The following is a 144,179-nucleotide window of genomic DNA, read 5'->3' as shown; positions in this document are numbered from 1 at the left end:
TTAAAAGATTGAATCCTTACTGTGACGAATCAAACCTTCTCAACGTCACAATAGAGGGGTGTGGGCATGACGGGGTTAATGGCACACAGCTCTGGTTCCCTTATCCTTGCAACTCTGCAAAAGGACCTTTAAAAGAGACACCACATTAACCAAATCCGGTCCACACTGCTCTAATTAACAATTTCCCTGCTGCCACCACCAAAACTTTTAAATTAAAGGGGAGTTTTGTGGGACCCCTAAAACTCACACTATTTAACAATTAGGTACGTGCCTTTAACCTTGTCTCAACAGGAGTGTGAATTCGGATATTAGAGCCCAAAGACAGAATGAGATTTTCTATGGCCTAGATTTAGAGTTCGGCGGTAGCCGTGAAAACCAGCGTTAGAGGCTCCTAACGCTGGTTTTGGCCGCCCGCTGGTATTTGGAGTCAGTGATTAAAGGGTCTAACGCTCACTTTTCAGCCGCGACTTTTCCATACCGCAGATCCCCCTACGCCATTTGCGTATCCTATCTTTTCAATGGGATCTTCCTAACGCCGGTATTTAGAGTCGTTTCTGAAGTGAGCGTTAGAGCTCTAACGACAAAACTCCAGCCGCCTGAAAATAGCAGGAGTTAAGAGCTTTCTGGCTAACGCCGGTTCATAAAGCTCTTAACTACTGTACCCTAAAGTACACTAACACCCATAAACTACCTATGTACCCCTAAACCGAGCTCCCCCCACATCGCCGCCACTCGATTAAAATATTTTAACCCCTAATCTGCCGACCGCCACCTACGTTATACTTATGTACCCCTAATCTGCTGCCCCTAACCCCGTCGACCCCTATATTATATTTATTAACCCCTAACCTGCCCCCCACAACGTCGCCGCCAGCTACTTAAAATAATTAACCCCTAATCTTCCGACCGCAAAGCGCCGCCACCTACGTTATCCCTATGTACCCCTAATCTGCTGCCCCTAACACCGCCGACCCCTATATTATATTTATTAACCCCTAATCTGCCCCCCTCAATGTCGCCGACACCTGCCTACACTTATTAACCCCTAATCTGCCGAGCGGACCGCACCGCTACTATAATAAAGTTATTAACCCCTAACCCGCCTCACTAACCCTATCATAAATAGTATTAACCCCTAATCTGCCCTCCCTAACATCGCCGACACCTAACTTCAATTATTAACCCCTAATCTGACGACCGGAGCTCATCGCTACTATAATTAATGGATTAACCCCTAAAGCTAAGTCTAACCCTAACACTAACACCCCCCTAACTTAAATATAATTTACATCTAACGAAATAAATTAACTCTTATTAAATAAATGATTCCTATTTAAAGCTAAATACTTACCTGTAAAATAAATCCTAATATAGCTACAATATAAATTATAATTATATTATAGCTATTTTAGGATTAATATTTATTTTACAGGCAACTTTGTAATTATTTTAACCAGGTACAATAGCTATTAAATAGTTAAGAACTATTTAATAGTTACCTAGTTAAAATAATAACAAATTTACCTGTAAAATAAATCCTAACCTAAGATATAATTAAACCTAACACTACCCTATCAATAAATTAATTAAATAAACTACCTACAATTACCTACAATTAACCTAACACTACACTATCAATAAATTAATTAAACACAATTCCTACAAATAAATACAATTAAATAAACTAGCTAAAGTACAAAAAATAAAAAAGAACTAAGTTACAAAAAATAAAAAAATATTTACAAACATAAGAAAAATATTACAACAATTTTAAACTAATTACACCTACTCTAAGCCCCCTAATAAAATAACAAAGCCCCCCAAAATAAAAAATTCCCTACCCTATTCTAAATTAAAAAAGTTACAAGCTCTTTTACCTTACCAGCCCTGAACAGGGCCCTTTGCGGGGCATGCCCCAAGAATTTCAGCTCTTTTGCCTGTAAAAAAAAACATACCATACCCCCCCCCAACATTACAACCCACCACCCACATACCCCTAATCTAACCCAAACCCCCCTTAAAGAAACCTAACACTAAGCCCCTGAAGATCTTCCTACCTTGTCTTCACCATCCAGGTATCACCGATCCGTCCTGGCTCCAACATCTTCATCCAACCCAAGCGGGGGTTGGCGATCCATCATCCGGTGGCTGAAGAGGTCCAGAAGAGGCTCCAAAGTCTTCCTCCTATCCGGCAAGAAGAGGACATCCGGACCGGCAAACATCTTCTCCAAGCGGCATCTTCGATCTTCTTCCATCCGGTGCGGAGCGGGTCCATCTTGAAGCAGGCGACGCGGATCCATCCTCTTCTTCCGTTGTCTCCCGACGAATGACGGTTCCTTTAAGGGACGTCATCCAAGATGGCGTCCCTCGAATTCCGATTGGCTGATAGGATTCTATCAGCCAATCGGAATTAAGGTAGGAATTTTCTGATTGGCTGATGGAATCAGCCAATCAGAATCAAGTTCAATCCGATTGGCTGATCCAATCAGCCAATCAGATTGAGCTCGCATTCTATTGGCTGATCGGAACAGCCAATAGAATGCGAGCTCAATCTGATTGGCTGATCTTGGATGACGTCCCTTAAAGGAACCGTCATTCGTCGGGAGACAACGGAAGAAGAGGATGGATCCGCGTCGCCTGCTTCAAGATGGACCCGCTCCGCACCGGATGGAAGAAGATCGAAGATGCCGCTTGGAGAAGATGTTTGCCGGTCCGGATGTCCTCTTCTTGCCGGATAGGAGGAAGACTTTGGAGCCTCTTCTGGACCTCTTCAGCCACCGGATGATGGATCGCCAACCCCCGCTTGGGTTGGATGAAGATGTTGGAGCCAGGACGGATCGGTGATACCAAAAGAGCTGAAATTCTTGGGGCATGCCCCGCAAAGGGCCCTGTTCAGGGCTGGTAAGGTAAAAGAGCTTGTAACTTTTTTAATTTAGAATAGGGTAGGGAATTTTTTATTTTGGGGGGCTTTGTTATTTTATTAGGGGGCTTAGAGTAGGTGTAATTAGTTTAAAATTGTTGTAATATTTTTCTTATGTTTGTAAATATTTTTTTTATTTTTTGTAACTTAGTTCTTTTTTATTTTTTGTACTTTAGCTAGTTTATTTAATTGTATTTATTTGTAGGAATTGTGTTTAATTAATTTATTGATAGTGTAGTGTTAGGTTAATTGTAGGTAATTGTAGGTAGTTTATTTAATTAATTTATTGATAGGGTAGTGTTAGGTTTAATTATATCTTAGGTTAGGATTTATTTTACAGGTAAATTTGTTATTATTTTAACTAGGTAACTATTAAATAGTTCTTAACTATTTAATAGCTATTGTACCTGGTTAAAATAATTACAAAGTTGCCTGTAAAATAAATATTAATCCTAAAATAGCTATAATATAATTATAATTTATATTGTAGCTATATTAGGATTTATTTTACAGGTAAGTATTTAGCTTTAAATAGGAATCATTTATTTAATAAGAGTTAATTTATTTCGTTAGATTTAAATTATATTTAATTTAGGGGGTGTTAGTGTTAGGGTTAGACTTAGCTTTAGGGGTTAATACATTTATTAGAATAGCGGTGAGCTCCGGTCGGCAGATTAGGGGTTAATAATTGAAGTTAGGTGTCGGCAATGTTAGGGAGGGCAGATTAGGGGTTAATACTATTTATGATAGGGTTAGTGAGGCGGATTAGGGGTTAATAACTTTATTATAGTAGCGCTCAGGTCCGCTCGGCAGATTAGGGGTTAATAAGTGTAGGCAGGTGTCGGCGACGTTGAGGGGGGCAGATTAGGGGTTAATAAATATAATATAGGGGTCGGCGATGTTAGGGCAGCAGATTAGGGGTACATAGGGATAACGTAGTTTGCGGCGGTTTACGGAGCGGCAGATTAGGGGTTAAAAAAAATATGCAGGGGTCAGCGATAGCGGGGGCGGCAGATTAGGGGTTAATAAGTGTAAGGTTAGGGGTGTTTAGACTCGGGGTACATGTTAGAGTGTTAGGTGCAGACGTAGGAAGTGTTTCCCCATAGGAAACAATGGGGCTGCGTTAGGAGCTGAACGCTGCTTTTTTGCAGGTGTTAGGTTTTTTTTCAGCTCAAACAGCCCCATTGTTTACTATGGGAGAATCGTGCACGAGCACGTTTTTGAGGCTGGCCGCGTCCGTAAGCAACTCTGGTATCGAGAGTTGCATTTGCGGTAAAAATGCTCTACGCTCCTTTTTTGGAGCCTAACGCAGCATTTGTTTGAACTCTCGATACCAGAGTTAAATTTATGGTGCGGCCAGAAAAAAACCCGCGGAGCGTTAACAGCCCATCTACCGCCAAACTCCAAATCTAGGCCTATGTGTTTAATAACAAAAATATCAACACAGGTTACACAGTGCAAAATTATAAAGACATTCAGACTAACATACAAATACAAAGCTACAGTTCTTTAGAAACAGAATGGGACATGAAAATAATTACTCACAATATCTAACTTATTGCCAAGTTCCTTTAGATATGTGGAGAGCTGCCATTCTAGATGTTATGGTCGCTTGAGTCCCCAGGGCAGTTCTGCTTAAAAAACCTTTTTCTTGCCTACTTGAATCCAATTCTCTTTGTCTTGTCAAAGACAACGCCCTGGCCATGATTTACAACGACTTCAGCCAATGCAAAACAAGTCTTAGCCCCCACTATCAGTCTCCAAGGGGAGGAGCGTTCTGCATTCCTACACACAGTTATATTTAACAGCACTAGGCTGAGGAGGGTGAAGGAAGGGGGGAGGGGGGGAAGTCTCAGCTTACAGCCTTCTGAGCAGATTTCACACAGAAAAAGGCAATTCACATTAACCTTTTTCCAGGCTGAGAACACAATACCACCTTTGCTGAGTAGCCAATCCAGGTATCAACTACTCCACATGATTGTATCATGACACTTACAAACCTGTTCAGAGCCTTTAGATATAGAACTGGTCTGAAAGTACCTTCATTCTTTGGAACAATAAAGAGATTTGAATAAAATCCCATCCCTTGTTCCTGTAAAGGACCTGGAACAATCATGCCAATGTCTTCCATATCTGACACAGCTTAAGCTTTTACAGGATTCCTTGGAACATTGGACTGAAAAAACTTTCAATGGGAGGCCTTGTTCTGAATCCTATTTAATACCCCAGGGATTTAGAACAGACTGAAACTAAGCCTCCTGAAAGAGACTTAACCTGCCCTATACCAGAACTTCTAGATCAGGGGCCGTACTTTCATGCAGTTTTGGTAGTAGGGATAGATTTCTTATCCTGTTTTGACTTGTTACAGTTAGGATTAGATCTCCAAACTGAACCAGAGGAACCTTGCTTTTGAGCAGAGAAGTCAGACTTCTGTTCTTTATTCTGATGAAAGGAACAAAAATGATTAGAAGCTTTGGATTTCCCTCTAGACTTCCTGACATGAGGGAAAAGCCCTTTTAACTCCAGTAACAGTAGAAATAGTATCATCTAAATCAGAACCAAATAACTTCTTTCCCAGAAAGGAAATAGACAATAATCTAGATTTAGACACAATATCAGCAGACCAAGATTTAAGCCAAAAGGCTCTCCTGGCAAGGACTGCCAAAGACATGCTTTTAGCATTTATCTTCAAATTCAAACCCAATCGATTTGCACTAACAGAGTCAACAGAATACTGCTCTGAAAGACTAAACAACCAGTAGGTAGAAGCAGCAGCTACCTCAGCAATATAAATAGCTGGCTTGAGAATATAACCTTCATGTAAAAAGGCCATTCTATGAAAAGATTCTAATTTTCTGTCTAAAGGGTCCTTAAAAGAAGTACTGTCTTCCAAAGGAATAGTTGTGCGTTTAGCCAGATTGGAAATAGCCCCATCCACCTTGGGAACCATTTTCCTTAAATCTAAATTAGCAGCAGGTAAAGAATATAGCTTTTTAAACCTGGCAGAAGGAGTAAAATAATTACCTGGCTTAGACCATTCCCTAGAAATCATGTCAGAGACAGCATCAGGCACAATGAAAATTTCAGGGAGAATAAGAAAGGTATTAAAAACTGAATTTAAATGAATACAAGGCTTGTCATCAGAAACTTTAAGATCTTTAACTCCTAAAGTAATTAAGGCCTCCTTTAAAAACAAATAAGTTTAACTTTAAACAAACAAGAAGAAATATCAGGTTCAACATCAGATGTGGAATCCTCATCCCTAGAGGAAGCTTCACCATCTGAAGACAAAACAGTATCCCTGGTCTCAGGGCACATAGCACTTGTAGAAGGTAAAATCTGAACTCACCGTTTATGCTTATTTGAAGGTGGGAGAGCAGCCAAAGCTTCAGGAACTGTAGCCTTGATAAAAAAAATTATAGTAGGAGACACTACATCAGCATTATCCAGTAATGAACAAACAGAAGTTGCTTTAGTACCTAGAGAAACAGAACTACATTGGTCTGATTGCATTAACAAATCTAAACATGAGCCAGATAAATGAGCTGGAGAAGGCACTTTTATAGCTCTCTTACAATAAGCACACCTAATAATGGTAGAAAGGTGTTTTTTGTGTAGATTTAGGGACAGAATCTAGCTGTTACATAATAGAATATGACAAAGCAATAAAAAACAAAATTTATGCTTACCTGATAAATTTATTTCTCTTGTGGTGTATCCAGTCCACGGATCATCCATTACTTGTGGGATATTCTCCTTCCCAACAGGAAGCTGCAAGAGGATCACCCACAGCAGAGCTGTCTATATAGCTCCTCCTCTAACTGCCACTCCGAGTCATTCGACCGAAGACAAGCAAGAGAAAGGAGAAACCATAGGGTGCAGTGGTGACTGTAGCTTAAAAATAAAACACACCTGCCTTAAAATGACAGGGCGGGCCGTGGACTGGATACACCACAAGAGAAATAAATTTATCAGGTAAGCATAAATTTTGTTTTCTCTTGTAAGGTGTATCCAGTCCACGGATCATCCATTACTTGTGGGATACCAATACCAAAGCTATAGGACACGGATGAAGGGAGGGACAAGGCAGGTGCTTAAACGGAAGGCACCACTGCCTGCAAAACCTTTCTCCCAAAAATAGCCTCCGAAGAAGCAAAAGTATCAAATTTATAGAATTTTGAAAAAGTATGAAGCGAAGACAAAGTCGCCGCCTTACAAATCTGTTCAACAGAAGCCTCATTCTTAAAAGCCCATGTGGAAGCTACCACTCTAGTAGAATGAGCTGTAATCCTTTCAGGAGGCTGCTGGCCAGCAGTCTCATAAGCTAAGTGTATTATACTCCTTAGCCAAAAAGAAAGAGAAGTTCCCGAAGCCTTTTGGCCTCTCCTCTGTCCAGAGTAGACAACAAACAATGCAGATGTTTGACGAAAATCTCTAGTAGCTTGTAAATAAAACTTTAAAGCACAAACCACGTCAAGATTGTGTAAAAGACGTTCCTTCTTTGAAGAAGGATTAGGACACAGTGACGGTACAACAATCTCCTGATTGATATTTTTATTAGATACCACCTTAGGTAGAAAAACATAATTTATGTAAGAACTTACCTGATAAATTCATTTCTTTCATATTAGCAAGAGTCCATGAGCTAGTGACATATGGGATATACATTCCTACCATGAGGGGCAAAGTTTCCCAAACCTCAAAATGCCTATAAATACACCCCTCACCACACCCACAAATCAGTTTAACGCATAGCCAAGAAGTGGGGTGATAAGAAAAAAGTGCGAAAGCATAAAAAATAAGGAATTGGAATAATTGTGCTTTATACAAAAAAATCATAACCACCACAAAAAGGGTGGGCCTCATGGACTCTTGCTAATATGAAAGAAATGAATTTATCAGGTAAGTTCTTACATAAATTATGTTTTCTTTCATGTAATTAGCAAGAGTCCATGAGCTAGTGACGTATGGGATAATGACTACCCAAGATGTGGATCTTCCACGCAAGAGTCACTAGAGAGGGAGGGATAAAATAAAGACAGCCAATTCCGCTGAAAATAATCCACACCCAAAATAAAGTTCAAATCTTATAATGAAAAAAACTGAAATTATAAGCAGAAGAATCAAACTGAAACAGCTGCCTGAAGTAGTTTTCTACCAAAAACTGCTTCAGAAGAAGAAAACACATCAAAATGGTAGAATTTAGTAAAAGTATGCAAAGAAGACCAAGTTGCTGCTTTGCAAATCTGATCAACTGAAGCTTCATTCCTAAACGCCCAGGAAGTAGAAACTGACCTAGTAGAATGAGCTGTAATCCTTTGAGTTTTACCCGACTCGACATAAGCATGATGAATTAAAGATTTTAACCAAGATGCCAAAGAAATGGCAGAGGCCTTCTGACCTTTCCTAGAACCGGAAAAGATAACAAATAGACTAGAAGTCTTTCGGAAATTCTTAGTAGCTTCAACATAATATTTCAAAGCTCTAACTACATCCAAAGAATGCAATGATCTCTCCTTAGAATTCTTAGGATTAGGACACAATGAAGGAACCACAATTTCTCTACTAATGTTGTTAGAATTCACAACCTTAGGTAAAAATTTAAAAGAAGTTCGCAACACCGCCTTATCCTGATGAAAAATCAGAAAAGGAGACTCACAAGAAAGAGCAGATAATTCAGAAACTCTTCTAGCAGAAGAGATGGCCAAAAGAAACAAAACTTTCCAAGAAAGTAATTTAATGTCCAAAGAATGCATAGGTTCAAACGGAGGAGCTTGAAGAGCCCCCAGAACCAAATTCAAACTCCAAGGAGGAGAGATTGACTTAATGACAGGTTTTATACGAACCAAAGCTTGTACAAAACAATGAATATCAGGAAGATTAGCAATCTTTCTGTGAAAAAGAACAGAAAGAGCAGAGATTTGTCCTTTCAAGGAACTTGCAGACAAACCTTATCCAAACCATCCTGAAGAAACTGTAAAATTCTCGGAATTCTAAAAGAATGCCAGGAAAAATGATGAGAAAGACACCAAGAAATGTAAGTCTTCCAGACTCTATAATATATCTTTCTAGATACAGATTTACGAGCCTGTAACATAGTATTAATCACAGAGTCAGAGAAACCTCTTTGACTAAGAATCAAGCATTCAATCTCCATACCTTTAAATTTAAGGATTTGAGATCCTAATGGAAAAAAGGACCTTGCGATAGAGCCACCAGCAGAACAAACGAGCATTCCTTCAGAATCTTGGAGATTACTCTTGGAAGAAGAACTAGAGGCGGAAAGAGATAGGCAGGATGATACTTCCAAGGAAGTGACAATGCATCCACTGCTTCCGCCTGAGGATCCCTGGATCTGGACAGATACCTGGGAAGTTTCTTGTTTAGATGAGAAGCCATCAGATCTATTTCTGGCAGACCCCACATTTGAACAATCTGAAGAAATACCTCTGGGTGAAGAGACCATTCGCGCGGATGTAACGTTTGGCGACTGAGATAATCCGCTTCCCAATTGTCTATACCTGGGATATGAACCGCAGAAACTAGACAGGAGCTGGATTCCGCCCATACCAGTATTCGAGATACTTCTTTCATAGCCAGAGGACTGTGAGTCCCTCCTTGATGATTGATGTATGCCACAGTTGTGACATTGTCTGTCTGAAAACAAATGAACGATTCTCTCTTTAGAAAAGGCCATGACTGAAGAGCTCTGAAAACTGCACGGAGTTCCAAAATATTGATTGGTAATCTCACCTCCTGAGATTCCCAAACCCCTTGTGCTGTCAGAGACCCCCAAATAGCTCCCCAACCTGTCAGACTTGCATCTGTTGAAATTACAGTCCAGGTCGGAAGAACAAAAGAAGCCCCCTGAACTAAACGATGGTGATCTGTCCACCACGTCAGAGAGTGTCGTACAATCGGTTTTAAAGATATTAATTGAGATATGTGTGCAACAGAGTGACACACAACCGGGCGCTAACTTAAAATAAAATAAGGATAAAAATCAAGCCTGAATATCAAATAGTACTAAATGACACAATATGCATACCCTAGTACATAAAAATGATGTCACAATCAGAACCCTAATGATCTTAGTATTAAAATTATTGAATGGGTTGCACCAGATAAATGGGATACTAACAGATTGCTGAAGTTAAGGCAAAGGGAAACCTTTTGGATAAAAACACTAGACTGTCTGGAACCCAAAGGGTTAAATATAGAATTAGATATCCAGGCTTTTTTATGAAATCAACAATTCTTTTTATCATATTTAATCGTTGTGGTGGTTCTATGTATTTTAACAATTACATATATATATTTATTCATTTTGGAGTATTATTAATTTGTGTTCATGTTTTTTAGTCTTTTGCATATATTTTAAATTTAGTGTAGATGTATTAATTGGAAATGTTGTATTATCAATATAGAACTAGATATTTTTGCTGCTATATTTAATGCTATTTTTTAGAAAATGTTTTAATCAATTACTATGTATTTTTAATTGTATTAACTGTCCGATATTCTGTGCTCTTTATATACCCTTATATACAATATATATTAATTAGTTGGGATCAATTATTTTTATCCCACCATGGGTATATAATGCGCAAAGAAGTGTAGCTAAGCATTCTTGACAAAGTCTCGACGATACGAGACGAAACGCGTAGAATTTGCTTAGCTCTTTTGATCCCCGGCGGGATCCGTAGTCCAGGAGTTGTCAGTGATCCAGCACTCCTTCAGACAGCTACAGGAAACGTCATCAACCCCGCGACTGCAGAGCGGGTGTGTTCGTTTGTAAAGCCGGCAAAGTGAACTGACCTGTCATACATCCCTGGAAGTACTGCCATAAGGGATCGGCTTTTGGGACTTAGCAATCGGCTATTATATGCATAGACTTATGCACCATCTTGTGAGTGTTCAATTTGTTATTCGTCTGTTGCTTGAATAAAAACTTTAAATACTGCACTTGAGTCTGCGCTCTTTCCCTTTTATCGTTTACAATTAATTGAGATATCTTTGTGTAATCCCTGCACCACTGGTTCAGCATACAGAGCTGAAGAGGTCGCATGTGAAAACTAGCAAAGGGGATCGCGTCCGATGCAGCAGTCATAAGACCTAGAATTTCCATGCATAAGGCTACCGAAGGGAATGATTGTGATTGAAGGTTTCGACAAGCTGAGATCAATTTTAGACGTCTCTTGTCTGTCAGAGACAGAGTCATGGACACTGAATCTATCTGGAAACATAAAAAGGTTACCCTTGTCTGAGGAATCAATGAACTTTTCGGTAAATTGATCCTCCAACCATGATTTTGAAGAAACAACACAAGTCGATTCGTATGAGATTCTGCTAAATGTGAAGACTGAGCAAGTACCAAGATATCGTCCAAATAAGGAAATACCACAATACCCTGTTCTCTGATTACAGACAGAAGGGCACCGAGAACCTTTGTAAAAATTCTTGGAGCTGTTGCTAGGCCAAACGGCAGAGCCACAAACTGGTAATGCTTGTCTAGGAAAGAGAATCTCAGAAACTGATAGTGATCTGGATGAATCGGAATATGCAGATATGCATCCTGTAAATCTATTGTGGACATATAATGCCCTTGCTGAACAAAAGGCAGGATAGTCCTTATAGTTACCATTTTGAATGTTGGTATCCTTACATAACGATTCAATATTTTTAGATCCAGAACTGGTCTGAAGGAATTCTCCTTCTTTGGTACAATGAAGAGATTTGAATAAAACCCCAGCCCCTGTTCCAGAACTGGAACTGGCATAATTACTCCAGCCAACTCTAGATCTGAAACATATTTCAGAAATGCTTGAGCTTTCGCTGGATTTACTGGGACGCGGGAAAGAAAAAATCTCTTTGCAGGAGGCCTTATCTTGAAGCCAATTCTGTACCCTTCTGAAACAATGTTCTGAATCCAAAGATTGTGAATTGAATTGATCCAAATTTCTTTGAAAAATCGTAATCTGCCCCCTACCAGCTGGGCTGGAATGAGGGCCGCACCTTCATGTGGACTTGGGAGCTGACTTTGGTTTTCTAAAAGGCTTGGATTTATTCCAGAATGGAGATGGTTTCCAAACTGATACCGCTCCTGTGGGTGAAGGATCAGGCTTTTGTTCCTTATTGCGACGAAAGGAACGAAAACGATTATTAGACCTAAATTTACCTTTAGATTTTTTATCCTGTGGTAAAAAAGTTCCTTTCCCTCCAGTAACAGTTGAGATAATAGAATCCAACTGAGAACCAAATAATGTATTACCCTGGAAAGAAAGGGAAAGCAAAGTTGACTTAGAAGACATATCAGCATTCTAAGTTTTAAGCCATAAAGCTCTTCTAGCTAAAATAGCTAGAGACATATACCTGACATCAACTCTAATGATATCAAAGATGGCATCACAAATAAAGTTATTAGCATGTTGAAGAAGATTAAAAATGCTATGAGAATTATGATCTGTTACTTGTTGCGCTAAAGCTTCTAACCAAAAAGTTGAAGCCGCAGCAACATCCGCTAAAGATATAGCAGGTCTAAGAAGATTACCTGAACATAAGTAAGCTTTTCTTAGAAAGGATTCAATCTTCCTATCTAAAGGATCCTTAAAGGAAGTACTATCTGCCGTAGGAATAGTAGTACGTTTAGCAAGAGTAGAGATAGCCCCATCAACTTTAGGGATTTTGTCCCAAAACTCTAATCTGTCAGATGGCACAGGATATAATTGCTTAAAACGTTTAGAAGGAGTAAATGAATTACCCAAATTATTCCATTCCCTGGAAATTACTTCAGAAATAGCATCAGGGACAGGAAAAACTTCTGGAATAACTACAGGAGATTTAAAAACCTTATTTAAACGTTTAGATTTAGTATCAAGAGGACCAGAATCCTCTATTTCTAATGCAATTAAAACTTCTTTAAGTAAAGAACGAATAAATTCCATTTTGAATAAATATGAAGATTTATCAGCATCAACCTCTGAGACAGAATCCTCTGAACCAGAGGAACCATTATCAGAATCAGAATGATGATGTTCATTTAAAAATTAATCTGAAAAATGAGAAGTTTTAAAAGACCTTTTACGTTTACTAGAAGGAGGAATAACAGACATAGCCTTCTTAATGGATTTAGAAACAAAGGCCTAGATTTAGAGTTCGGCGGTAAAAGGGCTGTTAACGCTCCGCAGGTTTTTTTCTGGCCGCACCATAAATTTAACTCTGGTATCGAGAGTTTAATCAAATGCTGCGTTAGGCTCCAAAAAAGGAGCGTAGAGCATTTTTACCGCAAATGCAACTCTCGATACCAGAGTTGCTTACGGACGCGGCCGGCATCAAAAACGTGCTCGTGCACGATTCTCCCATAGGAAACAATGGGGCTGTTTGAGCTGAAAAAAAACCTAACACCTGCAAAAAAGCAGCGTTCAGCTCCTAACGCAGCCCCATTGTTTCCTATGGGGAAACACTTCCTACGTCTGCACCTAACACTCTAACATGTACCCCGAGTCTAAACACCCCTAACCTTACACTTATTAACCCCTAATCTGCCGCCCCCGCTATCGCTGACCCCTGCATTACACTTTTAACCCCTAATCTGCCGCTCCGTAAACCGCCGCCACCTACGTTATCCCTATGTACCCCTAATCTGCTGCCCTAACATCGCCGACCCCTATGTTATATTTATTAACCCCTAATCTGCCCCCCACAACGTCGCCGACACCTACCTACACTTATTAACCCCTAATCTGCCGAGCGGACCTGAGCGCTACTATAATAAAGTTATTAACCCCTAATCCGCCTCACTAACCCTATCATAAATAGTATTAACCCCTAATCTGCCCTCCCTAACATCGCCGACACCTACCTTCAATTATTAACCCCTAATCTGCCGACCGGAGCTCACCGCTATTCTAATAAATGTATTAACCCCTAAAGCTAAGTCTAACCCTAACACTAACACCCCCCTAAGTTAAATATAATTTTTATCTAACGAAATAAATTAACTCTTATTAAATAAATAATTCCTATTTAAAGCTAAATACTTACCTGTAAAATACATCCTAATATAGCTACAATATAAATTATAATTATATTATAGCTATTTTAGGATTAATATTTATTTTACAGGCAACTTTGTAATTATTTTAACCAGGTACAATAGCTATTAAATAGTTAAGAACTATTTAATAGTTACCTAGTTAAAATAATTACAAAATTACCTGTAAAATAAATCCTAACCTAAGTTATAATTAAACCTAACACTACCCTATCAATAAAATAATTAAATAAACTACCTACAATTACCTACAATTAACCTAACACTACACTATCAATAAATTAATTAAACACAATTGCTACAAATAAATAAAATTAAATAAACTATCTAAAGTACAAAAAATAAAAAAGAACTAAGTTACAGAAAATAATAAAATATTTACAAACATAAGAAAAATATTACAACAATTTTAAACTAATTACACCTACTCTAAGCCCCCTAATAAAATAACAAAGCCCCCCAAAATAAAAAATTCCCTACCCTATTCTAAAATACAAATATTACAAGCTCTTTTACCTTACCAGCCCTGAACAGGGCCCTTTGCGGGGCATGCCCCAAGAATTTCAGCTCTTTTGCCTGTAAAAAAAAACATACAATACCCCCCCCCCCAACATTACAACCCACCACCCACATACCCCTAATCTAACCCAAACCCCCCTTAAATAAACCTAACACTACCCCCCTGATGATCTTCCTACCTTGTCTTCACCATGCCAGGTTCACCGATCCGTCCTGGCTCCAAGATCTTCATCCACCCCAAGCGGGGGCTAGACATCCACTGAAGAAGTCCAGAAGAGGGTCCAAAGTCTTCCTCCTATCCGGCAAGAAGAGGACATCCGGACCGGCAAACATCTTCTCCAAGCGGCATCTTCTATCTTCTTCCATCCGATGACGACCGGCTCCATCTTGAAGACCTCCAGCGCGGATCCATCCTCTTCTTCCGACGACTAGACGACGAATGACGGTTCCTTTAAGGGACGTCATCCAAGATGGCGTCCCTCGAATTCCGATTGGCTGATAGGATTCTATCAGCCAATCGGAATTAAGGTAGGAATTTTCTGATTGGCTGATGGAATCAGCCAATCAGAATATAGTTCAATCCGATTGGCTGATCCAATCAGCCAATCAGATTGAGCTCGCATTCTATTGGCTGTTCCGATCAGCCAATAGAATGCGAGCTCAATCTGATTGGCTGATTGGATCAGCCAATCGGATTGAACTATATTCTGATTGGCTGATTCCATCAGCCAATCAGAAAATTCCTACCTTAATTCCGATTGGCTGATAGAATCCTATCAGCCAATCGGAATTCGAGGGACGCCATCTTGGATGACGTCCCTTAAAGGAACCGTCATTCGTCGTCTAGTCGTCGGAAGAAGAGGATGGATCCGCGCTGGAGGTCTTCAAGATGGAGCCGGTCGTCATCGGATGGAAGAAGATAGAAGATGCCGCTTGGAGAAGATGTTTGCCGGTCCGGATGTCCTCTTCTTGCCGGATAGGAGGAAGACTTTGGACCCTCTTCTGGACTTCTTCAGTGGATGTCTAGCCCCCGCTTGGGGTGGATGAAGATCTTGGAGCCAGGACGGATCGGTGAACCTGGCATGGTGAAGACAAGGTAGGAAGATCATCAGGGGGGTAGTGTTAGGTTTATTTAAGGGGGGTTTGGGTTAGATTAGGGGTATGTGGGTGGTGGGTTGTAATGTTGGGGGGGGGGTATTGTATGTTTTTTTTTACAGGCAAAAGAGCTGAAATTCTTGGGGCATGCCCCGCAAAGGGCCCTGTTCAGGGCTGGTAAGGTAAAAGAGCTTGTAATATTTGTATTTTAGAATAGGGTAGGGAATTTTTTATTTTGGGGGGCTTTGTTATTTTATTAGGGGGCTTAGAGTAGGTGTAATTAGTTTAAAATTGTTGTAATATTTTTCTTATGTTTGTAAATATTTTATTATTTTCTGTAACTTAGTTCTTTTTTATTTTTTGTACTTTAGATAGTTTATTTAATTTTATTTATTTGTAGCAATTGTGTTTAATTAATTTATTGATAGTGTAGTGTTAGGTTAATAAGGGGGTTAATAAGTGTAGGTAGGTGTCGGCGACGTTGTGGGGGGCAGATTAGGGGTTAATAAATATAACATAGGGGTCGGCGATGTTAGGGGTAGCAGATTAGGGGTACATAGGGATAACGTAGGTGGCGGCGATTTGCGGTCGGAAGATTAGGGGTTAATTATTTTAAGTAGCTTGCGGCGACGTTGTGGGGGGCAAGTTAGGGGTTAATAGATATAATACAGGGGTCGGCGGTGTTAGGGGCAGCAGATTAGGGGTACATAAGTATAACGTAGGTGGCGGTCGGCAGATTAGGGGTTAAAATTTTTAATCGAGTGGCGGCGATGTGGGGGGACCTCGGTTTAGGGGTACATAGGTAGTTTATGGGTGTTAGTGTACTTTAGGGTACAGTAGTTAAGAGCTTTATAAACCGGCGTTAGCCAGAAAGCTCTTAACTCCTGCTATTTTCAGGCGGCTGGAATCTTGTCGTTAGAGCTCTAACGCTCACTGCAGAAACGACTCTAAATACCAGCGTTACAAAGATCCCATTGAAAAGATAGGCTACGCAAATGGCGTAGGGGGATCTGCGGTATGGAAAAGTCGCGGCTGTAAAGTGAGCGTTAGACCCTTTAATCACTGACTCCAAATACCAGCGGGCGCCCAAAACCAGCGTTAGGAGCCTCTAACGCTGGTTTTGACGGCTACCGCCGAACTCTAAATCTAGGCCAAAATCTCTTATGTTAACAGGAACACTCTGAGTATTAGATGTTGACGGAACAGCAACAGGTAATGTAACATTACTAAAGGAAATATTATCTGCATTAACAAGTTTGTCATGACATTCATTACAAACAACAGCTGGAGGGACAGATACCATAAGTTTACAACAGATACACTTAACTTTGGTAGATCCAGCACCAGGCAGCGTTTTTCCAGAAGTACCTTCTAACTCAGTGTCAATCTGGGACATCTTGCAATATGTAATAAAAAAAACAACATATAAAGCAAAATTGATCAAATTCCTTAAATGACAGTTTCAGGAATGGGAAAAAATGCCAGTGAACAAGCTTCTAGCAACCAGAAGCAATAAATAATGAGACTTAAATAATGTGGAGACAATAGTGACGCCCATATTTTTTAGCGCCAAAAAAGACGCCCACATTATTTGGCGCCTAAATGCTTTTGGCACCAAAAATGACGCCACATCCGGAACGCCGACACTTTGGGCGCAAAAAAACGTAAAAAATGACGCAACTTCCGGCGACACGTATGACGCTGGAAACAGAAAAAAAAATTTGCGCCAAAAAAAGTCCGCGCCAAGAATGACGCAATAAAATGAAGCATTTTCAGCCCCCGCGAGCCTAACAGCCCACAGGGAAAAAAGTCAAATTTTAAGGTAAGAAAAAAATGAATATTCATATGCATTATCCCAAATATGAAACTGACTGTCTGAAATAAGGAATGTTTGAACACCCTGAGTCAAGGCAAATAAATGTTTGAATACATATATTTAGAACTTTATATAAAAGTGCCCAACCATAGCTTAGAGTGTCACAGAAAATAAGACTTACTTACCCCAGGACACTCATCTACATGTAGTAGAAAGCCAAACCAGTACTGAAACGAGAATCAGTAGAGGTAATGGTATATATAAGAGTATATCGTCGATCTGAAAAGGGAGGTAAGAGATGAATCTCTACGACCGATAACAGAGAACCTATGAAATAGACCCCGTAGAAGGAGATCATTGAATTCAAATAGGCAATACTCTCCTCACATCCCTCTGACATTCACTGCACGCTGAGAGGAAAACCGGGCTCCAACCTGCTGCGGAGCGCATATCAACGTAGAATCTAGCACAAACTTACTTCACCACCTACATAGGAGGCAACGTTTGTAAAACTGATTTGTGGGTGTGGTGAGGGGTGTATTTATAGGCATTTTGAGGTTTGGGAAACTTTGCCCCTCCTGGTAGGAATGTATATCCCATACGTCACTAGCTCATGGACTCTTGCTAATTACATGAAAGAAACCAGGTTTGGTACGTAACACTACCTTATCGGAATGAAAAATGAGATAAGGAGAATCACATTGTAAAGCAGATAACTCCGAAACTCTTCGAGCCTAGGAGATAGCTACTAAAAACAAAACTTTCCAAGATAAGAGCTTATATATTTACTAGGGTAATGGGCCTGCCATAAAAAAGTCCTACTAGAATTAGTATTCGCCCATCTGTGTCTGAGTATTTATCGAGTAATACAAATGAGGTGCCCTTTCTAAAGGAAATACATACGCCATTGTGCTTTGTCGGCCCTGAGCCTAAAAAGTGTTGGTCATAGTGGAGCTGTGAAAGTTTGGGCTCATTAGTTTTTTTAAAGTGAGTCTCTTGCGTCATAATGTCAACTGTCTTTTTATAAAAATCATGGAATGCTATTGATCTTTTCTGTGGGGAGAGAAAGCCCTTTACATTTTGTGTGGCTATGCGAAACTGGTTAGGTCGGTCTCGGTCTGTCATGTAGTTCTAGCTGCGAGTGTCACTATCAGTACAACAAGTGATGTAAATAGTTATGTGTGGTCGTAATCTTCCTGCCACTGCCTGAACACAGATAAATACTGATTCTTCAAGTACACTTCAAACAAACAATCAAATAAACAAACGGTTCTCTATTACCTCCTACTCCTTGGACTGCAATTTGAAAAGAGATTGAGGAAAGTGAAAGAAGGCCCAGAAATAGGGAGTAAAAAGTAGAGGGGTGGGAGAAAAGGGTGGTAGGGTAGGAAAGCAACTAGGGAAGAGAAGGAAGAAGCAAGTTGGGTTAGAAAAGAGGTAAAGATTAAGTAGAAGTTGTAAGAGGGGAAAGAGCAGCATGACGGAGCTTCCCCATCAGGCCAAGATCAGAAAGACACAAGAACAAGAGCCCATACTCAAGAATAGAGCAGAGATATGCAACAATATAAACATTTGAAACATGGTTAACTGTAGATTGAATAGACTGTGGAACATACAGTTACATAAAACGTTTAAATTTCAATGCAGAAGTCTTCTCATTTAACAATGTCCGTTAGCTTAAGTTCAAGTTCAAGTTCTTCATTGCAAGAGCTAGGCTAACAAACAGATAAAAACAATTGCCTAGAATAAACAAACTAAACTGCTGAAAGTTTTTTCGCATGTTAATGTCTCGTAGTTTAATTTCTACATTACATACTCACAACCTCCAGGAATGAAGAAGAAAGTAGTAGATTACTCTGAAAGTAACCCCGAAGGAAAGGGCACTTTCAAGTCCTGTTCTTCTGTAGTGTGTGGACATATAGCAAATACACCAGCTGTTTATGACTGGTGCTGAGGAGTACCGCCATGGTCTTTGCAAAACGTAGAATCGTGGTAGAAAAAATGCTTGTTTAAGCGGTAGCCACTGGAGTGTCAGGATCTGCATCTGTGCACAGCTTTTTCCCGTTCGTTCTGTCCACTACCTCGGACCAGAGTCGCCTCTGTGGCCGCGGTAGGGGTGCGACATGGTCTTTTGGCTGTGGGACCGCTGCGTCCGGTGTAGGAATGTCAAGTAGTTTACAGAAGTCATTCACTTTTTCTGGGGAGCTGCACTCATAGCGTTTACCATTTTTAATGAGTTGTAATGAGACAGGGAATCCCCACCTATAAGGGATCTTCAGTGACCTTAGATGAGAGGTGAAGTTGGAAAATCCCTTTCTAAGTTGTAATGTCCTGGCCGACAGGTCTTGGTAGATTTGGATCTTGGCACCCAAATAGGAAAAATGTGGTTGCGTTCTTGCCATCTGTAGGATTTTTTCCCTATCTTTGTAGCTCAGGAAGCACACTATAATGTCCCTTGGAGGTTGGTTGTCATTCGGCTTCGGCCGTAGGGATCTGTGAGCCCTTTCCAGTGGTATGGGCTCAATCACCCGCTGGTTAGAAATAGCTAAGGATTGGAACATATTCTGTAAATGTTCTGATATATCTTCGCCCTTGATTGATTCAGGGATACCACGGATTCGAAGATTATTTCTTCGCGCTCTATTCTCAACGTCGTCGAGTTTATTTTCCAAGTCAAGGATCTGTAACTGTTGCGTTTCTATGGAGTGTGACATGGCTGCCATATCATTGATAATTTCCTCCCTGCCATCTTCCAGCGTTTCCACTCTATTTCCTAATTCATTTAAATCTTTTTTAAGTTCAGCGCATTCAGCTTTGATGCAGGATTTCACCTGGTTAATCAGAGCCTCCATAGCTTTTAGTGTCACTGGTGCATCTGTGGGGTGCGAGTGTAATTTTGAAGGGGATCTCAAGGGCTGTAATGTAGTGGGACTGTCAGACAGCTCCTCATCTTCACTTGAGGCTTGGGGAATTTCACATTTCTTTTTTGTGCTGTCAGTCTTTTTAAAGAAAGAATTTACAGCCCCTGTAGACAGGGTTGGTTTTGGAGGCTTAGTAGCTCTGCGTTGTGCCATGGCAAGGGATTAGAAAGAGATCTAGTTGTCCTCTGCTGTATAAGTATTTGGCTGTCCAGAGTATATCAGATTCGTAAATTATGCATTTACCTAGGTTAGGCAGAGTAAGGCTAGACAGAGTGAGCTTGCACTGTTATGATAGGGATGTATACTTTATGCAGTATCAGCCCTGTATTGTGCCATTTGTCTAAATATACAATCCCATGGTGATTAAAGATAGGTGCTGGTATATGGGAGTGCTATTTATTTTGTATCTGCTATGCTCCCTTGTTTAAAATGGCGACTGCCACGTGGATAGTGAAGTGCTTAATTCATGCTCCTTACCGGACACTTGTGGGAGAGAATTAGGCAAGGTGCTGCATCTTTTCCTCCTCCGGTACACTTGTAGAGGGAGTGCAGGGTCCCCTGCTCCTGTTCAGATCTTTCAGCTCAGGCCCGGATTGTACTGTAGGAGGGCTCCATTTGCGGCCTTCACCGCCGTCTAATTGCCGGGTCCGGGACGTCGGCAGCGGCTTAAAAGTGAAGAGGACCGAGCCCCTCTCACCTTCCGATCGCTTAATGCATCAATTCTGGGCACTTGTATGGGCTTAAATCGGCCCTAGAGAAAGCTCCGTCTCCACTGCTGTCGGAGCTCTAGTTTAGTGCGGCCATTCGGTACGCCCGCAAGCTCCGCCCAAGATAAGAGCTTAATATCTATGGAATGCAAAGGTTCAAACTGAACCCCTTGAAGAACCTTAAGAACTAAATTTAAACTCCAAGGCGGAGCAACAGGTTTAAACACAGGCTTGATTCTGACTAAAGCCTGACAAAACGCCTGCACGTCTGGAACCTCAGCCAGACGTTTGTGCAAAAGAATAGACAGAGGAGAAATCTGTCCCTTTAAGGAACTCGCTGACAAGTCCTTCTCCAATCCATCTTGGAGAAAAGATAATATCCTAGGAATCCTGACTTTACTCCATGAGTAACCCTTGGATTCACACCAATGAAGATATTTACACCATATCTTATGATAGATTTTCCTGGTGACAGGCTTTCGCGCCTGTATTAAGGTATCAATGACCGACTCGGAGAAACCACGCTTTGATAAAATCAAGCGTTCAATCTCCAAGCAGTCAGCCGCAGAGAAATTAGATTTGGATGGTTGAAAGGACCCTGAAGTAGAAGGTCCTGTCTCAGAGGCAGAGTCCATGGTGGAAAGGATGACATGTCCACCAGATCTGCATACCAAGTCCTGCGTGGCCACGCAGGTGCTATCAAAATCACCGGTGCTCTCTCCTGCTTGACCTTGGCAATCAGACGAGGGAGCAGAGGAAACGGTGGAAACACATAAGCCAGGTTGAAGGACCAAGGCGCTTCTAGAGCATCTATCAGCGCTGCCTTGGGATCCCTGGACCTGGATCCGTAACAAGGAAGCTTGGCGTTCTGGCGAGACGCCATGAGATCCAGTTCTGGTTTGCCCCAACGTTGAATCAACTGTGCAAACACCTCCGGATGGAGCTCCCACTCCCCCGGATGAAAAGTCTGTTCACTTAGAAAATCCGCCTCCCAGTTCTCTACTCCTGGGATATGGATAGTTGATAGGTGGCAAGAGTTAATCTCTGCCCAACTAATTATCTTTGAAACCTCCAACATCGCTAGGGAACTCCTTGTTCCCCCTTGATGGTTGATGTAAGCTACAGTCGTGATGTTGTCCGACTGAAATCTGATGAACTTCACTGCCGCTAGCTGAGGCCAAGCCTGAAGAGCATTGAATATCGCTCTTAGTTCCAGAATGTTTATCGGAAGGAGAGCCTCCTCCTGAGTCCATGACCCCTGAGCCTTCAGAGAGTTCCAGACTGCCCCCCAGCCCAGAAGGCTGGCATCTGTTGTTACTATTGTCCAATCTGGCCTGCGGAAGGTCATACCTTTGGACAGATGGACTTGAGATAGCCACCAGAGAAGAGAATTCCTGGTCTCTTGATCCAGATTTAGTAGAGGGGACAAATCTGTGTAATCCCCATTCCACTGACTGAGCATGCAGAGTTGCAGCGGTCTGAGATGTAGACGGGCAAGCGGCACTATGTCCATTGCCGATTACTTCCATACACTGAGCCACGGAAGGGCGAGAAGTAGAATGAAGAACACGGCAGGAATTTAGAAGTTTTGACAACCTGGCCTCTGTCAGGTAAATCCTCATTTCTACAGAATTTATCAGAGTTCCCAAGAAGGAAACTCTTGTGAGAGGGGATAGAGAACAATGTCCGTATGGGACTTGGCAATTTGGAAATTCGACGCCTGTATCAGAATGTCGTCTAAGTAAGGGGCTACTGCTATGCCCCGCAGCCTTAGAACCGCCAGAAGTGACCCCAGAACCTTCGTAAAGATTCTTGGTGCTGTAGCTAACCCAAAGGGAAGAGCCACAAACTGGTAATGCCTGTCTAGGAAGGCGAACCTAAGAAACCGATGATGATCTTTGTGTATTGGAATGTGAAGATAAGCATCCTTTAAGTCCACGGTAGTCATGTATTGACCCTCCTGGATCATAGGTAGGATGGTTCGAATAGTCTCCATCTTGAAAGATGGGACCCTGAGAAATTTGTTTAGGATCTTGAGATCTAAGATTGGTCTGAAGGTTCCCTCTTTCTTGGGAACCACAAATAGATTTGAATAGAATCCTTGCCCCTGTTCCTCCTTTGGAACTGGGTGGATCACTCCCATAACTAGGAGGTCTTGAACACAATGTAAGAATGCCTCTCTCTTTATCTGGTCTGCAGATAATTGTGAAAGTTGAAATCTTCCTTTTGGGGAAGAAGCTTTGAAGTCCAGAAGATATCCCTGGGACACAATTTCCAACGCCCAGGGATCCTGGACATCTCTTGCCCAAGCCTGGGCAAAGAGAGAAAGTCTGCCCCCTACTAGATCCGTTACCGGATCGGGGGCCAATCTTTCATGCTGTCTTAGAGGCAGCAGCAGGCTTCTTGGCCTGTTTACCTTTGTTCCAAGCCTGGTTAGGTCTCCAGACCGGCTTGGACTGGGCAAAATTTCCCTCTTGTTTTGTATTAGAGGAAGATGATGCAGCGCTCGTCTTAAAGTTTCGAAAGGCACGAAAATTAGTTTGTTTGGTCCATAATTTGTTAGACCTATCCTGAGGAAGGGCATGACCTTTTCCTCCAGTAATATCAGAAATGATCTCCTTCAGTCCAGGCCCGAATAAGGGAATATTGAGAAGCTTAGACTTTGAAGAGGGGGTTCCACAATGGCTTCTAAACATAATGAACAAGGAGTTTCCTCTATGTCAGACATGTTTAAACAGACTAGCAATGAGACCAGCAAGCTTGGAAAACACTTTGATAAATGTAAACAAGCAAAAAATAAAAATGGTACTGTGCCTTTAAGAGAAACAAATTTTGTCAGAAATTGAAAAACAGTGATAAAAAGCAGTAAATCTTACGAAATTTTTACAGTGTGTATAATAGACTAACAGAGCATTGCACCCACTTGAAAATGGATGATTGACCCCTTAGTTTCAAAACCGGATAAAAAAAACGATATAAACGTTTTTCAACAGTCACAACAAACTGCCACAGCTCTGCTGTGGCCCTACCTGCCCATACGACTTTGAAAGGCACAAAAACCCTTTAGAGAGGTCCTAAGTGTTCAGGGGACTCCTTCAGGGAAACTGGATGTCTCAAGCTGCAAAATCTAATGCGCATTTAGGCGCAAAAATAGGCCCCTCCCAACCTGTATTCACAGTGAGAGGGCCTAACAAAACTATCCCTAGGCAAAATCTAGCCAGCCATGTGGAAAAAAACTGGGCCCCAATAAAGTTTTATCACCAATATGAATAAAAAAACGTTTAAACACTTCCAGCAAACGTTTTTCAGTAATGTGAGAAAGTAATAAGAATATTACCTTTTACAGAAAGCATGATACTAGTCGTTATTAAATCACTATAATCAGGCTTACCTTAAATAAATCTGGTATTAACAGCATTTTCTAGCATATTCATTTCTCTAGAAAAATTTAAACTGCACATACCTCATAGCAGGAGACCCTGCACGCCATTCCCCCAGCTGAAGTTACTTCTCTCTTCAGTTATGTGTGAGAACAGCAATGGATCTTAGTTACAACCTGCTAAGATCATCAAAGACCACAGGCAGACTCTTCTTCTACTTTCTGCCTGAGGCTAAAATAGTACAACTCAGGTACCATTTGAAAATAACAAACTTTTGATTGAAGATAAACTAAATAAAAACACCACATCTCTCTAGCTACTTCCTTTCTTGTCGAGAGCTGCAAGAGAATGACTGGGAGTGGCAGTTAGAGGAGGAGCTATATAGACAGCTCTGCTGTGGGTGATCCTCTTGCAGCTTCCTGTTGGGAAGGAGAATATCCCACAAGTAATGGATGATCCGTGGACTGGATACACCTTACAAGAGAAACTAAAAACCCGTAAAAAGCTCTTGAGGAGTGGAAACCACTTGCCCCCCCTACCTAGCTTTTACAAAATAGAGTCACAGATACAATGCACTAAGCTGAACTGCAAATTAAAGCAGGTATAATTAACATTAAATCAGAGGACAGAAAAACACTCCTCTGAGTCCATGAAAAAAAACGACCAAAAAAAAGGAGATTTTGCGCACCCAATTCTGATGAGCACATAACCGTGTGAACGTGTGCTAACTTGGCGCGGGGGTAAACTATAGAAAGAATAAAGGGATGTGCGCTAACCCGAAAGGCATAAACTGGGGCACGGGAAAACTATAGAAAGAATAAAAGGACATGCTCTAACCTTACAAGGATTAACCCAATATGCACAACCCCTAAAACTAAGCGTGCTAAAAAAGCCGACACATGCAAAACAGCTAGAGAATAATAAAAAGAAACAGTCCCAGGTCCATATTTATTAGAAAATATATAAATAACTATAAAAAGTACCCAAAACATAGCTAAATGAGTGTCTAAATGTTAACAAAAAGATACTTATCAATAGACACTCATCCACTTGCAATCAAGCATCAGACAGCCAAACCAATACTAAAACATATCAGCAGAGGTTATGGAATAGGAGTATATTGTAGATCTATAAAGGGAGGCAAAAGACAAGGCACTGAGACCAATTATAGAGGGTTTATGAAACATTTCCCATGAGGTGAAAAAAGAATCATAAACCATACCCCATATACATCGCTCTGACATGCACTGTACTCTGAGGTGAAACAGGGCTCCAAAATAGACTGAAAACCCCTTTCTCTGACTAATCAAATGCACATCTTCACTCTTCAACCACCTCCAGCAGAGGCAAAGTAAAGACTGAAGTATGTGGGAGGGGTTTTATAGAGCTCTTGGGATTTGGGAATCTTTGCCTAGTGGTAGAGAAGAGTAATTTCCAAGTGTATAAGATTGTGGACTTTCACCACCTTTTTGAAAGAAATACACACTTATTATCCTCACAATTACCATAAACAAAAGGAAAGACAGACTGATCTCTGGTGTTTATTTTAAAACAAGGCTGAACCCAGACAGGCACATGGAGCAGTAGGGAGGGAAAACCAAGCAGATAACCATCAAGTTGGAAAACTGACTGCTGGATCACACTGTATGATTTAGGGTGACCAGCAGGTAGCAGCCTCTGAGAGTCAGCCAATCCATAAAGCAAGTAAGAAACCCCCCAGAGGCATTCCTCCCATGTCTGGACCCTTGAAGTAAAGCACACCACCTAGAACAGAGCTCCCGGCTCAGCCTACTTTTACACAACTACTCTGACTGCCCAAGGGAAAGCACCATCAAACACACCACGAAATTTCAAATTACAGCCTTAAAAAGTGTTTTTGCACTAATACTTCTGTAAAAAAGTCACTCATGCTCTGAGTAGTATTACATTATAACTGTTTTTTTGAAAACTAAAGCACACGCAAATGATTAAATTTCTGGAATATTTAAAGGGACAGTCTACACCAGAATTTTTATTGTTTAAAAAGATAGATATTCCCTTTATTACCCGTTCCCCAGTTTTGCATAACCAACACAGTTATATTAATATATGTTTTACCTTGTATATAAGCCTTTGCAGACTGCCCCCTTATATCTGTGCTTTTGACAGACATGCAGTATAGCCAATCTGTGCATCCTAAATAACTCCACAGGAGTGAGCACAATGTTATCTATATGACACACGTGAACAAGTACTGTCTGTGAAAAACTTTCAAAATGCTCTGAGCTAGGAGAGGGTTTTCAACGGTTTAGAAAACAATTTATGTAAGAACTTACCTGATAAATTAATTTTATTTGTCAAGAGTCCACAAGCTTGTTACTGATGGGATATACATTCCTACTCAGTTCAACGTATTGCCAAGTTAGTGAGGTGTATATGGAGTAAAAGCATAAAAAAGAGGAACTGGATAAATAATGTGCTTTATACAAAAAAATCATAACCCCCCAAAAATGGGTGGGTCTCGTGGACTCTCGCCACCATAATTTTTTTTTATTTATCAGGTAAGTTCTTACATAAATAGGTGGTGAGAGTCCACAAGCTTGTTACTGATGAGATATAATACCCGAGATGTGGAAGTTCACGAGTAACAATAAAGGGAGGGATAAAATAAAAAAAAGCTATTTCCGCAGAGAAATTAATTAAATCCCCAAAAAATAATTAAGCTTTCTTAAAAAATTTAAAAACTTTAATCATAGGCACTAGAATCAAACTGAGACAGCTGCCTGAAGAACCATCCAACCAAGAGCTGCTTCCGAAGAAGTAAAAACATAAAAATGGTAAAATTTAGTAAAGGTATGCAAAGAAGACGAAGTGGCTGCTTTGCAGATTTGATCAACTGAAACTTCATGCTTGAAAACCCAAGATGTGGCAACTGATCTTGTAGAATGAGCTGTAATTCTCTGAGGCGGAGACTGGCCCACCTCCAAATAAGCTTTGTGAATCAGAAGTTTCAACCAAGATGCCAAAGAAATGGCAGAGGTTTTCTGACCTTTTCTAGAACCAGAAAAAATAAGAAATAAATTAGAAGTCTTTCTGAAAACCTTAGTAGCATCAACATAATATTTCAAAGCTCTTACCACATCCAAAGAATGCAAAGAGTATTCTTAGGATTAGGACACAAGGAAGGAACAATTTCCCTATTAATGTTGTTAGAATTCACAACTTTAGGCAAAAATTTAAACGAACTCCGCAAAACAGCTTTATCTTGATGGAAAATCAGAAAATGAGACTCACAAGAGAGAGCAGACAATTCAGAAACTCTTCTAGCAGAAGAGATAACCAAGAGAAATAACACTTTCCAAGAAAGTAGTTTAATGTCCAAAGAATGCATAGGCTCAAAAGGAGAAAAATATTTAATACCACATTTAGACTCCAAGGAAGAGAAATAGATTTAATAACAGGTTTGATACGAGTCAAAGCCTGGACGAAACAATGAACATCAGGAAGATTAGCAATCTTTCTGTGAAATAAAACAGAAAGAGCAGAGATTTGTCCTGTCAAAGTATTGGCAGACAAACCTTTATCCAAATCATCCAGGAGAAACTGTAGAATCCTAGGAATTCTAAAAGAATGCCAGGAATAATTATTAGTGGAACACCATGAAATATAGGTTTTCCAAACCTTGTGATATATTTTCCTTGAAATAGGCTTACAAGTCTGTATCATAGTGTTAATCACCGAGTCAGAGAAACCTCTATGACTAAGGATTCAATTTCCATGCCTTCAAATTTAGAGATTTGAGATCCGGATGGAAAAATGGCCCTTGAGACAGAAGGTCTGGTCTTAGAGGAAGTGACCAAGGTTGGCAACTGGACATTCGGACTAGGTCCGCATACCAGAACCTGTGAGGCCATGCTGGTGCTATCAGAAACACATAACATTGTTCCATTATGATCATTGAGATCACTATTGGAAGAAGAACCAGAGGTGGAAAACATAAACAGGCTGGTAAAACCAGGGAGTTGCTAGAGCATCAATCCTTTCCGACTGAGGATCCCTGGACCTGGAAAGGTATCTAGGAAGTTTCTTGTATAGACTAGAGGCCATCAGATCTATGTCTGGGAGACCCCACATCTGTACAATCTGATAGAACACATCTGGATGGAGAGACCACTCCTCCAGATGTAGAGATTGATGGCTGAGATAATCCGCTTCCCAATTGTCTACACCTGGGATATAAATCGCAGTGATTAGACAAGAGTTGTATTCCACCGAAGAAAGTATTAGAGATACTTCTTTCATTGCTAGGGGACTGCGAGTCTCCCCTTGATGATTGACAAATGCCACTGTTGTGACATTGTCTGTTTAAAAACTAATATATGGTTCTCTCTATTATAGAGGCCATGCCTGCAGAGCTCTGAAAATAGCACAGAGTACTAAGATATTGATTGGTAACCCCGCCTCTCAAGGATTCCAAACCCCTTGTGCTGTCAGCGACCCCCAGACAGCTCCCCAACCTGTGAGACTTGCATCTGTTGTGATCACAGTCCAGGTAGGACGAACAAAGAGCCCCTTGAACAATAAGGTGATGGTTTAACCACCAAGTCAGAGAGAGATGAGTGTTGGGATTTAAGAATATATGTTGTGATATCTGAGTATAATCACTGCACCATTGGTGTAAAATGCAAAGCTGTAGAGGTCTCATATGAAAACGAGCAAAGGGGATCGTGTCCGATGCTGCAATCATGAGACCTAAAGCTTCCATGCACAAAGCCACTGAAGGGAATGATAGACACTGAAGGTTTAGACACGCTGAAACCAATCTCAATTGGTTTCAGCGTGGAAAAACATACTTACTAAGTCTGATCACAAAACCAAAAATTGTACACTCTTCATCACTAAGTATTCAACGGAATTCTACGAGATTTGTAGAATTCTCAAGAAATACTTTCCCATGTTATATGGGGACAAACAACTAAAAACGGTAGTGGAGAGAGGATTCAAATGTGTTTATTCCAGAAATGTTACATTAGGAAACATCCTATCTCCAAGTCAAATAACACAGAAAACCAGGCCCACTACTTGGCTCTCTGTAAATGGGACCTATAAGTGTGGGGTCTCAAGATGCAAGGCCTGTGATTTTATCACAGAAGGTAAAAATTTCTACTCTTGTGTTACCAACCACACATATGAAACAAAGGGTTGCATAAAATGCTCAACTAATTATGTAGTTTATGTTATTGAATGTGTTGGTCACAAACTACAGTATGTGGGCATGACGTCTCGAGATATCCGTACCAGAGTACGGGAACATTTGGGCTATATTAGGAACGAAAAGACATGTTCAGAATTAGCCAGACATTTTATTGAAATTCATCATGGAGATGTCAGATCTTTCAAGTGGCGAGCAATTGAGGCCATTAGGAGACCACCAAGAGGTGGGGACAAAGATGCTATTTTAGCACGCCAGGAAGCATTCTGGATTTTCAGACTACGCACTCAGGTCCCTAATGGCTTCAATTCGGAATTTGATCTGATCAATCACTGGTGCTGAATATAATATAGCACTGTTGCTTTTTCATTTACTGTATAGTTAACATCCACATTGGTAAACAACATTCAGAATATTTAAGCCATTTCACATTTTTTGGAGAAACCGAATTCCTAATAATAAAAACCTTTTTTATAATCGAGATAAATACAACATTATATTATGTTGTTTTAGGTTCAATCTCATGTGTTCATATCTTTACTGTTAGGGCTTTTTGGTTATTAGATTTGATTAAATAATAAAAATAATATATATTGTTTATGCATTGTATTTTGATTGTTCCTGTATTGGTAAATATGAGGGTACCTAGATATTCATATTTGAGAAGTCCTAATTTTGACTCTCTTATGCTTATAACTTCAATGGTTTATCTCTAGTACCCCATTATGTACCACTACACTTGAGGATTTGTCTTCATTAGATTGCATCTTTTGTATTGGTCTTCTAGCATAACCAGGCTCTGTAGTTATATATGTCATAATGTGTTCTTGTCTTGCTGAATGGATTGTATATTCATCAATTGTATTCCTCAATTTTCAACTTGTTTATTTTGCTCGCTATTGATTTATTCATACTATTGTACATATTTGTATATATTTAATCCATTTCTGGTAACAAAACTATTGTTATTTTCTAATATGACATGCAGCTCTAGTTGTAGATTATTAATGTTAAAACTTTCTCCCCCCCTCTTCTAATTAATTTGACTCTTATTAATGTATGTATTTCAACTTATGTATTATATTACATTTGTCTACATCTATGTTGATAATTTCCTCCATTTGTTTTCACCCAGGCAAGGGTTAAGGGGGAGTGGTATTTCTAACCCCTCTGTAGCCAATGATTGTGTAGAGAGTTACTTTTAAACACCCACTTGTAAATACACAGCAGGTCTTAGATTACGGCACACCGCCGAAACTAGTAGGGCCAGCTGTCTCTCTGTTACCGTGCTGGTATACCTTTGGATTTTATCCTTAATAAAGCCATTTGATTCTTCTAAAATTGGAACTCTTGAATCTCTTTCTTTTGCTTATATTTACGGACTACAAGGAGTCCGTTCACTCTCAAGAGCCCACAGAGCCTCTACTCCTATTGGTTCTTTACCTGCCGTTTAGTGTTCCCCCTTGTGATAGCTGAAGATTTGACCGGCGCCGGAGCGATCTGATTGGATAAGCCTCACACACCCCCTTTCGGCATGTTCCGATGATGACGTCAGACGCCCAGAAGACTTGGGTGGCGTTTAGAGGAAGGCACGTCTAGTGTATAATTCCGCACAGGAGCTGCGGTTCACTGGGATGACGAAACCTGTGACCTGGAAGCTGCCATCACGTCTAGAGTGAAACTTACAAGTGAAGCTGACTATCAGTGGGGTGAGTGTAGAGGCTTATACCCTCTGTCTTTTCTTCTCATATCGTTTGAATGTGAATTACCTCCACTTGCGCTGAAATAATGGACTTGTGCTTTCCATGGGGACAATACACATTATAACACTTTAACGGCAGGTTTTTGTTTTGGAGTACTTACATAGCCATCACTTTGAGTTACAGTGACTGTGAACCCTGGGGAATATTACTGTGTTATTGCACCAATTTCAATCGTCTCTTTTCTGTTAGGGATAGAGTCATGGACACTGAATCTATCTGGAAACATAAAAAGGTGACCTTTGTCTGATGAATCAAAAAACTCTTTGGTAAACTGATCCTCCAACCGTGTCCAACCGTGTCCAACCGTATTGTTGAAGAAACAACAATAGTTGTTTTGTGTGAGATTCTGCTAAATGAAAAGATTGAGCTAGTACCAAGATATTGTTTAAATAAGGAAACACTGCAATACCCTGCTCTTTGATTACAGATAGAAGGGCACCGAGAACCTTTGAGAATATTCTTGGTTCTGTTGCTAGGCCAAATGGAAGAGCGATAAATTAGTGATGCTTGTTTTGAAAAGAGAATCTCAGAAATCGATAGTGGTCTGGATGAATCGAAATATGAAGGTAAGCATCCTGTAAATCTATTGTGGACATGAAGTGACCTTGCTGAACAAAAGGCAGAATAGTCCTTTTAGTCTCCATCTTTAAAGTTGGGACTCTTACAAAACAATTTATCCAAAATTGGTCTGAAAGAATTTTCCTTCTTTGGAACAATGAATAGATTTGAATAAAAACACAATCCTTGTTCCTGCTGAGGAACTGGGACAATTACCCCTGAAAGTTCTAGATCTGAAACACATTTCAGAAATGCTTGGGCTTTTACTGGGTTCTTTGGTACATGTGTGAGAAATAATCTTCCCATGGGAGGTCTTATTCTGAATCCAATTCAATAACCCTGAGAAATAATATTCTGAATCTACTGATTTTAGACAGAGTCTGTCCAAATTCTTTGAAATTGCTTTAGTCTGCCCACCACCAGTAGAACTGGTTTGAGGGTCACAATTTCATGCAGGTTTAGGGGCGGGATTTGTTTTTTTATAAGGCTTTGATTTGTTCTAATTCAGGTCTCCAATAAAAGCCAGAGGTCTTAGGAGAAGGAGCAGTTTTCTGTTCTTTATTCTGACAAAAGGAACGAAAACGAATGGTAGCTTTAAATTTACCCTTAGATTTCTTGTCTTGGGGCAGAAAAACTCCCTTACCCCCAGTAACAGTGTAGATAATAGAATCCAAATGAGAACCAAAAAGATTTTTACCCTGAAAGAGAGAGAAAATAACCTGGTTTTAAACACCATGGCTTCTATTTATCAAGCCGTCAACTTACCTGCATTCGATGGCATCGCTGCCACGGACCTGAATACATTCTCCAAAGTTACCAAAAATCTGTCAAAAAGCCGCACACCAAGTACGGTGCAATGAGCAGCGGACTGTTGTTAACTAACAGTCATCGATCTTGCTGCTCTTCTGCTTTTTTTCAGTTTTCTTGGTACCCTGTCACTAAACACCCACACTATACTAAACTGTTTACCCCCTATACCGCCGCTCCCGGACCCCGCCGCACCTAAATAAAGTTATTAACCCCTAAACCGCCAGTCCCGGAGCCCACCACAACTCTAATAAATGTATTAACCCCTAAACCGCCGCTCCCGGAGCCCACTGCAACTCTAATAAATGTATTGACCCCTAAACCGCCGCTCCCGGAGCCCACCGTCACCTACATTATACATATTAAACCCCTAATCTTCCACCCCCTATACCGCAGCCACCTACATAAAGTTATTAACCCCTATCCTGCCGCTCCCAGACCAACCCTCAATTAAATAGTGTTTAACCCCTAAACCGCCGCTCCCGGAGCCCACTGCCAACTACATTATATTTATTAATCCCTAATCTGCCCCCCCTACATTATATTTATTAACCCCTAATCTGCCCCCTCCTACACCGCCGCCACTATATTAAATGTATTAACCTCTAAACCTAAGTCTAACACTAACCCTAACACCCACTAACTTAAATATAATTTAACTAAATTGAAATAAATTATTCCTATTTAAAATTAAATACTTACCTATAAAATAAACCCTAAGATAGCTACAATGTAACTATTAGCTATTTTAGGATTTATTTTTATTTTACAGGCAACTTTGTATTTATTTTAACTAGGTACAATAGTTATTAAATATTTATTAACTATTTAATAACTACCTAGTTAAAATAAATACAAAAGTACCTGAAAAATAAAACCTAACCTAAATTACAATTACACCTAACACTACACTATCATTAAATTAATTACCTACATTAACTACAATTAAATAAAATTATCTAAAGTACAAAAACAAACAAACACTAAATTACAGAAAATAATAAAATAATTACAAGTTTTTAAACTAATTACACCTAATCTAATTCCCCTAATAAAATAAAAAAGCCCCCCAAAATAATAAAAAGCCCTACCCTATACTAAATTACGAATAGCCCTTAAAAGGGCCTTTTGCGGGGCATTGCCCCAAAGTAATCAGCTTTTACCTGTAAAAAAAGTACAATACCCCCCAACATTAAAAACCACCACCCACACACCCAACTCTATTCTAAAACCTACCCAATCTCCCCTTAAAAAAATCTAATACTAACCCCTTGAAGATCACCCTACCTTGAGACGTCTTCAGCCAACCGACCAGCGAAGTGGTCCTCCAGACGGGCAGAAGTCTTCATCCAAGCCGGCCAGAAGAGGTCCTCCAGATGGGCAGAAGTCTTCATCCAGATGGCATCTTCTATCTACATCCATTCTGCGCGGAGCGGGTCCATCTTCAAGACATCCAACGCGGACCATCCTCTTCCAACGACATCCGACGACTGAATGAAGGTACCTTTAAGTGACGTCATCCAAGATGGCGTCCCTTGAATTCAGATTGGCTGATAGAATTCTATCAGCCAATCGGAATTAAGGTAGGAAAAATCCTATTGGCTGATGCAATCAGTCAATAGGATTGAGCTCGCATTCTATTGGCTGTTCCAATCAGCCAATAGAATGCAAGCTCAATCCTATTGGCTGATTGGATCAGTCAATAGGACTGAACTTCAATCCTATTGGCTGATTGCATCAGCCAATAGGATTGTTCCTACCTTAATTCCGATTGGCTGAATTCTATCAGCCAATCGGAATTCAAGGGACGCCATCTTGGATGACGTCACTTAAAGGTACCTTCATTCAGTCATCGGATATCTTTGGAAGAGGATGCTCCGTGTCGAATGGACCCGCTCCGCGCCGGATGGATGAAGATAGAAGATGCTGTCTGGATGAAGACTTCTGCCCGTCTGGAGGACCTCTTCTGGCCGGCTTGGATGAAGACTTCTGCCCGTCTAGAGGAACACTTGACCCGGCTTCGTAGAGGACGTTTTTTAAGGAGGGATTGGGTGGGTTTTAGAGTAGGGTTGGGTGTGTGGGTGGTGGGTTTTAATGTTGGGGGGGTATTGTACTTTTTTTTAAAAGTAAAAGAGTTGATTACTTTGGGGCAATGCCCAGCAAAAGGCCCTTTTAAGGGCTATTCGTAATTTAGTATAGGGTAGGGATTTTTATTATTTGGGGGGGGCTTTTTTTATTTTATTAGGGGGATTAGATTAGGTGTAATTAGTTTAAAAACTTGTAATTATTTTACTATTTCTGTAATTTAGTGGGGGGGGTTTTTGTACTTTAGATAATTTTATTTAATTTTATTTAATTGTAGTTAATGTAGGTAACTAATTTAATGATAGTGTAGTGTTAGGTGTAATTGTAACTTAGGTTAGGTTTTATTTTACAGGTACTAGGTAGTTATTAAATAGTTAATAACTATTTAATAACTATTCTACCTATTTAAAATAAATACAAAGTTGCCTGTAAAATAAAAATAAATCCTAAAATAGCTACAATGTAACTATTAGTTATATTGTAGCTATCTTAGGGTTTATTTTATAGGTAACTATTTAGTTTTAAAAACAGAATTTATGCTTACCTGATAAATTACTTTCTCCAACGGTGTGTCCGGTCCACGGCGTCATCCTTACTTGTGGGATATTCTCTTCCCCAACAGGAAATGGCAAAGAGTCCAAGCAAAGCTGGTCACATGATCCCTCCTAGGCTCCGCCCACCCCAGTCATTCGACCGACGGACAGGAGGAAATATATATAGGAGAAACCATATGATACCGTGGTGACTGTAGTTAGAGAAAATAATTCATCAGACCTGATTAAAAAACCAGGGTGGGCCGTGGACCGGACACACCGTTGGAGAAAGTAATTTATCAGGTAAGCATAAATTCTGTTTTCTCCAACATTGGTGTGTCCGGTCTACGGCGTCATCCTTACTTGTGGGAACCAATACCAAAGCTTTAGGACACGGATGAAGGGAGGGAGCAAATCAGGTCACCTAAATGGAAGGCACCACGGCTTGCAAAACCTTTCTCCCCAAAATAGCCTCCGAAGATGCAAAAGTATCAAATTTGTAAAATTTGGAAAAAGTGTGCAGTGAAGACCAAGTCGCTGCCTTACATATCTGGTCAACAGAAGCCTCGTTCTTGAAGGCCCATGTGGAAGCCACAGCCCTAGTGGAGTGAGCTGTGATTCTTTCAGGAGGCTGCTGTCCGGCAGTCTCATAAGCCAATCGGATAATGCTTTTAAGCCAAAAGGAAAGAGAGGTAGAAGTCGCTTTTTGACCTCTCCTTTTACCAGAATAAACAACAAACAAGGAAGATGTTTGTCTGAAATCTTTAGTAGCCTCTAAATAGAATTTTAGAGCACGGACTACGTCCAAATTGTGTAACAAACGTTCCTTCTTTGAAACTGGATTCGGACACAAAGAAGGTACAACTATCTCCTGGTTAATATTTTTGTTGGAAACAACTTTCGGAAGAAAACCAGGCTTAGTACGCAAAACCACCTTATCTGCATGGAACACCAGATAGGGCGGAGAACACTGCAGAGCAGATAACTCTGAAACTCTTCTAGCAGAAGAAATTGCAACCAAAAACAAAACTTTCCAAGATAATAACTTAATATCTACGGAATGTAAGGGTTCAAACGGAATCCCTTGAAGAACTGAAAGAACTAGATTTAGACTCCAGGGAGGAGTCAAAGGTCTGTAAACAGGCTTGATCCTAACCAGAGCCTGAACAAATGCTTGAACATCTGGCACAGCTGCCAGTCTTTTGTGAAGTAAAACAGATAAAACAGAGATCTGTCCCTTCAGAGAACTTGCAGATAATCCTTTCTCCAAACCTTCTTGTAGAAAGGATAGAATCTTAGGAATTTTTATCTTGTTCCATGGGAATCCTTTAGATTCACACCAACAGATATATTTTTTCCATATTTTATGGTAAATTTTTCTAGTTACAGGCTTTCTAGCCTGAATCAGAGTATCTATTACAGAATCTGAAAACCCACGCTTTGATAAAATCAAGCGTTCAATCTCCAAGCCGTCAGTTGGAGGGAAACCAGATTCGGATGTTCGAATGGACCCTGAACAAGAAGGTCCTGTGAATCTGAAATTTCTCCATCAGACAAAACCTCCCTCATGGCCCCTTGAGATTGGTGTGAGGGTATGTCAGAACAGTTATCATCAGCGTCCTCTTGCTCTTCAGTGTTTAAAACAGAGCAATCGCGCTTTCTCTGATAAGTAGGCATTTTGGATAAAAGATTTGCTATGGAGTTATCCATTACAGCCGTTAATTGTTGCATGGTAATAAGTATTGGCACACTAGATGTACTAGGGGCCTCCTGTGTGGGCATAACTGGTGTAGACACAGTAGGGGATGATGTAGTATCATGTTTACTCCCCTCATTTGAGGAATCATCTTGGGCAATATCATTATCTGTGGCATTACTGTCCTTACTTTGTTTGGACACTATGGCACAATTATCACATAAATTTAAATGGGGAGACACATTGGCTTTCATACATATAGAACATAGCTTATCTGATGGTACAGACATGTTAAACAGGCTTAAACTTGTCAACAAAGCACAAAAAACGTTTTAAAATAAAACCGTTACTGTCACTTTAAATTTCAAACTGAAAACACTTTATTACTGAATATGTGAAAAAGTATGAAGGAATTGTTCAAAATTCACCAAAATTTCACCACAGTGTCTTAAAGCATTAAAAGTATTGCACACCAAATTTCAGAGCTTTAACCCTTAAATTAACGGAACCGGAGCCGTTTTTACATTTAACCCCTATACAGTCCCAGAATGAGGCTCTGTCTATAACTAGAAAGGCCCCCATCTGAAAAAGGTGTCCAACACAGTGCCTGCCGTTTTTCTAAACGTTCCCCAAGATTATAATACCAATAATTAGTTAGAATCTGCATAATATGCCTAGTAAAGCAATCGTTTTAGCCCAGAAAAATGTCTACCAGTTTTTAAGCCCTTTTTGAAGCCCTTTATTCTTTTATGTTTAACTAAGAAAATGGCTTACCGGTCCCCATGAGGGGAAATGACAGCCTTCCAGCATTACATGGTCTTGTTAGAAATATGGCTAGTCATACCTTAAGCAGAAAAGTCTGCTAACTGTTTCCCCCAACTGAAGTTACTTCATCTCAACAGTCATGTGTGGAAACAGCAATCGATTTTAGTTACTGTCTGCTAAAATCATCTTCCTCTTACAAACAGAAATCTTCATCCTTTTCTGTTTCAGAGTAAATAGTACATACCAGCACTATTTTAAAATAACAAACACTTGATAGAAGAATAAAACTACATTTAAACACCAAAAAAACTCTTAACCATCTCCGTGGAGATGTTGCCTGTGCAACGGCAAAGAGAATGACTGGGGTGGGCGGAGCCTAGGAGGGATCATGTGACCAGCTTTGCTGGGACTCTTTGCCATTTCCTGTTGGGGAAGAGAATATCCCACAAGTAAGGATGACGCCGTGGACCGGACACACCAATGTTGGAGAAAAGGAATAATTTATTTCGATTTAGTTAAATTATATTTAAGTTAGTGGGTGTTAGGTTTAGTGTAATATAGTGGCGGCGGTAGATTAGGGGTTAATAAATATAATGTAGGTGGCAGTGGTGTAGGGGGGCAGATTAGGGGTTAACAAATATAATGTAGGTGGCGGCGGTATGGGGGGCAGATTAGGGGTTAATAAGTATAATGTAGGTGGCGGTGGGCTCCGGGAGCGGCGGTTTAGGGGTTAAACACTTTAGTTGCGGCGGGGTCCGGGAGCGGCGGTTTAGGGGTTAATAAGTATAATGTAGGTGGCGGCGGTGTAGGGGGGGGCAGATTAGGGGTGTTTAGACTCGGGGTACATGTTAGGGTGTTAGGTGTGTTGACATTACCATAGGAATCAATTGGATATCGGGCAGCAGCGATCATAAGCTTTCGCTGCTTTCCGACTCCCATTGATTCCTATGGTATCCGCGGCCTCCAGGGCGGCGGATTGAAAACCAGGTACAATGGGCCAGAAAAGTGCCGAGCGTAACTGGCAGATATTTGATAACTAGCAAAAGTAGTCAGATAGTGCCGAACTTGCGTTCGGAACATCTGTAGTGACGTAAGCATCAATCTGTGTCGGACTGAGTCCGGCGGATCGTATGTTACGTTACTAAATTCTACTTTTGCTGGTTTGAAGGGTTTGATAACTAAGGCGAATCAGGCTTGCAACAAATACGCTGCGGAATTCCAGCGTATTTGCGGTTGACAGCTTGATAAATAGAGGCCCATGTCTGCATTCCAAGATTTAAGCCATAAAGCTCTTCTAGTTACAATAGCTAAAGACATAGATTTGATGCTATTTTTGATGTTATGAAAATTAACATCGCAAAGAACATGATTTGCGTGTTGAAGTAAAAGAATAATGTTAGACAATTCAAGGTCTGAGGACAGCTGCTGAGCTAAACTGTCCAGCCAAAATGTAGAAGCAGCAACATCATCCATAGATATAACTGGTCTAAGAATATAGCCAGTAAGTAAATATGCCCTTCTAAGATAAGATGCAAGCTTCCTACCTAAATGATCTTTAAAAAGAAGTGCTGTCTTCCATAGGAATGGTAGTACATTTAACAAGAGTGGAAATAGCCCCATCAACCTTAGGGACTGTTTCCCAAAGTTCCAAATTAGCAACAGGCAAAGGATACAATATTTTAAACCTAAAAGAAGGGTTAAAAGAGGTACCAGGTTTAGACCATTCTTTAGCAATCACATTAGAGATGGCGTCTGGAATAGGAAAAACTAAAGGAGTAACAATAGAAGTCTTAAATACAGAATTTAAACGATTACTAGATGTATCATCAGGAGGTTTAGACTCCTCAAAACCCAAGTAAATAATACTTCCTTTAAAAGAGAGCGAATATGCTGATTTTTTTTCTATGGTGTAGGATCCTCTCAGTCAGAGGAACCACCATCAGTAGAAGATATGTCAGTATGCTGTCGGTCAGTACAAAATTCACTAGATTTATGAAAAGTTCTGACTTTTATTTGAAGGCGGTAAAGGATTCATAGCCTTTTCTATAGCTGCAGTAATAAAATCTTTAATTTCTGCAGGAATACCTATTGCATTAGACTGATATGAAATAGTAGTGGGTGCATTTGTAATCATAGAAACATTATCAGCATGTAATAAATTGTTAAAACAGGTGCCCCATAATTGAGCTGAAGAAATAAGATCAGCTTGTTTACAACAAACACACTTAGTTTTGGAAGAATTGTGTTCAGGCAGCTTATTTCCTACGGTAACATAAGAGGCAGGATCAGTTTGAGACATTATTGCAAAAAATTAAATGTAAAAAAGAAAAATAACATTAAATAACAAAATATCTAGTCTCCTCAAATATAGCAGTTTTCAGGAATGGGAAACAGTGCTTATGAATAAAAAACGTTTATAATAAATTTCCAGAGATATAAAAGCAAGCGTTATAGCTCTCTATCAAATAATGAGAGCACAGAGAAAAGTGGGAGTGGCTATTTAAACTAAATAAAAAGCGTGAAAATTTTAGAGTAAAAAAAAATGGTGCGAAATTGATGACGCGATAAAATGATGTAATTTGCATCATAGTGAGCGCATTTTGCCCGCATAATTTGAAAAAGGACCTCCGTGTTTGCGGAATTAACCGGAGCCCAAAGGTAGGAAAAATAAAGACCAAATTCCCCAAATAAACATAATTTTCATTCTGTTGCTATATAAGTTAACTGCTGAAATGAAATAAAACAGACCTGTCTCATGGCTAATATATATAAAATATACAGTACATTAAAAAACTTTATTAAATAAAGTTCCTTCCATAGCTGAGTGTCCTAAAAATGATACATACTTACCATAAGACACCCATCCACATATAGCAGACAGCCAAACCAGTACTGAAACCTATCAGCAAAGGTAACGGTAGAGGAATTTAATGTCGATCTGTAAAGGGAAGCAGCAGATGAATCCCTGTGACCGATTTACAGAGAGCCTTATGAATAGATTTCCCATAAGCGAAAACATGGTATCATCAGGCAATACTCCCTTCACATCCCTCAGACAAACACTTTCACTGAAGAATCAAGCACATCATGCTTCGCCATCTCCTAAGGAGGAAAAGTTTATAAAACTGAGGAATGTATATCCCATCAATAACAAGCTTGAGAACTCTCGCCACCTATATGAAAGAAATCAGTTTGAGCCTACCTAGGTTTAGCTTTTTAAAAATACCACCAAGGGAAGAAAGCAAATTTAATGATAAAAGTCAATTGGAAAGTTGTTTAACATTGCATGCCCTATCTGAATCATGAAAATTTAATTTTGACTAGACTGTCCCTTTACGGTACAGAGAAATTCATGTTTGAATTCCCCTTAAAAAAATGACAATTTCCAACTAATAGGGATACATGTAGTGAATGCATCTTCCTGAGCAATGGATAGTACCCCAGACTCAATGATTTCTGTGTGTATGGTGGTCTGTACGTAAAAAGAAATTCTGCATTTATTTATAGCACCCTATCCTTTGTACAAAGTCAAAGTAATGCTGGGATATTTTAATCTTCTAAATCTTTTATTAATAGGACATTTCCAATTTACTTCCAGTATCTAATTTCCTTATTTTTGTTGATGTCCTTTGTTGAAAAGCACACCTAGGTAGGATTAGGATCCAGGAGCTAGATGCTGGTTGGTGGCTGCACAAATATACCTCTTTTCATTGGCTTACCTGGTCTGTTCAGCTAGCTCCCAGCAGTGCATCCCTGCTTCTTTAATAAAAGATAACAAGAAAATGAAGCAAAATTGATAATAAAGTGAATTAGAAAGTTGTTTAAAATTGTATGCTGAGGGGAGCGTGTCCAGGCAGCGACCAAAATGGCTGCAAAATTGAAGACTCCTAGAGTAAGGCTTAAAGGGACACTGAACCCAAATTTTTTATTTTGTGATTCAGATAGGGCATGCAATTTTCTAATTTACTCCTATTATCAAATTTTCTTCACTCTCTTTGTATCTTTATTTGAAAATCAAGAATGTAAGTTTAGATGCCGGCCCATTTTTGGTGAACAACCTGGGTTGTTCTTGCTGATTGGTGGATACATTTACCCACCAATAAACAAGTGCTGTTCAGGGTCTGAACCAAAAAAATGGCTGGCTCCTTAGCTTAGATGCTTTCTTTATTAAAAAAAGATAGCAAGAGAATGAAGAAAAAATAATCATAGGAGTAAATTAGAAAGTTTCTTAAAATTTCACGCTCAATCTTAATCACAAAATAAAAAAATTGGGTTCAGTGTCCCTTTAAGAAATCTATTGCTTATCCCGAGATAATAGGAGCATCCACACCAACTTTCATTGCTAAAGGTGCCCTTGGTGTTGGAGTACCAGACATTTTTATCTTAGCTGTGTTAATGACCTATGGGCTCTGTTCCGGACCTAAACTTTAACATGGAGGATTATCTTTACTTACTGTATATATGCCCTACTCAGGGATCTTGGCACAAGCTCGATGCGTTTTATTGACTTAATAACCACTACATAGAGGTGAGGTCCCTGAGAAAGATCCTCCACAGCCAATGGGACTTATGTCTGCCACTGTAACAGAAGCCGCTTTAGTACCAAACAACAGGAGATCCTTACCAGCCACTTCGCTATCACATCCAACCGCAGTCAGCATGGTGAAAGAAGGGAAGACCATGAGGCCCACAATTTTTTTGAGTCACAGTGACTTTAAGGAACTGGTCGTTATCCTGACAGATACAGGGGACCTGCATGCAGCCGCTCAGCAACCCTCCCTACTCCAGCTGGCCTCCTTAGTGTCTAGCCCTGGTCTCTCAGAGGGGTCATGTGACTCACCTCTGGCCCATCGCAGGGGATGTGCAGCCGACTTCCTTCTTTTTGTTGGGAGGTCAGGAGTTGCTGGCTTCCTTGGAGTGTGCAGAGGGCTGAGATATACAGGAGACACATCTCTGGACGCTCACCTAGAACATTCAAAGCACCTGAAACAATGAATACAATGTTCCTGATCTGCTTTCCAGTTTCTTTGATTCGACTCTCCTTATGTCTACCCAGGAATCGGAGGTACTCCAGATGGGCCTCCTTGTTTGACGAGTCAAGAGGGGTATTAGATGAAAGCTTGTTGACCGCTATTCAAACTCATACCGTTACCAGCAAGTTAGCTGATTAACCCATAGGCCTACTGGTTTACACTTCTGAACCAACTATTATGAAGGACTTTAGATAACTGACCCCCATTGGTACTATGCTCTATCATTGTTTTGACGACCCTTTTTGTATATTTTTATACTGTCAGCGTTAACACAACTATGTAGCAATATAGGGTACTTAATAAGTCCAAGAATGAGTAATATACCAATTGAAATCTTTTACTTTCTGGAAGTTAGATACTAAACAAAATTACATTACTTTGGAATTATTCCTCACTGCCTTATATCCCTCATTTTTACACTTTCCCTCCTTACCCCACCTAACATATACTCGCAACTCTTTTTACTCCTACATAGTCATCCTCTGTAGTATGTTCAATTAGAAACATTATTTTATTTATCCTGGTGGTTAATCGTCCTGTGAACCATGGATAATTGAATATACATAACTTGTTTCACCCCTCATACTTATTCCTTAGCAGTCCTTTACCCTAGGCTTCCTTTAACTAAGATACCCCACCTACTGCAAAATACTTCATAATGAGAGATTTACTTAACCATATTCATACTAATATCTTCCTATGAAACACACTCATTTGCTCAAAATCCCCACTCTTATTTTCATCAAATACATCCTAATACGTAGCACCACTTATTTGAGTGCCAAAATAATGAATATGCATTATATAATTATGTCTAGAAAAATTCTGGTTGGGCTATGTTTATATTGCAGTCCTCCCACACACCAAGTGATATATGGTCTTTCGTTTTATGCTCTAATTGTTCAATATGCTAAGGTCCCACAGGGACCCTTGAATTTCCTAGTTTTTTTTCTTGTGATTAGTTCTCATATTACTATATCCATATAGTTCTCTTTCAGATGAGTACAGTAACTTATTTTCTTTAAATTATATACACTTCAACTGCCAGGTGTTCTGTTCCTCCTTGTTTATTACTTATATTATATCAGTTGCTTATGCCTTCTCCTTATATCCTAAGGTCCAAGAGTGACCATGGCTAAGGCCAACTCCCCTCGTCCTTGAACCATTAGAATAGATGGGTACATGAGTGACCCCCTAAGCAACGTGGAGATCATTCCTTAAAGGGCCACTAAACCCAAAATCTTTCTTTCATGATTCAGATAGAGGATAGAAATTTAAACAACATTACAATTTACTTCCATTATTTATTTTGCTTCATTTTTAAATATCCTTAGTTGAAGAAAAAGCAATTCACATGGTGAGCCAATCACACGATGCTTCTATGTGCAGCAACCAATCAGCAGCTAGTGAGCATATCTAGATATGCCTTTTTATCAAAGAATATCAAGAGAATAAAACAAATTAGATAATATAAGTAAATTAGAAAGATGTTTAAAATTGCATTCTCTTTCTAAATCATAAAAGAAAAAATGTGGGTGGCATGTCCCTTTAAGTTATAAAAAGAAAATGAGGTTTCATTCATATATATCCAAATTTGGGACACATACCAGTTACGGTTCATGTTAATACTTATGTTTGAGTATATTGATTACAAGTTGCATTTTCGCATACTCAAACAATTAAGACTCAGGTCTTACTATGTAATAATCTCAAATATTCCTATGCAGTACATTAAAATGGTCCTTAAATGGTGCGTACAACTACAACCTATGAGATCTACTGTTGTTGCTCACATATATGCCATGTATGATACTTGCTTACATCCTGATAATGTATTTCCACTGTTATTGGACATACCTTGTATGTCATACTTCATTAAAACCTCAATAAAAGATTTTTTTTTTTTAAAAAAAAAAGAAATATTTGGGGTTTTCTGTCTCTTTGTCCAGAGGTTTTATCTAATACAAACTGGTTATACAAAGTACACAAGGGGATATTAGGAAAACTGGTTAGTGCAAATAGTATTTATCTTATGAGGATCATTTGATTATTTACATCAACAGGGTATTAGAGGTTATACAGCAGAAAGCAACCAAAAAAACAAGAAAATAAAGAGAATCAATAAGCCATCATTAATGGTACATTATACAAACATAATACATAATGTGTATTTTTATTTTAGAACATGGTCAAAAAGCACTAAGTATGGAAAATATTATTATAAATTATTTAGTTCAGCATTTCCCTGCTTCACTATTTTGGACACTATGGGGTCTATTTATATATGTACGGACAGACATGATCCGCTATAGTGAACCATGTCCGCCGCACATCGATACATGCCAACAGCATACACTGTCGGCATTTATCATTGCACCAGCAGTTCTTGTGAACTGCTGGTGCAACACCGCCCCCCTGCAGATTCGCGGCCAATCGGCTGCTAGCAGGAGGTGTCAATCAGCCCGATCGTACATGATCGGGCAGATTGCTATACGCCGCCTCAGAGGCGGCATATGAGTTTAGGAGCAGCCGCGCAGAAACAAGGGGAACAGGGGCCATTCGGCCCTTATTAAATACACCCCTATAACAGGATAGAAGACATCACATCAGATGGATAATTTGCGCATTAGCCAGTTTGTATGCATTCTCAACACAGTCATCAATCAGCTCCTCTGCCTACTTTCATCTGCATGGTGGAAACAATGAACAGCCACTCAGTGCTGGAATCTTGTGTGTTTTGACTGTGACATTTCAGAGCAACCTTCCTTGAACTGAGAGAAAAAGTAGCTGTGTCCGCACGTGCCTAGTGCAAACTCCCTTGATTGTCCAGGATATTCATCCGTATTTATTGTCCATCTATAATGAGATGTGTTACTGGGGACATTTTGCAAGATTACTTCCCCTTTTACATATAGAGATGCTCATGTCTTATCCTTTTACATATACGCTATGTCACTTCTAAAGTGATGCAGCAAATGGGTAATAAGTCCCTTTAAAGGAACATTAAACACTTTGAGATGGTAATATAAAATGATTTATCATACATCTATATAAAAATAGATAGATAAATAAAAGACTGCAATATTCTTTCATTATTTATTTTGTCCCCTTTTCCTGTAATTCCTGAAATTGTGAGCTTTTCATGTTAGAAATGGAAGTGCAGAAGATTGTTATATTCAACACAGACATTGGTTGCACACTCTAGTGATCTATTTATAACTGTCCCTAACTGGCCACAGCAGGGAAAGTAACCTACGTTACAACATGGAAGCTCCAATTGTTTTATAGACACTAACATTTTATTTTTTCAATATTTAAACAATGAAACTTTAAAAAATACATCCATCTGTTATTCTCAGACTAATCTTTTCTTTGAATGCATAATTTATTTAGTTTTTAATGTCCCTTTAAAAGATTTCTTTAAATCAAGGCACATATTGGTGCATGCAGATAGCTGTAGTTATGAAACACTGGACTAGTTTAACAAGGTTTTATTGAAAATGTAATGACTTCCTGTTTGACTGGTTACTGATTAGTTGCAATGACTTTACTAATACCAGTTTATGTACCAAATATTTATACAACCTTTACATACATGTGTGTGATAACAAATAGCATTAACTTTTTACACATGATTTCTACCTAGGAATGCCATTCCATACGAGAACTGCTACATATAGAGGGCAGAATATAATCATCAATGCCAAACAGTGATGTTGAAATCAGACTGTGACCAACTGTGAGTGAGAAAACAACAGCACATGGTCTGTAAATAATTTCAACTAAGTACATTGTACTATGTCACTTACTAAAAAAGCAGCAAATACAGGTTTCTAATAAATTAAAGGAACAGTAAACATCCTGTCTTGCTACAGAATAAGTCACTTTTAAAACTGCAATTGTTTTTCAATAGCCAAACTCCACTCACCACTTGCCTCATTTGGGGAAGCCAATCTGGGCTTGAGTGTGCAGCTAACAAGGCTAGCCACAGTAATAATTTTAATAGAGTGCTTATCTGTTAAAGCCGATCAGAGAGATATGTAGGGTTAGACTTGAGAAGTCTGTATTGCGCTTTTTAAGTTCTGAGAATTTCAAAAGTCACAATGTTCAAAGCTAAATTACATGAAAAGAGAGCAAAGTAAATAATGAGAATATATAGCAAAATTATTTTACTATATATAACAATCTTTTATATTAAAATCTCAAGGTGTATATTGACCCTGTAACACATCAGTCTTAACTATATTAGAACAGATTAACACCATATTTGCTGCAATTCTTTTTTTCCAATGGTCAAACTCTACCCAGAACATTTTTTTAGTTGGAGGAGACAATCTTAACTTTAGTCTGGAGATAACATGACTTGCCCCTATTATTCTGTTAAAAAAATCACCATTGTAAATTAGGGAAAATTGTTGCAAGTTTAAGCGTGCAAAGTCTGCCATGTGCTCTTTCAGTTTTCAGGGTTCGAAAATCGATAATTTTCCGATTTAAATTACATCATACGGGGCCAAAATAAATAATGAAACTATATTTCAAAGTTGTTTTACTATCTATACTTTTATATTGTAATCCTCTCAAAGTGTTTACTGTGCTTTAAAGGATAAAGAATTTAAATTTAAGAATAAATCACATTCATATATATATATATGTAGATAGATAGATAGAAAACCAGGTATTTCCAGCTCTTTCATTAAATACCAGTGTGAGCATAATGACAATTATGAATGTGATTTATTCTTAAATTTAAATTCTTTATCCTTTAAAGCACAGTAAACACTTTGAGAGGATTACAATATAAAAGTATAGATAGTAAAACAACTTTGAAATATAGTTTCATTATTTATTTTGGCCCCGTATGATGTAATGTATATATATATAAAAACACTCAGTTGACCTGTCCAGTTAGACGCTCACTGACTTCCCATAGCTTCTTGGCAACTGCATCATCCCGGGCATGAGACTGAACCTGTTTAACCTGGCAATTAGCAAAATAGCGGCCACTGTACATTTCAATTCCCTCCTGTACAGCACAGTAGATAGAAGTCTGAGCACCGTCTGCAGGAGACCTTAAGAAGAGCCAAACTAGTGGAAAAGATATTATTTGTATCCAGTGGGGTAAACTGCGAGATAGATTAGTCTGCACCACACCTAAAAAAGAAAAAAAAAAAGTTCAAGCTATAACAAAAAATTCTCTTTCATAAACCTCATATATCCTTCAATCAAAATGATGATTTTTTTTAGCTGTTTGACATAATTAGTCTTATTTCTTTTGAATGGATGACTTTATTTATTTTTGCCATTGGATGTATTAACATTATTTACATCACTATGTACAAGCTACTCATGCAATATGTTTAGCCTTTTACCTGGGTGAACTGCATAGCATGTCACATCAGTCCCTTGTAGACGGTTAGCCAATTCTCTCACAAACAAAACATTGGCAAGCTTGCTGTCACAATAAGACTGGAATATGTGTGTTAACTTGTCTGAAGGTGGATTTAGGTTGCCGAAATCGATCTTTCCTCTACTATATAGCGAAGATGCCAAAACGATAATCCGGCTAGGATTGCAAGCCTTAAGTCGGTCAAGAAGCAGGTGTGTGAGCAAGAAATGCCCCAAGTGATTAACACCAAACATCATGTTGAATCCATCAGCAGTTTTACCGTAGTCCTGGATGCCTAGGAGGAAGTTGTAACATGCAACTGCTTATTATATTTATTATGTGCTTCATGCATTATAGTCTATATATAAGTAGTATTGGTATTTTACATTCATATATACAGTATATATATAAAAAACTGAATGTATGCTTACCTGATAAAATTACTTTCTCTTGCGGTGTATCCAGTCCACGGATTCATCCTTTACTTGTGGGATAGTCTCATTCCCTACAGGAAGTAGCAAAGAGAGCACACAGCAAAGCTGTCCATATAGCTCCCCCTCTAGCTCCACCCACCAGTCATTCGACCAAAGGTTAGGAAGAAAAAGGAGAAACCATAGGGTGCATTGGTGACTGTAGTTTAAACAAATTTTTTTTTACCTGACTTAAATGCCAGGGCGGGCCGTGGACTGGATACACCGCAAGAGAAAGTAATTTATCAGGTAAGCATAAATTCTGTTTTCTCTTGCAAGGTGTATCCAGTCCACGGATTCATCCTTTACTTGTGGGATACCAATACCAAAGTTTTAGGACACGGATGAAGGGAGGGAACAAGACAGGTACCTTAAACGGAAGGCACCACACTGCTTGCAAAACCTTTCTCCCAAAAATAGCCTCCAAAGAAGCAAAAGTATCGAATTTGTAAAATTTGGCAAAAGTATGCAGTGAAGACCAAGTCGCTGCCTTACAAATCTGTTCAACAGAAGCCTCATTTTTGAAAGCCCATGTGGAAGCCACTGCTCTGGCAGAATGAGCAGTAATTCTTTCAGGAGGCTGCTGGCCAGCAGTCTCATAGGCCAAACGGATGATGCTTTTCAGCCAAAAGGAAAGAGAGGTAGCAGTCGCTTTCTGACCTCTCCTCTTACCAGAATAGATAACAAACAAGGAAGATGTTTGTCTGAAATCCTTAGTTGCTTGTAAATAGAACTTTAAAGCACGAACTACATCAAGATTGTGTAATAGACGTTCCTTCTTCTAAGATGGATTAGAACACAGAGAAGGAACAACTATTTCCTGGTTAATATTCTTGTTAGAAACAACTTTAGGAAGAAAACCAGGTTTGGTACGCAAAACTACCTTATCTGCGTGGAACACCAGGTAAGGTGAATCACACTGTAAGGCAGATAATTCTGAAACTCTTCGAGCAGAAGAGATAGCTATCAAAAACAAAACTTTCCAAGATAACAACTTAATGTCTATGGAATGTAAAGGTTCAAACGGAACCCCTTGAAGAACTGAAAGAACTAGATTCAAACTCCATGGCGGAGCCACAGGTTTATAGACAGGCTTGATTCTGACTAAAGCCTGAGCAAACGCTTGAACGTCTGGTACCTCTGCCAGACGCTTGTGTAACAGGATAGACGAAGCAGATATTTGTCCTTTTAAGGAACTAGCTGACAATCCTTTCTCCAGTCCTTCTTGGAGAAAGGACAATATCCTGGGAATCCTAATCTTACTCCATGAGTAACCCTTGGATTCACACCAACAAAGATATTTCCGCCATATCTTATGGTAGATTTTCCTGGTGACAGGCTTTCTAGCCAGAATCAGAGTATCTATAACTGACTTAGAGAACCCCCGCTTTGATAGAATTAAGCGTTCAATCTCCAAGCAGTCAGACGTAGAGAAACTAAATTTGGATGCTTGAACGGACCTTGTATTAGAAGATCCTGCCTCATTGGCAGTGTCCATGGTGGGACAGATGACATGTCCACTAGGTCTGCATACCAAGTCCTGCGTGGCCACGCAGGCGCTATCAGAATCACGAAGCCTTCTCCTGCTTGATTCTGGCAACCAGACACGGGAGGAGAGGAAACGGTGGAAAAACATAAGCCAGATAGAAGGACCAAGGCGCTGCTAGAGCATCTATCAATACTGCCTTGGGATCCCGGGACCTGGACCCGTAGAGAGGAAGTTTGGTGTTCTAACGGGACGCCATCAGATCCAACTCTGGGGTGCCCCATAGCTGAGTCAGCTGGGCAAATACCTCCGGGTGGAGTTCCCACTCCCCTGGGTGAAAAGTCTGACGACTTAGAAAATCCGCCTCCCAGTTGTCTACTCCTGGGATGTGAATTGCTGAGAGATGGCAGGAGTGATCCTCCGCCCACCTGATTATTTTGGTTACTTCCGTCATCGCTAGGGAAATCTTTGTTCCCCCCTGATGATTAACGTAAGCTACAGTCGTGATGTTGTCCGACTGAAATCTGATGAATTTGGCCACCGCTAGTTGAGGCCATGCCTGAAGAGCGTTGAATATCGCCCTCAGTTCCAGAATGTTTACCGGGAGAAGAGTTTCTTCCCGAGACCATAAGCCCTGAGCTTTCAGGGAGTCCCAGACCGCACCCCAGCCTAACAGACTGGCGTCGGTCGTTACAATGATCCACTCTGGCCTGCGGAAACATATTCCTTGAGCCAGGTGATCCTGAGACAACCACCAGAGAAAAGAATCTCTGGTCTCCTGGTCCAACTGAATTTGAGGAGACAAATCTGCATAATCCCCATTCCACTGTTTGAGCATGCATAGTTGCAGTGGTCTGAGGTGTATCCGAGCAAAAGGGACTATGACCATTGCCGCAACCATTAGTCCGATTGTCTCCATGCACTGAGCCACAGATGGCCGAGGAATGGAATAAAGAGTAGTTAAGAGTTTTAGCTTTCTGACCTCCGTCAGAAATATTTTCATTTCTACCGAGTCTATCAGGGTTCCTAGGAATGGAACTCTTGTGAGGGGGGAGAGAGAACTCTTTTTGATGTTCACCTTCCACCCGTGAGACCTCAGAAAAGCCAATACAATCTCTGTGTGAGACTTGGTTCTTTGGAAAGTTGACGCCTGAATTAAGATGTCTTCTAGGTAAGGCGCCACTGCTATGCCCCGCGGGACCCTAGCACCTTTGTGAAAATTCTGGGAGCAGTGGCCAACACGAAAGGAAGAGCCACAAACTGAAAATGCTTGTCCAGAAAGGCGAACCTGAGAAACTGGTGATGATCTTTGTGGATAGGAATGTGCAGATACGCATCCTTTAGATCCACGGTAGTCATATATTGACCCTCCTGGATCATTTTTTGAGATCCAGGATTGGTCTGAAAGTTCCTTCTTTTTTGGGAACCACAAACAGGTTTGAGCAAAACCCCAGTCCTTGTTCTGCAATTGGAACCGGGTGGATAACTCCCATTGTATGTAGATCTTCTACACAGCGTAAAAACGCCTCTTTCTTTGTCTGGTCTGTAGACAGACGAGAAATGTGGAACCTTCCCCTTGGAGGAGAGCCCTTGAATTCTAGAAGGTATCCCTGGGCTACAATCTCTAATGCCCAAGGATCGTGTACATCTCTTGTCCAGGTCTGAGCGAAGAGAGTCTGCCCCCTACTAGATCCGGTCCCGGATCGGGGGCTACCCCTTCATGCTGTCTTGGTGGCAGCTGCAGGCTTTTTGGCCTGTTTACCCTTATTCCAGCCCTGGTAAGGTTTCCAGTTTGACTGGGGCTGTGAAACGTTACCCTCGTGCTTTGCAGCCGGAGAGGATGAAGCGGGGCGGTTCCTGAAATTGCGAAAGGAACGAAAATTAGCTTTGTTCTTTGTTTTAAAGGCTTTGTCCTGAGGGAGAGCATGGCCTTTTCCCCCGGTGATATCTGAAATAATCTCTTTCAATTCAGGCCCGAATAGGGTCTTCCCTTTGAAAGGAATGTTCAAAAGCTTGGATTTCGACGACACATCGGCCGACCAGGACTTTAGCCATAGCGCCCTGTGCGCCAAAATGGCGAAACCTGAATTTTTCGCCGCTAACTTAGCTATTTGGAAAGCGGCGTCAGTGATAAAAGAATTAGCTAGCTTTAGAGCCTTAATTCTATCCATAATTTCCTCATATGTAGGCTGACCATATTGCCACTTTAAAAAGGGACACATATGAAAAATACATATGTCAGGGCTGTTTTCAGGGCTATTTAAAGAAATGGTTTTGTATAGGAACCCTCACATATGTATTTTTCATTTGTGTTCCTTCTTAAAGCGGCAATATGGTCAGCCTACTCATATGAGGTCTCCGTCTGGAGCGAGTCTTCCAGCGCCTCAAACCAGAAAGCAGCTGCAGTAGTTACAGGAATAATGCAGGCAATAGGTTGGAGAAGAAAACCTTGTTGAACAAAAATTTTCTTAAGTAAACCCTCTAATTTTTAATCCATAGGGTCTTTAAAAGCACAACTGTCTTCAATTGGTATGGTTGTGCGTTTAGCTAGTGTAGAAACAGCCCCCTCCACCTTAGGGACCGTCTGCCACGAGTCCCGCATGGGGTCAGATATGGGGAACATTTTCTTAAAAACAGGAGGGGGGACAAAAGGGACACCTGGCCTATCCCACTCCCTAGTAACGATATCCGCAATCCTCTTAGGGACCGGAAACGCATCTGTGTAAACAGGGACCTCTAGGTACTTGTCCATTTTACACAATTTCTCTGGGATCACCAAAGGGTCACAGTCATCCAGAGTAGCTAATACCTCCCTAAGTAAAACACGGAGGTGTTCTAGTTTAAATTTAAAAGCCAATGTATCTGAATCTGTCTGGGGAGGAACCCTTCCTGAATTAGAGACTTCTCCCTCAGACATCAAATCCCTCGCTCCCACTTCAGAGCGTTGTGAGGGTATATCGGATACGGCTACCAAAGCGTCAGAATGCTCATAATCTGTTCTTAAAACGGAGCTATCACTCTTTGCAGGTAACACGGGCAGTTTAGATAAGAAGGCTATAAGAGAATTATCCATGACTGCCGCTAAATCTTGTAATGTAAAAGGGTTAGACGCACTAGAGGTACTAGGCGTCGCTTGCGCTGGCGTAACTGGTTGTGACACTTGGGGAGAGGCAGACGGGCTACCCTCGTTACCTTCAGTCTGAGAATCATCTTGGGCCACATTCTTAAGTGCAACAATATGATCTTTAAAGTGTATAGACATATCAGTACAAGTGGGACAAATTCTGAGAGGGGGTTCCACCATGGCTTCTAAACACATTAAACAAGGATTTTCCTTAGTGTCAGACATGTTTAACAGACTAGTAGAGTACACAAACAGGCTTGGAATCACTTTAATCAAATAAAAAACACAATTTGAAAAAAACGTTACTGTGCCTTTAAGAGATAAAAAGAGCACACAATTTTACAAAACGGTGAAAAATGCAGCAATCTTTCTGAAATTTTCACAGTATGTAGCTAAAGCCTTAATAAGATTGCACCCCAAGTTTCAAAACGATAAACCCCTTAATGCCCAAACTGGAGCAGCCTAAAGCCAACACCTGGTTAAATCACTACAGCACCTTGCCACAGCCTTGCTGTGGCCCTACCTTCCCTTAGGGATCAGATTTGGGGGGATATAGCTTCTTTTAGGCCCTCAAACATCAGCAGGACCCTCCATGTGAAACAGCATGAACTTATCTGCAATTCTAAGTGCGCATCTGAGGCGCGAAATTAGGCCCCTCCCACTCTACTCCGGAGCTGTGAGGCCTAGTAAATCACTCCTAAGTGACTAAAAAACAGCCATGTGGTAATAACCCCAGAAAAAACTCAAAAGGGCTTTCAAAGTGTCTTGCAAAACGATTTTTCCTTAGCCAAACAATCGATTGCCCTGAATAAGTGTCAACCAGTATATTAGCCCTATTATGTAAGCATTCAATTCCTTACTAAGTCTGTGAACATAACTTACCCTCCCCTCATGGGGATATTGTCAGTCTCTTCTAGCATTATCTCAGTGTTGTCTAGAAATAAATGAATGAACATACCTTATTGCAGATCACCCTGCAAACTGTTCCCCCCAACTGAAGTTTTCTGGTACTCCTCAGTCCTGTGTGGGAACAGCAGTGGAATTTAGTTACAACATGCTAAAATCATTTTCCTCTCAGCAGAAATCTTCATCACTTTTCTGCTAGAGAGTAAATAGTACAAACCGGTACCATTTAAAATAACAAACTTTTGATTGAAGATAATAAAACTACAATTCTAACACCACATTCCCTTTACACTCCCGAGAGAGACCCTAGTGCTTAGAGCCAGCAAAGAGAATGATGGGGGGGGTGGAGCTAGAGGGGGAGCTATATGGACAGCTTTGCTGTGTGCTCTCTTTGCTACTTTCTGTAGGGAATGAGAATATCCCACAAGTAAAGGATGAAACCGTGGACTGGATACACCTTGCAAGAGAAATTATATATCTATATATATATATATATATATATATATATATATATATATATATATATATATATATATATAAAACAAGAGAATGCACTCTCAGGACTTTTTAAAAAAAAAAACAATTTAATGGAACGTTTTCGGGGGTTCACAACCCCTTCATCAGCATACAGAACAAACAAAATACAACTCATTTATAGGGTTACATACAAATTAAATCACACCAACCTTAGTGCCTCTCCAAAAAAGTGCGCCAATATTTCGAGCTTGGAACGCATCTTGCGTTCCACAGTGCTGTCCGAAACCGGAAGTTTTATTACCTCACTTCCGGTTTACGGTTCCAATATACAATCGTGAACTTATTCATAAAGTTGTGCAATCTACATGTCTGAACATTCTTGTGTGACATACTAATGTAGAAAACTTCATATAGACAGACATGTGGAGCATTGCCACAAATGCCTAAAATTGTGATAAATAAATATTAGAAAGTGTTAGTGCATCGAGTTGGCATGGTGACAGTAACCATGGTAATTGTATACAATGTAAATTACCCATAAGTGCCATTACCTGTGTTAAATTTAAAACAGAATACCAACTGGACAGAACAACGATTTTCTTAATGTGCAAAACAGCATAATTTCATGCTGAATATGCTCATTACAGTAAAAATAATAATAATGATTAAAATAATAATTGGACTATATATCAGTACGTGTGGTTGGAATGACATTTTCTAAATGAGAAACAAATGAAATGCTGCAAATATGGATGGAAAAAATTAAAGTGTGACACCAATATGACATATAGTAAACTTGGACCCACTGACAGTTGGCATGAATATTGCTTCAATCGATATGCGAACAGATAGATGCATAAAGTGAGAGCAATATGTAATGAAAGGAATATGTGGGATATTGTAGGGCTGTGCAAATTATCAGCTATACCGCTGGGGCATCACATCATGTTCATATAAAGTAAATTTGGCCATCAGGCGGTTATAGCATACATCAGCCCAAATATAGATGCAGGTGATTATATGTAGTGGCTGGGAAAAAGTATAAGGGTGGTAACCTTATTTTGGAATTATAGCCTCAAACATGACAGCAAAGCAACCTATATCACAAGATAGAAGAGATAATGATAATAAGGACATGTAGCTCATATAAACAGTCCCCACATCAGAAATTTCTCCAAGTGGGTATAGTGGTATTCATATCCGCTTTAAGACTGGTGGTGCGTGTTTGAACAGTGGGTAATTGCGCAGGGCAGACCAGGCTTCCACGGAGAAGATGGAGACAGATGTCCCCCCTGCTCCGTGCCGTTAGGTGCACAACACTTCCCCCTACAAATAGGGGCAAATGGAATGTGTACAAAAACGGAGCCTCAATGTCCACCTGACATACCCCAAGTATGTAGCACCCCAATTGTTGATCACATAATGCTCTTAAAGTCCGGCATGGTATTCAAGCCGCCTGGTTGTATCGTGCCCAGTCTGAACATCCACTGGGCCTCGCGTTTCAGAAGTTGCTTGTTCCGGTCGCCCCCCCGATCCAATGGGGGTATGTGATCAATTAGAATGTAACGGATGGAAGACACTGAATGTCCCTTTTTGGCGCAATGTCGCGCCACTGGCTGCTCAGAATCACCTTGTTTGAGTGCAGTCCTTATGGCGTGGCGATGATTTGCCATACGCTCACGGAGTGTGCCAGATGTTTTGCCTATATAGAAACAGGAACATGGACAAAATAATAAATATATTACGTGAGTGGTAGTACACGTAATGGAGTGCCTGATAGAAAATGTTCGATTTGTGTGTGGATGATGGAATACTTTGGTACCCACTAGGCCATTACATGTTGTGCAGCCCAAACAGCGATAGGATCCCTTGATATTCCTTTTGTTCCCGGTCAGATAACACTGCTTGGGGTCCGCTTTCACCAATAGATCCTTAAGATTAGTCCCCCTCTTGAACCCAACCATAGGTTGTAAATTGTGAGTAAATGTGAGCTTAGGGTCTGAAGACATAATTGGCCAGTGCTGGCGAAGGATCTGGCCAACATTTTTTGTCGCTGGAGTGAAAGTGGTGGACATAATGAGCTTATCACTTGTGTCCCTTTTGGGTTTAGGTAGAATCAAATCCGTCTGTGTTAATGTTGAAGCGGATTCCATGGCGTCTTGTATTACCGGGATCTTATATCCCCTATTCTGGAACCTCTCACCCACTCCTTTCAATTGGGAGACCCCAGTTTCGGCATTAGAATTATTACGCATTGTTCTTATGCATTGTGATTTTACTATGCCTTTTAGTAGGGCTGGGGGATGGCAACTATCTGCCCTTAGTATAGAGTTGCGGTCAGTGGGTTTATGGTATAATGTGGTTCCTAGATTATTGGAATCCTTGAAGACTGTTAAGTCCAAGAAATGAATGGATTGAAAATCCACTGTCATCTTAAACTTAACATTATTGGTAGTGTTGTTATACACGTCAAACCATTTGTGGAGTTCCTCCAGGCCCCCTCGCCACACCAAGAAAATATCATCTATGTATCTGTAATAACAAATGATGGATACATTCGGCGTGTTCCACAGATACATGTTTTCGAATTGTGACATGTAGATGTTGGCGTACGAGGGGGCCATGGAGGAACCCATGGCTGTGCCAGCGGTTTGTAAATAAAATTTATTTTCAAACCGAAAATAGTTTTTAAACAGACAGTATTCAATAAGGGACAGTAAGAATTCCACTGGGGGACCCTCATAAAGGGGGTTTCCCGTAAGATGTTCTTGTATGGCTTTAAGTCCATCAAGATGGGGTATAATAGTATACAGACTGTTGACATCCAGAGTGACGAGCAAATCGTCTGGCTGGATGTCAACAGTCCGTATCTTACGAATGAAATCATTCGTGTCCATAACGTAAGACCGTGTTTCCCTCACCACTGGCTGTAATAGTACATCCACATATTGTGCTACAGGCTGGGTGAGTGACTCCCTAGCCGACACAATAGGACGGCCCGGTGGGTGGTCCAGTGTTTTATGGATTTTGGGGATTGAATACAAAATGGGTATTTTAGGATGTATAGTAGTGCAGAAATCACGAATGTGCTCAGTTAAGTACCCTTGTTCAAATCCCAAATTAATCAGTTTGTCAAGTTGTGTTTTGAATTGTATAGTAGGGTCAGATGTTAACAGGTTATATGTCAGGGTATCAGCCAATTGTTCCAGGATGTCATCTCTATAATCATTATAATCCAAAAGGACAATGGCCCCGCCCTTATCGGCGGGCCTGATGACTATAGAGGAATCATTCTGGAGGGTTTTAATGGCTTTCAATTCATCTCTGGAGAGATTATGTTTCCACAATGTGTCTGTTCTTGCTGTGTCCAAATCTTGGGTTATCAGCCTCAAAAAGGTTTTAGTACTTGGACTGCTATTAATGGGTTCAAAAGAACTGGGTACTTTGCATTTAAGTTCAACGTGGCACTTCAGTGATGGCGAATCTTTATTTTGAAAAAATTCCCTAATCTTAAGGGATCTATTCAGTTTGTAGAGGTCTAGCTTAAGGTCAAATTCAGATACTGGGGTGCTCGGCACAAAAGATAAACCTTTGTTAAGAACTTTGCGCTCACTGTCAGTCAAGATGTGTGTACTCAGATTAACAATTATGTCCTCTGTCGTGGTCGTCTGGGGGGTCTGTGTCTGATGCCCCGCCCGCCTGATATGGGGTCTGTGATGCCTCCCCCTCCCCGAGAGCGTGTTGTTACCCCTAAAAAATGACTAGGGGTTGAATGTGATCTGGGTTCATGTGAGGAAAATTGGTCCTGATGTCTATGTGGACCAGGTGGAGTGAACAAAGTACCAGAGGGATTCCTTTCGGTGTCAGTGGAGTCTTCCCCACTCGTATCTACCGTATCAAAGTGTACCCGTCTGGTTCTGTGTCTCCTCCTGGTCTGATTCCCATGTGTGGTGGTCAGCCATTTATACACTTTTCCCTGCGTGTAATCACTGTTGACAGTCTCCAACTTTTTGTTTTTAAATGTAATTAAATCACTCTGGTATTTGTCAATTTGCAATTTGATTTTTGATAACCAATTTTCTTGGGTGTCACTGGTGAGTGTGATGTTATGTAAAGATTCAAAAGTTTGTATTTCTATCCTAACTTTACTTAGAATTACAGTGACCTCCTCTATAACCAATAGTATTAGGTCTAATTGGGGTTCTACATACTTGGGGTATGTCAGGTGGACATTGAGGCTCCGTTTTGGTACACATTCCATTTGCCCCTATTTGTAGGGGGAAGTGTTGTGCACCTAAGCAGGGGGGACATCTGTCTCCATCTTCTCCGTGGAAGCCTGGTCTGCCCTGTGCAATTACCCACTGTTCAAACACGCACCACCAGTCTTAAAGCGGATATGAATACCACTATACCCACTTGGAGAAATTTCTGATGTGGGGACTGTTTATATGAGCTACATGTCCTTATTATCATTATCTCTTCTATCTTGTGATATAGGTTGCTTTGCTGTCATGTTTGAGGCTATAATTCCAAAATAAGGTTACAACCCTTATACTTTTTCCCAGCCACTACATATAATCACCTGCATCTATATTTGGGCTGATGTATGCTATAACCGCCTGATGTCCAAATTTACTTTATATGAACATGATGTGATGCCCCAGCGGTATAGCTGATAATTTGCACAGCCCTACAATATCCCACATATTCCTTTCATTACATATTGCTCTCACTTTATGCATCTATCTGTTCGCATATCGATTGAAGCAATATTCATGCCAACTGTCAGTGGGTCCAAGTTTACTATATGTCATATTGGTGTCACACTTTAATTTTTTCCATCCATATTTGCAGCATTTCATTCGTTTCTCATTTAGAAAATGTCATTCCAACCACACGTACTGATATATAGTCCAATTATTATTTTAATCATTATTATTATTTTTACTGTAATGAGCATATTCAGCATGAAATTATGCTGTTTTGCACATTAAGAAAATCGTTGTTCTGTCCAGTTGGTATTCTGTTTTAAATTTAACACAGGTAATGGCACTTATGGGTAATTTACATTGTATACAATTACCATGGTTACTGTCACCATGCCAACTCGATGCACTAACACTTTCTAATATTTATTTATCACAATTTTAGGCATTTGTGGCAATGCTCCACATGTCTGTCTATATGAAGTTTTCTACATTAGTATGTCACACAAGAATGTTCAGACATGTAGATTGCACAACTTTATGAATAAGTTCACGATTGTATATTGGAACCGTAAACCGGAAGTGAGGTAATGAAACTTCCGGTTTCGGACAGCACTGTGGAACGCAAGATGCGTTCCAAGCTCGAAATATTGGCGCACTTTTTTGGAGAGGCACTAAGGTTGGTGTGATTTAATTTGTATGTAACACTATAAATGAGTTGTATTTTGTTTGTTCTGTATGCTGATGAAGGGGTTGTGAACCCCGAAAACGTTCCATTAAATTGTTTTTTTTTAAAAAGTCCTGAGAGTGCATTCTCTTGTTTTCTATTTGATGCTATATCATTGCACCCAGGCGAGTTGGCTATCGGTGGGCTGAACTGGAAATTGTCTACTATATATATATATATATATATATATATATATATATATATATATATATATATATATACACACACTTCAGTATGTTTGAAAGAGATAGTCTTACTTCATATTCCCAAAACAGTGAGACTGATTTATGGTGCACAAAGACAATGACTGTATAAAACAGTGCTACTTCTACACAGCTGGAGAATCCCACCGCCAGTGTAACTTTTAGATTTTAAACAACTTTCCAATGTACTTCTTATGTCACATTTGCTTTGTTCTCTTGGTATGCTTTGTTGAAAAGTATATATAGGTAGGCTCAGGAGCAGAAATGCACTACTGGCAGCTAGATGGTGATTTGTATGTCTCTTGTCATTGGCTCACCAGATGTGTTCAGCTAGCTCCCAGTTGTGCATTGCTGCCCCTAAGCCTATGTAGGTTTATTCTTTCACAAAGGATACCAAGAAAATATATTTGATAAAAGAAGTAAATTGGAAAGCTATTAAAAATTGTATGTTCACACTGAATTATTTGACTGTAATTTTAAGGGCATTAAAGGGACAGTCAACACCAGAATTTTTGTTGTTTTAAAAGATAGATAATCCCTTAATTACCAATTCTCCAGTTTTGCATAACCAACACAGTTATAATAATACACGTTTTACCTCTGTAATTACCTTGTATCTAAGCCTCTGCAGACTGTCCCCTTATTTCAGTTCTTTTGACAGACTTGCATTTTAGCCAATCAGAGCTGTATCCATAGTAAATTCACCTGCATGAGCTCAATGTTATCTATATGAAACAAGTGAACTAATGCCCTCTAGTGGTGAAAAACTATCAAAATGCATTTAGATTAGAGGGGGCCTTCAAGGTCTAAGAAATTAGCATATGAATCCTCCTAGGTTTAGCTTTCAACTAAGAATACCAAGAGAACAAAGCAAAATTGGTGATAAAAGTAAATTGGAAAGTTGTTTAAAATGACATGCCCTAATTGAATCATGAACGTTTTTTTTTTGGACTTGACTGTCCCTTTAAGCACATTAGCTGGTGCTGCTGCTTTTAGGGCTAATAAATAAATTATGGTGCGCTACTCAAATTTGTTTCTTTAAAAAAGGTACAATTGCATAAACTTTTCAAATAAGATAGAAAACATCTACTAATGTTGGTAACAACATAATTTATGCTTACCTGAAAAATGAATTTATTTCATGGTGGTGAGAGTCCATGATCCATTACTCATGGGAATTACCCTTATCTACCACTAAGAGGAGGCAAAGAGTCCCAAACCCCAAGAGCTTTATAAAATCCCTCACACATACTTCAGTCTAACGTATAGCCAAGCAAGTAAGGTAAAAAAAAAAAAAGAATAAGAGACAAAAAAGGAGCAAGGAAAAAAAAATAAAACTTAGATAACTGCGCAAAGAAACTTTCTACCAAAGGCTGCTTCAGAAGAAGCAAAAACCTCAAAATGTAAAATTTAGAAAAAATAAACACAGAAGACCAAATAGCTAAAGCCTAAAGACTAAGAATTGCAACTGACCTAGTAGAATGAGCAGAAATCAGCTGCAGTGAAGGAAGACCTCCCTCCAAAAAAGCTGTGAAAAACAAAAGTTTTAACCAAAAGGCTAAAGAAATAGCAGAAGTCTTCCATCCCTTCCTAGGATCAGAACCATCCTAGGAATCCTAAAATCCTAGTAGCAGCAATGACAAATTCAAGTGCCAAAACAATATCCAAGTAATGCAAAGATCTCTCAGTAGCATACCTAGAATAAGGACACAAAGAAGAAACAAGAATCTTTCAGCTAAAGTTGTCTGAAGAAGCCACCTTAGGAAAGAAATCAAAATGAAGACTGAAAAAACAGCTTTATTCTGATGAAACATCAGATATGAAAGATCATAAAAATAGCAGGTAACCAAAACTCTTCTAGCAGAAGAAATAGCCAAAAGAAATAACCAGACTATGGGGCCGAATTATCATTGTCTGGCGGACAAGATACGCTGTAGCGTATCATGTCCGCCAGATATCACTGAATGCCAACAGCATACGCTGTTGGCATTTAAAGTGAAGGTCAAGTTTTGCGACTTTCTATCCTCTATTCTATTATACATCTAGTATATAACCTGATCGCTAAGTTTTTTCCCCAAAAAGTATATATATTCTATTAGTTTATTAACTTTATATTTACCCTCTCTGCCGTTCTTCGCTCCTCCCTCCTTTCATTTCCTGGAGTTTTGACTATATTACGTACAGAGCGGTCCCACCCGCTCTGTACGTACTTCAAAAGCGTGTTCACGAATGACGGCTCACTTGCGCATGCGCAGCATCCACGAGGATTCAATTTGCGCCTGCGTGACATAAACAAATAGATACACAGGACGTCGCCTTATAAACACAAAAAAGCGCATGCGCTAAACTGGAACGAGCGTTGTCAAGAAAGTAAAGGAAATGACGGCCACGCATGCGCATATCGAACAATAAGGCGGTGACGTAATATGACGGCCGCCTAACGGCCAGTGTTTCCATTAGATAGTCTAAAAATGTGACCGGCCTTATGAAAAAAAAACGGGATGTTTTACATTTGTTCAGAATCGGATCAAGAAACGGTAAGAAAGCTTGAAATATATCGATTCTAAATTTTTGATGACTTAAACTCCCATTTATTATAATAGTATTTGCAGGGGAAAAAGTTTAATAGGTTCAAGTTTACCTTCACTTTAACATTGCACAAGCAGTTCTAGTGAACTGCTTGTGCAATGCCACCCCCTCATAACTGCTTTTTCTGGCGAGCCGCATCAGGGGCCGTTCGGCCCTTGATAAATCGGCCCCTATGCATAGGTTCAGAAAGGAGTAATCTGCATTATACACCAGAAAAGGATTATATTGAGGAGAAATAGGCTTGATAAAAGATTAATATGAATCACAGCCTGAACAAAACAATGAACATCAGGAAGATTAGTAATTTTATGTGGAACAAAACAGAAAAACTGCCCCTTAGAAAACTGATGCTGATAGACCCTTATCTAGTCAATTCTGAAAAAAAGCAGAATTCTGAAAGAATACCAGGAAAAAAAATCTGATTAAAACACCATGAAATAAAAAGCCTAAATCACGAAAACCCCTATGTCTAAGGACCAAGCGATCAATTCATCTGTTGGCGCTCTACAAATAACAGTTAATAATAATAATTAAGATGCCATCAATTTCAGAGACTTGAGATCCGGACCCCAAATACATCCCTCTGACAAGCACTGTACTCTGAGGGAAAACTGGGCACCAATATAGACTGAGAACCCCTCTCTGAAGAATCAAATGAACAACTTAAATCTTCGACCACCTCTAGCAGAAGCAAAGTAAAGACTGAGGTTTGTGGGAGGGGTTTTATAGAGCTCTTGGGGTTCAGGACTGTTTGTCTCCTCCTAGAGGTAGGGAAGAGTAATTCCCAGGAGTAATGGATTGTGGACTCTCACCACCTTTATAAAAGAAATTTAATGTAATACTTTTACATCTAAAATTATTGGAGATTTACTTAGGCCTAGATTTGGAGTTTGGCGGTAGCTGTGAAAACCAGCGTTAGAGGCTCCTAACGCTGGTTTTAGGCTAACTCCGGTATTTGGAGTCACTCAAAATAGGGTCTAACGCTCACTTTTCAGCCGCAACTTTTCCATACCGCAGATCCCCTTACGTAAATTGCGTATCCTATCTTTTCAATGGGATCTTTCTAACTCCGGTATTTAGAGTCGTGTCTGAAGTGAGCGTTAGACATCTAACGACAAAACTCCAGCCGCAGGAAAAAAGTCAGTAGTTAAGAGCTTTCTGGGCTAACGCCGGTTTATAAAGCTCTTAACTACTGTGCTCTAAAGTACACTAACACCCATAAACTACCTATGTACCCCTAAACCGAGGTCCCCCCACATCGCCGCCACTCGATTCATTTTTTTTAACCCCTAATCTGCCGACCGCCACCTACGTTATCCTTATGTACCCCTAATCTGCTGCCCCTAACACCGCCGACCCCTATATTATATTTATTAACCCCTAATCTGCCCCCCACAACGTCGCAGCCAGCTACCTACAATAATTAACCCCTAATCTGCCGACCGCAAAGCGCCGCCACCTACGTTATCCTTATGTACCCCTAATCTGCTGCCACTAACACCGCCGACCCCTATATTATATTTATTAACCCCTAATCTGCCCCCCTCAACGTCGCCTCCACCTGCCTACACTTATTAACCCCTAATCTGCCGACCGGAGCTCACCGCTATTCTAATAAATGTATTAACCCCTAAAGCTAAATCTAACCCTAACACTAACACCCCCCTAAGTTAAATATAATTTTAATCTAACGAAATTAATTAACTCTTATTAAATAAATTATTCCTATTTAAAGATAAATACTTACCTGTAAAATAAATCCTAATATAGCTACAATATAAATTATAATTACATTGTAGCTATTTTAGGATTAATATTTATTTTACAGGCAACTTTGTAATTATTTTAACCAGGTACAATAGCTATTAAATAGTTAAGAACTATTTAATAGCTACCTAGTTAAAATAATTACAAAATTACCTGTAAAATAAATCCTAACCTAAGTTACAATTAAACCTAACACTATACTATCAATAAATAAATTAAATACAATTCCTACAAATAACTACAATGAAATAAACTAACTAAAGTACAAAAAATAAAAAAGAACTAAGTTACAAAAAATAAAAAAATATTTACAAACATAAGAAAAATATTACAACAATTTTAAACTAATTACACCTACTCTAAGGCCCCTAATAAAATAACAAAGACCCCCAAAATAAAAAATGCCCTACCCTATTCTAAATTACTAAAGTTCAAAGCTCTTTTACCTTACCAGCCCTGAACAGGGCCCTTTGCGGGGCATGCCCCAAGAAGTTCAGCTCTTTTGCCTGTAAAAAAAAAAACATACAATACCCCCCCCAACATTACAACCCACCACCCACATACCCCTAATCTAACCCAAACCCCCCTTAAATAAACCTAACACTAAGCCCCTGAAGATCTTCCTACCTTATCTTCACCATACCAGGTTCACCGATCCGTCCTGAAGAGCTCCTCCGATGTCCTGATCCAAGCCCAAGCGGGGGGCTGAAGAGGTCCATGATCCGGCTGAAGTCTTCATCCAAGCGGGAGCTGAAGAGGTCCATGATCCGGATGAAGTCTTCATCCAAGCGGGAGCTGAAGAGGTCCATGATCCGGATGAAGTCTTCTATCAACGGCATCTTCAATCTTCTTTCTTCGGGAGCCATCATCTTCCATCCGACGCGGAACATCCTCTTCTCCCGACGCCTACTAGCCGAATGACGGTTCCTTTAAGGGACGTCATCCAAGATGGCGTCCCTCGAATTCCGATTGGCTGATAGGATTCTATCAGCCAATCGGAATTAAGGTAGGAATATTCTGATTGGCTGATGGAATCAGCCAATCAGAATCAAGTTCAATCCGATTGGCTGATCCAATCAGCCAATCAGATTGAGCTCGCATTCTATTGGCTGATCGGAACAGCCAATAGAATGCAAGCTCAATCTGATTGGCTGATTGGATTAGCCAATCGGATTGAACTTGATTCTGATTGGCTGATTCCATCAGCCAATCAGAATATTCCTACCTTAATTCCGATTGGCTGATAGAATCCTATCAGCCAATCGGAATTCGAGGGACGCCATCTTGGATGACGTCCCTTAAAGGAACCGTCATTCGGCTAGTAGGCGTCGGGAGAAGAGGATGTTCCGCGTCGGATGGAAGATGATGGCTCCCGAAGAAAGAAGATTGAAGATGCCGTTGATAGAAGACTTCATCCGGATCATGGACCTCTTCAGCTCCCGCTTGGATGAAGACTTCATCCGGATCATGGACCTCTTCAGCTCCCGCTTGGATGAAGACTTCAGCCGGATCATGGACCTCTTCAGCCCCCCGCTTGGGCTTGGATCAGGACATTGGAGGAGCTCTTCAGGACGGATCGGTGAACCTGGTATGGTGAAGATAAGGTAGGAAGATCTTCAGGGGCTTAGTGTTAGGTTTATTTAAGGGGGGTTTGGGTTAGATTAGGGGTATGTGGGTGGTGGGTTGTAATGTTGGGGGGGGTATTGTATGTTTTTTTTTTTTACAGGCAAAAGAGCTGAACTTCTTGGGGCATGCCCCGCAAAGGGCCCTGTTCAGGGCTGGTAAGGTAAAAGAGCTTTGAACTTTGGTAATTTAGAATAGGGTAGGGCATTTTTTATTTTGGGGGTCTTTGTTATTTTATTAGGGGGCTTAGAGTAGGTGTAATTAGTTTAAAATTGTTGTAATATTTTTCTTATGTTTGTAAATATTTTTTTATTTTTTGTAACTTAGTTCTTTTTTATTTTTTGTACTTTAGTTAGTTTATTTCATTGTAGTTATTTGTAGGAATTGTATGTAATTTATTTATTGATAGTATAGTGTTAGGTTTAATTGTAACTTAGGTTAGGATTTATTTTACAGGTAATTTTGTAATTATTTTAACTAGGTAGCTATTAAATAGTTCTTAACTATTTAATAGCTATTGTACCTGGTTAAAATAATTACAAAGTTGCCTGTCAAATAAATATTAATCCTAAAATAGCTATAATATAATTATAATTTATACTGTAGCTATATTAGGATTTATTTTACAGGTAAGTATTTAGCTTTAAATAGGAATAATTTATTTAATAAGAGATAATTAATTTCGTTAGATGTAAATTATATTTAACTTAGGGGGGTGTTAGTGTTAGGGTTAGACTTAGCTTTAGGGGTTAATACATTTATTAGAATAGCGGTGAGCTCCAGTCGGCAGATTAGGGGTTAATAATTGAAGTTAGGTGTCGGCGATGTTAGGGAGGGCAGATTAGGGGTTAATACTATTTATTATAGGGTTAGTGAGGCGGATTAGGGGTTAATAACTTTATTATAGTAGCGCTCAGGTCCGGTCGGCAGATTAGGGGTTAATAAGTGTAGGCAGGTGGAGGCGACGTTGTGGGGGGCAGATTAGGGGTTAATAAATATAATATAGGGGTCGGCGGTGTTAGGGCAGCAGATTAGGGGTACATAGGGATAATGTAAGTAGCGGCGGTTTACGGAGCGGCAGATTAGGGGTTAATAATAATATGCAGGGGTCAGCGATAGCGGGGGCGGCAGATTAGGGGTTAATAAGTGTAAGGCTAGGGGTGTTTAGACTGGGGGTACATGTTAGAGTGTTAGGTGCAGACGTAGGAAGTGTTTCCGCATAGCAAACAATGGGGCTGCGTTAGGAGCTGAACGCGGCTTTTTTGCAGGTGTTAGGTTTTTTTTCAGCTCAAACAGCCCCATTGTTTCCTATGGGGGAATCGTGCACGAGCACGTTTTTGAGGCTGGCCGCTTGCGTAAGCAACTCTGGTATCGAGAGTTGAAGCTGCGTTAAATATGCTCTACGCTCCTTTTTTGGAGCCTAACGCAGCCTTTATGTGGACTCTCAATACCAGAGTTATTTTTATGATGCGGCCAGAAAAAAGCCGGCGTTAGCTACGCGGGTCTTTACCGACAAAACTCCAAATCTAGGCCATACTTTGTTATACTTCACTATTCTGAAATACAAATGCAACAAAATTGTGCTTTAGAGGATTTACTCCATATAATAGGTGATAAAGAATTTTGCATTTTTGAACCTTAATTTAAAGACAGATAATCGCCACCACAAGTGTTATATGTACCTCTAAATGGTGAGGAGCAAAGTGAGTGAATATCCACGTATTCTCCTGGTTATTAAAACAAACTACATTATTGCTTTTTTGCTTTCTATTAAACACTAAACATTCCTTATTTTGAAGTTACAGTACTAGCAAACTCCAAAAAAGGCCTTAAAGGACACATTTTAAAGAGAAATTCAATATCTGTAATTTATGTACAAAACTGATAAGAATAACCTTCTAGTGAATATACTTAACCCTCACAGAACTGTAGCTCCTTCTTCTTTGAATACATATTACATATATGCAAATCTACACACATATAGACAAACACACATCATTTGCCATAGTTATTGTGTCCAAAACAAATAATGAACAAAATTATAAAAATGACCGTGGGGTTCATGGCTCACCTGCGTTGTTGATGAGTATGTCCAAACGAGGCTCAGAGTTGAGGAATGTTTTGCAGAATGATCTGACAGATGAGAGACTGGCAAGATCAAGCTTCATAAAAAGAACTTCATTGTTTCCAGATAACTTTTGGAAAAAAAAAAAAAAAAAAAAATATATTTGGTTATTAACCCCTTAGTGACCAGACCACTTTTCGATTTGTTGACCGTCTGGGAAATTAATTAGTTAATGCAAAAGAGATCTGACACTATGGAATAGCTTGGATATAAACTACATAAAATGACAGATGTTGATTGTTTAAATAAACGCTAATAATGAAGGCTAACAAACTGATAATGGCCTCTATTGATAAAAGCTGATAAATAGGACACTCATGTATTAGTGCTGTATATCGAGAGAATAATGATAAGGATAAGTAATTGTCAGTGTGACTCAAAAAATGTTCATAAAAAGGTTTGATATATCAACTGGGTAATGAGTCTAAAATGATAAATTTAAAACCAAAATCAGACTTATCTAACGGCATACGATGTTAAACACATGGAGTATACAATAAAACATAAATATAAAGTATAGGGACATCTCCCTACGTATATAAAAAACACAGTGAGCGAAAAAACAGAATTTATGCTTACCTGATAAATTACTTTCTCCAACGGTGTGTCCGGTCCACGGCATCATCCATAACTTGTGGCAATATCTCTTCCCCAACAGGAAATGGCAAAGAGTACAGCAAAAGCTGTCCATATAGTCCCTCCTAGGCTCCGCCCACCCCAGTCATTCGACCGACGGACAGGACAAAAAACAGGAGAAACTATAGGGTGCCGTGGTGACTGTAGTTAAAGAAATAAATTTATCAAACCTGATTAAAAAACCAGGGCGGGCCGTGGACCGGACACAACATTGGAGAAAGTAATTTATCAGGTAAGCATAAATTCTGTTTTCTCCAACATTGGTGTGTCCGGTCCACGGCATCATCCATAACTTGTGGGAACCAATACCAAAGCTTTAGGACACGGATGAAGGGAGGGAGCCAATCAGGTTACCTAAACGGAAGGCACCACGGCTTGCAAAACCTTTCTCCCAAAAATAGCCTCCGAAGAAGCAAAAGTATCAAATTTGTAGAATTTGGCAAAAGTGTGCAGGGAAGACCAAGTCGCTGCCTTACATATCTGATCAACAGAAGCCTCAGCCCTGGTAGAGTGAGCTGTGACTCTTTCAGGAGGCTGCCGTCCGGCAGTCTCATAAGCCAATCGGATGATGCTCTTCAGCCAAAAGGAAAGAGAGGTAGCAGTAGCTTTTTGACCTCTCCTTTTACCAGAATAGATGACAAACACAGAAGATGTTTGTTTGAAATCCTTTGTTGCTTCTAGATAAAACTTTAAAGCACGGACTACATCTAAATTGTGTAACAAACGTTCCTTCTTTGAAACTGGATTCGGACACAAAGAAGGTACAACTATTTCCTGGTTAATATTCTTGTTGGAAACAACCTTTGGAAGAAAACCAGGTTTTGTACGCAAAACGACCTTATCTGAATGGAACACCAGATAGGGCGGAGTACACTGCAGAGCAGATAACTCAGAAACTCTTCTAGCAGAAGAAATAGCAACTAAAAACAAAACTTTCCAAGATAACAACTTAATATCTATGGAATGTAAAGGTTCAAACGGAACCCCTTGGAGAACTGAAAGAACTAAATTTAAACTCCAGGGAGGAGTCAACGGCCTGTAAACAGGCTTGATCCTGACCAAAGGAGTTCCCACTCCCCCGGGTGGAATGTCTGACGACTCAGATAATCCGCCTCCCAGTTTTCCACTCCTGGGATGTGGATCGCAGATAGATGGCAGGAGTGATCCTCCGCCCATTTTATGATCTTGGTCACTTCTCTCATCGCTAGGGAACTCCTTGTTCCCCCTGATGGTTGATGTAAGCAACTGTCGTCATGTTGTCTGATTGGAATCTTATGAATCTGGCCTTTGCTAGCTGAGGCCAAGCCCTGAGAGTATTGAATATCGCTCTCAGTTCCAGAATGTTTATCGGGAGAAGAGATTCTTCCCGAGACCATAGACCCTGAGCCTTCAGGGAGTCCCAGACCGCGCCCCAGCCCATTAGACTGGCGTCGGTCGTGACGATGACCCACTCTGGTCTGCGGAAGCTCATTCCCTGGGACAGATGATCCTGGGTTAGTCACCAACGTAGTGAGTCTCTGGTCTCCTGATCTGCTTGGATCACTGGAGACAAGTCTGTATAGTCCCCATTCCACTGTTTGAGCATGCACAGTTGTAATGGTCTTAGATGAATTCGCGCAAAAGGAACTATGTCCATTGCTGCAACCATCAATCCTACTACTTCCATGCACTGAGCTATGGAAGGTCGAGGAACAGAGTGAAGAACTTGACAAGCGTTTAGAAGCTTTGACTTTTTGACATCTGTCAGGAAAATCTTCATTTCTAACAAATCTATTATTGTCCCCAAGAAGGGGACTCTTGTCGACGGAGACAGGGAACTTTTTTCGATGTTCGCCTTCCAGCCGTGAGATCTGAGAAAGGCCAGAACGATTTCTGTGTGAGCCTTTGTCCTTGAAAGAGACGACGCTTGTATCAGAATGTCGTCCAAGTAAGGTGCCACTGCAATGCCCCTTGGTCTTAGAACCGCTAAAAGGGCTCCGAGTACCTTTGTGAAAATCCTTGGAGCCGTGGCTAGCACGAATGGGAGAGCCACAAACTGGTAATGTTTGTCCAGAAAGGCGAACCTTAGGAACTGGTGATGATCTTTGTGGATAGGAATATGTAGATACGCATCCTTTAAATCCACGGTAGTCATAAATTGACCCTCCTGGATTGAGGGTAAAATAGTTTGGATAGTTTCCATTTTGAACGATGGTACTTTGAGAAATTTGTTTAGAATCTTTAAATCTAGAATTGGTCTGAAGGTTCCCTCTTTTTTGGGAACTACAAACAGATTTGAGTAAAAACCCAGTCCTTGTTCCACAATTGGAACTGGGTGTATCACTCCCATTTTTAACAGGTCTTCTACACAATGTAAGAATGCCTGTCTCTTTATTTGGTTTAAAGATAAGTGAGACATGTGGAACCTTCCCCTTGGGGGTAGTTCCTTGAATTCCAGAAGATAGCCCTGAGAAACTATTTCCAGTGCCCAGGGATCCTGAACATCTCTTGCCCAAGCCTGAGCGAAGAGAGAGAGTCTGCCCCCTACTAGATCCGGTCCCGGATCGGGGGCCACTCCTTCATGCTGTTTTGGTAGCAGCAGCAGGCTTCTTGGCCTGTTTACCCTTGTTCCAGCCTTGCATCGGTTTCCAAGCTGGTTTGGTCTGTGAAGCATTACCCTCTTGTCTAGAGGCTGCAGAGTTGGAGGTCAGTCCGTTCCTGAAATTGCGAAAGGAACGAAAATTAGACTTATTCTTGGCCTTGAAGGGCCTATCTTGTGGAAGGGCATGGCCCTTACCCCCAGTGATGTCTGAGATAATCTCTTTCAACTCTGGTCCAAAAAGGGTTTTACCCTTGAAGGGGATATTAAGCAATTTTGTCTTGGAAGATACATCCGCTGACCAAGACTTTAGCCAGAGCGCTCTGCACGCCACAATTGCAAACCCAGAATTTTTCGCCGCTAACCTAGCTAACTGCAAAGCGGCATCTAAAATAAAGGAATTAGCTAACTTAAGTGCGTGTATTCTGTCCATAACCTCCTCATACGGAGTCTCTCTATTGAGCGACTTTTCTAGTTCCTCGAACCAGAACCACGCTGCTGTAGTGACAGGAACAATGCACGAAATGGGTTGTAGGAGGTAACCTTGCTGAACAAAAATCTTTTTAAGCAAACCCTCCAATTTTTTATCCATAGGATCTTTGAAAGCACAATTATCCTCGATAGGAATAGTAGTGCGCTTGTTTAGTGTAGAAACTGCCCCCTCGACCTTAGGGACTGTCTGCCATAAGTCCTTTCTGGGGTCGACCATAGGAAATAATTTCTTAAATATAGGAGGGGGAACAAAAGGTATGCTGGGCTTCTCCCACTCCTTGTTCACTATGTCCGCCACCCGCTTGGGTATAGGAAAAGCGTCGGGGTGCACCGGAACCTCTAGGAACTTGTCCATCTTACACAATTTTTCTGGAATGACCAGGTTGTCACAATCATCCAGAGTAGATAAAACCTCCTTAAGCAGTGCGCGGAGGTGCTCTAATTTAAATTAAAATGTCACAACATCAGGTTCTGATGAATCATCTTGGGCAACCTTACTATTTGTGGCAGTACTGTCCTTACTTTGTTTGGACGCTATGGCACAATTATCACACAATTTGGAAGGGGGAGACACATTGGCTTCCATACATACAGAACATAGCTTATCTGAAGGTACAGACATATTAAACAGGCTTAAACTTGTCAATAAAGTACAAAAAAAACGTTTTAATTAAAACCGTTACTGTCTCTTTAAATTTTAAACAAGGCACACTTTATTACTGAATATGTGAAAAACAATGAAGGAATTGTTCTAATTTTACCAAATTTTCACCACATTGTCTTAAAGCATTCAAAGTATTGCACCCAAAATTTCAGAGCTTTAACCCTTAAAATGAAGAAACCGGAGCCGGTTACAGTTTTAACCCCTCTACAGTCCCAGCTACAGCCTTTGCTGCGACTTTACCAAACCCAGGGGGGAATACGATACCAAATGAAGCCTTCTAGGAACCTTTTCAACTACTTTCTGATCCACACACATGCAGCTGCATGTCCTGCTCTCAAAAGTAACTTCGCAGTAATGGCGCGAAAATGAGGCTCAGCCTACTACAGTGAAGGCCCTTCCTGACTGAAAAGGTGTCCAAACCAGTGCCTGACGTTAAAAAACGTTCCCCAAAGTTTATAAGTGTGAAATTCAAGCTCAATCTGTATAAAATGCCCAAATAAAGCAATCGATCTTGCCCATAAAAGTGTTTATCAGTTTTATAGCCCATATTAAGCCCTTTATTCTGTTTGAGACTAAGAAAATGGCTTACCGGTCCCCATGAGGGGAAATGACAGCCTTCCAGCATTACACAGTCTTGTTAGAAATATGGCTAGTCATACCTTAAGCAGAAAAGTCTGCTAACTGTTTCCCCCAACTGAAGTTATTTCATCTCAACAGTCCTATGTGGAAACAGCAAACGATTTTAGTTACTGCTGCTAAAATCATATTCCTCTCACAAACAGAACTCTTCATCTTTTTCTGTTTCAGAGTAAATAGTACATACCAGCACTATTTTAAAATAACAAACTCTTGATAGTAGAATAAAAAACTACAACTAAACACCACATACTCTTAACCATCTCCGTGGAGATGTTGCCTGTGCAACGGCAAAGAGAATGACTGGGGTGGGCGGAGCCTAGGAGGGACTATATGGACAGCTTTTGCTGTACTCTTTGCCATTTCCTGTTGGGGAAGAGATATTCCCACAAGTTATGGATGACGCTGTGTACCGGACACACCAATGTTGGAGAAACGATACACACATTCGAACACCTACGGTCCACATATACACTGCAAAAATCACACCATTTTGCATACTTACAGGCCAGACACTATGTAACGGTTGCAGGTTGCTGGATTGTGTAATAACTGTACCCACTGTAGATAAAGGTCAGACACATAAAGAATAAGTAAGTATCAAAATCATCCGATCATTCACATTTATACTAAATAACTTTATTAGTGAAAAAATATATTGAAAGTCCGGCTGGACTCATACACATGCACACACACACATACTATTAAAACTAGCTGGAACTCAGATAATATTATTGGTATATCAGATAGCACTCCCGGGGCACGAACACGGGGTTACTGAACCCCCAATTTTTAATTTGCTGACTCAGTGCTAGCACTCTTGATATTATCCTAATATTTATAGACAGTTAAAAGTAATCAGGTCTCCGCTATAGAAGAGACCTTTTTATAGCTTAGTCCTCATTTACGTCCAATATAGACGATTATATTTGGTGGCTGTTTGTAATGGGATATCTCTAAGTATTTCAGTGGGAATTTTCTGGCCGATAATAGGGGTCAGATTTCTAAAACTCATAAATTTACGGTATTAAGCAGACTAACTGCACAGCATTCAAACTGGCTGATTAAGCACTATGGTGTGATGTGTTATAATTGCTGACACGCTTGTTAGTTTGCAGCAAACAATAGCGACTTATATTAATTAAAAAGCAGGCTAACTGCACCACATTCAAACTAGCTTATCAAGCACTACTATTGGATGTGGTAAAATTACGACAAGGTCTGTTAGTTTGTAGCAAACAATATCGGTCTATGCTAATTTAATCAAATATATCCACCCTGAATACTAGGTCACAAATACCACGGCAAACAGCTATATTGTGGCTCAATAAGAGGCACTCAACATATTTTGTCTCTTTAATCAAGGCTTATATTTTATATCTGTGGGGCCTATATATTGACCACTTGAACTATTACTAGCAATAGTATCGTTAACAATAATCTCAGTGCAACTCTCACTCAGTTTAGGACTCAAACACGCAGATATTTAAGGCTGTGCTTGGGTGGGCTAATTCATGCACCAATACCCAGCACTTCAGACTATACAGTGTTTTTGCCTATCCTAATAGTGTAGACTTGCCTTAAAAGGAGGACTAACCAATACAGCAATTATTTTTTCTTGCTGTCTATAATCTATTATATACTAACAGGGTTCAATATTGTAACACTATAAATAGCTTAGATTCCCTGCTAGTTACTATAATTTGAATACGGGAGTGCTATCTGATATACCAATAATATTATCTGAGTTCCAGCTAGTTTTAATAGTATGTGTGTGTGTGCATGTGTATGAGTCCAGCCGGACTTTCAATATATTTTTTCACTAATAAAGTTATTTAGTATAAATGTGAATGATCGGATGATTTTGATACTTACTTATTCTTTATGTGTCTGACCTTTATCTACAGTGGGTACAGTTATTACACAATCCAGCAACCTGCAATCTTTCTCTTTGTGTGTTGCAAATCTCTCTTGCACACATATTTGTACATTTCTATGTATATTATTGCATTAGGTTCTGGGATTCTGGGACTATAAGTATTATACAAAGTGATTCAGTCCTTGAATATAAGAATTTCAACCCACTTCATTTCCCTCGCCACCCTCAGTTAACTATGTAACGGTACTCCTTGGGCATGAAGCCTTCCCTGACGGAAACCACATATTATATCAATTGAGCAACTCTATCACTCCCATTTACAAAGCCTTGATGGCATCGAATAACGAGTGTACCCAAAAACACATTAGTGAGAAATGGTCATCATTACTAATCTCTACAATGCAGGTTAAACAGAGTATACAAAGGGTTCAGCGTGCTACATTATCTATGGATCTTAGAGAATCCCACATTAAGCTCCTTGAAATGGCATACCTGATGCCGAAACTATATAAACTATGGGAGACTGACTCTGTAGGAACTTGTCCAAGGTGCGCTCAAGAGGACGCAGGCTTAATGCATATGATTTGGAACTGCCTCAAGTTGGTTAGATTTTAGAGTATGACTCATTACTGGCTTAGGTCAATGGGAATCCCGCTAAAACCATTTATACCCCAGACATTAGTTTTCTTGGAATGTGAAAATACAAATAAATCGAACACAGCATTCCCACACAATGTAATTTTACAGGCAAGGAAAGTCATCCTTAAGAATTGGTAAACTCAGAAAGCTCCAACCCTACAACAGCTTAAAAGAGAGGTACACCAACAACTACTTTATGAGCAAGCAGACACTCTGGTAGATGCACAGACACGCACAAAACGCTTTATGAACAAATGGGGAATATACCTACACTCATTGGATCAAGAGCAACAGCTACAAATTCTGTACCCAATAAGAAATACTATCTTTATCTTAGAGGCACAATTGAGAGGGGAATGGAAGCTTGATTTTGAGAGATATGTTCAATCGAGGAGGACCACACCAACCTAGACAAGGGGAACAGAGACACCTCGGGGTAGGTAGGTAGAGGAGAAGAGGAATAAGGCTGAAGGGAATGTTAATACTAACAGAAAATGAAGGCATGCATTGCTAAGACTAAATGGCTTATTCTCTGTATTATATTGACGATCTTAATGTTTACTTTACTGTATATGTACATTGAGATAAAAGTTGATGTTTGCTCTTCGCACAAATAAAGAATTAAAAAACAAAACAAAAAAACTCAGTGAGCAAAAAATAAGCGCTGGTTGGAAACTCTACAATCCGACAGTTTAAAATATGTAAGGTACCTTACTCCTATCCCGTTGGATTTAAAAACAAGCTATCTTCAAAATCAATCCCTGTTAGCTGTGTCTTGAAACACCCACCAAATGAGTGTATTGTGGCAAACTTCGGGTGACACACCTCTAATCCTATTGGCTGTAGCTTTACACACCTTTATTCTGATATATGGAGGTTTGGACCAATCAGGTGCAAGGGATTACGCTGTGGATAGAAAGTCCGTATTGTTGTAAAGGAACTCGGTTAACCTTTATGCATATGTCACAGTATATGCAAGATCTTTGTGTGGAATAAAGACATTAACCACAATATCGGCTGTGTGCTTCTTGCTTCTCCGTTCAGTGTCTGTGGTCAGTATACGGAGAAAGGTGATTGCAGAAAGTGCCCTTTGTTCCAATATTTCCAGTTGTTGCTCAGTACTCCCTGATCCTTGTCTTGGCTTTTTCTCCTAAGCCGTAGAAACTAGAGAGTCCACACAAGGGGTTGAGCTTGGAGTTGAGCTTTGTTAATTATCCAAAAAATGCTGTGATGAATCCTCTTGTCTTTACTTGTAACACTGGAGTAGATCTACGCATTTCACCCTTCATGGGCTTTATCAAGATACTCCAGAGCTCTTAATTAGATCCTTTTAAAGTGGTTCAAACTCACTCATTGGTTGGATATTCTTAGTTCCAATTGGATACTGCATGTTTGGCACATTCCTTATTTAAGGTGGTATTCAGTAGTTCCAAATTAGAGTCTTAAGATGGTATTTCAGATCATCCACAATATATACACAAACTCCTATTTAGTATGCACAATATACATCTTTTAGAAATCCTAAATATTTATCTTATCTTGATAGCCATTAATAAATGTGAAGCCTATATTGGTATCTATTAAAGTAAACTATATAATAGAAAATACAGTACTCAAACACATTGCAAATAACTATTCTTGGTCATAATACATATTTATACTTATGAACAATTTACAGACAGATATAAATAGTGACCTGTATTCAAAACATATGATGGTCTAATGTCATCTTGTATTTATACTAGGGGGACTCATATATCAGGAAACAAGACTATGAATAGGTTTTTAAAGGAAAATTTAAATTTCCAATTCTGAATTAAGTCCCTGTGGTTGGAGGGTCTGTAATGAGTATATAGCTTATGATTCTAATCTAAGTAGCTCTACTTCTAAACTCCCTCCCCTCCAATTAGGTGTCACTTTTTTAATACCCCAAAATTTAAAATCAGTAATATTGTTGTTGTGTATATCCCTAAAATGTTGATATAAATAATTACCTTTCTTCCCTTTTTCAATGGTCCAAAGGTGTTCCCTGTTTCTTTCTCTGAGCATTCGTGTTGTTTCCCCTATGTATTGCTTCTTGCAGGAACATTGTATCATATAAATAACACCTTATCTTGACATCTGATTGTTTCATTGATGTCATATGTTTTCCCTGATTGTTCTGATTTATATTTCTTTGTTTTGGAGCTATGTTTGCATGATTTAAATCCAAAACAAGGAAAGAATCCAGTTATCTCATTTCCAGAGAGATCTAATTGTCTACCGTTGGTTCTATCAGTTTTAAACTCACTAGGTGCTAGTAAAGTTTTAAGGTTTTTGGCTTTCCTATAGATTACATTAGGGTACGGTGTTATCTTATTCCCAATAACTGGGTCATTTTGTACTAGGTGCCAGTGTTTGTTCGTTATCTTTTTTAGAATCCTATAATCTTCGTTGTAATCTGTTATTAATGACACATTAATCATATCTGTTACACTTTTATTTATTGGTTCTTTATCCTTATATTTCAGTAATTCTTTCCAATCTACTGACTTTATTTCATTTTATCTTTTGTGACTAGATCCTTCTCATAACCTCTCTCTAGGAATTTACGCTCAAGAATCTCTGCTTGCTCAAGGTAATCTTCTACTTTAGTGGAGCAATTTCTGCGTAACCTCACACACCGACTCTTAGGAACATTTTCCTTCCATCTTTTCAAAGGACAACTCTCTGAATGAATTAAATTATTCGCATCTACCGTTTTAAAATGTGTTCTTGTATTTAGTATGTCATTTATTATTTGAATTTCTAGATCTAGAAAAACAATTTTTTCTTGACTTATTGTATTAGTAAATTTGAGGCCTACATTATTCTTATTCATATCTAACAAAAAACTTTCTAGGTCGGTTTGCTCTCCGCTCCACACCATTAAGATATAATCAATGTATCTTTTATATAGCACAAGGTTTGTGCCAAGTTTGTGGTTTTGGATAAAATCTTTTTCCCATAAATAAATTTGCATAACTTGGCACAAACCTCGTGCCCATGGCTGTGCCTGTGGTCTGTAAGTAGAACCTTCCATTAAAAGAGAAATATTTTTTATTTAAAATGAAAGCAATACCTTCTAAGATAAATTTAGATTGATCTTTATGTAGTTTTTTATCGTTAAACATTTTTCTATTGCCTTTAAACCACATTCATGTTTAATACATGTGTAAAGTGACAAAAAGTCACTAGTCACTAGATGGTAGTTATTTTTCCATTCAATGTTTTCTAAGATTTGTAATACATCTGTGGTGTCTTTTAAATGAGATGGCAGAGCTTTAACATATTTTTGTAAAAAAAATTCAATATATCCTGAAAGGTTACATGTCAGGTAACCGATCCCAGAAATGATCGGTCTTCCTGGAGGGTTTTCAATGTCTTTAAGTATTTTGGGAAGATAGTAGAAAATGGGTATATTGGGGTATTTTGGAAAAAGGTAATTAAATTCTTTATTGTTTATAATGCTCTTTTCTTTTGCTGTATTGAGTAATTTATTCAATCTCTCTGTAAATAGTTTAGTCGGATCTGATCTTAAGACATTATAAGTTGTTGTGTCATCAAGCAATCTGTTTGCTTCATTCAAATATTTTACTCTGTCTAAAATCACTTCTTCCCCTTCTTTGTCTGCTTGTTTGATTACAATGTCTTTGTTCTTTTTTAGGCATTGTAATGCTTGTTTTTCTTTTAAATACATATTATGTTTTATATGTTGTTTATATTTATGGTTTTGTATATCCTTCTAAACTAGCTGTTCAAATAGTTCTAGATTACTCAGTCTTTCATATTTTGGGTAAAACTTAGATTTCTCTCTCAAATTTGTATCTATGAATTTAGGGGCGTGATCCTGATCTGTTAATGAATCTTTTGTAGGTCTATAATTTCTCCCTATGGGGTTCTTTATGAAATATTTCTTAAGAGTCAGTTTCCTGACAAACTGGCTTACATGGATATGTGTTTGAAACGTATTCATTCTTATCGACGGTGCAAATGATAGACCTCTATCGAGGATTTTTAATTCTTCTTTATTTAGGGTTGCACTACTTAAATTGAAGATACCCTTTGATGTTACTTGGTTCTCTTGTAATCCCATACTCTTCCCTCTTCCTCTACACCCTCTCTGTCTTTTTTTTTGATTTCTTTGTGGTGGCATTGTTTCCTTTTCCATTCTTAGTCCTATTCCCGATGTTCCTGGGTCTAATGGGCCCTGGGAAAAAAAATGGTAATCATTTCTTCTTGATTATGGTTTTGTAGGCTATAATATCTATTCTCTATTGGTACCCTCCATGGTGACCTATCATATGACCTTATTTGATATGTACTTTTCAGGAAGTCCCAATCCCGATCATATCTATTGTCATTTCTATAGTATTGATTTTGTGTTCTTTTACGGTAGTTATTATTGTTGTAATGTCTATTATTATAATTACCAGAATTGGTTTTTTTTATTTATTCTTTTATTTGAGGTTAACAATGCAGTAGCAAGAAACATACAATCTTCCCAAAGTAAACTGATAATACATAACAGAACTATAACAGTCATATCAGTGATTTTGTAGCAACCTTGTAACAAGTACATTCTGTTACATCACAGAGTATTATAGATATTTAGGCGAAAAGAAAACCTCAGATTTTCAGCACAATAATAAACACAAGTAAGACTAAAGTATATTCTTTCTTTGTTTAACATAAAATTACTACCAGACTCTAGATCAATACCTCTAGACTCAGTGTATCCTATTCTATTTAAGTTCTAACCAGACATATTTATATTCTATTAAGAAGTCATACTGGGCTGGTGGGGGGGGGGGGGGGGGGGTAGGTGACGGCTGGGAAAAAAAAGGGGGGGGGGAATTCCACTGTATTTATGAATTGTTTCTATATCTCCTAATAAAGTCTAACCATTTGCACTCAAATCTATGCTGCTGGTTTATTCCATTGTTGGAGCTATCAAGTTGTTCTATTGTATATTGGGAATGGAGTAAAAAAGTTAAGTTATTCATTGTTGGCTCTCTTGTAGATTTCCAATTTTTCAAGATGAGATATCTCCATCCCAAGATAACTGTGTTAATAAAGTCAATATTACAGATATAGTCCCTTAGATCTCTCAAATCTAGTAAAAAGATAATATGTTGTAATTCAAGTGCTATCTGGATGGTAAGTAACCTATTCAACCAAAATTGTACCCGTCGCCAAAAATGTTGGATCTTCGGACAACTCCAAAACATGTGGACCAGGTCGGCACCAGGGGAGCTACAACGTGGACAAACATACATAGAGTTACCGAACCATCTATTTAAACTAGCCAGGGTTATATGTATACGATTTAGAACTTTAAAATGTGATTCTCGCCATGAAGCAGATAAAGTGGCGTGTTCTACCGCAATTATACTATGTTTCGTTTTGTAAAGATCCAATACTTGAATGTCTTTATTCCATTTTGTACAAATATCCAGTAGGTTCCTTTCGCCAGCCTCTAGCAGCACCATCCTATACCAATAGCTAATAGAGTGTTTGCCTGCCTTGTAAAGAGCAAGTCCCATTTTTATGCCTGGATGTACCCACTCTCTAGTAGGATCTTTAATAGTCTCATTATACCAGTGCCGCACTTGTAGGTAAGCATAGAAGTCTGTATTTTTAAGTTGAAATTGGCTTCTAAGGGCTGCAAATGTATGTGCCCGAATAGTTTCCAGATCCCTAAATTGAGATAAAAATTGACTGCCCAACGAGCCCCATCTATTGAACACTTTATTCCTAATACCAGGGATAAAACAAGGGTTCCCTGAGATAGGGACTAAGTCCGAGATTAATGGATTATCCTTCATGCTAGTCCGAATAAATTGCCAGGCTTTAATAATATGGACTATCGTAAATTTACTTTTAATCTTACGCGGTAGTTCCTTGATAGGACAATGTAGTAGGGCCGTCAGACCAAAGGGATAAACAAATTTTTGCTCCACTTCCAGAGATGCAACATGACTTCCCCCAGTAAGCCAATCCATAGCTACCTTTGCCAAGCAGATTTTATTATAAGTAGAAAAAATAGGGAGTGCTAGCCCCCCACATTGCCTAAGATGCACCAGTTTCTGTAAAGCTACACGTTTTTTACCCGTACCCCAGATAAACAACCTGATAGAGCTATCCAAACATTTAAGATCTAATTTTGTTAGAGAGATGGGAATGTTTTGCATTATATACACTTATATTCAATTTAGGCAATACAATCATCTTTATCAAGTTAATTTTTGCCGTCAGTGAAAGAGGAAGTTTTGCCCAATTTTATTTAAAAGTGAGGAATAATTCAGAAAATACCATTCCGCCGAATTTATACTGATTTTAATACCTAGATATGTAATATATTGTTCCGCCACCTTAAAGGGCGGACTATAACATTTGATGGTTTTTTTAACCATAAAAAATCTGATTTTGAGATATTAATTTTGTAGCCCGCAAATGAGCCGAATTTGGCAATTATTTCTAAAATGGTAGGGATCTCTAGTTGGGGATTATTAAGGAAAAGTAATAGATTGTCTGCATATAAAAGTAACTTAAGATGTTTATCTCCTAAAAGAATCCCTAAAAGAATCCCTTCTAAATATAGCTTCAGGGGGGCGGAGCTAACCGTCAAGCTGGAGAGACGTTCATGAAAAGAGCTCTCTCTTACTTTTGCATTTTAAGCATAAATAAGGAGTTTTTATATGTAGATATCAGTTTGTCTCTCATAGGCTCAACTTATAATCTACTTATTGAAGGCTGATAAGTGTGTTTTGAGTGCTTCCAGCTTTTGGGCGAAGAGAAACTTGTGTGAATCGGCACTGACCGGATACTGAGGAACTGCATTGTAGTGCCAGGAGGTGATCCCAACTGGCTGCTTGACACCCACTACTGAGCTCCGGACAGATTATCGGCTGTCCCCTTGATTGCGCATCACTGCTGCCCGGAGGGTCGGGGCTCCGCTCCGGAGCGGCAGCTTATTACCGCATGTGTGATTGTGAGAAGACACCGAGGCCAACTGTCAGCCGCAAAGAATCACTCATGCTTTGACCCCTACCTTTTCTCTTGTGAGGAAGTTTGCTTCGGATGACAGGCCGGTTCCGGACGGGACTTGTGTGGGCCTTAGCAGGAGGCCGGAGAGCTGTGCTGCGCCACTTACTTTTTGGCGCGAACCCTCGCCATCTTGCGGCCTAACCCGTTGCAGGACCAGGAGATCCCAGGCGGAGTGAACCGGTGCCGATCTACAGCTAGCAGCCAGTGAGGAGGGTAAGAACCTACCGCAAGCCGCACCACACTCTTGCATTTACCTGATGCTGGGCTAAGAATATAGAACAGTGTAACACTAATAAGTGCCCTATATGCGGCTAGATTATCCCAGTTTGTAACGGTCCCTGCTCTGGCTATCTAACCAACTCAAGCCAGAAGTGGGACACTTGCCTCTCAGAATTAGCTTGGTGCCATACATCGGACCTGTTGGGAAAAAGCTTATCCCCATTCAGCACACATTTTGCATCATATATCCTGCACAGAGTAATAAAATTACAGACTTGGCTGATTAGCTTACAAAATATAAATGCAGGTATAACTGCTTTGGATCAGAACTAGCCAAGCTTTGCCAGTTAAAAGAAATTGAAGGAACACAAACAGCACCCATAACAGGGCTAGTGGTAGAGCTTAATGAGGTGGATTTGAAATAAAGAGACATAATTGTACAGAACTGCGGCAGACATCAAGAATTGCAGTAAATATAAAGACAGAGAGGTGTAGCGTTATCACTATAAAATCTGTTAGCACATGATACTGAACACCACTGAATACAATTGTGCTTTGCTGGCCTCTATCCCCTTCATTTCCTGCTGAACGCTGTGTCAGTAGGTCATACCCCATTACCCCTGCCCGTCTTCGTCCAGTGGGGACAACTGCCCTGGGGTATAGAGGCTGGTGACATTAATTAACTTCCAGTGTATGGGATGATGGAATGCATGATGACCCATCTACATAGGAAAAAGCCACTGGGAGATGTAATGAGTTAAAGATGTAAAGATGTGTTTTTGAAGTGGTCCAACAATCACACACTGCTCAAGACGAATTACCACAAGTATATATGGAACAGTGCTCCTCTCACCTTACACTATTCTTCCCTCATAGCATTACATAAGCATACTGCCTGAGCATATGGGATGAAGAAAGTGAGGCAGCATTATTAATATATGGAATAAACGCCCCTACTTAGGTAGAGAGGGAGGGTTTTGAAGAACAGTCCCAGAAACACAACCTTTAGTTAATTAAATTGAATCAAAAGGACTTGGCTCTTGATATCTCCTGATTCTGCAAGATTATCTAGACTGTCTACCTGACCGGGGTAGGGACGACACTGAGAGAGATATTCATTATGTCAACCAGGAAAGGGAACAAGACGGATAAAGGGATGAAGAGCACATCTATGGAGACATTTTTCAAAACGCCCAGAGCCCATAAAGTTAAAGATCTTCTTTTAAATGAAGTGGAGGAGGATCCTGAATCTGAAAATGAGGGAGAACCTGAAGACATGACTCCTGTGACCAAGGCGGATCTAAATGCCCTGGTATCCAAACAGGATATTGCGACCAATTTCGATAAACTCTGGGAAAAGATGGATAGCTTTCAAGAGAAGATTACCAACAGTCTTACTGATATCAAAACTGAAATCTCTGAACTGGGCAATCGGGTAGACTCATTGGAAACAGCAACTGATGAAATGAGTGAAGAAGTAGCTGAAGCAGCCCAAACATTAACAAACCAACAACAAATGATAATGGAGCTAGAAGAGAAAATTGAGGACATCGAAAATAGGAGCAGAAGATCCAATATCCGCCTCAAAGGGGTCCCTGAGACAATTGGAGCAGAAGACCTGCACGACTATCTCCAGCAACTATTTAGGGCAATACTGGGAGCATCAGTTGACTCTGAAGTTCAAATAGAAAGAGCCCCTAGGGCCCTTAGGGCTAAGCCCAAACCAGATCAACCCCCGAGAGATGTTATACTTAAGCTCCTGAGATACCCCGATAGAGAAAAAATATTGTCAGCTGCAAGACACAACCCCACGTTTAAATTCCAAGGCAACGTTATTCAGTTTTTTCAAGATTTATGCATCAAGACCCTACAAAGAAGATATACCCTCCGACCACTCACCCTCCTCCTCAGGAAACACCACATTCCATACAGATGGGGTTTCCCCTTTGCCTTGCATGTAGTGAGAAATGGCAGAACTGCCACGATCAAGAACACAGCGGAAATACCTGATATTTGCAAATTTTTGGAGCTGGATCCACCAGAAATTACAGAAAAGGAAGCAACAACAAGCTCTCTGGAACTTTCTCACTCTCAGGCAAAGTCTCAGAGACCGAGATGGAAAACAGTTACTAAAAAGAAAGCTAAGACTTGAAAACTAGATATAATAAGGGCAGCACCCACTGGAAAGATTTTTACTTTTCTGCTGTAAATTTATAAGACATAGGCAAGGATCATTAACCCCATGACAAAGAGAGGGGTTGAGAGGACACTAAGCCTAAGAGACTCTTGTATGATCATTAACGTTCATAAGATGCTTTATATTGTGGTTTTTGTTGTGACCATATACAAAACACACACTGTGGTGGTGTTGGTAAAAGATGACCAGCACACTGTTATATTGTAATATGTTTTTGGTTATATTAATGTTTATGTTTTTGTTCTTTGGAGTCACGGGATGCCCCACGAGTACGCAGAGCTCATCAATCATAGGTGAATCGCTAAGAGGTTGGGAGAGGTCTCATCAGAAAGAGAACAAGGTACCCTTAGAATACCCAACCACTGGTAAGAAAAGAGTAGTGCACAAATATATGCTTAAGAATGTCATTAGCTAGAATAACATTGCTCTCGCATAATGCGAGAGGTCTCAACACCGACATAAAAAGAAGGACAGCACTGACTAATTATAGACGACTGAAAGCTACTGTAATTTTCCTCCAGGAGACACATTTCCTGCACTCCACCATTCCCAAATACTGGGCTAGAGACTTTCCACAACAATTCCACTCTACGATAGATTCTAAAAAAAGAGGAGTCTCTATTCTTATACACTCCTCTATACCTTTCACACACAAAGAAACTATAGCAGACAAAGACGGCAGATACCTCCTGGTGTCAGGTCAAGTAGGGGGAATAGATATAGTCTTTTGCAACGTGTACGCCCCAAATGAACAACAAGACAAATATTTTCAAAATATATCTCATCTACTAACTGACTGGTCTAGGACACGTATAATCTTAGCAGGAGACTTTAACATAGACATACAATCACTGATGAAACACACATCCAACCTGCAATCTAAAAAGAAGACTAGACAGAAAGGGGTAGCTAAGAACATAGGGGGGATGCTTGAGCAGCATATGCTGCAGGACACTTGGCAAGTACTTAATGGGGATGCTAGAGACACCACATTCTACTCATCGGCACACAACAGTTACTCGAAGATAGATTATGTGTATACGAGTCAGATACTGCAACCGATATTACAACATATAGATATTCTTCCGTGTGTATGGTCAGATCATTCAATTACTAAACTATGTCTAGGGGACCTATTGGACCCAAAGAGAACAAAATCATGGACTTATGATCCGTCTTGTATTAAAAATCCGCTCGTAAAAGATAAAATTCTTAAGGATCTAGAGGAATATTGGCAGATTAATGTAGATACCACGAGTAACCCTATTATACCATGGGCGGCACATAAAGCAGTGATTAGAGATATATTAATTAAAGAAAAGACAGCAGCTAGGAGACAACACACCCTACTCCTGACACAATTATACTCGGAGATTACTTCACTAGAGAGGGCACATAGAATAACTAGATCCCAAGCCACATTGACGCAATTGCAGAGCACTAAGAATAAGCTACAAACTATATTAAATGAACAATCCGTCAAAGCGGCACACAGACTGAAAACAAACTACTTTATCTTCTCAAATAAACCTGATAGATATCTAGCGAAAAAAATCAGGGACAATTATCAGGCCTTATCAATACCGAGCATACAGAACTCAAAGGGACACATGACATCCCACCCACAGGAAATTGTTGACACATTTGCTCACTTTTATAGCGACTTGTATGATGGGACTAAAGTGCAACACTGCCCTCTGACGGAAAAAGTATTTGATTCTTTTTTACATAAAGCGGACCTGAAGCCAATTTCTGAGGAAGATAGGGAAGCCCTGAACGCTAAAATTACACCTGAGGAGGTACGAGCTGCTATTAAAGATCTTAAACCTAGCAAAGCCCCAGGTCCAGATGGATTCCCAGGGGAATACTATAAAGCTTTTAGAGATATACTATTGCCTCACCTGGTGGTGTTTGCTAACCACATTATGGAAGGGGGAGAAATACCTACAGAACTGCTTCAGGCTAGGATAGTGGTGATCCCAAAACAGGGAAAGGACCCCCATTTCTGCGCTAATTATAGACCAATTTCCCTTACTCACCTGGTGGTGTTTGCTAACCACATTATGGAAGGGGGAGAAATACCTACAGAACTGCTTCAGGCTAGGATAGTGGTGATCCCAAAACAGGGAAAGGACCCCCATTTCTGCGCTAATTATAGACCAATTTCCCTTATCAACCAGGACCTTAAAATAGTTACTAAAATACTAGCTAATAGACTGAAACACATCCTGCCCTCAATCATACACCCTGATCAAGTTGGATTTATTAAGGACAGGGAGGCCCCCGACAATATACGTAGAATGGTATCGGTTATTGACTTTCTTCGAGACAAAGGGATGCCTTCTCTGATCCTATCTTTGGATGCGGAGAAGGCATTCGACCGAGTTGACTGGAAATATATGTTGAGTGTGCTGTCACTAATGGGTTTTGAGGGACGGTTTGTGAAGGCCATTAAGGGATTATATTCGACACCCACGGCACAGGTTAGAGCAATCGGACACCAATCTGAGACTATACATATACTTAACGGTACACGACAGGGATGCCCCTTATCACCCTTAATCTTTGCGCTATGCATAGAACCCTTAGCTGCATATATACGTAATTGTCCTGATATCTGGGGACTGGAAGTAGGGAAGATACATCATAAAATTACCTTATTTGCAGACGATGTGTTGCTCACCATTACGAAACCGCTCATCTCGTTACCACACGTATATCATGCCATACAATTATTCTCCCAGATATCGGGGTATAAAATTAACGCAGACAAATGCGAAGCACTCCCCCTATCACTACCTAAACATACCATGAAGGCAATTGAATCAAATTTTGACTTCAAATGGGTATTAGACGGGCTCAAATACCTAGGGATAAAGCTGACTACCCACTCTTCTAAATTGTATGCTGCAAATTATTTTCCCCTTTACAAAGCAATTAGGTCAGACTTAGGAAGGTGGAGGAAAATGGGATTCTCCTGGTATGGAAGGTTATCTGCTGTCAAGATGACGATTCTACCCAGAATCCTCTATCTGTTCAGGGTCCTCCCAATTAAAGTTATCAGTTCAGACTTAGAGAACCTCCAAAAAGACATACACAGATTTCTGAGGGATAATAAACACCCGAGGATCCCACACCAAATCCTGACAAGACATAGACAGTTGGGGGGGGTGGGTGCCCCTAATTTGCACGATTATTACACAGCAGCTAGACTAGCGCAAAATTCAATGCTTGGGAGAAGACAAAAAGATGTTCTCTGGCCTGCCTTGGAGGCTGCTATGGGGGGAATGGAGGGGCCCGAAGATATTCTCTGGGGTAACATAAAGAATAGGGACTCAGAGATCTATCATAATAAATCCACAAAATTGGCCAAACAACAATGGACCAAGATACAGCGGATAGGGAAACTGATACCTAGACAAACCCTGATAATACCACTAAAATACTTGATAAATGAAGAGTTTCTATACCATATCAAAAAATGGGAAAATAAAGGCTTATACAGGGTGGCAGATATATATTCACAAGGCAAATTACTGACCTTCACACAGCTTAGACAGAAGCTAGAACCTATTCAGATACACTGGTTCCTCTACTTACAGATCACATCAGCTATACAAACATATATCAGTAAGACCACAATACACAGTCAAAAAACGACTCTCGAAAATTTATGTTTAGCAATCAACAGACCCAAGAAAGCAATATCTAGATTATACATATCACTACAGGAAACTAAATACACGACTAAATCTACATTGCTACTAAAATGGGAGGAAGATATTGCTAGAGAACATACGATTGATGACTGGAATGATATATTTCATTACGCTAGTAAGGGCCTCATTAGTGCAGACCTCAGAGAGAATGTACTGAAGACAACCTTTAGATGGTACTTAACACCAATGAAAACATCTCATATGACGTTAGGAAACTCTAGATACTGTTATAGGGGTTGTAAAGTTAGGGGGTCATATCTTCACATGTGGTGGGACTGCCCTAGAGTCCAAAACATTTGGAGGAAATTGTCTTTAATGCTCAGCACCCTGTTAAACGAAAGGATTTCTCTTACACCAGCCCAGGCGCTGATGCATGAGACACTCCCGAGACTAAACGCACATATAAACACTTTCATTAGAATCCTATGTACCACCACAAGAATAGCTATAGCTAAATATTGGAAAAATGAGGCGCCAACATGGACAGAGGTCCTCAACAGAATACAGATGGTTTATTCGTTGTACGAGACAGCAGCATTTATTCAAGACACAGGGCCTACATTCCAGAAGATCTGGTTTTACTGGATAATCAGGGAAGGTGAAGGGACAGGGTAGGGGAGAGGGACGAGAATTTCTTGGAGACAGACAATGACTGACTTGATATAGGAGACTACCCAACAAAAGGAAAATTGATGAGAGAGCTACTAATAGCCATATAAATAGGTACTAGGTTGGGGGGCACCCGTGACTCCATGAGTTTGATGTGTTGCAATACAGGAGTTATTGAGTTATGTTTATTTGTTCTATTTAGATAAATGATATTACTGAAATTAAAAGAATATTACCCCCCAAGATTATATACTTCCAATATGAACTACAATAGCCAAGGACATATAAAAGAAGTAATTGAGGGAAAAATATGAAAATGAGAGAAACCTCCATAGGCTTTGAGATAGACTGCAGCAAAGGTAGTAGATTAGCTTGACTGTTGATATTTTATAATTAAATGATTAAGGCCAAAGTTAGAAAGTTTCAATTGCAAACCTGCTCAAGGAATGGTCCCTAGGCGAGTACTATGAGATCCTTAGAATACAACTATGAGTAAGGTAATAGCTACTCTGCTGCTGTAAGCTCTTTGCATTTTTTTTTATGAATCTTGTGCTTTTTCTTTTGTCTTTCTCATTGTATGTCACATGTAATGTATCAGTTGTAAATGGAGGAGGTTTGTGGTTTAATAAAAAAATATTTTATCTAAATATAGCTTCAGCATGGATGCCAGAGGTTCGATTGCCAGATTAAAAAGCAAAGGTGAGATCGGGCAGCCTTGCCTTGTGCCTGTCTGAATACGGAAAGCTTCTGTAGGTGAACCATTCACCAATAATAGTGAGGATGCATTAGTATATAAGGCTTGGATACATTTTAGAAACTGAGATATTGTGAAAAATAGGTGATCCCAGGTAATCGAGTCAAACGCCTTTTGGGCATCTACTGATAGGATCACAGGGTCCCATCGGCCACTTATCTTTCCTGGTCGGAAGAAGTCTAAAAGTAATAAAAATTTTCGAATACTAGCAGCTGGGTTCCTATGTAACATAAAGCCAACCTGGTCCACATGTATCAGAGAGCCAAGAATTTGTTTAAGTCTATTTGCCAAAATGGCTGTAAATATTTTGTAATCTGCATTAAGCAGTGATATAGGACAGTATGAATCAATTATTTCTGGATCTTTATCCTTTTTTGGAATAAGAATAATTTTGGATGCTGCAAAATAGGCAGATGGCACTTTATCCTTGCATAAATATTCATTAAATAGATTCACAAGGGATGAATTTATCTCCTCACTAAGGATTTTATAAAATTCAACAGGAAGCATATCTGGGCCGGCCGCTTTATCAAATTTAAGTTTGTCTATAGCTTGAGTTACTTCTGCAGAAGTTATAGGTAAATTTAATTTATCAGCCTCACCTGAAGTTAATTTTGGGAGCGAAATTTTTTCCCAGAACCATTTTTTATTTTGTGGATCGATCTGTGGGGCAAAGTATAGTTTTTGAAAAAATTTTGCAAAACCATTTTTAATTGCCTCTGCCTCAGTAATTCTAATACCGTCTACAACAATAGCTTTAATAGTTTTATTAGCTTTATACAATTTCACACAATTAGCTAAAAGCTTACCTATCTTGCTACCATATCTATAAAAACATAATTTATGCTTACCTGATAAATTCCTTTCTTCTGTAGTGTGATCAGTCCACGGGTCATCATTACTTCTGGGATATTACTCCTCCCCAACAGGAAGTGCAAGAGGATTCACCCAGCAGAGCTGCATATAGCTCCTCCCCTCTACGTCACTCCCAGTCATTCGACCAAGGACCAACGAGAAAGGAAAAGCCAAGGGTGAAGTGGTGACTGGAGTATAAATTAAAAAATATTTACCTGCCTTAAAAACAGGGCGGGCCGTGGACTGATCACACTACAGAAGAAAGGAATTTATCAGGTAAGCATAAATTATGTTTTCTTCTGTTAAGTGTGATCAGTCCAAGGGTCATCATTACTTCTGGGATACCAATACCAAAGCAAAAGTACACGGATGACGGGAGGGATAGGCAGGCTCTTTATACAGAAGGAACCACTGCCTGAAGAACCTTTCTCCCAAAAATAGCCTCCGATGAAGCAAAAGTGTCAAATTTGTAAAATTTGGAAAAAGTATGAAGCGAAGACCAAGTTGCAGCCTTGCAAATCTGCTCAACAGAGGCCTCATTCTTGAAGGCCCAAGTGGAAGCCACAGCTCTAGTAGAATGAGCTGTAATTCTTTCAGGAGGCTGCTGTCCAGCAGTCTCATAAGCTAAACGAATTATGCTACGAAGCCAAAAAGAAAGAGAGGTAGCAGAAGCTTTTTGACCTCTCCTCTGCCCAGAGTAAACGACAAACAGAGAAGACGTTTGTCGAAATTCCTTAGTTGCCTGTAAGTAAAATTTTAGAGCACGGACTACATCCAGGTTGTGCAGTAGACGTTCCTTCTTTGAAGAAGGATTTGGGCACAAGGAAGGAACAACAATCTCTTGATTGATATTCCTGTTAGTAACTACCTTAGGTAAGAACCCAGGTTTAGTACGCAGAACTACCTTATCCGAATGAAAAATCAAATAAGGAGAATCACAATGTAAGGCTGATAATTCAGAGACTCTTCGAGCCGAGGAAATAGCCATTAAAAATAGAACTTTCCAAGATAACAACTTTATATCAATGGAATGAAGGGGTTCAAACGGAACGCCCTGTAAAACTTTAAGAACAAGGTTTAAACTCCATGGTGGAGCAACAGTTTTAAACACAGGCTTAATCCTGGCCAAAGCCTGACAAAAAGCCTGGACGTCAGGAACTTCTGACAGACGTTTGTGTAACAGAATGGACAGAGCTGAGATCTGTCCCTTTAATGAACTAGCAGATAAACCCTTTTCTAAACCTTCTTGTAGAAAAGACAATATCCTAGGAATCCTAACCTTACTCCAAGAGTAACCTTTGGATTCACACCAATATAGGTATTTACGCCATATCTTATGGTAAATCTTTCTGGTAACAGGCTTCCTAGCCTGTATTAAGGTATCAATAACTGACTCAGAAAACCCACGTCTTGATAAAATCAAGCGTTCAATTTCCAAGCAGTCAGCTTCAGAGAAGTTAGATTTTGATGTTTGAAGGGACCCTGTATCAGAAGGTCCTGTTTCAGAGGTAGAGACCAAGGTGGACAGGATGACATGTCCACCAGGTCTGCATACCAAGTCCTGCGTGGCCACGCAGGAGCTATTAGAATCACTGATGCTCTCTCTTGTTTGATTCTGGCAATCAATCGAGGAAGCATCGGGAAGGGTGGAAACACGTAAGCCATCCTGAAGTCCCAAGGTGCTGTCAGGGCATCTATCAGGACTGCTCCTGGATCCCTGGATCTGGACCCGTAACGAGGAAGCTTGGCGTTCTGTCGAGACGCCATGAGATCTATCTCTGGTTTGCCCCAACGTCGAAGTATTTGGGCAAAGACCTCCGGATGGAGTTCCCACTCCCCCGGATGAAAAGTCTGACGACTTAAGAAATCCGCCTCCCAGTTCTCCACTCCCGGGATGTGGATTGCTGACAGGTGGCAAGAGTGAGACTCTGCCCAGCGAATTATCTTTGATACTTCCATCATAGCTAGGGAGCTTCTTGTCCCTCCCTGATGGTTGATGTAAGCTACAGTCGTGATGTTGTCCGACTGAAACCTGATGAACCCCCGAGTTGTCAACTGGGGCCAAGCCAGGAGGGCATTGAGAACTGCTCTCAATTCCAGAATGTTTATTGGCAGGAGACTCTCCTCCTGACTCCATTGTCCCTGAGCCTTCAGAGAATTCCAGACGGCACCCCAACCTAGAAGGCTGGCGTCTGTTGTTACAATTGTCCAGTCTGGTCTGCTGAATGGCATCCCCCTGGACAGATGTGGCCGAGAAAGCCACCATAGAAGAGAATTTCTGGTCTCTTGATCCAGATTCAGAGAAGGGGATAAGTCTGAGTAATCCCCATTCCACTGACTTAGCATGCACAGTTGCAGTGGTCTGAGGTGTAAGCGTGCAAAGGGTATTATGTCCATTGCCGCTACCATTAAGCCGATTACCTCCATGCATTGAGCCACTGACGGGTGTTGAATGGAATGAAGGGTGCGGCAAGCACTTTGAAGTCTTGTTAGCCTGTCCTCTGTCAGGTAAATCTTCATTTCTACAGAATCTATAAGAGTCCCCAGGAAGGGAACTCTTGTGAGTGGAACGAGTGAACTTTTCTTTTCGTTCACCTTCCATCCATGTGACCTTAGAAATGCCAGTAGTAACTCTGTATGAGACTTGGCAGTTTGAAAGCTTGAAGCTTGAATTAGAATGTCGTCTAGGTATGGAGCTACCGAGATTCCCCGCGGTCTTAGTACCGCCAGAAGAGCACCCAGAACCTTTGTGAAGATTCTTGGAGCTGTAGCCAATCCGAATGGAAGAGCCACAAACTGGTAATGCCTGTCTAGGAAGGCAAACCTTAGGTACCGGTAATGATCTTTGTGAATCGGTATGTGAAGGTAGGCGTCTTTTAAATCTACAGTGGTCATGTACTGACCCTCTTGGATCATAGGTAAAATTGTCCGAATAGTCTCCATCTTGAACGATGGAACTCTTAGGAATTTGTTTAGGATCTTTAAGTCCAGGATTGGTCTGAAAGTTCCCTCTTTTTTGGGAACCACAAACAGATTTGAGTAAAACCCCTGTCCCTGTTCTGATCGTGGAACAGGATGGATTACTCCCATTAACAAGAGCTCTTGTACGCAGCGTAGAAACGCCTCTTTCTTTGTCTGGATTGTTGACAACCTTGACAGATGAAATCTCTCTCTTGGAGGAGAGTATTTGAAGTCCAGAAGGTATCCCTGAGATATTATCTCTAGCGCCCAGGGATCCTGGACATCTCTTGCCCAAGCCTGGGCGAAGAGAGAAAGTCTGCCCCCCACTAGATCCGATCCCGGATCGGGGGCCCTCAATTCATGCTGTTTTAGGGGCAGCAGCAAGTTTCCTGGTCTGCTTGCCCTTGTTCCAGGACTGGTTAGGTTTCCAGCCTTGTCTGTAGCGAGTAACAGCTCCTTCCTGTCTTGGTGCAGAGGAAGTTGATGCTGCTCCAGCTTTGAAATTACGAAAGGAACGAAAATTAGACTGTCTAGCCTTAGCTTTGGCTTTGTCCTGAGGCAGGGCATGGCCTTTACCTCCTGTAATGTCAGCGATAATCTCTTTCAACCCGGGCCCGAATAAGGTCTGCCCTTTGAAAGGTATATTAAGCAATTTAGACTTAGAAGTAACATCAGCTGACCAGGATTTTAGCCACAGCGCCCTGCGTGCCTGAATGGCGAATCCTGAATTCTTCGCCGTAAGTTTAGTAAGATGTACTACGGCCTCCGAAATGAATGAATTAGCTAGTTTAAGGACTCTAAGCCTGTCCGTAATGTCGTCCAGAGTAGCTGAACTAATGTTCTCTTCCAGAGACTCAATCCAGAATGCCGCTGCAGCCATGATCGGCGCAATGCATGCAAGGGGTTGCAATATAAAACCTTGTTGAACAAACATTTTCTTAAGGTAACCCTCTAATTTTTTATCCATTGGATCTGAAAAAGCACAGCTATCCTCCACCGGGATAGTGGTACGCTTAGCTAAAGTAGAAACTGCTCCCTCCACCTTAGGGACCGTTTGCCATAAGTCCCGTGTGGTGGCGTCTATTGGAAACATTTTTCTAAATATCGGAGGGGGTGAGAACGGCACACCGGGTCTATCCCACTCCTTAGTAACAATTTCAGTAAGTCTCTTAGGTATAGGAAAAACCTCAGTACTCGCCGGTACCGCAAAATATTTATCCAACCTACACATTTTCTCTGGTATTGCAACTGTGTTACAATCATTCAGAGCCGCTAACACCTCCCCTAGTAATACACGGAGGTTTTCCAGTTTAAATTTAAAATTTGAAATATCTGAATCCAGTCTGTTTGGATCAGAACCGTCACCCACAGAATGAAGTTCTCCGTCCTCATGTTCTGCCACCTGTGACGCAGTGTCTGACATGGCCCTAATATTATCAGCGCACTCTGTTCTCACCCCAGAGTGATCACGCTTACCTCTTAGTTCTGGTAATTTAGCCAAAACTTCAGTCATAACAGTAGCCATATCCTGTAATGTGATTTGTAATGGCCGCCCAGATGTACTCGGCGCTACAATATCACGCACCTCCCGATCGGGAGATGCAGGTACTGACACGTGAGGCGAGTTAGTCGGCATAACTCTCCCCTCGTTGTTTGGTGAAATTTGTTCAATTTGTACAGATTGACTTTTATTTAAAGTAGCATCAATACAGTTAGTACATAAATTTCTATTGGGCTCCACTTTGGCATTGCAACAAATGACACAGGTATCATCCTCTGAATCAGACATGTTTAACACACTAGCAAATAAACTTGCAACTTGGAATACAATTCAATTAGAATAATATTAAAAACGTACTGTGCCTTTAAGAAGCACAGAAGATCTATGACAGTTGAAAATTAATAAATTGAAAACAGTTATAGTGTAAACAACACAACTTTAGCAAAGGTTTAATCCCATTAGCAAAAGATAACAAATTCTGAAAGCAGGAAACAAATTACAGAATAAACGTTTTTTATCTCAGTCAACTATAATTCTCACAGCTCTGCTGAGAGAAATTACCTCCCTCAAAATAAGTTTTAAAGACCCCTGAGCTCTGTAGAGATGAACCGGATCATGCAGGAAATACAATGAGCTGCTGACTGAAATATTTGATGCGTAGCAAAAGCGCCAAAAAACGGCCCCTCCCCCTCACACACAGCAGTGAGAGAGAACAGAAACTGTCAGAAAAAAGATTAAGCAACTGCCAAGTGGAAAAATAGTGCCCAAACATTTATTCACTCAGTACCTCAGCAAATGAAAACGATTTTACATTCCAGCAAAAACGTTAAACATAATTTCTAGTTATTAAACAGCTTTATGTAATTCTTACAGTGTAATTCTAGTGAAGTACCATTCCCCAGAATACTGAAGTGTAAAGTATACATACATGACATTATATCGGTATGGCAGGATTTTCTCATCAATTCCATTGTCAGAAAATAAAAGCTGCTACATACCTCTATGCAGATTCATCTGCCCGCTGTCCCCTGATCTGAAGTTTACCTCTCCTCAGATGGCCGAGAAACAGCAATATGATCTTAACTACTCCGGCTAAAATCATAGCAAAAACTCTGGTAGATTCTTCTTCAAACTCTGCCAGAGAGGTAATAACACACTCCGGTGCTATTTTAAAATAACAAACTTTTGATTGAAGATATAAAACTAAGTATAATCACCATAGTCCTCTCACACATCCTATCTAGTCGTTGGGTGCAAGAGAATGACTGGGAGTGACGTAGAGGGGAGGGGCTATATGCAGCTCTGCTGGGTGAATCCTCTTGCACTTCCTGTTGGGGAGGAGTAATATCCCAGAAGTAATGATGACCCGTGGACTGATCACACTTAACAGAAGAAAGCTCGTTCTCTGGCGCAGATCTTGTCTAGTTACTTTCTGAAGGCTAATTGAATCCCACTCCTGTTTTGCTTTAATGTATTTCTGCCAGTAATTACCAGAATTGTTAATGTTATAATGAGTACTGTCGTGATTTCTTCTATAATATGTGTTATTGTAATTATTTTTAGAGTGTGATGATGTCTCTGTGTTGGTATTTCTATCACTGTTGTATTGAGCTCTTCTCCAATCTCCTCTATTAATTCTATTAGTATGGTGGGGTGTATAGATCGTAGGGTTATAGTTATGATGATGAACAGTATTCTGTTCCTCATTTCTGGTTGAATCACCCCTATTTCTGATTTGATTTTGTTTATAACTCAAAGATGTATTTTCACTAGATATCAGTGTGGGTTGAGTGGTCTGTTCACAATAATCATTCCGATCTCTCTTTATTTTGCCCCATTTAGTATGTAATAAATCTTTTTTTCAGATCACTTAGTCTAGTGATAATTTCCTTTTGTCTATCTTTATATTCCTTATTATCTTTTTTATCTGTTAATTTAATTTTGATTTCTGAAATACTATTTTCTATATCTATAAGGGATAATTCTCTAGATTTTTTTTATAATATTCATAAGGGTAAATGAGGCCTTTTCTAGTGTATCGTCCCATTCCTTTTCAAATTGTTTTTGTAATTCAAAATGGCATTTTTTCTTTAGTCTCAAGCCTCTTGGGATAATATTAGAGTCAATATATTTATCTATAAAAATTAGTTCTGTTCTTTGCTTAAGTTCTTTAATAAGATTCCTCTCTAATTCAAACATTTCATCCTTTATATTGATTAATGTGTTGAAATTGCCCTCCTCATTTGATGCATTATTTTTAAGGCTAGATAAGAGGTTGTCTCTGAATAAAAACATATCTTCCTCCATTTTATATGCAGTTGTGTGCGCTCAAATATCGAATAGGAAGATAGAGATATGGAAGTATAGTCGAGTGGTGATATTGGCTCTCACAATATATCCAAAAACGCCAAGATCTAAAAACTACTCCTCCCCAGTAGTTGAGTGAAAAATAAATTAATTAGTTAATGCAAAAGAGATCTGGCGCTATGGAATAGCTTGGGTATAAACTACATAAAATGACAGATGTTGATTGTTTAAATAAATGCTAATAATGAAGGCTAACAAATTGATAATGGCCTCTATTGATAAAAGCTGATAAATAGGACACTCATGTATTAGTGCTTGACCGTCTGGGACCAATGCTATTTTTGCATTTCTGCTGTGTTTGTGTTTAGCTGTAATTTTCCTCTTACTCATTTACTGTACCCCCACATATTATTATATACTGTTTTTCTCGCCATTAAATGGACTTTCTAAAAATAACATTATTTTCATTGTATCTTATAATATACTATAAAAAAATATATAAAATATGATGAAAAATGGAAAAAAACACACTCGGCTAGATTACGAGTTGTGCGTTAGGGTAAAAAAGCAGCGTTAAGAGGTCCTAATGCTGCTTTTTTACGCCCGCTGGTATTACAAGTCTTGAAGGTTTCGGGGCACCACACACTTTTTTGGCCTTACCGCAAAACGACTTACGTAAACTTCATCAAGTCTTTTTTCTATGGGACTTCCATAGCGCCGGTATTACGAGTCTGTCCTGGGAGGCCAAAAAGTGAGCAGTACACCCTCTCCTGTCAAGATCCCTAACGCATTTAAAAGTCAGTAGTTAAGAGTTTTATGGTACAACACCGTAGCATAAAACTAATAACTAAAGAGCTAAAAAGTACACTAACACCCATAAACTACCTATTAACCCCTAAACCGAGGCCCTCCCGCATCGCAAACACTAACATAAAAATTATAACCCCTAATCTTCCGCTCCGGACACTGCCGCTGTACATTATATTTATGAACCCCTAATCTGCTGACCCCAACATCGCCGACACCTACATTATATTTATTAACCCCTAATCTGCTACCCCTAATCTGCTGCCCCCAACGTCGCCACCACTATATTAAAGTTATGAACCCTAAACCTAAGTCTAACCCTAAACTTAACACCCACTAACTTAAATATAATTTAAATAAATCTAAATAAATATTCCTATCATTAACTAAATAATTCCTATTTAAAACTAAATACTTACCTAAAAAATAAACCATAAGCTAGCTACAAAATAACTGTTACATTGTAGTTAGTTTAGGATTTATTTTTATTTTGTAGTTTGCATTTATTTTAACTAGGTAGAATAGTTATTAAAGGGACACTCAGGTTTTATTAAATTTTCATGATTCAGATAGAGCATGTCATTTTAAACAACTTTCCAATTTACTTCCATTAAAAAAAATGTGCACAGTCTTTTATATTTACACTTTTTTTGAGTCACCAGCTCCTACTGAACATGTGCAAGAACTCAGACTATACGTATATGCATTTGTGATTGGCTGATTGCTATCACATGGTACAGGGGGAGTGGAAATATACATCATTTTGAAATGTGTTAGAAAAGAATCTACTACTCATTTGAAATTCAGAGTAAATGCTATTGTATTGTCTTGTTATCTTGCATTTGTTGATTATGCAAATCTGCTGTGTTTACTGGTCCTTTAAATAGTTAACTATTTAATAACTACCTAGCTAAAATAAATACAAATTTACATGTAAAATAAAACCTAACCTAAGTTACACTAACACTACACTATAATTAAATAAATTGACTAAATTAAATACAAATACCTAAATTAAATTAAATCGGCTAATTTACAAAAAAAACACTAAATTACAGAAAATAATAAACAAATTACAGAAATTTAAACTAATTATACCTAATCTAATAGCCCTATTAAAATAAAAAAAAAAACCCTAGCCTAAACTAAACTACCAATAACCCTTAAAAGGGCTAGGGTTTTTTTATTTTGGGGGGGCTTTTTTTATTTTAATAGGGCTATTAGATTAGGTGTAATTAGTTTAAATTTCTGTAATTTGTTTATTATTTTCTGTAATTTAGTGGGTTTATTTGTACTTTAGGTAATTTAATTTAGGTAATTGTATTTAATTTAGTTAATTTATTTAATTATAGTGTAGTGTTAGGTGTTAGTGTAACTTAGGTTAGGTATTATTTCACAGGTAAATTTGTATTTATTTTAGCTAGGTAGTAACTATTCTACCTAGTTAAAATAGATAAAAACTTGCCTGTAAAATAAAAATAAACCCTAAGATAGCTACAATGTAACTATTAGTTATACTGTAGCTAACTTAGGGTTTATTTTACAGGTAAGTATTTAGTTTTAAATAGGAATTATTTAGTTAATGATAGGAATATTTATTTAGATTTATTTAAATTATATTTAAGTTAGTGGGTGTTAGGTTTAGGGGTTAATAACTTTAATATAGTGGCGGCGACGTTGGGGGCGGCAAAGTTATGTTAATAAATGTAGGTAGGTGGCGGCGATGTTAGGGACGGCAGATTAGGGGTTAATAATATTTAACTAATGTTTGCAAGGTGGGAGTGCGGCGGTTTAGGGGTTAATATCTTTATTATAGTGGCGGCGACGTTGGGGGCGGCAGATTAGGGGTTAATAAGTGTAGGTAGGTGGCAGCGACATTGGGGGTGGCAGATTAGGGGTTAATAAATATAATGTAGGTGGCGTCGATGTTGGGGGCAGCAGATTAGGGGTTCATAAGTATAATGTAGGTGGCGGCGGTGTCCGGAGCGGTAGATTAGGGGTTAATAAGTATAATATAGAGGTGTCGGCGATGTCGGGGGTGGCAGATTAGGGGTTAATAAGTGTAAGATTAGGGGTGTTTAGACTCGGGGTTCATGTTAGGGTGTTAGGTGTAAAAATAACTTTTATTTCCCCATAATCAATGGGGCTGCGTTAGTGAGTTTTACACTGCTATTTTGCAGGTGTTAGACTTTTTTTCAGCCGGCTCTCCCCGTTGATTCCTATGGGGAAATCGTGCACAAGCACGTTACACCAGCTCACCGCTGACTTAAGCAGCGCTGGTATTGGAGTGCGGTAATGAGCAAAATTTTGCTCAACACTCACTTCTTGTCTTTTAACGACGGGTTTGTAAAAACTCGTAATACCAGCGCTGTATGAAAGTGAGCGGTGAGAGAAAACTGCTCGTTAGCACCACATAACCTCTAACGCAAAACTCGTAATCTAGATTATTTTTTCTAACTTTGACCCCCTTGCTTATTATAGGGCAATTAATACAAGTAGCACTTTGCTATTTCCAAAGCATTTTATTTTCAAAATTAGCGATAGTTACATTGGAACACTGATATCTGTCAGGAATCCCTGAATATCCCTTGACATGTGTACAGTAAATATATATATATATTTTAGTAGACAACCCAAAGTATTGATCTAGGCCCATTTTGGTATATTTCATGCCACCATTTCACTGCCAAATGGGATCAAATTTAAAAAAAAAAAAATGTTCACTTTTTCACAAACTTTAGGTTTCTCACTGAAATTATTTACAAACAGCTTGTGCAATTATGGCATAAATGGTTGTAAATTCTTCTCTGGGATCCCCTTTGTTCAGAAATAGCAGACATAGATGGCTTTGGTATTGCTTTATGGTAATTAGAAGGCCGCTAAATGCCGCTGCGCACCACAGGTGTATTATGCCCGGCAGTGAAGGGGTTAATTAGGGAGCGTGTAGGGTTAATTTTAGCTTTTTTGTAGTGTAGTAGACACCCCCAATTATTGATCTATGCCCATTTTGGTATATTTCATGCCACCATTTCACCGCCAAATGTGATCAAATAAAAAAAAAAAAAAACGTTCACTTGTTCACCATACGTGTATTATGCCCAGCAGTGACGGGGTTAATTAGGTAGCTTGTAGGGAGTTTGAAGGGTTAATTTTAGCTTTAGTGTAGAGATAAGCCGCCCACCTGACACATCCCACCCCTTGATCCCTCCCAAAAAGCTCTCATCCCTCCCCCACCCCACAATCGTCCCCGCCATCTTAAGTACTGGCAGAACGTCTGCTGTGTAGGATCCCCCCTTAGCCCCCAACCTCATTGATTCCCCCCCCCAAGAGCTAACCCTCCCCCAACTATTTTCCACCATTTTGGGTACTTTGCATCTAAATGTGTTTTTTCTAAAATAAACCACTATTTTTCTGTAGTGTAGCTGCACCCCCTCCAAACCCTACTCCCTCCCAGACCTATTTTAAAAAATGATTTCCTCCCTCCTCTCCCATACACAACCGCCATCCACCACCCTATCCTACCACTTAAAAAATAAAAACTGGTCCGATCGCGAGTGCACGCACGCACATGTGCACACCCCCCACTCGCACATGTGCACACCCCCTGCGCGCACTCCTGCGTGCATCCGACAATCATTTCCGACTGCTGTCCGGAAGATTGCCAGCGATGGACCGCCCACCCGCCTCCCTGCAGCTGCTCCCACCCACCAACGATCGGCACCATCGCTGGCCGATGCACAGAGGGCCACAGAGTGGCTCTCTCTGCATGGGTGTGCCAAAAAAAAGCTATTGTAGTGAAGCCTCAATATCGAGGCATCACTGCAATACCTTAAAAGCTGCTTCCAGATCTTCAAACCCCAGAGGACGTGCCAGGCATGAAACACAAAAACTTTTCTTTCATGATTAAAATAGAACATGTGATTTTAAACAACTTTCCAATTTACTTCTATTATCTAATTTGATTCATTAAGTAGGCTCAGGAGCAGCAATAAAATGTTGATACATCTCAGGAGTGTCCTCCAGTAATGTTGGTGTATTTATCAGCAGCAGTTAACGTTAACAGACAGAGAAAGAGCACCATGGACAATAAGGGACCCAACTAACACTAAAATATCCCCTCCAGGATAAATAAATGAGCAACTACAATAGTAAAAAGAAAAGTGTCAGCGCTAATCAGATAGGGTGAGATGTGAATAAAAACTATATATATACTAGAGATTTAGTGTTACAATTGAGTGGTAAATAATCAATGTGGCAAATGCAGCTTTATGTAGCAAAAATAAATGTGTTTACAAAATGGACTAAGTGTATTTAGACATGTGAGGAATGATAAAACAATAATTGTGAAAAAATAGCTATACAGTAGTAAATATGTAAGACACAGCTATATAATAAACACAGTTTATTACGCAAATATAGAAAAAATTTTTATAAAACAGGGGACGTCTCCCCAAATAAGCTGAATGATAATTGCCAATTGGCTAACAGATAAAATGACTTGAAGAAAAGTTTGGAGGATAAATGATCAGAGGAAAAAATATCTCAATAGTAGGCAATAAGTTAAAAGTACCTTGTGAGGATAGGAGAATGGTAACAACAACACTCCTGGATGTCCCTCGGTTTATTCAAGGGCAAGACTTGCGATGCGGATTTGAGATGCTTTCCCTTTGGGGGATGTGAGTAGCGTGATGATAATACAATGGTGCTTGTCGTTCGCTGTGCGGCTTTGATCAGCCTTTCAAGTGGATTCAGTTATAATTTAGCAGGGATCAACTGGCGTGTAATACTCACAGGAGCAGCTGACAGCTGCTTTTCCCAGTTGAATCTAAATGTTTAGAGTAAAAAGGGCATCAAAAGGTAACAGTGAAGATGGTAGCAAGTACCTCCGTTTGAAGTTGTGAGTGAAGATGATTACCACTAGTAGTGGCTCCAGGTGGCTTAAACAAACAAGCCTGATGTCCAGAAACAGAGTTAGAGATAATGTCCGTTTTTGTCCGTATACACCTCCCTTCGTTCAATTTCTTTATTTTTTTGGGGCTAGGTGTATTTGGGGACAAGAAATAAAAAGTAGCAAAGCAGGTAGTGGTCCTGGTCAACGCGTTTCGCCCACGTTAGGAGCTTTATCAAGACTTATAGTTTGTTACTCTTGATTTGCTCTTTAAAAAGACCTCCTTGGTGGCACATTGGTTGAAATTTTCCGCACAGGTTGCCAATTAGCTAAAGGTGGATTTTCTTAACCATTAGTTTGATTTGTTAAGGTGGTATTACATAGTCAACTGAAACATCAATTTGTAAAACAAATAATTTGATATGCCTTAATATAAGTTTAGCAGTTCCTACTATAAATTAAAATATAATTGAAAAAGAAAAATGGATAAATAATAAAATACTTTGTCCTATATTAATTGTTATTACAGAAAAATAGTTTACAAAAAAGGAGATATGTATATTTCTGAGTTTAAACCTGAGGGGTTCAGAATATCCATTTTGTAAATCAATTCTGCTTCTAGTTTGAGCAATTTTTGTTCTAAATTGCCTCCTCTCCAGTCTGGCTTTACTTTCATAATTCCCCAGTATTGGAAGTGTTGAAGGTTATTGTTATGAACCTCCCTAAAGTGACTATATAAATAAGTGTCAAAATTGCCTCTATCTATGTAGGAAATTTGTTCCCTTATGGGTTCCCTAAGTGTTCTTGTAGTTTCACCTAAATAGATCTTGTTACATGAGCATCTTATGGCATAGATAACCCCTTTGTCCTGGCATCTAATAATGTCTTTAATAACGAGTTTATAATTGTTGGATGGGGAAATTAAGACTTTTATTTTGTTTGAAAATTCACATGACCTACAGCCAAAACAAGGAAAAAAGCCTTGTAAGGGAGTTCCACTTAGATTTTGCTGGTATCCTTTATGTTTATTTTGTGCAAGATCACTGGGAGCTAGCAAACTTTTAAAATTTTGGGCTTTTTTATATATTAATCTAGGTTATTCCTTCACTTTGTCACCGATCCGTGCGAATAAGGTGCCAATGTTTGTTTAAAATTTTTGTGATTATTTTATTATCACAGTTATAATCAGTAATGAAGGGTACATCAATATGTGTTTGGTCAGTAAGAGGGTTATTAATTACATCTTTATTTTCCTTTTTCTTTAGTAAACTACATCTATCTCTCTTATTTACTTCCATCTTTGCTTTTTCTGTGACAGCTATATCGTAGCCTCTTTCTGTAAATTTTTGTTCCAGGAATAGTAGTTGATTTTCAATTTCTTTTAATCCTAAGAAACTGTCCTTTTGGAATATTGTCTTTCCACTTTTGTAGGTGGCAACTGTTGTAATGAATAAGATTGTTTGCATCTACTTTTTTAAAATGTGTAGATGTAACTATTTCTTCCCCTATTATCTCTATATTTAAATCTAAAAAAGTAATTCTTTGTTTGCTATATGTATGGGTAAATTGTATCCCTATTTGATTAGGATTCATTTCAGAAATTAAGGTACCATAATGAGATCATCAATGTATCTCTTGTAGAGCACAAGATTCGCACCTAGCCTATGACTGGGGAAGAAAGAATTTTCCCATTGATCCATAAATAGGTTTGCATAGCTAGGTGCGAATCTTGTGCCCATCGCCGTTCCCTTGCTTTGCAAATAGAAATGTTCTTCAAAAGAGAAGAAATTTTGTTCTAGAATAAATTTAATACCCTCTAGGATGAAGTCTTTTTGATCACTTTGTAATGTTTGATCAATATACAAGTAAAATTTAATTGCGTTTAGACCTAGTTCGTGGCTTATGCTGGTATAAAGAGAGGCCACGTCACAAGTGACTAATGTATATTGGCTATCCCATGTAAGTTGGTTAAGACACTCTAAAATGTCTCTGGTGTCTTTTAGATAAGAGGGCAGTTGTTTAACCAAAAAAAGATAACGAATCTCTTCATCAATTGATAAAACAAAACAGCTTTATTGAAACATGGTTAAAAGCTCCATAGCCACCAGCACAAAAATTACAGAGAACAGCTGGTCTGACTAGTTTCCCGCGTCTTGCCGTAATCTTAGACCTGCTGGGTACTTGGAAATTGCAGTCTTAAAAGTACATCCTTACACAGTCATTGGTTAGATAGAGAGCTCCAAAGACCTCCCATTTTAACCCCTAGCATTGCTGGAATAATTAATCAAAACTTATTTACATAAAGGGGGAAGGTTAAGAGGAAAAATATATATTGATATAATATGGGATTATATACAATCAGAATGATATACATTACTATTACAAAAGTGTATATATATATATATATATATATATATATATATATAAATATGTTATCAACCATGTAGGTAACAAGTGTTAACAAAAGATACTTATGTAGCTATATATCAACAGCTTATCACAATCACATATCAGAGCTGTAACAACAAAAACAACAAAGACTGTCAGCAAATCAACTCAGCATAATAAATATAGATACTGTTCAACTTTAAATATAGAAACACGTGAATATTGTTCTATACATAAATACCACACTATTAACACAGTGTAAAAAGCTAATTTGCTCAATGTTGTAACCCTATGTAATATTTATATACAGCACAGTAAGCTCAAAGGATGTCCACTGTGCTAACCATTATCTAGAAAAAGGGATAACATCTATTAAGGTGTCCATTATCAAAGGGTGTCATCTGTTTAATATATATGATGTAGTGCCACTAAATATAGAACGAGCACAAACATTTCTCTATAAGAGATTATAATAAATACAATCATACAAATTACACCCCAAAATATAGGAAAACCGTATTAAATAAATACATATGTATAGATATATACATGAATGAAATAGAGGCACTGTTACTTTAACACAGTGCAATCAACACCAGTGATTGATTAAGTCAAACTCAGAGTAGAAGCCATTTGGGACCTGAGTGCCTAGCTTGAATATCCAAAAGGCCTCCTGACGTGCTAAAACAGCACTCTTATCGCCTCCCCTTGATGGTCGCCTAATGGATTCAATAGCTCGCAAATTTAAATGTCCTGAAATCGCCAGAATGTATTTCCAAAAAATGTCTGGAAAGCTCAGAACAGGGTATATTATTTTTGATGTAACCTAGATGTTCCCTAATTCTTGTGCGTACATCCCTTGTAGTCATGCCTACATATTGGCGACAGTGTTCTGTACATTCAATGAGATATATCACATATTGTGTAAAGCACTTGATGAAACCTTTGGTTTTGTAGGTACTACTGGTAGTACAAGAATAGAAGCTCCTTCCTTCTATAAGATAATCACAAGCCTTGCACCTAGTCACTCCACATTTATATGTGCCATCAACACTCAACCAGGTGGAGGCTCGCTGTTTCTGTGGTAGTTGACTAGGTGAAAGAATGTTACCCAAAGTTTTATTCCTAGAGTACACGCATTTAAAACCTTGTTCTACCGTTGACTTAAGCAATTTATCTCCATATAAAAAAGGGAAATACTTCTTTAAGATATTGCAAATATCATAGAAGTCAGACGAATATTGTGTAATAAACAAGGTTCTATTGTCTGTGTTGTTGCGTGGTTTTTGTAATAGTGTGTCAGATCTAGGTGTTCTGACTACTTCTCTAGACACATTTCTTACCAATTCAGGGGGATACCCTCTCTCTTTTAATCTCTCTCCAATAACATGACATAAAGGGACATCCAATTGTTTCGGGCATAGGCTCACTTTTTGAGCCCTTGTCTGAATGGTTGGACGCAATTCTCCAACCAATAGTATCCTCACTACCCAGCCATGTTAAAGACACCACACACATACTCAGATTCATCCAGGATGTCAATTGGTCAGCCGATGATTTGCTTATAGTTTGGTCCTCTGGCAAATCAACTGCAGAGATGTTCGTTCATTATTTGAATGAAAGTAACAATGGGGTAAGTTTTACCCATGAGTGGCAAAAATCGGAAACTAATTTTCTGGACATCCCTCTCATAGGTGATCCAGTGTCAGGGAATATACATACCAAGCTGTACCAAAAACCGATATCAGGCAATACTCTACTACACAGAAATAGTGCACACCCAACACATGTATACAAAGGCATTGTCAAGGGACAGCTGTTACAAGAGAAAATAATTTGTAGAAGGGAAACAGACTTTCTAGAAGAAAGTCATGTTATTAGAGAGAGATTAAAAGAGAGAGGGTATCCCCCTGAATTGGTAAGAAATGTGTCTAGAGAAGTAGTCAGAACGCCTAGATCTGACACACTATTACAAAAACCACCATTCTGATTGTATATAATCCCATATAATATCAATATATATTTTTCCTCTTAGCCTTCCCCCTTTATGTAAATAAATTTTAATTATTTCAGCAATGCTAGGGGTTAAAATGGGAGCTCTTTGGAGCTCTCTATCTAACCAATGACTGTGTAAGGGTGTACTTTTAAGACTACAATTTCCAAGTACCCAGCAGGTTTAAGATTAAGGCAAGACGCCAAAACTAGTCAGACCAGCTGTTCTCTGTAATTTTTGAGCTGGTGGCTATGGAACTTTTAACCATGTTTCAATAAAGCTGTTTTGCTTTATCAATTGATGAAAAGATCCGTTATCTGGTTTTGAATATATTGCTACGGGACTACAAGGAGTCCTTTTTTGGGATCTCATTTACCTCACCTGGTGCATTAGAGCCTATCACAAGAGTGCCGCTTACGTCATTTGCTGTATGGAGTTGATACTCAGCAGAACAAGCAACGGGAGCAGATTGGAGCACAACCCTCACACACCCCCAAAGTGACCAGTGACGTCACACGCCACGCTCAGATACAGATACCGACACTGAAAGTAACCACAAGGAACTAAGGTTCACGAAGTGACTAATTCCACACTGGAGCTGTGGTTCACGCATCACACCTGGATTCCTGTATGGTACGGTTCAAGGTTTAGCGGTCCTAAGAGTTTTGGAAAGTTCAGCCGGAATGGGGTAAGAGTGTTATAAAACATAACAATAAGGTGGTTTCTTGGACCTCATTTTTACATTAGTATCTGTAGTGTATTCCTCCTTAGATATCAAAGGCCACTCTTGGACCTTACCAACCTTAATCACAAGATTTAGAAGGATTAGCGTATGGAGTGGCCGCATATGAACTAAAGGAAACTCGGCAGAAGACTAGCTACCGGTATGGCCAATTAAATTATATAGTAGGTAGAATATTATACTCAGGAACACAGTAACAACAGACATTCAATAAATATACGTGTGGATAATGGTACAAACATCATAGCATCAGAGAAAAATAAACTACTAAGACCCTTGTCACTGGTGGTCACATTATTAAATTGCAATGTGAATGTGTATAACATTATCCCTAAGATTTAGTATAATATTGCTTGGTTACTACAATAGGAAGGGAGAGGCTCAGATTGTAGAAAAAATGTAGTATTATAAAACACCATATGACAGTTGTATAATTATAAACTAGGTAAATAACAATCTAATATGAGATATGGTCAATGAAGTGTATCTAGGATGTGGACAATATAGTATACTCTAGATATATAATGGCAGATAAATATATACAAGCCTCTTAACTAACTCAGGTACTAACTATGCATACTATAGCACATATATAGATGTAATAGCCTTATCACGATATCAGACTTGTTTCTCATGTCAGGGCTACTATATACTCTCAAGTTGTGGCAGGTACTGTCTCAAGGAGCTAAGTATATGTTCGAAGAGGGGCATAAAAACTCTATCCTCTATCCTATAACACATCTCTATGAAAAGAATAGAAACATCCCTCGCCTAGTAAAATATTGCTGCTTAAGCTAACGAGGCTTCTAAGTGTGCAGGTTTTTAATCTCCTTGTTATTTGGCTCTGTCTTTTTGGGCGGACACACACATGTATTACTGGCAGTTTCACTCTAGAGACCTTGAAGTTTCAACTGGCTCTTCTGGTTTATACACCAGTGTTTTACATTACCTTCCAGTGAGTGGCATTTACCAGGGGACCCCCCTTTGTTTTGTGGGCAGTTGTTTAACGTAATTTTGGAGGAAGCCGTCAATATAATGAGACAGATTTGCTGTTATAGAGTCGATGCCAGATATTATCGGCTTCCCAGGGGGGTTAATTAAATCTTTATGGATTTTTGATAACAGGTAAAGAATTGGGATTTTGGGAAATTTAGGTTTCAAAAAATCAAACTCTTTGTTATTAAGTATCCCTATTTGTTTTGCTTTATTTAATATTTTTATGAGTCGTGCTGAGAATTTATTGGTGGGGTTCATTTTTAGCTCCTCGTAAGTGTCAGTATCACTTAGAAGTCTCTTGGCCTCATTGACATATTTGTGTCTGTCCATAATAACTACTCCGCCTTTGTCTGCGGGTTTTATGACTATATCTTTTTTTTTTTTTGGAGATCCTTTAATATCGCTCAATCTTTATATGTTAGATTATTAGGTAAATTCTTTCTAATATTGGCTTTTTTAATATCTTTTTGTACAAGTTTCTCGAATAGTTCGAGATTTCTGCCCTTATCATTTACAGGATAAAATTTAGATTTGCATTTTAAATCAGAGTGAATAAAGGACATTTTCTGTTCAGAAAGTTGACTATTCTGATAGTAATTTCTTTCAATAGGGTTTTTAATGAAGTAACATTTAAGTGTAAATTTCCGAACAAATTGGCCTAAATGAATGTGGGTGTTGAACTTATTAAGTCTGGTAGAAGGCAACAAACATATTACAATGGGCAGATTACAGAATGCAGATAGGACCGCAGGTCCAGACAAATTAGGAATAACATATTCACTTTACATAGAAGTTAGTATAACAGTAAATCAGGTGTCTGAACCTTGGAGGCCATCTATAGAAGTTCCTATTTTCTTTTTTAGTGCAGTAAACATAAGGAAAACCGTGTATATAAGCATAAACATTAGCATAGGATGGGTACTGCTTCCCATAACTGTGGGCTTAAACCACATAATTTTAGGTAACAAAGGTAATAACATATGAGCAAGCATTGATCCAGTCACAGCCATCATCAAGCGTCTGCGATTTCATCAGAGCAAAACATACTAAATCAGGTGTGTATGGGTGAGGGGAGTAGGGGAAAGGGTACTCTCAACAGGGGATGCAGCATAGTCTATTCTAGCCTCTAGTTTTTGCGTATAGCGAGTTCCAGGGCTCCCATATCTGAGAGTACAAGTCAAGGGTGCCTCTGTCCCTGTAGGCATGCCTTCCATCTTGTTTCCCATAAGGTCATATCCCTAGGGGTCGAGGTGGTAAACCCCCAACTGTGTAAAATGGACCGTAATCTCATTGAATCAAATGTTAGTTTTTGGGGATGTCGAATTTTAGATTCATTTTGTTGGTAGTGAGCAAACTGGCCCCATCATATAAGTCTGTGAGGATACGTAATCTCGAGGTTTCCCAAAGTTTGGGGTTAGATTCAGGGAGGCCCAAGATCAGGCTCCTGATACTATGAATTGGGGAAGGGTGGGGAGCTACCTGGGGAGAGTGTCTCAGTTTGTGCCATGCTTTTAAGGAAACGAGTAAGACTAAATTAGTGATCGATAATTTAGTTAAGCAGTTTTGGGGGAGCCATGGGAGATCTTGTAAAAGAACATTGGCAGGAAGCAATGCTTTCTCTATCTCGTACCATCTGTGGCGTTCCCCTGAGCCCTGCCAGTTAGAGATATGTGTCAACATTGCGGCATCATAATAGGATTTTAAATTGGGCAACCCTAGCCCACCTTTTGCTATTGGCACTTGTAGAACAGTACACGCTATACGGGGTTTGGTATTGCCCTAGACATAGGTGTTTAAGACCGATTGAAATCGATCTAGGAGAGCTTTCGGGACTCCCAGGGGCAAGCATCTAAAGAGGTAGGTAAGCTTCGGGAGCAGCATCATCTTGAAGGCCGAGATTCTCCCCATCCAGGATATCTCTCTGTATCTGGGTAACGTGACATCGTGGGTTAGGGATTGTAATATACGAGAGTAGTTCTCCTCTACTCCCTTTTTCGGGTCATGTGAGATGAACACCCCCAGATGTTTAATGTCATTTCTATTCCATCTGAAGGAATATTGCTCCCGGAGGCTGACAATTTGGGTCTCAGGTACATTTAGGGGATAGGCCTCAGTTTTATCAACATTTAGTTTATAGTACGAAAGAGTACCAAAAAGTCTAAATAGATCCAAGAGGGGGGGGGGGGTAGCAATCTAATGGGATCTGATAGAAAGACTGTGAGGTCATCAGCAAAGAGGCTCAGTTTCTGAAGGGTACCATGAAGAAAGAGGCCTTTAATATCTGGTGTTGGCATATCACGGCCGCTAAGGGCTCGATGGCTATGGTGAATAAAAGTGGGGACAGGGGACACCCCTGTCTGGTTCCGTTACCAAGTGAAAAGAGGTCGGAACAGAAGCCCAACCCTCGCACTCTGGCTGTGGTGCCAGAATATAAGGCTCTAACTGCCACTTGAAAGGCTCTCGGGATACCCATTTGTTTCATAACATCCTCCATATAATCCCACCTGACCCTATCAAAGGCTTTTTCAGCATCAAAAGACAGGGTCAGGAGTGGGAGGCCCATTCTCTGTGACTCTGTAAAGATATTCAAAAGTCTCCTAGTGCTGTCAGAGCCCTGTCTAGACAAGGTAAACCCAACTTGGTCTCTATGGATGATAGTAGGTAGCAGTTTAGATAATCTACTAGCCAAAATTTTACAGTTTGACGTCTATGTTTATGAGCGATATGGGACAATAGCTAGAACATAGCTGAGGGTCCTTCCCTTCCTTAAATATGGTTAAAATACTGGCTTCAAGGAACTCAGAGAGTAATGAGCCCGATACGAAGGCTTGGGTAAAGAGCCTCTGCAAGTAAGGTGAAAGAATGTCACTATAGGACCTATAGAATAGAGGGGGAAAACCGTCCGGGCCAGGGGTCTTATGGAGCTTTAACTGCTTAATTGCTCTCTTAATTTCAAGTAAATTGATAGGTTCGGATAGCTGTTCGACTCGGTCCTCTGTCAATTTAGGCATATTTAGTGTTTTTAAGAATTCAGTTATAGTCGGGCATTGTGCTATCTCTATGTTTTCCTGTTTCTCAATAGTAGGTTCTAAATGCCTCACCTATCTCTTTTGGGGAGTAGACCACTCTTTCTGTTTTGATTTTTTGAATTCGGGATGACTTGAGTCTCGCACTAAGTTTATTTGCCAGAAGCTGATCTGCTCGGTTTCCTTGGTAATAGAATAATTGTTTAAACCGGAGGATATTTTCCTGTACCTTTTGTAGCTCTTTATTTGTTATTTCCGCCCGAACCTCTCCAATACGCTTGGCTAATTTACTAGAAGGGCCTGTTTTATTATCCCTCTCTAATGTTCTTAATTCTCCAAACAGCCGTGCTAGGGTTGCCCCCTTTTCTCGGCGTAGCCGAGCTGCCCTTTTTAGGAAAGTTCCTCTCATGTATGCCTTCATAAAGGCCCATAAGAGCTCGTCTTTAGTCTGTCCTACGTCACTGAGTGAGAAAAATTCTGTTAGGTCTTTGGCTGTCTGAGTTGACCATGGGTTCTTAATTAGATAGTCTGAGAGTCTCCAAGACTCCTTCCCACCTCCGTTTGGAGAGAAGGTTAAGTCGACCAAGACCATATCATGGTCTGACCATGGACACACTATGATTCGTGCTCGGGAGATATTGTCAAGAGACCAAGAGTCACAGAAAATCCTGTCTATTCGGGAGTAAGAGTTGAGGGCTCTGGAAAAGAATGTGTAGTCACGATCAGAGGAATTTAAGCACCTCCAAGAGTCAAATAAGTTATATTGTGTCATGATATTCTGGAATTTCTTAGACTCTGTCACTACTTTATTATCGGGTTTGAGTTTCTTGGGGTGAATTTTGTCTAAAAATAGGTCCCAGGTGATATTAAAATCTCCTCCCAACAGAAGAGGCCCTCGTCTAACTTTTGTAACTCTTTCTAATAGTTGCTGGAAGAATGGGCCTTGTTTCTCATTTGGGGCGTAAATATTCACCAAGGTACAAACCCATTATCCAAATCACATACAACAATAATAAATCTCCCTTCTGAATCTATATCTGTAACACTCGGGGTATAGGCTATATTTCGTCTCAGGAGAATCGCTACTCCTCTCTTCTTAGAGCCATGTGTGGTGTGTATACAAGACGTATATAAGTGTGACTTTAGGGTGTGGTGGGGTGAGTCAGTCCAGTGAGTCTCTTGAATAAAGGCAATGTCAATGTTGGATTTCTGTAAGTGTCTTAATAGGAGGCTTCTCTTAGTAGGGGAATTTAAACCCTTAACATTATGGGTGGCTAGTCTGATTGGAGGCATAGAGGTAGTGTTGAGATGGGTCTGGAGTTCCAAATTTGTCCCCTTCCGAGAGGTAGATTTGAGGCCAAGACAAAGTCTGAGTGGTGGGGTACCAAGGCAGAAGAGAGTCTGAGAAAGAGAGGGAATAGAAGTAGGAGAAAAGGGGAGAGGGGAGAGAGGAGAGGGTATGGAGGGGGAGGTAAGGTACTTACAAATGGATATAACTCTGATGTTATAGTGGTAATCATCATAACAACCGCAAATAGATTCGGTATGCTTGCAATGAGCGCATATAAGCGATGTTCAAGGTCACACTGGAGAACCCTCAACAAGGGGCTCAGCGTGGCTCCATAGTAAGTATACATGTACTTACACTGTGGGGGGGGGGGGAGAGGGAAGGGGGTTTAGGATATCCTGAAGGATAGGACATGTTTGTTAGTGCTAGGTAGTCTAAAAGTTAATCTATTACATTTAGGTAATTTAAAGTTTAATGTACTTAGTTTCTATTAAGTAGAGCATATGGTATATAGGGTATCTCCCTGGCCAGGGATAAATTTCAGGGGGTGGCTAAGGTCGTAGGAGGATTTCTTTATCTGGGTCTTAAAAGGAGAGTGATCCTCGGTGAATGGGACCATGGGTGTAGAGAGTGGGGGTCTCTTATTACAAATTACAAATTATAAATTATAGGGGGTTGTTTAAGAGTTTGGGGCAGTCCCCCTGGAAAAAAACAGGGGGTAATCGCTGATTCTAAGACTATAGGTTAAGAGAGTGGGTGTTTTGGTAAGAACTGGGAGCGGGACACTACTAAAAAGTATGATAGTTCTAAACGGAAAGACTCTACTACTACAAGTAGGGGCCTGTATTAGGTGTTTGTGGGTAAAACAAAGGAGGGATGTATAATAATGCAAACAGTATATAAAATCATCACCTCATCCTGAGCAGTTAAATTCTGTAGCAGTATATTTAAACCCAATACAATGCAGTAGAACTTAAAACATTACAAGTAATATGTTAAGATTGCCGCCTAAAGCACGGTGGCGCTAGGACTAAGGAGGCCATGTGTGGAAGGGGGGATCAGGAGCACCTGAACCAGACTAAATATCCACGGTTCCTCAGTAGAGTGGAACATCCTAAGCCTCTCCATCCACCTATCTTGAGTTCCATCATCTGGTATATCTAACTCTGAAAATCAATAACATTAATCAACAGTAAAACAACATAACTTTGACAGTTAGTAAATCCTGTGGAGAGACAACATCATCAAAAAAACAAGAACAGACAAAGAAAAGAAACCTCTCTCCCCCCCCCCCTCTCTGTTCTTCTCTTCTTTACTGAAAAGGATATGTATAGAAGGGTGCTTTAAAGTCCCTCTATGCAGCATGTGGACCTATGAGTTCTTATGTCCCAGAGCATCAAGGAGGCTTCTGTTTATTCAGAGCAGGTCTTTTACTTTGCTGGGGTATCCTTTGCGGTTGAGGTTGCCACTCTGGAGCATTAATCCGCAGGGCTGGAAGCCCCAAGGAGGTGGTGGCCTGATCATCAGCAGAGGGTTCCAGAAGTTTACATCTCTGGAGAAGTGAGCGGGCCTGCTGGGGCATCGAAGCTGTGTAAAGTTGACCATCTTTTGTGGTGAGCAGCTTAACTGGGAAGCCCCATCGGTATCTGATCCCTTGATTACGAAGGATTCTAGTATAATCAGTGTAAGTTCTCCTCAAATAGAGGGTATGAGTAGAAAGATCCGGGAAGATCTGTATATTCTTGAATTTCTCAGAAAGGGTCTTTCCCTTCAGGGAAGTGCTGAGGAGTTTATTCTTGAAGACAAAATAATGAAGCCTAGCCACCACGTCCCTATGTTTGTCCATTGCTATATTTCTGGGTCTCGCAATTCTGTGAGCCCTATCCATCATAAGATCGCTGTCTGTGGCTTCGGGTATCAATTCTCTAAACAGTTCTTTCAGAAATGATTCTATAACCTGTGGTTGGACTGTTTCTGGGATCCCCCTGATCCGAACATTATTTCTACGGGATCTGTCTTCGAGGTCCGCCATTTTCTTTTCTATATCTGACATTTGGATGGCAAGAGATTCTGTATAAGCTAGGAGGTTAGAATGGTCCACAATGAGATCCTCTTGTTTTCTCTCCAATGTGTCCGTCCTGTCACCTATGGAGGCAATATCTCTTTTCAATTCGGCAGTAGACTTGTCAAATCTCTTTGTCAAAGAGTCATGATGACTCGCCAATAGTGTAGTAATGGTTTCAACTAGATCCGGGTGAGTTTCAAGGCTAGCCATTTTGTGAGATAGAGAGGCCCTCAGAGTTTTATCTGGTATAGAATTGGAATCAGAATTGTCTTCATCTGAGGCCCCTTGATGAATGGATGGGGGTGAAGCGATAATGCTCTAGCATTGATTTCTTCCTGTGTAGACTTCTTTCTTTGGCTGTGTGACATTGTTAGAGTGCAAATAGGGTGAGTTTCTTAACATTCACGGTGTATATGGGGTTGCTGCAATAGTTGGGCCTAGCCTCAGAATTCCCAGCAATAAAGAAATTAAATAGGCCAGGGAGATAGAACTATTTATGGAATTACATTTGTGTACATTTTGACTTCTAGATCTGGACTACTTAAAGGTATAGCTTTCTCTCATGCATAGGTTGGAGACCACCAGAGACAAGACATTACAGTACAAGACGTCTCCATACCCCCCTCCCAGCAAAAGAGATCAGAAAGCAAATGCCATTTAAGGCGATACAAATGGAGGGGTATGAGTCAGTAAGGCAGCAGAGCTCTGAAGTAGCAGATAGCAAGGCAGAAGTAAAACACTTATTTCTTTTCTAGCAGATGCCTAGCAGTTATATGTGGTTTCTTCAGTCTAGTTGCAGGTTTCTGTGTTTAGAAAAATTAAATATGGCGTTTTTTATTTCAGTCTTTTTAATTCCCTTTCCCTTTCTCCCTCCTCGTTTCCCTCTCTTGTTCTTTTTTTGATACGATGGTCGTGTTGATCGGGGCCTAGGGAGGGTCCTGGTCTCTGAGGGCTTAGTTTTGAAAAATAGCTAGTACTTCTATTATCTAATTTGATTCATTCTCTTGGTAGCCTTTGTTGAAAAGCATACCTAGGTAGGCTCAGGAGCAGCAATAAAAACAGAATTTATGCTTACCTGATAAATTTCTCTCTCTTGTGATGTATCGAGTCCACGGATTCATCCATACTTATGGGATATTCTCCTTCCCTACAGAAAGTGGCAGAGAGCACCCACAGCAGAGCTGTCCATATAGCTCCTCCCTTAGCTCCACCCCCCAGTCATTCGACCGAAGGCTAGGAAGAAAAAGGAGAAACTATAGGGTGCAGTGGTGACTGAAGTTTTTTAAATAAAAATATACTACCTGTCTTAAATAGACAGGGCGGGCCGTGGACTCGATACATCACAAGAGAAATAAATTTATCAGGTAAGCATAAATTCTGTTTTCTCTTGTAAGATGTATCGAGTCCACGGATTCATCCATACTTATGGGATACCAATACCAAAGCTTTAGGACAGGGATGAAGGGAGGGACAAGACAGGTACCTTAAACGGAAGGCACCACTGCTTGTAGAACCTTTCTCCCAAAAATAGCCTCCGAAGAAGCAAAAGTATCAAATTTGGAAAATTTGGAAAAAGTATGAAGTGAAGACCAAGTCGCCGCCTTACAAATCTGTTAAACAGAAGCCTCATTTTTAAAAGCCCATGTGGAAGCCACTGCTCTAGTAGAATGAGCAGTAATTCTTTCAGGAGGCTGCTGGCCAGCAGTCTCATAAGCCAAACGGATGAAGCTTTTCAGCCAAAAGGAAAGAGAGATAGCCGTAGCCTTTTAACCTCTCCGTTTACCAGAATAAACAACAAACAATGAAGATGTTTGACGGAAATCTTTAGTTGCTTGTAAGTAGAACTTTAAAGCACGAACCACATCAAGATTGTGCAACAGACGTTCCTTCTTTGATGAAGGATTAGGACACAGAGAAGGAACAACAATCTCCTGATTGATATTCCTATTAGAAACAACCTTAGGAAGAAACCCAGGTTTGGTATGCAAAACCACCTTATCTGCATGGAAAACTAGGTAAGGTGAGTCACACTGTAAAGCAGATAACTCAGAAACTCTTCGAGCCGAAGAGATAGCTACTAAAAACAAAACTTTCCAAGATAGAAGCTTAATATCTATGGAATGCATAGGTTCAAACGGAACCCCTTGAAGAACATTAAGAACCAAATTTAGGCTCCATGGTGGAACAACAGGTTGAAATACAGGCTTGATCCTGACCAAGTCCTGACTAAACGCTTGAACGTCTGGGACATCTGCCAGACGTTTGTGTAAAAGAATAGACAAAGCAGATATTTGTCCTTTTAAGGAACTAACTGATAATCCCTTCTCCAATCCTTCTTTGAGAAAGGACAAAATTCTAGGAATCCTAATCTTACTCCTTGAGTAACCCTTGGATTCACACCAACAAAGATATCTGCGCCAAATCTTATGATAGATTTTCCTGGTGTCAGGCTTTCTAGCCTGAATCAGGGTATCAATGACCGACTCAGAGAAACCACGCTTTGATAGAATCAGGCGTTCAATCTCCAAGCAGTCAGACGCAGAGAAGTTAGATTTGGATGCTTGAATGGACCTTGGATTAGAAGGTCCTGCCTCATTGGCAGAGTCCACGGTGGAACAGATGACATGTCCACCAGGTCTGCATACCAAGTCCTGCGTGGCCACGCAGGCGCTATCAGAATCACTGAAGCTCTCTCCTGCTTGATTCTGGCAACCAGACGTGGGAGGAGAGGAAACGGTGGAAATACATAAGCCAGATTGAAGGACCAGGGCACTGCTAGAGCATTTATCAGTACCGCCTGGGGATCCCGGGACCTGGACCTGGACCCGTAACAAGGAAGTTTGGCGTTCTGTCGGGACGCCATCAGATCCAATTCTGGTGTGCCCCATAGCTGAGTCAGCTGGGCAAATACCTTCGGATGGAGCTCCCACTCCCCCGGATGAAAAGTCTGATGACTTAGGAAATCCGCCTCCCAGTTCTCTACCCCTGGGAAATGGATTGCTGAGAGATGGCAAGAGTGATCCTCCACCCATCGGATTATTTTGGTTCCTCCTTGATTATTGATATAGGCTACAGTCGTGACGTTGTCCGACTGAAATCTGATGAATTTGGCCGCAGCTAGCTGAGGCCATGCCTGAAGCGCATTGAATATCACTCTCAGTTCTAGAATGTTTATCGGGAGGAGAGATTCCTCCCGAGACCATAAGCCCTGTGCTTTCAGGGAGTCCCAGACTGCACCCCAGCCTAGCAGGCTGGCATCTGTCGTTACAATGAGCCACTCTGGCCTGCGGAAACACATTCCCTGAGACAGGTGGTCCTGAGACAACCATCAGAGAAGAGAATCTCTGGTCTCTTGGTCCAGATACAGTTGAGGAGATAAATCTGCATAATCCCCATTCCACTCTTTGAGCATGCATAGTTGCAGTGGTCTGAGGTGTAGGCGGGCATAAGGAACTATATCCATTGCCGCTACCATGAAGTGATTAAAAGTTTTGATTTTCTGACCTCCGTCAGAAATATTTTCATTTCTACCGAGTCTATCAGAGTCCCTAGGAAGGAAACTCTTGTGAGAGGGATGAGAGAACTCTTTTTTATGTTCACCTTCCATCTGTGAGATCTCAGAAAAGCCAACACGATGTCTGTGTGAGACTTGGCTAGCTGGAAAGTCAACGCCTGAATTAAGATGTCGTCTAGATAAGGCGCCACTGCTAGAACCGCCAAAAGGGACCCTAGCACCTTTGTAAAAATTCTGGGAGCCGTGGCCAACCCGAAAGGAAGGGCCACAAACTGGTAATGCCTGTCCAGAAAGGCGAATCTGAGGAATTGATGATGATCTCTGTGAATAGGGATGTGTAGATACGCATCCTTTAAATCCACGGTAGTCATATATTGACCCTCCTGGATCAGAGGAAGAATAGTCCGAATAGTCTCCATCTTGAAAGATGGTACTCTGAGGAATTTGTTTAGAATTTTGAGATCCAAGATTAGTCTGAAAGTTCCCTCTTTTTTGGGAACCACAAACAGGTTGGAGTAAAAACCTAGCCCTTGTTCCGCTCTTGGAACTGGGCGGATCACTCCCATGGTATGTAGGTCTTCTACACAGCGTAAGAACGCCTCTCTCTTTGTCTGGTTTGCAGACAATTGAGAAAAGTGAAATCTCCCCCTTGGGGGGGGAGTCTTTGAAGTCCAGAAGATATCCTTGGGACACAATTTCTAAAGCCCAGGAATATTGAACATCTCTTGCCCAAGGCTGAGCGAAGAGAGAGAGTCTGCCCCCTACTAGATCCGATCCTGGATCGGGGGCTACCTCTTCATGCTGTCTTAGAGGCAGCAGCAGGCTTCTTGGCCTGTTTACCTTTGTTCCAAGCCTGGTTAGGTCTCCAGACTGACTTGGATTGGACAGAATTCCCCTCTTGCTTTGCTGCAGGGGAAGCTGAAGCGGGACCTTTGAAGTTCCGAAAGGAACGAAAATTATTTTGTTTGGTCCTCATCTTATCTGTTTTATCCTGAGGGAGGGCATGGCCTTTCCCTCCAGTGATGTCTGAAATAATTTCTTTCAGTGTAGGCCCGAATAGGGTCTTTCTTCTTAACCCAGAGCTGTCACGCTTTCCTTGTAAACCAGGCAGTTTAGAGAAAACCTCTGTGAGGGTTTTATTCATAACTATGGCCATGTCTTGTAAAGTAAATGAATTTGACGCATTAGAGGTACTTGGCGTCACTTGTGCGGGCATTACTGGTTGTGACACTTGGGGAGAGCTATATGCTAAACCCTCATTTGCTTCTAACTGAGAATCATCTATTGCAATATTTTTAAGTGCTAAAATATGCTCTTTATAATTTATAGACATATTAGTGCAAGTGGGACACATTCTAAGAGGGGGTTCCACAATGGCTTCTAAACACATAGAACAAGGATTTTCCTTGGTGTCAGACATGTTAAACAGGCTAGTAATGAAACAAACAAGCTTGGAAAACCCTTTAATCAAAGAAAATAACACTTTAAACAAAAACGGAACTGTGCCTTTAAGAGAAAAAAAGCTGCACAAACTCTGCAAAATAGTGTAAAAAAGCAGTAAACAAAACGAAATTTTTACAGTAGCACCATAAAGCCTTAGTAACTTTGCACCACTATGCAAATAAACAATTAACCCCTTAATGTAAAAACTAGATTGAAAAAACTTAAAAACCGGTAAAATAACGTTCAGCACCTAGCAACAGCTCTGCTGTGGCGCCTACCTGCCCTTTAGGAAAGATTTGTGGGGGAAAAAACCTCTTTACAGCCCTCAAATACAGCAGGAATCTGTGGAGAAGTAGCTGGATGCTTCTGAGGTAAATAAACTGTGCAACTGAAAATAGGCCCCTCCCACCTCACTCGATGTTATGGGGCCTGAAAGAAACACAACAGAGTGTTTCTTAAACTAGCCATGTGGGTTAATAACCCTTAAACAAGCCACAAAGACACCTTAAAGTCCCTCAAAAAAACGTTTTATTTGTAATTAAACCAAAAGTTTTTTCCTATTAGTGTCACCAGTAACTATGAGCCCTTTATGCAAGCTTGGATTCCTCTTTTACTGAATACAGCTTACCTTTCCCTCATGGGGATATTGCCAGCCTTTTCTAGAAATAACACAGTCTGTCTAGAAAAAAATAGACATACCTTAATGCAGTTTACCCTGCAAACTGTTCCAACTGAAGTTTTCCTGTACTCTTCAGCCCTTGTGAGAACAGCAGTGGATCTTAGTTACAAAATGCTAAGATCATCATCCTCCTTGCAGAAATCTTCATCCCTTTTCTGCCAGAGAGTAAATAGTACACACCGGTACCATTTAAAATAACAAACTTTTGCTTGAGAAAAGGGAGGACCTATATGGACAGCTCTGCTGTGGGTGCTCTCTCTGCCACTTCCTGTAGGGAAGGAGAATATCCCATAAGTATGGATGAATCCGTCGACTCGATACATCTTACAAGAGAAATGTTGATACGTCTCAGGAGTGTCCTCCAGTAATGTTGGTGTATTTATCAGCAGCAGTTGTCACCAACGTGTTACGTATTGTAATTATGAATATTAATAATTAATAGCAGTATAAAATTATTGTCAGCGATATCTACACTATAGCAGAATTTTATCAATACACCCCAGTAAGATGTTAAATCTCTGTAGTGTACCCCAAAATATCAATATTTAGATATCTATAAAATTAAAAATTATTATTTAATCTCAATATAAAATATTCCTAAATTCTGATTAGTTCATCTTTATATACACATTGATAATATTTATGTAGTAACTGAATGTCACCTATGACCAGTTATATCTATCAATTGATCAATACAATATTAGAACATAAAGCACGCTATAAAGATATTTAGATTAAATTACTATTCAGTAGATATTGTCTATTATCCCATGAATGGATGAAATATTTCTATAAATTAACCTTAACTCAAAATGAATTTCTTATTAAATATCACACAAGAATTATACTAAAACAATTTATAAATAGCTAGAAAGTTCAACCAATTCAATCTATATAGCTTATTCAACAACGCTTGTACTCACCTATGTTCAAATCTCACAATGAAATTTTAGCTAAACTCCCACAATCTAATGGAATTTCCAGGGAAATATAATTCACTATTTTCAACCCAATATAATCAAATATACTTCACTTAAACCCAGAGTTTGTTATACAATTAGCAATACAACACAATAGCCAATTTATGTGCAATTCTTAAGAGAGTTCACAGTAAATAAAAATGAATTTATCAATATGGAATACAAAACCTTTCCTCTCAACAGTAAATTGCTTGATGCTAGATATGATTATTTATAGACTACACAGGTCTCTAAAATGTATAAATTACACTTACAAATCACTGCTACAATTTAACTATAGCTATAAAGAATGTCTTTGCTATAAACTTTTAAAAGTATTAGATCACGATCCTATACCAGATACCAATAAGAGAGCTTCAGCTTTTCCAATCAGCGATTTTCTAAAGTCATACGGGAAGGTAATTTTGCAAACAGGGTATCACAAACACAGAGGTATTTCTCTATTTTCAACAGAGAGTTATTCTAAGTCTCAAACCAAAGTGTGTTTTTTGTCTTCTTCCTTTCTTTGCATAGTCTTTTTGTCTGAGACCAATCTCACCGTCATTTCTAAATAACCCAATGGAATTCTCTGGGTACGCCCTTTTAGTCTGAGCTTATCTCTCATTGGAAATTAATATGGTCATTTTAAATCCCCTGACAATTTAAAATACCCTTTGGTTGCAATTTTCGTATTGAACACCGGAGGGACAATAGGCAACAGAATGTAGTTTAATTAGCAAATACTACTACAGAAGAGTATATTTTCTTAAATGTATATTCAATATATTTATTATTTCCTAGTATTAATAAACTATCTGTTTAGTATATGGCCCATCTAATATAACTGAGCGCGTATTTTTGAGACTAAACATGGGTACACTTAGAATATATATATAAATATACACACACACACATATGATATATATTTCCTACTTATAATATGTTAAAAGATGTATTTAAAAGTCATATTTCTATTAGTGGACTAGTAGTTGTAATTCAAAATAGATATATGTATATTTGACTTTATTTGTATATCAGTGGATAATTAGTAATACTATTATTTGATTTTAATAGAATCATATCATTTCATATCTAGTACATCTCCAATGCTGAGTGTATAAAAACATATGCTATAATTCACAGCACAAATTACATAGACCTTTATATACCAGTATCTACTAGTCATATTTGGAACCTCATTTTCACACCAGATTCCTGAAACAAAGAAAACTAAATGTAGTTTTATTTTATAATACAGTAAAATATTTTAAATTCATCAATACAGCTACCCACTCAATACAGCAGATACTTATCGAATATAGTAAATCAGGCATAAAGGTATATCTCCCAGACCAATATATATATTATTTATATAATCTGAGTATTTTAAATAGATCTGATAATTATACAATTCATATATTTAAGTTTTGAAGTTTTAATCTTATATGTTTTCAAAGTACACAGGTTTTAAAAGACTTTCTTAGTTACTTTTAACTCAGACGAGGAGTTTAGTTTTTGTATATTTAACTCAGTATGGAATAATTAACACTTAACTGTAAATGTTTACCTTTCCTAGAAGATTGTGCTTCAAAGAAGTGATCACTTGTAGACTTCTAGGCTGCGATCCACAGGGGTTCCTGTGATATAGGTAATATGTTTCTTAGGACAAATTAATTTAAAGATTTTATTCTGGGGAAACCATACAACAAAAACTATATTGAAATGACCTCTTTTCTGAGACTGTGATCAAAGGTTTTTGAGGTGTGACATTATCTCTTACAGTTTGGGACATATGTTTGCTCTCTGGACCAAACACACCACATTTGCTCTTTAGAAGTCCTAGTTAGTGTACGTCTGAACAGCAGGAGGTCTGAGTAAACATACTTTCTTTCTTTGTATTGGGACAGGCTAGGCTTGTGCTGGGTATCTGAGCTTTCAGCAAAAGGGGGGTCTGGGTCGCCAACCTCAGTCATTGATAGAGAGAACTGTATCATTTACAGATAAAGGCATTTTTAATAACACTGAAACATTATATAATATATATATATAAAATATCACTCACCAATACCCTAACAGCATCAATGGGAGCCAATTGCTGATTGGTGGCTGCACATAAATGTCTTTTTTTTTGTTCACCAGATGTGTTCAGCTAGCTGTGTTGCTGCTCCTTTAAAAATGTTACCAAGAGAATTAGGCACATTTGATAAAAGAAGTAAATTGGAAAGTTGTTTACAATCATATGCTCTATCTGAAACATCAAATAAATATCCCCCTAAGAAAGAGAAAAACAGTATAATCCAATCATATTTATACCAAGTCAATATATTTAGTATAAGCCAATCATATCTAGACCAACCTTTTTAAATTAATGTCCAAATATGTTGTTTTCCCCCCCCAATTACTTGGTGGGTGAACACATTTTTTTGTTTTATTAACAAACAAAAAAAACACTTGTTTAGCATGATATAATTAATTTCATAAAACTAAGTAAACACACAAATCCAGGAATTAAAGGGACATTGTGCATTAGATTTTTCTTTGCATAAATGTTTTGTAGACAATCCGTTTATATAACCTATGTTGGAGTGTTTTTGTAACAATATACAGTTTTGCTTATTTTTTGATAACATTGTGCTGATTGACACTGAACCCAATTTTTTTCTTTTGTGATTCAGATAGAGCATGTAATTTTAAGCAACTTACTCATTTAATCCTATTATCAATTTTTCTTCGTTCTCTTGCTATCTTTATCTGAAAAAGAAGGCATCTAAACTAAGGAGCCAGCAAATTTTTGGTTAAGTACGCTGGAGAGCACTTGTTTATTGGTGGGTGAATTTATCCACCAATCAGCAAGAACAACCCAGGCATCTAAACTTACATTCTTGCTTTTCAAAAAACGATACCAAGAGAATAAAGAAAATGTGATAATAGGAGTAAATTAGAAAATTGCTTAAAATTGCATGCTCTAACTGAATCACAAAAGAAAAAATTTGGGTTCAGTGTCCCTTTAACCCCTTAATGACAACTGACGTACCAGGTACGTCATGCAAAAACGAACAGTTAATGACAATAGACGTACCTGGTACGTCAGTTGTCTAACAGAGTGCTGAAAGCGATCGCAATCGCTTCCAGCAGCTCTCAGGGTATTGCAGTGATGCCTCGATATGGAGGCATGCTGCAATACCTTTTTAGAAGACTCCAATGCAGAGAGAGCCACTCTGTGGCCCTCTCTGCACCGGTAGCGATGGTGCCGTTCGTTGGTGGGTGGGAGCGTAACAGGGAGGCAGGTGGGCGGCCCATCGTTACCCAGCATCCGGTTCCTGTAAGTGCAATGTGCACGCCGGATGCCGGGAGCGTGCGGGGGGGCCTGCGGGTGTGCGCGCATTAGCCACTGACACCAATGAGGAGGGAGAGTGGGGACATTTTTAAAAAAAATGTAAATATAAAAGGATCTGGGAGGGGGATGGGGGTATTGTGGGGGGGCTGCCAAAAGAAAAAAAATACTTTTGTTTTTGGGGGCAAACTGGGTACTGGCAGACAACTGCCAGTACCCAAGATGGTGGCAATTAGGTAGGGGAGAGGGTTAGAGAGCTGGGGGGGGGGATCAGGGAGGTTGGGGGCTAAGGAAGGGGTCCATCACAGCTAAAATATTTTATTATTTTTATTATTTTTTTAAAAACTCCTTTTATTTAGTACTTAAAGGGACACTCAATCAAAATTAAACTTTCATTGTTCAGATAGAGCATGACATTTTAAACAACTTTCCAATTTACTTCCATTAACTAAATGTGCACAGTCTTTTTATATTTAAACTTTTTGAGTCACCAGCTCCTACTGAGCATGTACAAGAATAAGTGTGTAAGTATTTGTGAATGGCTGATGGCTGTCACATGATACGTGTATGCATTTGTGATTGGCTGATGGCTGTCACATGGTACAGGGGGAGTGGAAAAAGATAACTTTTAAAATTGTCAGAAAAAAAAAATCTACTACTCATTTGAAGCTCAGACTAAGTGCTATTGCATTGTCTTGTTATCTTGCATTTGTTGATTATGCAAATCTACTATGTTGACTGATCCTTTAAGATGGCGGGGACAATTGTGGGGTGGGGGAGGGAAGAGAGCTGTTTGGGAGGGATCAGGGGGTGGGATGTGTCAGGTGGGAGGCTGATCTCTACCCTAAAGCTAAAATTAACCCTGCAAGCTCCTTACAAGCTACATAGTTAACCCCTTCACTGCTGGGCATAATTCCCGTGTGGTGCGCAGCAGCATTTAGCGGCCTTCTAATAACCAAAAAGCAACGCCAAAGCCATATAAGTCTGCTATTTGTGAACAAAGGGGATCCCAGAGAAGCTTTTACAACAATTTGTGCCATAATAGCACAAGCTGTTTGTAAATAATTTCAGTGAGAAACCTAAAATTGCAAAAAATGTAAAGTTATTTTTTTTATTTGCTCGCATTTGGCGGTGAAATGCTGGCATGAAATATACCAAAATGGGCCTAGATAAATACTTGGGGTTGTCTACTACACTAAAGCTAAAATTAACCCTACAAGCTCCCTAATTAACCCCTTCACTGCTAGGCATAAAACACGTGTGGTGCGCAGCGGCATTTAGCGGCCTTCTAATTACCAAAAAGCAACCCCAAAGCCATATAAGTCTGCTATTTCTGAACAAAGGGGATCCCAGAGAAGCATTTACAACCATTTGTGCCATAATTGCAGAAGCTGTTTGTAAATAATTTCAGTGAGAAACCTAAAGTTTGTGACAAAATTTGTGAAAAAGGAGTTTTACCCGACTCGACATAAGCATGATGAATTAAAGATTTCAACCAAGATGCCAAAGAAATGGCAGAGGCCTTCTGACCTTTCCTAGAACCGGAAAAGATAACAAATAGACTAAAAGTCTTTCGGAAATTCTTAGTAGCTTCAACATAATATTTCAAAGCTCTAACTACATCCAAAGAATGCAATGATTTCTCCTTAGAATTCTTAGGATTAGGACATAATGAAGGAACCACAATTTCTCTACTAATGTTGTTGGAATTCACAACCTTAGGTAAAAATTCAAAAGAAGTTCGCAACACCGCCTTATCCTGATGAAAAATCAGAAAAGGAGACTCACAAGAAAGAGCAGATAATTCAGAAACTCTTCTGGCAGAAGAGATGGCTAAAAGGAACAAAACTTTCCAAGAAAGTAATTTAATGTCCAACGAATGCATAGGTTCAAACGGAGGAGCTTGAAGAGCCCCCAGAACCAAATTCAAACTCCAAGGAGGAGAAATTGACTTAATGACAGGTTTTATACGAACCAAAGCTTGTACAAAACAATGAATATCAGGAAGATTAGCAATCTTTCTGTGAAAAAGAACAGAAAGAGCAGAGATTTGTCCTTTCAAGGAACTTGTAGACAAACCTTTCTCCAAACCATCCTGAAGAAACTGTAAAATTCTCGGAATTCTAAAAGAATGCCAGGAAAAATGATGAGAAAGACACCAAGAAATATAAGTCTTCCAGACTCTATAATATATCTCCCTAGATACAGATTTACGAGCCTGTAACATAGTATTAATCACAGAGAAACCTCTTTGACTAAGAATCAAGCGTTCAATCTCCATACCTTTAAATTTAAGGATTTGAGATCCTGATGGAAAAAAAGGACCTTGCGACAGAAGGTCTGGTCTTAACGGAAGAGTCCACGGTTGGCAAGAGGCCATCCGGACAAGATCCGCATACCAAAACCTGTGAGGCCATGCTGGAGCTACCAGCAGAACAAACGAGCATTCCTTCAGAATCTTGGAGATCACTCTTGGAAGAAGAACTAGAGGCGGAAAGATATAAGCAGGATGATACTTCCAACGAAGTGACAATGCATCCACTGCTTCCGCTTGAGGATCCCTGGATCTGGACAGATACCTGGGAAGTTTCTTGTTTAGATGAGAGGCCATCAGATCTATTTCTGGAAGTCCCCACATTTGGACAATCTGAAGAAATACCTCTGGGTGAAGAGACCATTCGCCCGGATGCAACGTTTGGCGACTGAGATAATCCGCTTCCCAATTGTCTATACCTGGGATATGAACCGCAGAAACTAGACAGGAGCTGGATTCCGCCCAAACCAGAATTCAAGATACTTCTTTCATAGCCAGAGGGCTGTGAGTCCCTCCTTGATGATTGATGTATGCCACAGTTGTGACATTGTCTGTCTGAAAACAAATGAACAACTCTCTCTTTAGAAGAGGCCAAGACTGAAGAGCTCTGAAAATTGCACGGAGTTCCAAAATATTGATCAGTAATCTCACCTCCTGAGATTCCCAAACCCCTTGTGCCGTCAGAGACCCCCACACAACTCCCCAACCTGTAAGACTTGCATCTGTTGAGATTACAGTCCAGGTCGGGAGAACAAAAGAAGCCCCCTGAACTAAACGATGGTGATCTGTCCACCACGTCAGAGAGTGTCGTACAATCGGTTTCAAAGATATTAATTGAGATATCTTTGTGTAATCCCTGCACCATTGGTTCAGCATACAGAGCTGAAGAGGTCGCATGTGAAAACGAGCAAAGGGGATCGCGTCCGATGCAGCAGTCATAAGACCTAGAATTTCCATGCATAAGGCTACCGAAGGGAATGATTGTGACTGAAGGTTTCGACAAGCTGATATCAATTTTAGACGTCTCTTGTCTGTCAAAGATAGAGACATGGACACTGAATCTATCTGGAAACCCAAAAAGGTTACCCTTGTCTGAGGAATCAATGAACTTTTTAGTAAATTGATCCTCCAACCATGATCTTGAAGAAACAACACAAGTCGATTCGTATGAGATTCTGCTAAATGTGAAGACTGAGCAAGTACCAAGATATCGTCCAAATAAGGAAATACCACAATACCCTGTTCTCTGATTACAGACAGAAGGGCACCGAGAACCTTTGTAAAAATTCTTGGAGCTGTTGCTAGGCCAAACGGCAGAGCCACAAACTGGTAATGCTTGTCTAGGAACGAGAATCTCAGAAACTGATAGTGATCTGGATGAATCGGAATATGCAGATATGCATCCTGTAAATCTATTGTAGACATATAATGCCCTTGCTGAACAAAAGGCAGGATAGTCCTTACAGTTACCATTTTGAATGTTGGTATCCTTACATAAAGATTCAATATTTTTAGATCCAGAACTGGTCTGAAGGAATTCTCCTTCTTTGGTACAATGAAGAGATTTGAATAAAACCCCAGCCCCTGTTCCAGAACTGGAACTGGCATAATTACTCCAGCCAACTCTAGATCTGAAACACATTTCAGAAATGCTTGAGCCTTCGCTGGATTTACTGGGACACGGGAAAGAAAAAATCTCTTTGCAGGAGGCCTTATCTTGAAGCCAATTCTGTACCCTTCTGAAACAATATTCTGAATCCAAAGATTGTGAACGGAATTGATCCAAATTTCTTTGAAAAAACGTAATCTGCCCCCTACCAGCTGAGCTGGAATGAGGGCCGCACCTTCATGTGGACTTAGGAGCTGGCTTTGATTTTCTAAAAGGCTTGGATTTATTCCAGACTGGAGATGGTTTCCAAACTGATACCGCTCCTGAGGATGAAGGATCAGGCTTTTGTTCCTTGTTGTGACGAAAGGAACGAAAACGATTATTAGACCTAAATTTACCTTTAGATTTTTTATCCTGTGGTAAAAAAGTTCCTTTCCTTCCAGTAACAGTTGAGATAATAGAATCCAACTGAGAACCAAATAATTTATTACCCTGGAAAGAAAGGGAAAGCAGAGTAGACTTAGAAGACATATCAGCATTCCAAGTTTTAAGTCATAAAGCTCTTCTAGCTAAAATAGCTAGAGACATATACCTGACATCAACTCTAATGATATCAAAGATGGCATCACAAATAAAATGATTAGCATGTTGAAGAATAATAATAATGCTATGAGAATTATGATCTGTTACTTGTTGCGCTAAAGCTTCCAACCAAAAAGTTGAAGCTGCAGCAACATCCGCCAAAGATATAGCAGGTCTAAGAAGATTACCTGAACACAAGTAAGCTTTTCTTAGAAAGGATTCAATTTTCCTATCTAAAGGATCCTTAAATGAAGTACCATCTGCCGTAGGAATGGTAGTACGCTTATCAAGAGTAGAGACAGCCCCATCAACCTTAGGGATTTTGTCCCAAAATTCTAATCTGTCAGATGGCACAGGATATAATTGCTTAAAACGTTTAGAAGGAGTAAATTAATTACCCAAATTATTCCATTCCCTGGAAATTACTTTAGAAATAGCACCAGGAACAGGAAAAACATCTGGAATAACTACAGGAGATTTAAAAACCTTATCTAAACGTTTAGATTTAGTATCAAGAGGACCAGAATCCTCAATTTCTAATGCAATTAGGACTTCTTTAAGTAAAGAACGAATAAATTCCATTTTAAATAAAAATGAAGATTTATCAGCATCAACCTCTGAGACAGAATCCTCTGAACCAGAAGAACCATTATCAGAATGATGATGTTCATTTAAAAATTCATCTGAAAAATGAGAAGTTTTAAAATACTTTTTACGTTTACTAGAAGGAGGAATAACAGACATAGCCTTCTTAATGGATTTAGAAACAAAATCTCTTATGTTATCAGGAACACTCTGAGTATTAGATGTTGATGGAACAGCAACAGGTAATGTAACTTTACTAAAGGAAATATTATCTGCATTAACAAGTTTGTCATGACATTCAATACAAACAACAGCTGGAGGAACAGCTACCAAAAGTTTACAGCAGATACACTTAGCTTTGGTAGCTCCAGCACCAGGCAGCGATTTTCCAGAAGTATCTTCTGACTCAGCTTCAACATGGGACATCTTGCAATATGTAATAGAAAAAACAACATATAAAGCAAAATTGATCAAATTCCTTAAATGACAGTTTCAGGAATGGGAAAAAAATGCCAATGAACAAGCTTCTAGCAACCAGAAGCAATAAAAAATGAGACTTAAATAATGTGGAGACAAAAGTGACGCCCATATTTTTTTAGCGCCAAATAAGACGCCCACATTATTTGGCGCCAAAAATGACGCCACATCCGGAACGCCGACATTTTTGGCGCAAAAGAACGTCAAAAATGACGCAACTTCCGGCGACACGTATGACGCCGGAAATAGAAAAAAAAATTTGCGCCAAAAAAGTCTGCGCCAAGAATGACGCAATAAAATGAAGCATTTTCAGCCCCCGCGAGCCTAACAGCCCACAGGGAAAAGTCAAATTTTAAGGTAAGAAAAAAATTGTTTTACTCAAACGCATTATCCCAAATATGAAACTGACTGTCTGAAAATAAGGAATGTTGAACATCCTGAGTCAAGGCAAATAAATGTTTGAATACATATATTTAGAACTTTATATAAAAGTGCCCAACCATAGCTTAGAGTGTCACAGAAAATAAGACTTACTTACCCCAGGACACTCATCTACATGTTGTAGAAAGCCAAACCAGTACTGAAACGAAAATCAGCAGAGGTAATGGTATATATATAAGAGTATATCGTCGATCTGAAAAGGGAGGTAAGAGATGAATCTCTACGACCGATAACAGAGAACCTATGAAATAGACCCCGTAGAAGGAGATCATTGAATTCAAATAGGCAATACTCTCCTCACATCCCTCTGACATTCACTGCACGCTGAGAGGAAAACCGGGCTCCAACCTGCTGCGGAGCGCATATCAACGTAGAATCTAGCACAAACTTACTTCACCACCTCCATAGGAGGCAAAGTTTGTAAAACTGATTTGTGGGTGTGGTGAGGGGTGTATTTGTAGGCATATTGAGGTTTGGGAAACTTTGCCCCTCCTGGTAGGAATGTATATCGCATGCGTCACTAGCTCATGGACTCTTGCTAATTACATGAAAGAAATATATATATATATATATATATATATATATATTTTTTTTTAGTAGAAAACTCAAGGTATTGATGAGCATGCCCCACAGTGATGGACGTAGGTACAAAGGTAAAAGTACTGTGTGACGTACTACCTATGTTCATTTGGTGCAAGGGATTAAAGGATCTTTAAATAAATAAAAGACAATGCAATGGCACTTACTCTGAATTTCAAATAAGTAGTAGATTTTGTTTCATTTCCCTTCCATTTTTATCATGCGACAGCCATCAGCGAATCACAGACTCATACACTTATGACCAAAAAGTATGTGGAGTTTCAGCCACACCCATTGCTAACAGTTTGTGAGATTTCTGAACTACTAGATCTGCCCCGGCCAACTGCAAGTGCTAATATTGTGAAGTAGATGCGTCTAACAACAACAGCCCAGCCACCAAGTGGTAGACCACACAAACTCACAGAGTGGGGCCATCGAGTGCTGAAGTTCGTAGTGCATAAAAGTCGCATTTCATTTGTTGCATTAATGTAAATATTAAATTAAAAATATCTAATTTACTTATTTTATTTTCTGGCCTTTAAGCAACAGAGTCAGGGATCCTTGGAAAAACAAAGAGCGCAATTGATCAAAGGGGCATGCTGTGTAGGGAGTTGGCCATCTAAAGGTCAGAAAATCAAGTGGCTGGAAGAAAAACCGTCCCAGAAAAAAAAAGTGTAGATCTGCGCTGGGAGGGGGAACGGTAGGAGTAAATCGGAGAGGTTAGCAGTAAGAACACTTTTATTTAGAAAAATAATAACAATTCATGGATGAAAGCGAGTTTGGATTTATATGATAGTTACACTGATATGTTCCGTAACAAATAAGCTTAACATCACTTTAAGCAGAGAGCATGGCTACCCTTCTCATTATAATTAGTTAACAATACAAATACAAGTGATTGTAGTATGTTTACATATACACAGGGTGTATTTTAAACAGACCTTTCTTATGTCATACACTGCCGCCTCTCCTGTCTCTTGCACACGACATGCTAGAATAACACGAGCCCCACGTTTGGCTAAATCCAGTGCTGTCACTTTTCCAATTCCAGCACTTGCTCCTTAAAAAAAACAAATTGCAGAACTGCTGAATTAGGATTAATCTATTTTATTTCACACAGTGGTTTTGACCTGTCAAAAAAAAAAAAAAAGATACATTTTTCATATTTAAAGGGACAGTCAAGTCCAAAAAAAACTTTCATGATTTAAATAGGGCATGCAATTTTAAACAACTTCCCAATTTACTTTTATCACCAATTTTGTTTTGTTCTCTTGGTATTCTTAGTTGAAAGCTAAACCTAGGAGGTTCATATGCTAATTTCTTAGACCTTGAAGACTGCCTCTAATCTGAATACATTTTGACCACTAGAGGGCACTAGTTCACATGTTTCATATAGATAACATTGAGCTCATGCACGTAAAGTGACCTAGGAGTGAGCACTGATTGGCTAAACTGCATGTCTGTCAAAAGAACTGAAATAAGGAGGCAGTCAGCAGAGGCTTAGATACAAGATAATTACAGAGGTAAAACGTGTATTATTATAACTGTGTTGGATATGCAAAACTGGGGAATGGGTAATAAAGGGATTATCTTTCTTTTTAAATAACAAAAATTCTGGTGTTGACTGTCCCTTTAATGCGATATTTAACTGCATTAAAGCACTTTCTTATTGCACTATTGCTTGCGTTTGTGTGTTTAACCCCTGCAAACAAGTCAGCACTGGAGAGTCAGTACACTGCCAGTCATGAGTTGGTCAGTGCCATTGACTGGTTGCGAAGCAATATGCCACTGGACATTCCCTGCTAGAGATGACTTTAAATAGACATTGTAGTAGACAAATGACATGCTCTGATTTGTTAGAGCATGTAATGTTTGCACAGTGATATTCCATGTGTTTAACCCCTGGTCTTGAAAATGAAACAGCCAGGGAGCCAATTATCAGCATCAGTCACACAACTTTGCCTATCACTGACTGTGTTCTCCTTGAGAGCTACAAGCACCGCAAAGCAGGGCTTTACCAATGTGCTTAACCCCCTGCAAAACTGGTGATTGTTAGGGTTGTGCTACTGTTTCCTACTTAGGACCAGCTCTGTGACTTTGAGCGGGATTTTATCTATGTGTTTACCCCCTTTGCAGTATTTAAACACACAGAGTTCCAGTGTGAGTAGGATAAAGATTAATAGCATATCATTTTTGCATCACACATGTTACTTTAATAATGTTTAACCTCTTCTGTGGGGTTTAAATGCACAGTTACCGGCAATCAATGGTGCAATAAAAATATTCTAATAAATTAGGGCATGTTCATTGTAGCTTTATGTCCCTTTAAGGTCAACAAATAATCTCTCTGTGCAACTCTGTTAATTTTAAATGGTGAGAGCATTTCTGATTCACTTAGAAACTTGGGGATATGCTTGCATTTGCAAACATGCTTCCAGGAAACTTTGTGAAAAGTCATCTTGCTTCCATATGACAGTTTTGGCATGTTCTAACTACTGGCAGTAATGAGAAGCTTGATCACAAAATGTGTGATAAGAAGCATTTTTTGAAAATGCTAAATTTACATTATTTAACCCCTTAACCAGGGATGATGACGTAGTCGACATCCACACAAGGCCTTTAGGTAGAGACACCACAAAGCCCCAGATTGCTGAAAAACCCCTCTATCTCTGCTCCCTTAAAGGGACACAAAACCCAAATGTTTTCTTTCATGATTCAGATAGAGCATGCAGTTTTAAGCAACTTTCTAATTTACTTCTACTATACATTTTTCTTCATTCTCTTGCTATCATTATTTGAAAAAGCAGGAATGTAAGCATAGGCCTATTTTTGGGCCTATGCTTACATTCCTGCTTTTACAAATAAACGGCTAGATTACGAGTTGTGCGTTAAGGTAAAAAAGCAGCGTTAAGAGGTCCTAACGCTGCTTTTTTACGCCCGCTGGTATTACGAGTCTTGCAGGTTTAGGGTCACCGCACACTTCTTTGGCCTTACCGCATAACAACTTACATAAACTTTGTTAAGTCTTTTTTCTATGGGACTGCCATAGCGCCGGTATTACGAGTCTGTCCTGGGAGGCCAAAAAGTGAGCGATACACCCTCTACCGCCAAGATCCCTAACGCATTTAAAAGTCAGTAGTTAAGAGTTTTATGGTACAACGCCGTAACATAAAACTCATAACTAAAGTGCTAAAAAGTACACTAACACCCATAAACTACCTATTAACCCCTAAACCGAGGCCCTCCCGCATCAAAAACATTAAAATAAACATTTTAACCCCTAATCTGCCGCTCCGGACACCGCCTCCACCTACATTATATTTATAAACCCCTAATCTGCTGTCCCCAACATCGCCGACACCTACATTATATTTATTAACTCCTAATCTGCCGTCCCCTATCTACACTTATTAACCCCTAATCTGCAGCCCCCAACGTCGCTGCCACTATACTAAATGTATTAGCCCCTAAACCTAAGTCTAACCCTAACCCTAACACCCCCTAACAAATATAATTACAATAAATTTAAATAAAAATTCCTATCATTAACTAAATTATTCCTATTTAAAACTAAATACTTACCTATAAAATAAACCCTAAGCTAGCTACAATATAACGAATAGTTACATTGTAGCTATCTTAGGGTTTATTTTTATTTTACAGGCAAGTTTGTATTTGTTCCAATCAGCCAATAGAATGCGAGCTCAATCCTATTGGCTGATTGCATCAGCCAATAGGATTTTTTCCACCTTAATTCCGATTGACTGATAGAATTCTATCAGCCAATCGGAATCTAAGGGACGCCATCTTGGATGACACCACTTAAAGGAACCTTCGTTCATCGGGTAGTCGTCGGATGAAGAGGATGCTCCGCGTCGGATGTCTTGAAGATGGACCCGCTCCGCGTCGGATGGATGAAGATAGAAGATGCTGCCTGGATGAAGACTTCTGCCCGTCTGGAGGACCACTTCGCCCGGCTTGGATGAAGACTTGTCCCAGCTTCGTTGAGGACTTCGGCCCGGTTGGATGAAGACTTCTGCCTCTTCCTTGAGGATGGATGTCCGGTCTTCAGAACTGTAAGTCGATCTTCAGGGGGTTAGTTTTTTTTTTTTAAGGGTGTATTGGGTGGGTTTTATTTTTAGGTTAGGGTTTGGGCCTGCAAAAGAGCTAACTGCCCTTTTAAGGGCAATGCCCATCTAAATGCCCTTTTCAAGGCAATGGGGAGCTTAGGTTTTTTTAGATGGTATTTTATTTGGGGGGTTGTTTGTGTGGTTGTTGGGTTTTACTGTTGGGGGGGTTGTTTGTATTTTTTTTTTACAGGTAAAAGAGCTGATTACTTTGGGGCAATGCCCCGCAAAAGGCCCTTTTAAGAGCTATTGATAGTTTAGTTTAGGCTAGGGTTTTTTTTTTTATTTTGGGGGGGCTTTTTTTATTTTGATAGGGATATTAGATTTGGTGTAATTAGTTTAAATATCTTGTAATTTGTTTATTATTTTCTGTAATTTAGTGTTTGTTTGTTTTGTACTTTAGTTAATTTAATTTATTTATTTTTTGTTAATTTAGTAAATTTATTTAATTATAGTGTAGTGTTAGGTGTTATTGTAACTTAGGTTAGGTTTTATTTTACAGGTACTTTTGTATTTATTTTAGCTAGGTAGTTATTAAATAGTTAATAACTATTTAATAACTATTCTACCTAGTTAAAATAAATACAAACTTGCCTGTAAAATAAAAATAAACCCTAAAATAGATACAATGTAACTATTAGTTATATTGTAGCTAGCTTAGGGTTTATTTATAGGTAAGTATTTAGTTTTAAATAGGAATTATTTAGGTATTGATAGGAATTTTTAGTTAGATTTATTGTAATTATATTTAAGTTAGGGGGTGTTAGGGTTAGACTTAGGCTTAGGGATTAATAAATTTAGTATAGTGGCGGCGACGTTGGGGGCGGCGGATTATGGGTTAATAAGTGTAGGTAGGTGGCGGCGATGTTAGGGACGGCAGATTAGGGGTTCATAATATTTAACTAAATGTTTGAGAGGCGGGAGTGCGGCGGTTTAGGGGTTAATATGTTTATTACAGTGGTGGCGACGTTGGGGGCGGCAGATTAGGGGTTAATAAATGTAGTTAGGTTGCAGAGACATTGGGGGCGGCAGATTAGGGGTTAATAAATATAATGTAGGTGTCGGCAATGATGGGGCCAGCAGATTAGGGGTTCATAAGTATAATGTAGGTGGCGGCTGTGTCCAGAGCGGCAGATTAGGGGTTAATAAATGTAGGTAGGTGGTGGCGATGTTAGGGGCAGCAGATTAGGGGTTAATATTTAACTAATGTTTGCGAGGCAGCAGTGCGGCGGTTTAGGGGTTAATATGTTTATTATAGTGGCGGCAATGTCCGGAGCAGCAGATTAGGGGTTAATAAGTATAAAGTAGGTGTCGGCGATGTCGGGGGCGGCAGATTAGGGGTTAATAAGTGTAAGATTAGGGGTGTTTAGACTCGGGGTTCATGTTAGGTGTAGACATAAATGTTCTTTCCCCATAGGAATCAATGGGGCTGCGTTACTGAGCTTTACGCTGCTTTTTTGCAGGTGTTAGACTTTTTCTCAGCCGGCTCTCCCCGTTGATTCCTATGGGGAAATCGTGCACGAGCACGTACGACCAGCTCACCGCTGACTTAAGCAGCGCTGTTATTGGAGTGCGTTAAGGAGCAAAATGTTGCTCTACGATCACTTCTTGTCTTTTTAACGCCGGGTTTGTAAAAACCTGTAATACCAGCGCTGCAGATAAGTGAGCGGTGAGAGAAAACTGCTTGTTAGCACCGCACCCCTCATAACGCACAACTCGTAATCTGGCCGAAAGATAGCAAGAGAATAAATAAAAATTGATCATTGATAAATATATATTTCATATCAATCTATTGTTATTTCTGTTATATTGGGTGGAATCTAAAATAGCTCAGATTGTTTTTTGATGATTAATACAAAAATTAACCTTTATTAAACATTATTTCATATTTTGTGCAAAAAGAAATTAAGGCAAAGCTGTTAGGAAATAAAAAAACAAACAATAATTCTAAACAAACGTGTTTGTTAAAATGATCCTTTTCAATGTAACCTTTAAGTAGGCTGACCATATTGCAGCTTTAAAAAGGGACACATATAAAAAATACACATGTCAGGGCTGTTTTCAGGGCTGTTTAAAAGAAATGCTTTGTATAAGAACCCTGACATATGTATTTTTCATATGTGTTCCTTCTTAAAGCGGCAATAGGGTCAGCCTACCTTTAAGACATTAGTTTATAGTCTACAGAAAAGCTTACCTGTCACTATTGCAGTTTTTCCCTTCAAGCAGGTGTCACTTCTGCATTGTTTTCCTTTGATGAAATTGTAGTAAACTAATACATATATCCCTAGGATTATCCCAAAAACAAGAAAAGCAGCTGCCATAGTGGCTAATAGAATGTATTTAATATAATACTGAAACAATAATGACAAGATTACACCTTTACATTGTTGAGAGTAGAGCTACAAAAATATGCAGTTAGTTCTCTAACACATATGGTCCCGATTTTATAACTTAGAATTATAGTGCCAGTATATCTATCCTTTTCAATAATTTAAATGTAAGATATTAGTTGTTCACTGAACAATAATAGTAGCACTCGTAGCTTCCTCCTGTTATGCAATAATGCACAGACAAAGCCCAATCGTTTGAGAAGGGACTAGCTGCAGACTGGAGCTCCACTCTAGACAGGAAACATGTGACATCCACTCAAAGCTTTTTTTTTTTCTTTGCTTTTTTTTTAAAATCAACTTTAATGTAACAACATATAGACAATCATTCTGAAAACGAAACATTTTGCAGATTTTTTGCTCTTAATGTCCATTCACAGTGGTTTTTGCTGATTGTCATTTGTAAGGTAATCAGTGTGACTGTCATTTATAAGGTAATCACTGTGACTGTCACTTATAAGGATAATCACTGCGAATGAACATTAAGAACAAGAAAGCTGCAAAATGTACAAGGCTAAAGTTGTCTTCTTATTTAGTCAGCTTCTTATTCTGCAACTAGGGTTGCCAGGTGTCTGCAGCAAAAATACCGGACAGATATGAGAGAAAATGGGTGAAAAAAAAGAAGTGTATATATATATATATATATATATATATATATATATATATATATATATATATATATATATATATATATATATATATATATATATATATATATATATATATATATATATATATATATAGATATAGATAGATAGATATATATGTACATATACTGGGTGTATATATATATATATATATATATATATACACATATATAAATATATATATATATACACACACATATATATATATACATATATACACATATATAAATATATATATATATATATATATACACACATACATATATATATATATATAAAGATATGTATTGCACAAGGACAAGACCTGGTGAAGATCCGTATAGTCCCCCGCAAAGAAAGCCAGCACACGAGATTAGAAAAAACACCTTCCTTTAATGCCACAGTAGCATAACGTTTCAGCTCCCACTGGAGCCTTGGTCACATGCAGCAATTCACAGAAGAAAATCGCCTGTCTGTGATTAATCTGGACATGGTTATACTTTATTTGTATGCTCTCTTTGTGATTGATATACAGGTAATTCCGTACCTTAGTCACTGCAAGCCTGTATCTTTTTCACAATACAGGTGGCCCTCGGTTTACGCCGGTTCAATTTGTGCCGTTTCAGAATAACAACCTTTTTTTTCAGTTATGTGACTGCTATTGAAAAGCTTTGGAAAGCAAAGTGCACTAATTAAAATAGCCAGTAGGTGGAGCTGTCCGCTTGTTTTGCAGCAAAGTTATGCAACTTAACAGCCTGAAATCGATCTGTGTACACAGAGCAGACATTAGCTATCGAACAACAAGCTTTAGCAGGCTTCCCTATTATCTTCCTGTCCAGCAGCTTGAGGGGAGGGTGCCTAACTGCTTATTAATCACTGCAGATTGAAATGCATAGAATAGGTGCAGACCCAATATTATCTAACATGCTAACAATGCAGAGAACTGTTTGCAGAAAAATGCAAGTTAAAGAAACGTTTTTGTTTATTAAACTTAGTTTGATGATGATGCAGTCTGTTGTGTGATTATTTAAATAGGTGCTGTTAGCAAATGTTTTTTGTTAATTAAACTTAGTTTGATGATGATACAATCTATATTATTAGGTTTATAATGCTGTTTAGCATTTAAAGTCTTCATTTCAAAGCTTTAAAAATAATGTATTAGGTGTTACTTACGACAATTTTGAGAGGGACCTGGAACCTAACCCCCTCACTTCCCATTGACTTACATTATAAACTGGGTTTCAATTTACAATGGTTTCGATTTACAACAATTCCTCCTGGAACCTAACCCCGGCGTAAACTGAGGGCTACCTGTAATTGTAAGCAGCTGCCTACCAAGAGATAGTCTGATAAGCCCCACCCTTCACCCACCTATGTGGGTAGCACCAAATCATAGTCAGTAGTTAGTATAGACTCAAAATTAATTCAAAGGGTTTTCACATAGGGAATTACAGTATATCCTCAACATAGATAGTATATTAAGTACAGAATCATCATTAGAAAAATTATAAGTGCACAATACACAATTAGATTAAAAGATTAGATAAATTCTATTGTCACTACATCTACACATCACAAGTACACCTTAAGAAATTATCAATATTTATTCCACCACTTGACTTTTTTCCATTACTTGAGTAATCTTTTTATACACTTTTCCTTTTACATATTTTTCTTTTATACAGTTTTTATAAATACTTTACAAATTTTCCCACCATCACATACTAACGCCTAGATTTAGAGTTCTGCGTTAGCGTCAAAACCAGCGTTAAGGGGTCCTAACGCTGCTTTTTACCGCCCGCTGGTATTTAGAGTCAGCCAGGAAAGGGTCTAACGCTCACTTTCCAGCCGCGACTTTTCCATACCGCAGATCCCCTTACGCCAATTGCGTATCCTATCTTTTCAATGGGATCTTCCTAACGCCGGTATTTAGAGTCTTGGCTGAAGTGAGCGGGAGACCCTCTACCGACAAGACTCCAGCCGCAGAAAAAAGTCAGGAGTTAAGAGCTTTATGGGCTAACGCCGGTTTATAAAGCTCTTAACTACTGTGCTCTAAAGTACACTAACACCCATAAACTACCTATGTACCCCTAAACCGAGGTCCCCCCACATCAACGCCACTATAATAAAAAATTTTAACCCCTAATCTGCCGACCGCACACCGCCGCCACCTACATTATCCCTATGTACCCCTAATCTGCTGCCCCTAACATCGCCGACACCTACATAATATTTATTAACCCCTAATCTGCCCCAACGTCGCCGCTACCTTACCTACACTTATTAACCCCTAATCTGCCGACCGGACCTCGCCGCCACTATAATAAATGTATTAATCCCTAAACCACCTCACTCCCGCCTCAAAAATCCTATAATAAATATTATTAACCCCTAATCTGCCCTCCCTAACATCTGCGACACCTAACTTCAAGTATTAACCCCTAATATGCCGACCGGACCTCGCCGCTAGTCTAATAAATGTATTAACCCCTAAAGCTAAGTCTAACCCTAACCCTAACACCCCCCTAAGTTAAATATAATTTTATTTTAACGAAATAAATTATTTCTTATTAAAAAAAATAATCCTATTTAAAGCTAAATACTTACCTGTAAAATAAACCCTAATATAGCTACAATATAAATAATAATTACATTGTAGCTATTTTAGGATTTATATTTATTTTACAGGCAACTTTGTATTTATTTTAACTAGGTACTATAGTTATTAAATAGTTATTTACTATTTAATAGCTACCTAGTTAAAATAATTACAAAATTACCTGTAAAATAAATCCTAACCTAAGTTACAATTAAACCTAACACTACACTATCAATAAATTAATTAACTAAACTACCTACAATTACCTTCAATTAAATCAACTAAACTAAATTACAAAAAAAAACCACTAAATTACAAAAAATAAAAAAAGATTATAAGAATTTTAAACTAATTACACCTACTCTAAGCCCCCTAAAAAAAATAACAAAGCCCCCCAAAATAAAAAAATGCCCTACCCTATTCTAAAATAAAAAGTTAACAGCTCTATTACCTTACCAGACCTTAAAAGGGCTTTTTGCGGGGCATGCCCCAAAGAAATCAGCTATTTTGCCTATAAAAAAAAACATACAATACCCCCCCAACATTACAACCCACCACCCACATACCCCTAATCTAACCCACCCAAACCCCCCTTAAAAAACACTAAGCCCCTGAAGATCTTCCTACCTTGTCTTCACCCAGCCGGGTACCATCCGATCCATCCAGAAGAGGGTCCAAAGTCTTCATCCTATCTGGCCAGAAGAGGTCCTCCAGAGGGTCGGAAGTCTTCATTCAGGCGGCATCTTCTATCTTCTTCCATCCGGAGCGGAGCGGGTCCATCTTGAAGCAGCCGGCGCGGATCCATCCTCTTCTAACGACGTCCTAACAGTGAATGAAGGTTCCTTTAAATGACGTCATCCAAGATGGCGTCCCTCGAATTCCGATTGGCTGATAGGATTCTATCAGCCAATCGGAAGTAAGGTAGGAAAAATCTGATTGGCTGTTTGAATCAGCCAGTCAGATTCAAGTTCAATCCGATTGGCTGATCCAATCAGCCAATCAGATTGAGCTTGCATTCTATTGGCTGTTCCGATCAGCCAATAGAATACGAGCTCAATCTGATTGGCTGATTGGATCAGCCAATCCGATTGAACTTGAATCTGATTGGCTGATTCAATCAGCCAATCAGATTTTTCTACCTTAATTCCGATTGGCTGATAGAATCCTATCAGCCAATCGGAATTCGAGGGACGCCATCTTGGATGACTTCATTTAAAGGAACCTTCATTCGCTGTTAGGACGTCATTAGAAGAGGATGGATCCGCGCCGGCTGCTTCAAGATGGACCCGCTCCGCTCCGGATGGAAGAAGATAGAAGATGCCTCCTGGATGAAGACTTCCAACCCTCTGGAAGACCTCTTCTGGCCGGATAGGTTGAAGACTTCGGACCCTCTTCTGGACGGATCGGATGGTACCCGGCTGGGTGAAGACAAGGTAGGAAGATCTTCAGGGGCTTAGTGTTAGGTTTTTTAAGGGGGGGTTGGGTGGGTTAGATTAGGGGTATGTGGGTGGTGGGTTGTAATGTTGATTAGGGGTTAATAATAATATGCAGGGGTCAACGATAGCGGGGGCGGCAGATTAGGGGTT

The 144,179-nt window shown here is 39.5% G+C and overlaps 1 protein-coding gene across 2 annotated transcripts; it reads right to left on the bottom strand.

Moving 5' to 3' along the window:
* Positions 1–47,676: 47,676 nt before the first annotated feature.
* On the bottom strand, positions 47,677–139,586 carry DHRS13 (dehydrogenase/reductase 13). Of its 2 annotated transcripts, none has more exons than XM_053706180.1 (5): positions 139,176–139,586; positions 133,796–133,914; positions 68,378–68,501; positions 48,212–48,523; positions 47,677–47,993 (listed from the first exon to the last, which is right to left on the bottom strand). In XM_053706180.1, exons 1-5 carry the CDS (start codon positions 139,300–139,302, stop codon positions 47,731–47,733), a joined length of 945 nt encoding a protein of 314 aa, XP_053562155.1. In that variant the 5' UTR covers positions 139,303–139,586; the 3' UTR covers positions 47,677–47,730. The 2 variants fall into 2 exon arrangements, with proteins under 2 accessions (XP_053562155.1, XP_053562157.1); XM_053706182.1 differs by having other exon boundaries at positions 133,796–133,911.
* Positions 139,587–144,179: the final 4,593 nt, after the last annotated feature.

This window comes from Bombina bombina, chromosome 3 (genome assembly GCF_027579735.1).
Source record: "Bombina bombina isolate aBomBom1 chromosome 3, aBomBom1.pri, whole genome shotgun sequence".
Classification (NCBI taxonomy): domain Eukaryota; kingdom Metazoa; phylum Chordata; class Amphibia; order Anura; family Bombinatoridae; genus Bombina; species Bombina bombina.
Note: the sequence above shows the minus strand (reverse complement) of the source record. Positions and strands in the feature narration are given on the sequence as shown.

What these genes read in the sequence shown, in the direction of transcription:
- DHRS13 (XM_053706180.1), bottom strand. Translation starts at nt 139,302, where the DNA reads ATGGCAGCTGCTTTTCTTGTTTTTGGGATAATCCTAGGGATATATGTA. An exon ending in CATACTCATCAACAACGCAG is followed by an intron (nt 48,524 to 68,377) that starts GTGAGCCATGAA and finishes ACTTCCTCCTAG; the next exon opens with GCATCCAGGACTACGGTAAA. An exon ending in ATGCTATGCAGTTCACCCAG is followed by an intron (nt 47,994 to 48,211) that starts GTAAAAGGCTAA and finishes TTTCTTTTTTAG; the next exon opens with GTGTGGTGCAGACTAATCTA.